This window comes from Seriola dumerili, unplaced genomic scaffold (assembly GCF_002260705.1).
Source record: "Seriola dumerili isolate Sdu_G_001 unplaced genomic scaffold, Sdu_1.0 BDQW01000242.1, whole genome shotgun sequence".
NCBI classification, from domain to species: domain Eukaryota; kingdom Metazoa; phylum Chordata; class Actinopteri; order Carangiformes; family Carangidae; genus Seriola; species Seriola dumerili.
Window position 1 is genome coordinate 7,806,810 of NW_019174497.1, and position 121,896 is coordinate 7,928,705.

Here is a 121,896-nt window from a genome sequence, read left to right on the forward strand (position 1 = left end):
TTATAGTTTACATGTCTGGAGCACATCTCTAACCACACGGATAGCTTGGCTGCAGCTTCTTACAAGGTTCACAAGTTCAAGTACCTTTGGTTCGGCATTGTGTCTGCTGAGATGTAAAGAAACATTAAACAATTTATGGCACCACACTGCTCCCACACACACACGCACGCAACACAGGCGACGACACACACACGCGCGCGCAACGGCACACACACACACACACACACACACACACACACACACACACACACACACACACACACACACACACACACACACACACACACACACACACACACACCACACACACACACGACACACATACACACACGCACCTCCCATCCTCCACATTATGAGCCAATGTCACCTCTCCTATTCAGAGCAGGCAATCCAAACTGATGCTGTAATGAGCTGCTGTTTGTTTGGCTACAGGCTGTCTCAGATGAGACATGATGCTGTCACTCGGATTTCATGGCAGCAGCCCCGGTGGCACTGAATCACCATCTGAGTCTCTCACCATACCACGTTTGATCAAAGGCAAGTTCTCCACCAATTTCAGTGTTTTCTTTGGTGTAAAATTTCATTATCCTGGGTTTATTTCTTCTTTTTATTACTGTTGTTAAACCTTTATTTATCCAGACAAGTCCAGAACACATTCTTATCTACACCAATGACTTGGGAAGTTAATTGTGGGGAAGGATGTGTTACACATTATTCATTCGCCAATACTCTCATCTGCAATGATTTTATGCTGTTGGTCACTTTTCTGGGAGCAAAGCGGCATGCTCAAAGGCACATAAATCATAGTTTCTAACACTCAACCAGACTGACTGGAGCTGTACAGTGGCCTGAGAGTTTTTAACTAGAAGAAATACTTTTCTGAAAAACAGCAACCTGACCACCTACTTTTTTATGTGTAAACACATTTTTATGAATCTTTTTATGTGTCATTAATTTAACATTTCTACATAAATAGTTTTCAAATTGATCTAATGTTTTAGATTTTCATTCACGTGCAACTCTGTGTCTTTCCCTGTTCACAAGTAGAGAGAATCTAAGTTCAGAGGTCAATTTACAAGTTTTCTGAATTTTCAACCGTCTTCATGAGAACAGAGGTCAAGGTCAGAAATATCAACTGGGAACTTTAAATGTCTGATACTGAATGGACGCAGCATTGGGGGTAAAAGTTAAAGGACCTCTATTAAAATAATACAAATACTATGTACATATTTTCTGAAGGGTTTCAAATGTTTATTTAAAAAATTATTAAATATTTGCTCTTACCCCTGTAGATAAATATTTTTGCAAAGAAATATTAAGAACTTTACTCATTTTTTGCACAGGATCGAACTGAATAACAAGAGACATTTCTATCCCATCCTCCAAGAGTTGCTGAAGTGTCCTCAAGTAAAAGCTGAAGTCATCCAGACAGCTGAGCACGGCCACAGCTGGTCCTCCAGGTGAAAGCCTAAATCTTAAATATTCCTCATTACACTGTATGCATGCGACCTAGACAATAAACAGCACACTCCAGATGTTCTAATAGGCAGGCAGTTGATATACTGTCATCCTCCTGAACACGACTAGAGCGGTGGTATTTCAGTGGAAGGACATGTCACTCCTGCTCTGCTGTAGCGGCTCAGTGTCCTTGAAAACACAACTGTGCAATGAAGCAACAAAGTGCTTTATTAAATGTTCCCCGATAGATCTGGTCTGACATGAATTCATGTCTCCAGTAAGAGGGATAATGTTTGGCTGCAACTCAAGAGGGAGGGTCCACTGGGTATTTATCACAGGAGCTGACTGGGTGTCAAATAGAAAAGCAGTGCTGGGTAATTTTACAGGATGAAAGTCAATACAGTCAATACAGGCAATCATCTACAGCACACCTCTCGCCTTTCCTTGAGCTACTCACTGGTACAGTATTTACAACAGTCCTGGGACCAAATGGTTTTAACCTGCTCAGAGGGGTTTGGGCACATGTACAATAGGACTGTAATCCTATTAATATACAGTAATATGAGTGTCTAAATCTACTGCAGGAAAACAGCAAATATCTTTGCCAACATATTTGCTTTAAAATTATATTAATAAAATGAATATAAAACTATTTTAAAACCGAAATTTGAAATAAAAAAACTGGCAGAATATTATTTTGCTAGATAGTAAATCTGAATCTATAAGGCTCATCAATCATTGACCTAACCCAGGCTGAAACAGCTTACTCTTTTTGCCTGGGCACAATAACGGAAAATGAGACACATGCTTGTAAAACAACAAATTTTCATTTTTACACCTTGGTTTTTGTACAGATTGAACAAGAAAGATATAACTTGTTAACGAGTGAGCTTTAGAGGTGCTGGTAGGCGGATTTTGTTACCTCTGCACAGAACCAGGCCAGTTCCTTCTCTCTGTTTACAGTCTTTATGCTAAGCTTAACTAACTGGCTTCTGGCTGTCACTACATAATTAGTGTGCAGACATGAGAGTGGGATCAGTCTTCACATCTAACTCACAGGAAGAATGTGAATCAGCTCTTTTCACAAAATGTCAAACACTTCTTTTTACATAACTACTCAGATTCTCATCAAAATAGGGCAGCAACTAATAGTTATTTTCATTGATCGTTTGGTCTATAAATTGTCCAAAAATAGTAAAGAAATACATCACAATTTCTCAAAATCACAACTTCCTAAAGACCTTCATGACATACTGTATGTACATCACGTGGCATCATAGTCCAAATTCCAAAGATATTCAGTGCACAGTCACATATGAGGCTGTTATTTTCCCCATCAGTGAGTCTGCTGATTATTTCCAATTATTTGGTCTATAAAATATCAGAAGAAAATGAAAAATATGAAAAATTCCCTTTTCAGTTTCCCAGAGCCTTTTGTATTTTAATGTCTTCTTTTGTCCAACCAACATTTCCCAAGTCAAAGCTCACTCTAGACAAGCTGCAGTCAGTAATGCGCTTCCTTAATGAACTACTTGAAAATTACTGAATCAATAAATCAATTATCAAAATTGTTGCAATTTACTTTTCTGCTGATCACATAATTAACTGATTTTTTCATTATATACGATAAATAAATTCTTCATAAATGAGAAGCTGGAAAAAGGGCATGTGTTTCACTTTAAAAATGATTTAAATGGTCAATTGATTATCAAAATAGTTGCTGATTAATTATCTGTTGATCAGCTAAGCTATTAATTGCTGCAGCTACAGATCCAAGCAATTTAAAGTCACACTATGAAATATTTTCTACTATTATAAGACCTCAAACAAGGTGAAAGGTACTATTTATGCCTTTGAATTATGTAACTGCAAAGTGATTACACTGAATGTTTTTCACATTTCACTGAGGTGCTGTCTGAGAAGTCAGAGTTCTACTCTTATCACAGGAAAACAACCAGTGCTGGTTTGCGTTTCGCCCTAACAGATGACAGGGATAGGAAGCCTCAACGTATTTTCATGTTTCCAATTTTGAGTGGGCAAAACAGGAAGGAAAGAGGGTGCAAACCAGCCTTTGATTTATATTCAAATGAGAAGTATACAGGGGAAATTGGATTTCCTCTTTCATTTCAGAGAATGAATTTCCTGGTGGCAGATCGTATTGTATCATCTTGCGGCGTTAATATCCAGCTCTGAGCGTCAGGAGGTATTCTTCATTACAAAGACTCTGAGGAACTTTTACACCTCCTCGCCGCAGAATGCAATGACAATTTCCATTTCTGTTCCAATGTTCAAACAATAACCCCCAAGGCCATTTAAGACATTTCTCAACCGTTTTAATTTACACATGAAAGGCGATAACATATCAAAGGAGTTCTGCTTTAAATTCAAAAGAAAACTTGTCTCTGCCTTATGTCCCTTATGTCAATGAACCAGGCTAATTCTGTACCTCAAAGCAGGCCAGCCGTAGGAGGATCCTTTTGTTGGTGTAATTGAGTTCAGCATGTTTACACTGATGAAAAATTTAACAACGCACACAACCAGTTTAATCACACTACACTGGCTCATCGGTGCTGCTGTATCCAGAGAGGAGCCACTCACCATTGGCTGAAAGCTATTTCTAGGCAAAAAACTTCAATGCCTAATTCTGATTTGGTCTTTGAGGTCAGTAAATACATGTTGTGACCCCGAAGGCTTCCATGACGTTGCTAACCCAAGTAAAAACACAAGAAATAGGGATTCATAAGAGGGAATTCTTGTATGATCCAGAAGTGGCCATAGCAACAGACGTTGCTTTGAGGACTGGCTAAGGGTGCCACAAGTTTTGCCAATTTCACGAAGTAAAAAAATAAAAAATAAATAAATAATTCAAGGTACATTTACATAAACTATATTTCATGTTGAGTTTTCAAGCATATCAAAACAGAAAAAATAAGTGATAAATATCAAAATGACCCTATTAAAAACCTTGTTAATTAATTTATGCATTCGTGTCACAGCTAACAACATGACAGCTCATGGCTGCTGGTTGTCATAGTAATGCAATACATTTTCCTGCTTGTGAGTGAAATGGTGAATGTCATAGCAAGTGATGAAAGGCTCGACCAAACAATTATTTTCATGATCAATTAATCTGCTGATAAATAAATTTGTGGAAAAGCACCCATCACAACCTCACTTTCTTTTTTTGCAATTAAAAAGATTAACTGAATATCAAAATAGTTGCTGATTAACTTTCTTTTGATCAACTATTCAATTAATCGACTAAATGTTGCAGCTCTAGAGCAAAGATTTGTCACTGTAAGAACTCAAAGAAATGCTGATACATCTCAGCTCTCAACACGGTCTGGGATGATGGGACGCTGGTAAAACTAAAAGAAAACAAAATTAGATCAGATTGTGCACTGAAAGTAACTAGACTTTCTGCTTTATGAACAGGTTTTGGCTAGTTGTTGGACAGACATATCCATCACTGTCCAATTTTGCACCCAGTGTAATATTGCCTGTTTCAGCTGGTTAGGGTTGGGGGCTACCAAGGAAAAGAAATCTTTGAAATTTACTAACTACTTTGATAACGCAATCTCTTTAGTGGTATAGGGCGGCGGATGTGAATACAATTACATGTTCTGATGAGACAGGGCTTTCTGAAGCACTAGTAGAACTAATGGAAATGAAAACATGTGATCAGGCAGTTAAACATATTCAAGGTAACAGGTTTGATTCCTCGGACAGTCAGTGGTTGAGCAGAACCACACCAGACACTCAAGTTCCAATTATTTCTTTGACACAGCTCTGTTTTTTTTTTTTTTACATTTAACCTTTAAAAATGATCCAAGAAGCCACAGACTGTGTTAGGTTAACTCTGGCACCACCCAGTGGACTTACACAAGCCCGCACTGAAACAATTACACCAGTTTTAGTGTTTTGTTTTTTTATTGCCACAATGAAAACTGACCAGTGATTAAGTAGTTAAAGGGTTGGCTCACCATAATGAGAAAAAAAAACAAACATTCTTTAATTTATCTTTAGCAGCTTTGATTTTATTTTCTAAAACATCTGCCTTTGAGATTTCTGCTTCCACCAAATACAAAGTTAGTAAATTCAATTTTGTTTGTGGTGCCCTTGGCATCAAAAAGTTGTACTTAACAATTCAGTCGTGTGCCTTTGAAACAGTGTCCCGGTTACATTTCTACATAGTCTACATATATTAACAGTGTGTTTTGTGGATTATCCCAAGTAACAGGGACATTTCTTTCTAGAAAGATGCTGCTGTTGTTTTTTTATGCTGTGAGCACCAGAAATCAAATTCCACTTATATCCATTGTAATGTGGTGGCAGCAGAAGATATTTCTACACCGTGGCCAATACAACCAAGCCTATCTGCATGAATAGAGACCAGTCAGGGTGAGAGAGAAATAAGTTGGTATTTTTAAGCTTAAAGAGCATGACTTGATGATACATAAACAAATACTCAACAGATGAAATAGTGAAGTTAACTTGATCGCTGTCCTCAAAAAGAACCAAAATATCACTGTTTCTAAAGTGCCACTTATAATTTGACAGCTTTGAGGACTTGTGAATCTTTGGTATGTGTGATGTTTGGCTATTACTGTGAAAAGCTAACAAATATACAAAGTTAATGCTGAAATTTGGTACAATGATCAAAAAGCGTGGTTGAACGGAGATGTGTGATAAGTGGGGTATTGTCATAAAATGTTATGTTTATACCTTCATCAATTTTCTGTACTGAACTGAAGCATCGCAGTGTCTGTTTAGTCCCTTTTTTTAACCTTTCTTCACGGTTTTGCATGCAAAAAGGCTTTACACAACTGCTCAAGCAAAGTATCCAAATAAATTAAAGTCAAGTTCCTCCCAGACAAAGTTGAATTGAGTTCATATGTTCATGAAAACATTAAGAATATTGTCCAAGAAGAGGTTTCTCATTTTACTTCCAATGTAGAGAACATCCATGCTCTGTGTGTAATCCAACGGCAATAATCCTTCTTCATACTCTCCGTGAGTCTCTTCGTCACAACATCCCAAAATGATAAACCAATATAGTTCAGAAAATTAAAAGCAGTCAATCTGCATACAAGCAGTTCTTGGAAGGGATCTTCAAACAGTAAACAAGGGATATGGCGTGGGAGTCAGATGAATATTAGGATCACAAACAAGAAATATTTGTTATGTGAAGTGCACGATCCAAAACCAATCCACTGCAAGTTCTCAAGTGGCTCTGATGTTTTGACAGGAGTACATAAATCTCGAGAGCAGCACGAAACACTTTGAGATATTCTTATGTTGCTCACGCACATTTGAGTCTCTGAAACCTGCAACACATCTGCAGGACAAGTTTTCAGGGCATATGGAGTTCATTCTGTCACTTTCATATGTGTTCCACCCCTGCCTTTAGATTAGCAGAAAAAAAAAAGCCTGTGGCTGGAAACTTGCTAATTTTATTCCCTGCAGGGAAGGGAGAAATAATAATCTCCAGCGCCTCCACTTCTATAGTTGATGAACACTTGAACACAGCACTTTGTAAGTTCACACCTGCTCCAGTAGAGGTGCTCAGCGGCCAGAAGCAGAGGGGTGTGGCTTTACTGAGGTGGTAATGTGTGTTTGTGGTTTAGAAGTGTTATAGTAAGTAGGATGTTGCTTATTAAGAGCAGGTGTGTTCAGCAACATACCCTGCATTATATGACATAATAAAAAGAACCGATCATGGCCTAGAGAGCTGACTAGAGCAGTCTCACACATTTATACCTGAGCTCCTCCTCTATTATGAAAAAAAAACATTTTGATGCATTCAGACTTTGTCTACTCTTGTAAAGACTTAGTATTCCTACAGCTGGACAGACCTGCACTTCTTTCAGGACAGACGACTGGACGGAGACTAGGGTGGGAGGCAGCTGTGTTGGTTTTCAGGAGGCTACTTTGTGGCAGAATCCCCATCAGGCCTCATGCTGAAGGGCTCCAGGCGCTCGCTTTCAGGCAGCATGTTGTTAAGGCGCTCCATCAGTGGCACCGTCTGGTCGATTCCCATCTGGATGCGTCTCAGGATCATGGACATCTCGTTGACCTTCTGGATCTGCTCCGCATACTTTGCGTAGCGCTTCTGGCGCTCCTGCATTATGCTGAACAAGGTTTCCACTGACAAGTCCATCTGGAAAGAAACAGACGGGAGAGAGACAGAGACTTTTGATGACACTTTGAAGTTACAAAATGGCAAGTACAAGTTTGTAAATGTAAGTAATTGAAAAAAAAAGTGTCTTATAAATATGTAAAGTTTTAGCAAAGCCTTTTCCAAATGCAGCTGTCTTTATCAAATAATAAATTATTCAAGCATGTAATCAAAGTTAAGCTCCACATTTGTCAGCTTTTTTGTTATGTGTGGAATATGACTTTAATGATTACTTACATTACTGACATTCAAATAATTATTTTTCACTAGTTTTTAACTTACCAATTATTGGGTCTATAAAGTGTCAAAAAGGTGAAAAATGTCCAATAGTTTTCCTGAATCTCTATGATGTCTTCAAGTTACATTTCTTGTCTAGTAACACTCCATAACCTTGATAGAAATGTAATTTACAATTCTATAAAACAAAGAGAAGCAGCAAATCTCACATCTAAGAAACTGGAATATGTGAATATTTGGCACTTTCGCTTAATGAATTACTTTAATTTTGAATCAATTATGCAACTTGTCGTCAATTTCCCGTAGACTGTAGATGACTGTGGAAATAAAAACATGCTGATACTAGTAGTTTACATATTTCCTTACCATGTTGGCATTAATCCTGTCCATTCCATAAGGAACAAAAATATAGTTACATTGTTGTTTTTGGACCGAACAGTTATACAGCCTGTAGACTAAATATCCATTGCTGTTCTACGGTATTCTTACCTCTTTGATCCTCTTGACCAGGGCGTTCTGGTCAAAGGCTACGGCCTCAGCACACTGGTGTAGGTGGTCCTGGTACCGGATGCAGAGCTGCAGAACCTGAGCAGCATCCAGCCTTTCCAGACACACACTGCTGGGTGACGTCTGGCCACTCAGCACTCCTGTGCAGAGAGAAGTGCAAAGGACTTGCATGGACTTGTCGGAACAGAGTAACACTTGACAAGAGCATAACACTAGGCAATTATTGTAATTCGCACAGGATCTGACAGAACTACCCTTCCTGCTATTTCAGGAGTGTGCCAACACAGGAAACTTGGCTCATTATCCACCTTCTAACACAGTGCTAATGAGTTGCAGTGACAATTAGCTTCACTACACAGAATTTGAAAAAGGACCTGTGGGGACTGGTTGCAAATAAGATGAAACTGTCAGCGCCTTCATGTGAAAACTGAAATGGTAGAAGTCAGACAAAAGATCTGCACACTGTACTCAGCACACCTATGCTCTTCATAAATCTAATTCATCAGAGTAATATTTCAATCAAGTCAATAAACATTTCTTGGGCTTCATAAATGTACATATTTTATCTTAAAGCATACAATACCTGCCAGAGAATATGGGATTTCTGCTGTGGGTGAGGGTGAGCACTTATGGACTGAAGTGTGTTGTTGTAAGATTCATGCTTGGTTATCCGTTTATCAGGTACATGTAGCTACAACTAGGGCAGTCTACACCCCTGCAATTTATCCTATCTTCATAGAGGTTAAATTGAACAGGTTTTGTTGAGACTATTCTCTCCAAAACAACCACAAAAACTTGATATTAAAATTGTATTGTAACTGTAAATTGTATTCGATTTTATTAGTTTTGGATAGGTGTACCTAACAAACTGTCTCAAAGATGACACTAAAATTGTTGTCAACAACTGGGGAAATTAAATGGTACCTTTCAAAAGTGGCTGGAAGGTGGGTATTTCTTGAAGCTTTATGACATCTGGGTCATTGTGGATATTCCGCATAGACTGGGTCCCCTGGGCCACAACCACAATATCATCCATCTTTGCCTTCTGCTTAGCTGGAGATGGCACCACTGCAACGACAATATTTCTGGTAATATAAACAGGCAAAAATTACTTATAACGAGTACTATGGTTTACACTGATCCATCCATACAGGTAAAAGAAGAAATGGCACAATGTAAAAATACTCTTATTACAAGTAAAAACACAATATCCAAAAGCTAATGAAAGTAAAAGTATAGAAGTAGAGCTGCAATGATTAGTCAATTAATCAATTAGTTGATTGACAGAAAAATAATTGGCAACTATTAGTTAATAGTTTCTGTGTCATTTTCTTTTTCTTTTAAAGAAAAGGTGACAAAATTTTCCCGTTTCACCTTTTTAATCTGGTTTCCTGAGTCTTCTATAAAAGTTAACTCAATATATTGAGTTTCATACTGTTTATAAGGAAAAACATGACATTTGAAGAAACCATACTGGGCTTTGGGAAATTATGATGGACATTTTCTTGACCAAATTACTGACTGATTAATCAAGAAAATAATCTACAGGTTAATTTATATTTAAAATTAATGTTAGTTACAGCCCCACACAGAAATATACACAGACGGTGTCAAAAACATTAATTTTGCAGATGGTGCAGTTGGGGAAACCTGTTACATTTAATGAAGTATTAACATGTTAGAAGATTATAATAATTTCATTATGCAGAAAGTAACTGGAATCTGTGTCTGCCAACTAAATGTAGCGCAGATGTAGTAAGAAATACATCTCACTTTAAGGTGTAGTGAAGTAGGAGTGAAACTTGAGGATAAAATGTGAATACTCAAGTACGGAAATACTCACAGTACTGCAGTAACTTTATTTTTACCTTACTTTCCATAAATACCAGTGACAATGTTGGACTGTCACTTTACAGCAATACCGCAATAAACCTTGGTTTACCTATGCAGAAACCAAGTAAACCGCTGAATGTTAAGTTTTTTCTTTTAAGTTGTAGAGGATAGTCTTACCTGATGAGCTGTAATCGGAGTGTTTGTGCTCCGCTTCTCCGCTCTGCTCAGCTCCCATGGTGCTAACGTCGGGCTAGCAAGCTAGCACTTCCGTCAATGTTTCCAGAAAATGCAGCGAATTGACCACGAATATGTTGATGATAGACCGCCTACACAGACTTCACAGGACCTCCAAACACGTTCGCGCTGACAACGAGGCTACCATATCGATAGGAGAGGAAATGAAAGCCAGGGTTGGCTGCTGTACGATTTCAATGCTAGCTATGTCAGCTAACGGTTAGGTACCAACTGTTACCGCTACAGTTTACTAGCTAACCGGCTACTAAACGTTTATTTAAGACAACTGAGTCATAACCCCGGCGATTATTGACACCCACGTAGTTTAAATAATTAACCAATCTTTGTATTAACGTTATATGACACAACAGGAATGACTGGCTTTAGTTCACGACGAGGCAACACTTCCGTAAATATTGATCACGGGGTCTGACCTTTGCTTGTATCCAGGATCCAGACCAAAACATTACCGCCCCCTGCTGCTGTTGCTGAGGCCTCACAAACAACAGGGTTTCTGCAGCGTTAAATTAAATTTACGACTTTTACGACCTTTTAATACCGCACTGAATGCAGTTTAAGTACATTAATTTGTTGACCTTCCTATCATGTTTTTGCCAGTACTTCCCAGCTGTATACAAAAATAATGATGGCCTGGACCCACGTATGGACTACTGGACAGGTCCACAGGTCTCCTGGACCAGAGCCTCTGTATGAAGTTACTGTTCATATTAATTGTTTGAAAGTCACAAAACTCAGTTAAAAGACTGCACAGACAAAAAAATTCCAAGATACAAAACGACCACAAAACCACAGACATAAAATACTCACGAGACATAAAATGACACAAATGACCACAACAAATCTTTAAAAACTACAGACACAAAACCAGAGACACAAAATGGCAACAGAGACACAAGCACAGAGATTAAAAAAATGACCAGTCAATAAATGACCACATAGACCCTTGAAGACCTCAAAGAGACACAAGACTATCACAACTCACACCCAACCACAAAGAAACACAAAACAACCAGACACACAGAATGACCACGCTGAGACCCTTAAAGACCACAAGGGGACACAGAACGCCAAATAACGCAATCTCTTTCTGTTTAGGGGTCCTACATATGAGGGGTGGGAGGTCCTCTTACTCATCTATGCTCATTAGCCCTTTGTCTCATAATCCATCCACACTTGGTGTGTGACTTTGTGACTGGCTTACACCTCGAGAAAATAATATACATCAAAAAAAGACCACACAGCGTCTTCACCTCTGTAGATTTAATGAATAGGACACAAGTCAAGCTGAAAAGCATAACTCAAATACAAAACAATTTAAGAAACATTACTGAAACAAGATAGTAATATATACTAACATTTATCACATTGGAATGACATGGAACATCCTAGAGGATAAACAACAACCATTAACATTTAAGCACCACTGTATTTAAGTTCCATCATTGCTCGTTTATTCTTCCCTTGTCACCTCTCAGTCTTGTTATTGACCAAATTTGCGTGTACATGTGGGTTAATGTTAACATACAACCTGCTGATAAGGCAGCTCAGAAATCCAATCAAATGCTCAATACCTTGAAATTTATCACATTGGAATGACATGGAACATCCTAGAGGATAAACAACAAATGCTCAATTTAAACTGATTTAAACTGTTACCCCAGTAAACTGATTCAATGAAATACTACTTTAGCTACTTTGCCTTTATATCTAGTCAAAAGCTACAAACACTTAGAACTGATGCGGCCAATGAAAATAAAGGCAAGAGAAACACAACAGTTGCTTCACACAAGTGACCACTAGCTACAAGAATCCTGTCTTTTGTCCACTCTATTCTCCGTGTGAGTCTGTTTCCCATCTTCCCCGTCTTCTTCAGCCAGAGGGTAGAGTCGCAGGTCCAGGGTTAGGATGCCGCTGAACATGTGCTCATCAAACTGTGAGGAAGACGCAAACAATATAGTAACTGCATTGTCATGTAATACAGAAATTAAGAGTTCCTCTACAACTTCCAACTTATCATAAACATTTGTTACATCTGAGTAGACTCCCAGCAAAGCGTCTGCCTTGGAGAAAAACTCCTCTTTCAGGGAGATGACAATGATCTGCATGTTCTCTCTGGACTCCTCCCTGATGAAACTGGTCACCTGGATGCAAACAAAACACCCACACAAGATATGTACAAATGCAATCCATGAACATAAGATAATAGGATAGTAGCGCAAAGCTGAACACACAAAACCTAATATAACACTTTAACAACTACATGTATGACATTATACTGTTTGGACATGTTTTTATGTTCCTTGAGCTGTGACTTTTATGTCCAACACAGTTTCCCTTGCAAGTGAAATTGATTTCATCTCACAAACTATGTTGCCAGAAAGCCAAAGAGCACTAACTGCTCTGACACACAAATAAATCTATATCTATTAATAGCATATATGGATGTTATTTTTAGTGTATAAAATATCAGAAAAAGTGAAAATCCTCATCACAACCTCCCTTAACTCAAGGTGATACTGGTTTTATCCTATCAACCGTCCAAAACCCAAAGATGATATAAAACAGAGAAAAGTAGTAAATCCACACGTTGGACAGCATGGAATCAAAGTGTATTGGCATTTTGAATGATAAATTAGTTAAACCTGTACTAACAGATGGTTTTGGCCACTTTGGGGCAGCAGGACCAAATTGTGAACACAACATTAACATATCATCACTTTTTAGGTTGATATATCATGAGGTTGTTGTAGCCAACAGTTCTTTACAAATCTTTGCTTTGCAAATCCAGCTGTTACAGACCAATTTTAGCTGCACTATGTTCACCAGCTAGTCACTAACTGTGTCTGGCTGCTGTTTGGCGCTAAGCAGGTAGTAGACCAGCTGGATGCAGCTGGAAACTTACCTTGCTGATGTTGGTGTTGTCCAAGGCTGCGTCCACTTCATCCAGGACGAAGAAAGGAGCAGGTCGGAAGCTGAGAGAAATGACACAAACACCAGCGTGCCAAGCAGAACAGATACACTCAACCAGTCACATTGATAATGTCAGAGCCACAGCTTATCGATGATAGATAACTAATGCAGGGGTGATAGTAAAAAAAAATCCTGAGCCTGAACTTTTTTCCCTGGGAGGTAAGTGGGGCCCGAAGCTAAGATATATGCCCCGATCAACGCAATTGTCAAGCGGGATCCAGGGGTGTGCTCCCCTGGCACATTTATTCACAAATATTCTGATGACTTTTGTGGATACAAATGTACATTATTCAGACATGAGATGAACAAACCCAATACAAGCCTATATTACAGTAGCATCTTTGTGTAGAGCACCAGAGCTCTTGGGACCCTGCATGGGCCTGGTAGGCCTGTTCAGTAATCCATCCCTGCTTTTAACTAGTCACTTACGTGCGTACTTATTGCTTGTATAGCATACTGAGACTACGGATACTACAGCCATACCAAGAAAGGTCAGTGTGTGACAATTATAATACTCAAAAGTAAACTAGGAATTGAATGAATGAATGAATGAACATTGGATTTATATAGCGCTTTTCAAGATACCCAAAGCGCTTTTACAATGGAGGGGGGACCTCACTAACCACACTTTTCACACTGCCTGCATCCTCGTCATAAAATCGGACAAGTACATTTAGAATTTTATCCATGCTTTTGTCCGTGGCCTCATCAATGTTGAGTGAAAACATGTTATTCTCAAGCTTGTCACAGATTTCTTTTAAATTCTGGTGAGATGCCGTGTGTAATAAGATAGCTTGCATGCTGCCTCGAGACAGACAGATGCGTAAGGGCGAGTTTATCCTCCGCTAATTTCTGACACAAAGTGACGAGTGGATGAGCGATTGTAAATGATAGATCATACTCGGCAATGAAGGAGCACAAGCGAATTTTTAAATCAGCCACGCGATCGGTCATTGAGGGTCGGATATCTGCTGTGGCTGTTGCCCCCGGCAAACGTGAGGTATGTTGAATTGCTCGTAAAGCTGCTTGATGACTAGCGTCGAACTCGTGCTGTGGCAGCACTTTTTCCTGCTAGTTCCATATAATATTTTCCTTGCACACAAAGTGCAGAAACATGCTCCTGGTTGCCGGAGTTTTTGACACCAGCTTCCAAAGGGCTTTCCGTCTCTACCCACCTCCTCTATCTTTATACCTTTATTGACAAGTTTGGTGTCTTCCCCTGGCTTCATAAAGTTGCACTGACTTCGGCTATGTTTCGCGCTGCCAGTGTGGGAAACACATTCGTAGTGTATGGGAAACACAAACGTGAACCTGATTTTTTTTTTTTTTCGCAAACACCTCGGTACGCCGGGAATCTGGTGTGGCGCCGGAGCGCTATCAGCCCTGCTAATGCAATGAGTATTACAAAATGTGGGTCGAGTGCTTCAGTAGGAAATTATCAGTCAAAAGAGGTTAAAAAAAAAATCTTTAACGAAGAACAATTATTTCAGTACAAAAGAAAATAAGAAAATAGCAGCAGCAGAATGGGACTCGGGAGATGTCAAGTGTCTCTTTAGAGGAGAGTTTTTTGCATAAAGTTGACGATGTGAAAGAGGACAGGATCAAAAGGCTCTCCACATTACAAAGCCTTTATTAGTCCATTCATCAGTTTAAAGTCTCATGTTCATTACAAGCTAAGTACCCCCAGCCAACTGTTATTTTTTCCCCCAAGAAGAAATTAAAGTTTCTGAAAGATATTTCATGGTGTGTCAACAGCTGTGCAGCAATTCCTTTTGTTTTGTTTTGTTTTGTTCTGAACTTCTGTTGGGGGTAATTATCCAGCTGTCCAGCTCACAGTTTAGGCTGAGGAAACACTGATTTTGTTAAATTATTTTGGGAAACAGGATGGTAACATGTTAATCTGTCATTAAAGACAAGTTTTTATGATTATTCTACTCATTATGTGGCGCTATTACAGCAATTTCTATGTGATTTCTTTATCTCATTTTCTGTAATTTTCCATCTTCACCTTTTATAATGTGCTGTATTGTGATTTAATGTAATGTAAAATGTTGTATGGAGCTTCCAGTATTACCTGTGGATGGCAAATACCAGGGCCAGAGCAGCAATGGCCTTTTCTCCACCAGACAGATTGTCCATTGACATGTAGCGTTTCCCCGGCGCCACACAGTTATAGTTAATTCCTCCGAGGTATGGCTCATCTGTATTGTCTGCACTCAGAATGGCCTGGAACACATACACAGTCTCTTTTAATTTCTTTTATCGGAACTTCATCTTGTCTGTTTCATGTAACTGTTTCATGGCTAAATTATGAAAATGTAAATGAAAACCAGTGGGGATGATGAGATCTGGACTGAGTAAGTAATGCTACTGCCAACAAGCTAGAAAAATATTTAAGAATATTTAATAAGTTCAATTGAATACCATATACTGCCTCAGGCCTTTTTGAGGAAACTGAAATCAATACTTTTTAAGTCTTATCAATACCTGCAGATACTCTTTAACACCATGTGCAATGTCCAGTATTACTGAGAATTATGTATTGTTCACACAGTTTATGCTTAGCTGAACTCAACACTGCCTGTTCAATGTTCAGTATGAAGTGCACACATAACCTACTGGTTGGTTATTAGGCCAAACAAGTTAGTCAAGTAAAGTTGAGTAAGGCTTATGTTAACAGAACTTTTTACATACATGACAGTGGGGAAGGGAAAAAAATGCAGATAAGTACAATAAAAGCAGAAAAACTTGTATGTGTGTTTCTGAGATTGAGGGTTTTGTGCTTCACCTGAGCGCTGCTATTTCTGCAAATTCTTTTATAGATCTGGTCAATGACGACAGACACATGCTCAAAGCACTGGCTGAAGAGGTGAAAGCGCCGGGCTTTGACTTGCTCAAACTCCTGACTGCACTTCCTGGCTAATTTGGTGCTGGCATCAAAGGCTGAGTGAGAGGGAGGAAATTCAGTTACTTCAGTTATCATACTCGGTATTATCATTACAACAAGTAGAAATCCCATGTGGGAATAAAACCTTAAATATATCAAATAAGTGGTTTTGATTGGCAAACATTTTTTGCAGAGATTATAGTAGTTGTATTCCACCTATCAAGCATTTAATTTTGAAATTAAACCTTGATAGATGAAAAATGAAATACCTTCTGTCACTCCCTGTAACTTGTCCTTCACCTCCCTCATCTTTTCCAGAGCTTTCAGATTGGGGACAGTGGTGCGATGCAGCACTTCCTCAGTGGATGACACAGACTCCTTCAGCTTCTCTAGGTAAGCCTCCACCTCCTCCTCTCCCTGCAGACTCTGTGTAAAGAAATATACAGTGAATGAAAGTGCTTTGCAAATGTTTTGGTACCTGCTGGTCATATGAATAAACAGCACTGAGAGAGGATTAGGATAATGATGAAGCTTAATGTCTCACCCTGAACTCTGCCTCCAGTTCAGAGTAATCAATGACTAGCTGTGCCTCTCTCTCGTAGATGTCCATGGTGGCTGAAGTGCTTTCCGATTCTGTGTCCAGCTGCACAAACCACAAACATCAGTCATTAGGTAACAATGACACTTAAAGTCCTTTCATTACTCTTTTGGTTTCCTAAAACTCAGTAAGGTGTCTTAGTCTTCATTGCGTCATAATATGAGGATTGCTACTGCGTCTTTTATTAAATTCAAAATATGATCATTTCAGCTAAAATTAACATTCAGGACATTTCCAAAACTGCACAGCGCTGTGGTTGGAATGACATCAGAAGAGACAAAGAACCATCAGTTGTCAAAACAGACTTCTTCCCCCTACCTGCACTTCACTGATTTCATTCAGGCTCCCTGACAGCAGAGTGATGGGCAGACTCTGGATCTTACAGGCCAGCAGTAAGTTGTGTTTGGCCAGGCGTTTCTGCTCCAAAGCTGTCTCTGCAGTCATCACCTCCCGCTGAAGCTTCACCAACTCTCTGAGAGAAAGAGAGACAGAAAAAAGTTTGGTACTTTGTTCTGATCTTATTTATAATTATCAAATTATTTATAAAATATTTTGTGTCAGCAAAAAAAATCATTAATACCCTCCCACTTTTTATCAGTACCAGCCTGTGTTACACCCCGCGCTAATATCATGTTTCAACCAGAAACTCATCACATTGCAGATGCAAAATTGTATAAAAAAAAAAAAAAATGTCATAACTCGTCATAATTGAAAACGTGGTTGCTTTAAAGTTATGTTTTTACAAATACTAATGCAGGGGTGATAGTAAAAAAAAATCCTGAGCCTGAACTTTTTTCCCTGGGAGGTAAGCGGGCCCCGAGGCTAAGATATATGCCCTCATCAACGCAATTGTCAAGCAGGATCCAGGGGTGTGCTCCCCTGGGACATTTTGATAAATAGTCCATTGAATTAAATATTCTGATGACTTTTGTGGATACAAATGTACATTATTCAGACATGAGATGAACAAACCCAATACAAGCCTATATTACAGTAGCATCTTTGTGTAGAGCACCAGAGCTCTTGGGACCCTGCATGGGCCTGGTAGGCCTGTTCAGTAATCCATCCCTGCTTTTAACTAGTCACTTACGTGCGTACTTATTGCTTGTATAGCATACTGAGACTACGGATACTACAGCCATACCAAGAAAGGTCAGTGGGTGACAATTATAATACTCAAAAGTAAACTAGGAATTGAATGAATGAATGAATGAACATTGGATTTATATAGCGCTTTTCAAGATACCCAAAGTGCTTTTACAATGGAGGGGGGACCTCACTAACCACACTTTTCACACTGCCTGCATCCTCGTCATAAAATCGGACAAGTATATTTAGAATTTTATCCATGCTTTTGTCCGTGGCCTCATCAATGTTGAGTGAAAACATGTTATTCTCAAGCTTGTCACAGATTTCTTTTAAATACTGGTGAGATGCTGTGTGTAATAAGATAGCTTGCATGCTGCCTCCAGACAGACAGATGCGTAAGGGCGAGTTTATCCTCCGCTAATTTCTGACACAAAGTGACGAGTGGATGAGCGATTGTAAATGATAGATCATACTCGGCAATGAAGGAGCACAAGCGAATTTTTAAATCAGCCACGCGATCGGTCATTGAGGGTCGGATATCTGCTGTGGCTGTTGCCCCCGGCAAACGTGAGGTATGTTGAATTGCTCGTAAAGCTGCTTGATGACTAGCGTCGAACTCATGCCGTGGCAGCACTTTTTCCTGCTAGTTCCATATAATATTTTCCTTGCACACAAAGTGCAGAAACATGCTCCTGGTTGCCGGAGTTTTTGACACCAGCTTCCAAAGGGCTTTCCGTCTCTACCCACCTCCTCTATCCAAGACCAACGCCATTTATTCTTCTTTTACCTATTGGTGATGGTTATAGATTGTTTACTTCTGGGCATAACTATGTTCAGTTACATTTAACAATCAACAGTATACACTGCTGTTCATAGTGTCTCTCTCTCTCCTCCCCCACCCCCCCTTTCTCCTCTGAACCCAACCGGTTGAGGCAAAGCCTGGAGTTGCCGTCCATCTGCAGTAGAGAGACCTGCCTGCCTGCCTGCCTGCATGCAGGGAAACACAAGGCAGGACGAGCCTGGGGAGAAGCCAAATAACAACGGTGTCCAAACGAATATTCCACATGAACTAAGCAAAAAGTGTGACTGGTTGTGACACAATTTGTAAACAGAAGACAGCATTGAGGGGGAAGTTTAGTGGCGAGCAGACAAACATCAAAAAGAATCTTCAAAGCGGCAGAAAGATACGGAGCACAACTTCTGGTCAGCACTTTCAGAATAAAGTCAGAGCAGAAACAGGATGCAGAGATTTGTGAGATGGGCCTTTGAGTTGAAGTGACAGCCTTTTTGTCTAGGCAACTATATGCACAACCAGTCATAGTGATTGTAAGGTCAACTAAATCTGTGGTAAGACTCATGATGCAGATCGTGGATCGTGATGCTACCTAAACAGATTGTTATAGGGTCTTTTGGCCAGGTCGCCCTCCCGTACAGTATACTGCATGCACCCGTCAGAAGGAAAACCTTTGCAAAAGCAGCAGTTGCAGTATTAATAGTAATGGCAGTAGTAGCAGCAGCACAATAACAGTAGCCACAGCACTAGTGATGTTAGTTTGCAGTATTACTTGTTGATCTCTTGAAGGCTGTGAATTTTCTGGTCCAGCTCAGCTTTGGCATCGGTCACTTGGCTCTTCTTAGAGAGCAGCTGGTTCTTCAGCTCCATCAGTTTGTTCTGAACTTCCTCCACTGCCACCAGCAGCTTCTCCTCATCCTGCAGGGGAATAGAAACATGCAATGGCCAAAAGTTTGATCTCAGCCAGAGTGTGCCATGCAACATCCAAGAAGTGTCTACTAAACCCTTAATTACAGATCTGGAAAGGGATTAATATTCCAGGGGGAGGTGGCTAATCATTTTTGCTATGCTGTTTTGAAACTAAACCTGTCATTCTGCAAAGCATTTGACCCACTGCCACGCTACAAGAGGTCGTCTAACAAGTAAACTGCTGTATATAAACATTAACACTGAATGGAAAGCCTGAGATCATTACCCTCGTCTGTTCTGCCATGGTTCTCTCCTCCTTGTTGATGGTCTCCTCCATTTTGTGGATCTTCTTCTTCTGCTGCTTCAGTTGCTCTTGCTCATACTCAAGCTGAGCATTCAGACGAGCAGACTGACTCTCAAACTCCAGCCTGAAGAGAGAGATGTATGATGCATCAAGGTCTTAATGCTGCAAAATACATGAGAGCCTGCAGACATGCCGGACAAATACTGTAACTGTACAACGTTAGTAAGTATGAAAAACATGGACAAAACTGAAATGCATGTTTGTTGTAATTGTATTTTAGAAAATCACATAGAATTACATTAAAACACAATAAAATGAAGATTCCTATAGAAAAAAGAAAACTGACAAGGAACTTGAACTGAATTTTACTGTATTACACACAGTTGGTGACTAGAGACTTGTAATTGTATTAAAAGGACCAACTAAAACATTTTCTATCATCATTTTCATGCCAATTATTTGTAAACATCCTAAATTTTAAAATATAATATTGGAAAGCTTTGTACCTAATTTTTTAAAAGCTAATCCACCATTAAGGCATTTGTCATAAAATATTCATCAGAGGTTTGGCAGGTTGAGTTTAGCACACGTGACAGAGAAAATACTGGTGTGTGGTTGTCATACTGTTTCTCGTCAAGCTCTGTCTGCAGTTTCAGGTGCTCCTGCTCATACTCGCGGATGCTGTCCACACCGATCTCAGCACAGAAGTCAGAAAACACCACGTCCTCTATCTGGATACACAGATAATCTACACCATTAAGCATATACACTGTAACCAACCACAAGACTGGGGCTGGTGAAGGATTTGGCTGTTAAAGTTGTCCTCTGGCCAAAAGAGCAGGGGGCCAGTGAAATACTCTTATTCAACAGCTGAAAAATCATTTTGAATTTGGAGTCAAAGAGACATAGGGGCAACAATGCCTTTTTTAACACCTACTGTAATGACCTATGGAAATGATGCCAACTCATAACAATGTGTTGAGGCATTATATAATTATCAGGTTTATTCAATGAAATTGTTTAATTATTAGGCTTTTTTATCATCACATTAATACAAGAAAAGACTGAGACTAAGAAATTATTGCAATAATAAACTGCAGTCAGAATCAACATGCGTGAACAGGATGTTAAGCTCTGTAGACAGACATACCTGGTCAATCTGGTCTCTGATCTTCTTCATCTCTGCGTCCTTAACACTTTCCTGCTGCATCTGGATCTGAGAGTCCAGGTTTGCTAGTTCACTCTCCATACGAGAAATCTCCTGAAAACCACAGCCAGACACGGACAAGGAACAATAAATACTGTAAATCTGAAACTGCTCCAGTGTTGTCATGACATATCCTTGTACTAATAATTTGCTTTGTTATTCAATGTTAGTGACATTAATAGTAAAAGTGATAGTGATACATCTGTGGCATTGGTTTACACATACACACACAGTAAGGAAAAGTAAATGAGCCTTTTTTTAAAGAACTATACCGCTTGGCATTTGAGGATGGTTGTTTTCCGAAGGTTTTCCAGCTCAGTTTTTGAGTATTTGAGGCGGGTCTGTGCACCCTGAGCCTGAGCAACGATCTGTTTCAGGTCTGACTCCTTCCGCTTCAGCCTCATCAGATCCTGTCATAAAAAACACAGCAGGACTGTTTACTGGGAATTAACTCTTCTATCTGTATAGAGTAATGGAAATCAACCAAAATGATTAAAGTCTTTTGGTTACTGCTGCTTAGATCATGTGACTCACGCGCAGCTCAGCTGTCAGTTGTTCCTTGCGTTCCCTCAGCCGTGTCATGTCCTTCTCATCCCAGCAGCGGGCTTTGTTCCACAGGTCACTGGAGCCTCCAGAGATCACACCTGACCTTGCAAACAGTGTCCCGTCCAGCGATACGGTCTACAGGAAACACTTAAGATTAAAATATCTGCTGCCAGAAAAGGCCAACATGTTAGCAAGTAAGTTATTAATTAAAGGCTCTATTTTGTAATACTAGAAAGGCCTGTTTAGCCTGTAGTGTTCCCTCTTACTTATAGTTTGTATTTTTACCAGTCAGTCAGTGGGAGTTTCACTTAGGTAGCTGTATGCGACTTTCCTTCTCTTTTTTGTTTGTGTAGTAATCAATTTAGTAAGATGTTGTTCAATGTATATTTCAATATATTGTCAGGTATAATTAATGGAGATGGACAGACACTCAAAACGTGACTGAACCAAATAAAATGTGTTGTACTTTTGTTGTTACGTGCATGACTGAACTTACCTTAAGGCGCTCCTGCCTGTCAAAGGCCACACTCCGAGCTTCTTTGATTGTCTCACACACCAAGGTGTTGCCACAGACAAACTGAACCACTCTTCTCAGCTGGGTGGCACCTGTGGCAGTATTACCCTGGACAACATCCACCACCATCTTGGCACCCGGCACCTGCCGCAGTCGCTCATTCAGAGGACTTACCTGGGCACACAAGAGTGATGGTTATCATTGACACTAGGTACTGTATGCATGTGTACTACTCTGCAAAGGGAAACAAATTCTGCATGGATTCAAAAGCTTGTCTTGAAGTTTTCCATTTTCAACCACACAAAAATAGTCAGGACTCACTTTGGAAACAGTTTCAACTTACATCCAAGAAGTCAACAGGTAGGAAGGTTTCAGGTTCGACTCGCTCCTGCTTCATGAAACAAATACAGTCGCGGGCCACTTTTTCTGTGGCCACCACAATAGCATTCATGTAGCGGCCAAACACCTTGGTGACAGCCAGCTGGTACTTCTTATGGATGGGACTGCACAAGTCAGAGAGACGACCATACTGGAAAGGAAATGTAAAAAAACTACTTCAGAATTTCCACAGATTAAATGAAGAAACTGATGTATGATATTGCCAAACAATTGGCTGACATTTCTTTCAAATTATGCAGCCAGACTTTATGACTTTTATGAAAGGATCAGAAAATGCAGAGTTTCTTTTTATTTATAGGGATTGCCAGCTTTCAAAAAACTAAATTTAGGCTTGAATGTTATAATTTCTCCTCCTAATGCCTGTCTGTCTCTTACCACAGTGTCAGGGTAGAATCTGCGGAGCCTCTCTAGCAGCTCTTTGCGCTGCAGCTGGCGTCTGCTCTCCTGGCTGTCCACGCGGGCGCTACCCAGCTCCTCCAGCACTTGACTCAGCTCCTGGTTCACCTCCTCGCTGCGCTGGCGGCCCCGTTGCAGCTCTGCATTCAGACTCTGCTCCTGCTGTCGGTACTCCTCGAGGGATGACCTGAGAGACATACCGCTTATATAACATACACTCAGTTTCCTTCTGTGATTACATCCTAATGTCAAAGTATTTCATTTGTCACTGATAAGTCAGTCAGGGAGAGTCTGACAGGTTTTCACTAGCTGGCATGAAGTAATAGGAGTTTACACAACATACGTGCATGTCTTGGTGTACTCCTCCAGCTTCTCTGCTCTACGTGTCAAATCTTCCAGCTGACTCTGGGTGTTCCTGATGCCGACCTACAGCAGACAATGTTACAAGTGTGGTATAATTAAGGATATATTCATCAGATTCAGTAGTGTGAAACGTGTAATTTTTTTCACCAGCTGTTCAGTCTGTGAGTATTTATGAACAGAAATGTGTCTCCTACAGTACCTCCACTTCCTTCTTTCTGCGCTGGTCGAAAGCTAACTTTTCGTAGTCTGCTCTCACTTCCCAGTGCAATTTCTCTGCCTGCTGACTGAGGACCGCCCCCTGCTTTCGGGCCAGCTCCTTCAGCTCTTTGTATTGCTCTAACTGTAGCAGAAATACATGCAAAAACATGATAAGGACATTACAACAATGTCACTTTTTTGCTTATTTGTCCGCAGTGCTTTCAAGCTAGCTGCTCGACTAAGCTATCTGTTATTTAATACCAATTAAGATAAAAAAAACCCCAAAAAACGTGACAAGAACATGAAAAAAATGAAAAGAAACTGACTTTTATTTAAACACGGAAGTTCATTTTCTATCTTGTGAAAATATATGTGGCAAAAAATAGCATTAACTGTGAAGAAATCAGTGATCAAATAAAATATACACACTCACCTGATCCTCTTCCAGTTCAATGTCCCTCCCACGGGAGGCTGCCTGTTGCTGTTGTTGCTTCTCATAGTTCCTCCAGGTCCTCTCCAGTTCAGCAATCTCCTGCCGACCCTCTGCCAGCTCCTGGTTTTTAATGGCAAACAGCTTCTGACTCTTCTTCAGGGCATTACGGACCTCCTCAGCCTTCTTCCTGTGGTGGGATGTGTTTACCTTGGCTTTGATGTACTGGGACCGAGTCTGGGATAGGATGTGCTCCTGGGAACTGGGTGGTAGAGTTAGAGGAGGCTTGGGTTAATTCTAGTCAATGGCAAACTTGATGGCATATGCCACCTCTCTATTTGTACATAATGTCAGTTTGAATCAAAGGCTTGCCTATTACATGTCCTTACAGTTACAGTACACTTACAAGTGAAATCTGAAAATAAAATAATTTTTCACAGAGAAATGCCCCTAAAAATAAGGTCAACAAATACAAAACCCTTCTTACAAAACTCTCCCACACACAAAAACACACCAGATCTCCTTCTCAATGTGCTGCTGCTCTCTAGTGAGGCGTCCATGTTCCTTCTTGTGGCTTTTGACCGTCTGCTCCCAGTTCACCAATTTACTGTTTTTTGCAGCTGCAGCCTGCTGTTTCTCCCTCAGGTTGTTGCTGAGAGCGTTGATGCCCTTCTCATTATGATAGAGCTCAGCCAGGCTCAGCTGGAGGCAGTTATGGTGAAGCTCATCCACCAGTGCCTGGTACCTCTGGGCCTGGAAAAGAGAGAGTTATGGCGGGGGGACAGTCAATAATGCTCAAGGGAAACTGATGCCACTATAGTTCTGTTGATGCTAAACAGTCCACAATGCTATTCCTGTGAGTACATATACATCAGTAATTTAGGATTACATGACCTTATTCCTGCTGCTCTCTCCTCTATCTGCATCAACAGAGAGCATGGGCCACATCCCAGTATGGAGGCCAGCATGGAGCCCGATTAGAGGAAGAAAATTCTAATCATCAGGTGGATTTCTGCTGCAGCAGCTGCAGTATTGGGTAAGCTATGATTCCCCTATAGCAAGAATTTTCTTTGCCCAAACTGATGAAGTAGTGAGTATATACTGTGTGCTACCAGTGAACATTTTAGCTGTATTTTACCAGCAACACTAGCCTGAGAAATTCAGGCATCAGATGAAATTTTTTAATTTTTTTTATCAGACATTCTGATAATATTTCTTATAATTATTTTCATTATCCGTTAATGTCTATATTCTAGCTGAATCGATTAATCACTTCAATTTTTAAAATGTCAAAAATGTGGAAAAAATTTCCAACACAATTTCTAAAAGCCTGAGATGAAGACTTCATATTGCAAATCATCACAAGTAAGATTGGGAACTACAGTGTTTGGCATTTTTTGCTTTAAAAAATGACTACAATTAATCTATAATCACAAACAACTGGGAATTAATTTTCTGTAATTGCAGGTTTTCCCACACACAGAAATACTTGGACGGCCCACCCAGGTATATTTGCAAACTCGTTTTGACATTTTATTTTTGTATGTTTTTTAATCCATCAGAATGACGCCATCTGCGATGGATTAACTATTCTCTATACTTGCTCCCCTGTACCACGCTCTGCTAACACGCAAAGACAAACAGAAAAAGAGAAGAGAAAGAGGGACAGAGGGAGACGCATGGTATTACTTTAGAAGACGCGGACACGGTGGATATTGAACGGACACTTCTCAATTCCAGTCGGTGGTCAATGAAGCTGAAGCAGAGGCAGCAGGTCCCAGTATGGTAAGAGCAATATGTCACTGCATCTTTGTCACTGAGTAATATTAAATGAATGCAAATGTTGTGGTAACATTCACACATATTTCTTGTTGGTCGTACCAAGTCACTACATGACCCCCCTCACCACAAGTATTTCAGATCTGTGGGAAACACTGAATTGATCAGTTTATTAAACTGTGTTCTACTGCAGAAACTACAATGATAATGAGATGATTCAGGATCTGGATCTGATCACAATGTCAGAAAAATTGAAGACCATCCAAATTTTAAAACATGGGAAAAGTAAAGAAAAACATTGTAATCGGTCACAAACAGTTGCTACTGTGTGAGAACACATACACATTTTAAAAAAAATCTGCAACGGGTTGAAGTTCGTGTCAACTCGCAGAACTTCTATCATCAATGACTGTGATCAGATGGGGTGGGGGTGTGGCTGGTGATTTAGCAGTGATCACCACCTCTGCAAAATCAATTTCCTGTGGGAAACCCAGACACTGTATCATACCAACCGTACCTCTGGTTCTGTCCAAACTTCTCCAGCATCTGATCACAACACAGGCCAAGGCCCATCAGGAGCTGTGGTGTTAGTGATAAAACTCTAGCAGCATTTTGTCTTCGAAGTTGGAAAATTAACACAAGCCAGCTACTTTCAGCCAGAAACTTGTCTAAGGGTGGTTATGAATGCGTCTGACAGGTAACATTGTTGCAATGAGGGTGTATGACCCTACTGGTTGACAGACTCATTATATTCCTCTTTTTGTATAAACTTACCTCTATTTTTTCCTGGGACACTTGCTTCCTCTCAACAGTGGCAGATTTCTTCTTGCTGAAGTGAAACTGTGTGTCCTCTTTGGCCTTAAGCAGGGCCTCTTTCTTTCTGTCGTACTCTGCAGCGCACTCTTTCGACTGACTGATGAGCTCAAACATCTTGGTCCTCTCCTTTGGGTCCTTCAAAGCTATGGACTCCACTGCCCCCTAGTGATGAGTATAATGATTAACAGACCTTTTTATGTAAGGCATTATTACAACCAGCCATTACCTGTTTCTACACATTTTATGTTATTTGTTAATATAATGTTATTTAACTGTTAGTTAATTTCGTCATGTCTATCATTATATGCTACATGGAAAGAATGTCATGTATATTTTTCAAACTGTTTTCTCCGCAGCATATATCTGTATGGCGCTTAATTACCCATTTCAAGTGTGGGGGGTTTATTTTTTCAGAATATGTACTGAGTCAGAGTGTTTTTCTTTTACATACATTCACCTACAGGGGTATGTATCCACACCATGAAAGTTTTCAGACAAAAAATAAACTGGTAACAATCTACTTAAAATCCCCTATTTAGCATTTGTAACCAGAAAATAAAAAATTAATGGATGATTTATAACACTATCAGCAGATATATGGACATTTTTAAGTGTTTATTAATGTACAGTATTTGTCAAAAATTCTAACTTCCAATATGAAGACATTTTTTCAATCATTAGAACTGTGTTTTACTACATTTTCCTTAGTTATCTGTTTAGACAGCAGCCTTCACTTATGTGTGCCCACAAGAAGAGTTATACTTGATGACAAATACTATGCATTTTAAATCATTAAATGATTGCTGCTTATAAAAGCTAAATAGGATCACTTAAAGTAAAGTATTAAATAATTTAAAAATAATAATAATAATAAAGTGCTCATCTTCATTATGTCCCACATCAGTAAATACTGTCCATGTAATTTCGGCATACTTTCATGTTTAACTCAACTAATGTCAAAACAAGTCCTAAATATCTAAACAGTGATACACATTTCAGTGCAACCCCTCAATATTTTACCTGGAACACTAGACAGTTTCGAGCTTTGGTCACAATGCCAATCTTCTCGAGCTCCTCCACATACTTGGCGAGAGTAACATGCACGCCATTGATGCAATACTCCGAGGAGTCACCTGAAAAATCCAATGAATGGCAGTTAAGACAGATTTCACCAAAAACTGACTGATGCATTTATTCTGAGGAGAGATGGGAATCAGACTTGAATGTCACAACCAATGCAGAATTTTGGTCAGACTTGTTGCCAGACAGTTTGTTAGCTGCTATTTCTTCACAGCAAGACCTGTGGAGTATGCAAAGAACTTGGACCACATTAGTAACTTGCTGAAAGGGGAAAGTACAGTCTGAGTTTAAGACTTTTTTGTTGAAGTTTTTAGGCATTGGTTAACTACAGCAACTATTAAGAGGTATACATGTGCTAGGTCAAATGATACAAAACTTGTTTATTTAAAATTATATGTAGTGGTCTACAGTAACTAAGTGCATATACTAGTATAAGACAGAAACGTGTGACTAACTTATGAAATGTGACGTTTTTCCAGTTATTGCGTGTAATTAGACCTTGTCAATTTTGTGTTAAGTAAATAAGATTGATTAAGCTTTAACTTCTCCCACAACAAAACTAACAGTGGGAGAGATGTCAATCAAGTTCAGTCTGTACACGGTCAAACAGTCCTGACAAAAGGACTGGATCAGGACAAATAAGTTAAAACACCTGGGGTGGACCATGGGTGTGCAGGGTCACATACTGTAATGAAGTCAAATTAGCTGCACCTAAAAACACCTACAATTAAAAAGTTGATAAATGACAAAAAAAAAAGCTGGAAATATTGTCATTTGTGAGGATGGAGTCTGAGAATATTTATCACTGTTTCTGTATTTTTGATTAAAAATAACTGAAAGGATTAATCGATTATGAAATAGGTGCCTATTATTTTTCAGTCAATCCATTTATTAATTCAGCTGTAATCTTTACATTGTGGTATTATTGCTTTTACATTAGTAAAGTAGTAAAGTATCTAAGTATGTGTACCTCTTCTACCACTGATTATATCCATTAAGGATTTTACATGTATTCCACTTGTCTTAGAAGGGGTTTAGGATTTATGTTGTGCTCTGACACATTGTAGTTTCAACTGACTTTTTCTATATAATATGAAGCCTGAAAACTTAAACTTGATTTCTGCATTTCCTCCTTAAAAACGCATTAATGTGGCGTCAACTGATGACTAACCTAACATACAGTCTAATCTGATCCAAACAGATTTAAACTCTTCAAAGACAACTCACCGGTGATAGTCCGACAGAAGACGGTCTCCTGGCCCCCATCATTGCAGTACCGCATGGCGACCCGGGCAGTGTCGGACACAGGCTTCCCTACATGGGCTCCATGAACAAGGTCTCTGAGGTGCTTCACTCTAAGAGAGGCAGCCCGCTCCCCCATGGCGAAGCTCAGGGCGTCCATCACGTTGGACTTGCCTGGTTTGATTTGACATGGTTAAAATTTCTTGCCATCACTCATCTGAATAAATCAATTAAAGGAACAATATGTAACACTGACGACACACGTTTAAAAATGGGTACTGCAGTCCAAATTCAAAACACAAGAGTTGTCTGAAATCCCTTTAAAAACATTCTTTTTAATTGCATTATATTGTGTTCACAGCATTATTCAGTCATTTACACATAATTAACTTAGCAAAAAGAGGTATAAACAAAATTATATCAAGCTAACAGAAGCTTGTCTGCTAATGGGCCCTGCCTGTGAGCATCGGCTAGCTAGCTTTAGTTCTGAGCTGGACAAGTTGACTACAAAAAAAAAAGTTCGCTTACCAGAGCCGTTCGTGCCAATTATACAATTAAATTGCATGAAAGGACCGATAACTTGCGTCCCTCGCCATGACTTGAAGTTTTCGATATCAATTTGTTTCAGGTAACCCATTTTAACGTCTCTTTGGCTGAAGGGATTCAAGCAGCTAACTCCTGCGTCACAGTCATCAATGGTCGGCAGGTCAAGACCAGAAAGAAGCGGGAAACTGAGGTTGTTCCTCCACAGGAAGCACAACACACATTTCAGTTCAAATTACCTCCATAAAACAGCCAAACAGTTTTATCCTCCTTCTCATTTTGTTCCCTTTTTCCGCACATAAAATAAAAAAGGAATTTGTAACATGGTTTTAAACACAATGCCAGTGAGTCAAATGAAACTGTGTCCTAAAAAAACACATGTAAAGGCCTAAAGGACATGGGCATTCAAAAAGCCTGGATATAAAAGTTTGTTATTGTCAGAAATATGAAGTAGTATTATTATTACTACAGTAAGCTGTTGATAACTGTTGGCTGTTAACTGAGAGACTATTTCTTGTATCTGAAACAATAGAGCCTTCCCATTTGTAATGAATTGTGTTTTTTAGTGCCTAATGTTTGATTATGGTACTTTTATGTTCAAGCAGACATACTGGAGACCAGTTGACCTTAATTCTGAAAATTAGCAGGTATTAATTCAGACAATAGAGCAATAAAGTCTTATTCAGTTGTCTTTTATTATGAAATAGACTACAGAATTTTTTTTCTCAGTGTAGGGGACAAGGTTAGATGTTTTTCCACTTTATCTTGAGGTCAGAGAATAATGAAGACAGGAAAATTAAATAAATAATATGGTATAAAGTTGTAAAAGCCTCACAATGAAAGTTTTGCACAGTAATTGCACTAAACTGAGAGAACAGGGTTGAAATGTGCTAAGATTTCAGATTGTGCAGACTAAATGTGTTGTAAACACTTAATGACAGATTCCTTCAGTAACTATTACAGATGCACGTGTTCACTTGTTGATTCAGTTATTTCTAGCCATGACAATAGATGCATTAAAAGCTGTGGCCCACTGAGGCTGTATATGCACAGGGCGCAGATTAAAGTGCATTGCCACTTATAATACATAACTGCAGCTTCAAATCCTAGTCTAGTCCTAAATGTAAAGGTAGAATATGAAGTCCAGGTCTAGGGGGGGAGTTTTTTCTGCCAACAGCAAAAACTCCTTCAATACATACACTTTAATATGTGTATATATATATATTGTCATGCACACTGCACAAACCATGCATACATAATCTCAGTTTTAACATATTGTAATGGTGTAATTAGTTAATAATGAAAGACTGTGAAGGCTGCCAGGTAATAGCAACAAAAGTAAATAAATTAAAAGTGAGAGTCAAGTGCCTGTGGTCCATGCAGGTCAGCCATAAGTGAAACACATGAACACAGAAAGATAAAAAAAAGTTCTGAAACAGGGAAAAACAGGGTATTTGTGACTTTATTGGTTAATATTGAAGTCAGACATCTGACAACTTAATCATTTATAGTTTAGCCTCCATCCAAGGTTGTAGCCATCAATAAGGATGGTCACGGACGTACTCCATAATGTGTTTCAGGGCCAGCCAGGTCTCGGAGGCAGTGGGGATGATCTGATTGGCTGGCAGGATGAAACCATAGCGACCGGTGTCTCTCAGCTCAAAGGCAAAGGAGTATTTGATGCCCACATTGTAGGACCAGTCAATGCTGCCGCCACTAGCTTGATCTAAGAGAAGCAGACAAGGAGACATGACAGTCATACTAGTAGTTTTAGTGGCAACAGTGTTAACGGTAATATTAAATCTAATATTAAAAGTATTTTAAATAGATAACAATTAATATTTTACTTTGTTTGATTAAGGATGATCTTTTAGTTCCAGGTTTTATTTACAATGGTGGACATATTCAAATCTTCTACATAAGTAAAAGTTGAAAAGTATTATCAGCAAAATATACTTAAAGCATCAAAAGTAAAAGTACTCATTAGGCAGGATTGCCCCTTTAAGAATGTTAAATCAATGCATATACTATTATATTATTGGTTTATTAATACTGAAGTGAAATGTGGAGCCGATGTTATCTTTTTATACTTTTGTGTAGTTTACAGTATATACTGTACAGAAATGCATCATATTTGTTAAATATTCATATTCATATAAAAGTAAAGTAAATAGTTTTTGCCCGCTGTAAATGAATGCAGTTGACCAAAAAGTACAATATTGTTCTTCAGTGCGGTGATGTAAACGTAGAAGAACCCAAAAGCTGTGTGCAATACCTGAGTAAATGTACTCAGTCACTTTCCACCACTGATCATTTATCATGAGTACATCCACACATTTCAGTAATCTGTAACTGTTTGAGTTCTTATGAAGTGATTATGAGCAGAGATGACAGAGTTACTTACAGATGATGTTGCAGATGCTTCCAACCTTGTACCTGGTGCCGTAGAGAGAGGTGAGTTTCTGCACTGCAGCTCTGCCGACAGAGTCCTACAGGAAGCAAAATAAAAAGGACATAATACTGAAGTTAGGAGAAGGATAATACTGGATAATACCAGATAATACTGGTGCAGATAGGAAAAGAAAGAGAAAGAAAAAATATCCAGTTCAAATGTTCAAAAAGAAAATATCTGGTGAGGCCTTTCCAAGGCTGTAAACACTTAAACTTAATTACATGTGAATAACTATAGGACGATGGGTCCATTAGGCAGTTATGTTAATAAACTGTGTAAACTTGAAGCAGAATATTGATGAAAAAACATTTACCTGGCTGAGATGAGAAATATAATTTGTCAAATGTTGTAGCGATGTGTTTATAATTCATCAACCCCAAAGAAAATTATTTGAATTTTCAGCTATAAAACTTTAATAAGGGAAGAAACTGTGATCCCCAGTAATAAAGCTGAGGGTAGGAGAATAAAAATTTTTTTAAAGACACTCTACACCATCGACTTTCAGCAGCCTCCTCACAGTTTCTCCTCTCTTACCAGCTCAGGCTGATGGGGCACGTTTCTGCAGGAATAGCCGTAGGGGTACATGAGCAGCTGGGAGTAAGCGTGGACAGAGATGAAGGACTTGAAGTTGCCGTGGCTCTTGATCAGGTTCACCACATTCTTCACTTCGATCTCAGAATGGGCCGAGGGGCCGTGGTAGGAATCAGAGCAGGGATTCTTGCTGGCACCGGGACCTGAAGGGAAATGGGGAAATTGAAACATATCGTGAGGAGATGAGACATGTAACAACACAGAACGCACTAACAGATGGCAGAAAGCAGCAGGATTTCATGTCCAATCCAAGACGGCTCAAAGTACATGACACACACAGTGTTACATGTACACATAATGTGTATACTACATATTAAGTCACTTCATGAAGTACATGTGTAACATCTAATGCAATCCAAGACAAATGACTGAATTATACTCAGAGGTGTTTTCTAATATTTTCATGTATGTAAATGAGAAGCACAAAAAATTTGAAACAGCTCTCAATGTAATGTAGTTCAGACAAAACCAGCTGTATTTATGAACATAATAATAAACATATAATTTAATTTACACATTTCTGACACCAAAAATTGAACTTTATTATCCTTTTAAAAAGGTAGAATTTATGACTGAGCTGTTGTATTGGATTGCAACATATTTTACGCGTGTACCTAATAAAGTGGCAATTGGGTAAGTGTTCATATGCTGTGTCCAAAACAAAAAGATTTCACACAAAAATTTGTCTCACAGGTTCTTTTAAATTGATCTTTTTTCATAGGAATCATCATATGTGTTTTTTAAATGTATTGTCTTATATAGAAACAATGATTTAAAACTTAGAAGCAGCTGAAGCTTGAATTTCTTTCTTTTTCTTATAATATATGTAAACAAACCAAGACCGAAGTCTGTGTAAAGCGGAGGCGTTTATGTGTTACCCTCAAACAAATGATGATGAATGTGGCAGGTTTTTTCTCTATCTATATCTGCGAAATACTACAAAGTGGGTTTCTCCGTCTACTTAATACAAAAACAAATTTATACAACACAAAGTTTATGAGTCTCTTCTATACTGACCGCCAAAGCCAGCGTCCCAGTTCCTGTTGGGATCGACTCCACGGCACACGGAGCCTGAGATCTTGGAGCGAGTCTTACGCCACATACGGTCCTGTACATCAGACAGCTTCAGTTAGTATGCATCATCATTTTCCTTCTATGATTTAAATTGTACAAGCATTTTTATGCAGCTGGTGAACTGCATGACCCTTACGTCCTTCAGATCCTGCCAATGTGAAAATAAACCTCATTCTGCTCCTGCATGGTTGAAATTACTGGTTTCAACAGTAGATTGCTCTGACTTGTATCATGGCTCCCTCTCAAAATATTACACACAACACAAAAATGACATTTTCATAGTAAAACAAAAAGTAAGTGTGAAGATGATGCAGCTGTCCCATTGAGTGGTGGTGACGTACGTTGGTGTGGGTGTAAGCATAACCGTCAGGGTTGGCCAGGAGCAGCATGTAAATGTCCATGGTGTTCAGGAGGGAGGTCAGGGAAGAATCTCTGCCGTAATCAGTGGCAATCTAAGCAAGAACACAGAGTGATGAGTCTCAAAAAGAGAAAGCAATCTGTCATTTCTTCTGCAGTTTAACTGTCTTTAACTGAGTCTAGAAACAAGAATAACAGATGCATTAATATACAGTGAGTGGCTTTTTGGGAGTAGGTGTAAGTAGCTGTTGATTTCTTGTCAACATACCATTATAAATTGTAATTATTATTAGGGTTGCCATATTTTCATTATCTGTTCATCTGCTGATTATTTTGTCTATAAAATGTGAGAAACTGGCCTCTTCAGATTCCTTGTTTTGTTCAGCAAATGAAACTAAAAAGATATTAAATTTACAGTGAAAATGAAAAAGAAAAAATGGAACCAGAGAAAGTTTGGCATTTTTGCTTTAGAAATGACTGAAATGATTAATCAGCCGTCAAAAAAAAAGTTAATTTTCTGTCAATCAGCTGATCATTTCAGCTGTATTTACCACGGCGCACCTCTCAGACCCTTTTTTCTGATGGTTTCTACCACATACAAATTCAACGTAAACCTTATCCTGCCGACACGTTGTACCTTGTTGGCCGTCCACACTCCAGTAGCCTGAGACACCCATTCCCTGGAGTGGATTCCTGTGTCGATCCAGATGGCAGGACGCTTGTTGCCGCCAGTGCTGAACTAAACACAAAGTAAATATTAATTAAAAATCCCAAATATTTTTAATACAGTGATAAAAAGTGATAAAAGTGTGAAAAATGTCATCTTGTCATCAATCTTGAAAACTAAATTCCCCTCAGCGGATGTGTGATACACTGATGAAGAGTTAAACTGGTTAAAGGAGTAGATACTAGTTAACGTGTACTTGCAGTGCTAGATGTATGTAAACTGCTGTGTAAAATCAAATCCACACCTTCATTGTGACTGATGTAGCTTTATAGCTACATCAGACCTGTGGTAACACATTTCTTACAGAGCATAGATGGACAGGTACAAACACATGTGATGCTGTCTTGTATGAGGTGTTGTTATCCTACCTTGAGCACATACATGGGCCTGTTCTCGTAGGATTTCCCAATTTCCTGCTTGGTGACCAGGTTAGGGTGCTGAGCCACCAGGGTGTCCATCCAGCTGTAGATCTGAGGGGGGAGAAAGTTTAACGTATATTTGTATTTAAGGCAGGGGTCAACAAAACCATGGGCTAGTTGTTGTTTTTTTCAGCTGTTCACTGTATCTAAGAGCCGCTTATGTTAATATCCACTGTAAAAAAAAAAAAAAAAAAAAAAAAAAAAAAAAGACATGACAGAAACGTGCAGCACTGAGGAGAGTCTCAGGCAACTGTCAATCATTTTGTTTGACCAAAGAAACTTTCTTGAGCTTGAACTGAAGAATTAGAATAGCTACTGAGCCCTGCAGCGTTACAACGCCACAGTAGCTCAACTTGATTTGATATCACAGTGAAATGTCGAATTTTTAAATTTTTTCTGCTGGACTGGAAGGAGCTGAGCGTCAGCCATGTTTTGAGTTTGAAGAGTGTCAACTTTTCTTTATCTATTACTTTGATCTAAGCCACAGCCAAAGTCTCTCTTTGTGAATCTGGTTCCCAGGAGTTAAGTCTTGTCGTGCTTGCTTCGCTTCAAGTGTCATTAATCAGTATTTTGGACACCGGACTCAGTTTGATATGAAGCTAAAATGAGTTTTGATGACGTGTTTGTGTTTGTGTGTGAATATCCTACTGTCTCCAGACGATGATAGGCTCCAAAGTTGAAGCTCCTGGTGCTGCGCTCCTTCATCTGGTTCTCTGACATCTCAGCTTTCTCTGCATCGAGAACCTCCTGAATGTGACATGAAAGATATCTAATATTCAGCATTGTAATCAGTTTATTCTCAGAATCAAATGAAAAAAACAAGACGCTATAATTAGGGACGCTGGGACATAAGACACTGATGAATCCTCTGAACCAGTTTGACAGACAAGTATCAGCGTGTGTGTTAATGAACTGCACTCAGGGAATCACAAACCTGGAGGTTGTCAATCATGACAGTGAAGGGGATGCTGTGGGCATCGAGGTACTCTTTCACAGAGCTCAAACTGGAGCGGGGCACACGGATGTCGACAGGAAGCTCAGTGGAGACTGGGTGCAGCCAGAAGTCCAGCTGGGATCAGACAGACAATGAGGAATCAGACTGGACTCACAACACCAAGAAGTACAGAGTGTACTGAGCAGAATGGTTATTTTAAAAAGATCTCTTCTCAAATAGATCCGTCCGCTTCATTAGCTTCAGTACGTGTGCAAATGGCAAATAAAGTTACATAACCTTGAACATCCTATTGCAATCTTTATCACAGATCTTTTCCACTGAGTCAAAGCTTCAAAATTCCCCACTACGAATCTAAAGTCAACTAAAACAAACATCATCTCAATTTAGAGTCTGTTGCTGTGAAATCTATTGTAGACGTGTATTTATGATACTAACTTCTAAAATCTGCTTTCATTTATGTTTTAGAAGACTGAGACATTTCATAAATAGCACAAAACAAGAGGAAAGGTTAATCCCTGGATTGTCTCTGCACTGAAGGGTGAACCGTGCAACATCAGCCAGGCCACTGAGAGCTCCCGACTCTCTGACATGAGGATGATTCCGTTAACCTTCAACCCACATGAACTCCCACGTGGATTATTTCACGCTGAACTTGGTTTCGCCTCCTGCACTTCTCTGAGGTTCATGAGAAAACTGTTTGGCACAAGCAGCTGAGAAAACTTGAGTGTAGGTGTTTGCACTGTATCTGTATCTGTGTGTTTGTGTGTGTGTGTGTGTGTGTGTGTGTGTGTGTGTGTGTACCTCCCACTCCTGTTGGTTTTCCAGAGCCTGCAGGAGTTGGATCTCTTCCTCAGACTGCACATTGACCCTGATGACCTGATCACTGGAAGAAAATCGTTTCAGTCTCTGAACATTATTATTTATATGATTTTATATTATTTATATCCTATGTTTTTGGTTGATGCTCTTACTCATGACAGTCTCATTAATAGAGGGTGATTTAATTCATTGCTCACCAATATAACAAGCAAGTAATCGCATGGAACAGATAGTGCTCAGACCCATGACTCCCACTCCACGCTCTGTATTAAGACTATAATCAAGATTTCATCTTTCTCTAAACATAAAGCTGAGTAATAATCTACCTACAGTATTAATACCAATGTACTTGTTCAACTTGGGTAGTTGTTTTACGTGTTGAACAGAAGGCGTTTAATGGAGGAAACCCCACCAAAAAATAACAGTATCTTCAAATCAAATGGCAGACTGAAATTAATGCCCCACATGAGGCTGATTCTGGTATGATAGTTATTTTATTTATGAGAAAATGTACTGTATAATTCCAGAAACACTCATACTGTGAGTCACGTTTTCTTGTTAAATTTCTATGGAGCATCTAAAGTTTTACACGTGGAACCATAGCAATTTCTGACTGTTGGAGATGTGGGGTTGTAGATATGTTGAATGGAGTTTCCTTTATCATATCAGTAACACATTAGAATTATAAAAGAAAGAAAAATGCCATCATTAAATCACAAAAACAGTTGGAATTTTAATGTTAAAGTTAAAAGAAAAAGAGTAAAGCCAGAGTAAAACCACTGTAGCGGTTTCTTCCTGCAGTGTGCACAGATAAACTCACCCAGTGAAAACCCTCGCGGCCTGAGCCGCAGCCACAAGCACAAACACCAACCAGAGGCCTTTCATCTCGCCTGTACGTCCGGACCGCTCAGGAGCCACGAGTGTGTCAGGCCTCAGTTCCTCTGGTCTCTTAATATCATGAGCAGACAGGTGGACTGTTCCCATGCAGGACAGTTACTCCACTCTGCTGATAATGACACAGCTCTCCTGTGTGGAAAAAAAGTTATTTTGAATGACAAACATGCTGAATAAACTCAGTTTAATCTGCCTGGTGCTCAGCTGCAGATAGTGGCACTTTACCCAGATGTTGTACTGACTAGTCTCAGTATGGGCAGGGCTGTGTGTGGTAAAGGTGACAGACATCTTTTAACTTTAACTTTTACGCAAGATATTCCGTGATTTAAACACTACTAAACCCCGACCAACTGGGTCAGAAATGTCCTAGGCTGGATTTGAACTCAGCAGTTATAGGGCATGGATTGTGGTGACAGGCTGCATGTTTCTATGGGATGTGAGGAGTTTGATTTTTTTTTAAAGTGATGATTCATACACTGACTGAATTCAACAGTTTTTGAAGTAAAACTCATGGATATTTCACAAGAAAGAAGCAAAGATTTGAACCATAAAAAATAAACATAATTTTCTAAATCAGTAATATATGTTCTCTTTTTTATGAACCTGTTAAGATTTAACTTGTGACCCCTCAAGGATTCAAACCCCTGAGTTGGGAACCAGTACTTCAGGAAAGAGCTTACACAAAATATCTTCCAGGACTTTTAAGGAATATTTACCTGGATGAAACATTTTGTCAGCATGTAATATTTTTTGGAAAGAGTAACTTAACATCTCATGAAAAGCTTGTTTTTGCTGCTCTCCAGTGGTTTAACTAACTCACCTTGCTGCTGTGATGTACAGGTGTGCCACAGGAACCTGTGACATCACTGTCAGGTGTGATTACAGGTGCAGCAGAGCACACTTCTGACCGCACACCTGAAACTTACCAGAGAGGGCATGAACAAGCAGCAGTAACTCCATCCTTCTCACACATTTGACATGTTTCCTCAATAGCAGACAATTCTAGATAAAAATAGCAATCAGGAATTAATACATTTAGCAAGATTCAAAGCTGTAAAACCAATTAGCTCAGATCTGATCAGTTTCTTTGTATTTGCAGTTACCCATACAATGCGCCTCAAAGTATGCTGACACCCAGTTCCACAGCGGAAGACCTTTTACATCCACAAAGCCAGATCCAGACAGAAAGTTTGGTGTGCAAGAACTATACTGGCCTGCACAGAGTCCTGACCTCAAACCCCATCCCTGTCGACCCTTTGGGATGAACCAGACCTTGTGGCTGCCTGGGAGAAAATCCCTGTAATCAGGTTCCAAAATCAGGTTGAAAGCCTGAAACCAGAAGAGTGGAGGCTGTTAGAGCAGCAGGTTAACGACTCAGAATGAGATGATCAACAGTCAGACTGTGACAAAATTAAAGGGAAAACTTAAAAAATAGGTGGAGAAACTCATCCACAATCCCCATCCACAGGAGAGGAGAGGTCACTGAATGATTTGATGAGTATGAAAATGATGAGAATCATATGCTCTGACCTTCACAGTCAGATGATCTCAACCCAACCGAACACCTATGGGAGACTTTGGATTGACGTGTTGAACACTGCTCTCCACCACCATCATTACAACACCAAATGAGGGGATATGTTTAGGAGGAATGGTGTTCAGACACTTGTCTGTACATGTGAGTGTGATGTTCAGGTGTCCACATATGAGATTCAACAAACGCTTGCTAGTGGACACAGTGACCAGAAGGTGGCAGTGCACTACCACTCTTCCATAACAGGATGCCACACAGCAGTAATAAACCCCATTATAACCACAGTGAGTGACATCAGATAATAGAGGCTGGAATTACCCTGAATCTTAAATTATTGATCACCCACTAATGCTTTTTTGTCTGGATCAGTGTCATTATTAGAGCTGCTGAGTACGAGTGTGTGGGGGCTATTTATAAAGCTACACTATATGACTAGAGCTGAAATGACTGGCCAATTTATCGATTGGTCAATCAACAGAAAATTAATCAGCAACTATTTTGATAGTTAATTACTTTTTGGAGTCACTTGTCAAGCAAAAACACCAAGGATTTCCAGGTAACAGCTCCTTAAACAAAACAAAACTGTTTTAGTGAATATTTTTGGGCTTTGGACAGGTTGGTTGGACAAAACAAGCTGTTTGAAGATGTCAACTTGGGCATTTTTCACTATTTTCTGACTTTTTACAGAAATGCCCCAAAACAACATGTTTAAATAATCTTAAGCTCGATATTATATGTTCCTTGTAGTGGATTTGAGAAGTAAAATTTAAGGTCAGTGATTTTCGAACAGCATAACTGAGCACCCACTCAACCACACACAGTATACTGTCTGTAGGTGTTAAATGTAGTTTCGTAGCCGCAGTAATATCCACTGGCAATCTCTGGGAGGTCATAGTTCTTATAATATGTATCTACCCTGCTGCAAACAAGTGAACATTACACCAGGTCCTGGCACTTGGTGATAATGTAATAAAAGAGGCAGTGATGAGGACTCAATCTGCAGTCTTCTCCCTGCCACGTCAGGGAAACACGATCATATTTTATTACTGTTAGCAGAGGATTTGAGGTTTGTGTTAAGTTATTCATCCCGATACCCTCTGCTTGATATTAGAGTGTGCATCTAACAGCCTCCCTGTTGCCATCAGCTGCTGTGACACCCCGCCAAACCCTCCCTGCCTCTCTCTCTCTCTCTCTCCTTAGAATTAATAAAAAGAGGTTTTAACATGTCACTTCCCTTCCTTTTCACTCCCAAACAATCCCATGAGACAAAGTGGGAGAAGGGGGTTTAATAGGCGTGGGAGGATGCAGGGGACGTGGGAGTTGAGCTGGGGCTTTCCGTCTTCCTCAATGTGGAAATTATTTATTGCTATTCCTGCTGTGTGTGTCTAAAAGTTTAATGTCCCCATGAAAAGTGGCTTTACATGCAAATGTGGGTGTAGTGTATGTGTGTTTTTCCTCCCTCTTTTCTCCCCTGTCATTTGCCTCTAAAAGCTATATGAACAAGGCACCACCGACCAGCTTGTTCCACATGACTTCCACTGCTACACTATAAATAGATCCATTTACATTGCATTTCATGGCTGAGCTCTCTCTCAATATTTCAGAGGCCCAACAGTAAATTGACCATTAATCATTTATTACTCACTTGTTCATCTCATTTTGCACATAGCATATGTGTAGATATTACACAGCGTTTGCAAAAGGAAGATCTGTTTTTTTTTATTTTTTTTTTTATCCGTATTTTTTGATATTTTCTGTCGACAGAAACTGAAAGCATGAAAGAGAAGAGATGATGTTTGCTGAGGGAGTCTGTAAGCTGCCTTGCTCGCCTGTCACCTGAGCACATCTCGCTCATGATTTGTGTCCAGTCTAGTGGTCAGATGACAGAGGCGAGGAGAAGTCGGTCACCTGTGACTTCCTTTTGTGAGGAAATGTCTTTCCTCTGATTCGATTACACTGTGAGATATCAGCCTGTGACATCCAACGTGCTCCTTTAATGAGTTAAGTGTTGTAATTTACTTCCATGTTGTACCAACTTTTCCTCTTCCTGCTTCGTCTACAACAGAATAATGTTCGACAGCAGGTGTGAACACAAGACATGATGGGAGTCGAGTGAGAGCGAGGAAGTGACAGTTTCTCTACTGGTGAAGAAGTCAGAGTCAATCCTCTGATTTAAAATGTACGGTGACACGTCTCTTGTACTGAATACAAAATATTGATTGAGTCTCTGATTGATTCTGTGAGACTGAAACGAACCATTACTATCACTGAATCATATGTTTAGCCACTTACTGTATATAGAATACACCACCAAACTACCATAACAATTAAGATACATGCCAGTGATAGTGTTTAAAGCAATTTTGGACTGAACGGACCGTCAGAAAGAATCCAAAACAGCCCCGACATGCCAAGATCTTATCAAGTCATTAGCAAAAGATTTCTTACCTACACATGTAGCAGATACACAGCAACATCTGTGTGTGTTCACCTGACGACTGAATGCAGATATTCGCTCTCTTTTTTAGCTCTCATTATGTCGACACACTCCTGAGAAACATATCTGCCTCTGTAGCAGCTGGGTGCTTGTTTGGTTCATTTCTCTGCCATTTGAAACTGGACAGGCAGCGTACAAGCTTGTCCGAGCTTCAGCTCTAAGAAACAGCTGTCTAAGGTTTTATATGTGGGATTGGTGAGACTCTATCCTGTAGTCTTTGTTGGGACAGGAGAAAACTTTAGCTTTGGCTATTTCTTTACATGTTTGACTTTCTTCCACCGCTTGTTGCCAATGTTGTCTGTCTGCTGCTAGGTGATTGGTTGTACATATACAGTTTGCTAATCAGACCTTGTTTGCTGAAGACGAAGAAGAAGAAGTCTGCTGCTGCTGGAAATGGGAAGAGTGATATCAGACCCTGTGGGTTGTACAGCCAGAACAATGAGGTAAACGAGGCTACAGACATGCATAATGGCCTGATAATTATTGATGAACTCTTCACATCGCAGTCATCTGATTCATTGTTCACGAAAAAATATTGATCAGTGGAGCTTTAAGTGTCTAAAAGTGGTGCTTTTGCTTTAACCTGTTACTAGACACCCACATCTTTGTTCACAAGCCCCAAAAGTAATGTACTGAAAATAAAAAGGTTACGGTTCTTCAACCATTTTGATCACAGTCATAACACTGGTAAAGGTAACTCTTTAAATGTTACAACCAAAAAGTCAGAATGAGTAGAAGAGATACTGAACCAAAGTTACAGAGGCACAAACATGGCAAACGTATGTTTTTTTGGCATAAAAAGGGAATATAAGGTCTGTAAGGAAATGACTTTGGAGTGGTAGCCACAAGTCTGATATGGGGATCCCAAAATGCTTTGCAGAAGAGACTTTTAAACAAAGTATAATTTGTCAAAGTGGGACAGTGTCTTTCAAAAGATTAAAAGTAGATAATTTAGGAAAATATTAAAATAGCAATTAAAGTAGTCAAAAACATTTATCGTACTTAAAAAAACACAAGCCCAATATTTGTACAGATCGACTCTATTAAGTGTATAAAACACAGAACCAGAACTCCAAATGACACCTGTCATTGTGCTGCTTTGTTGGCAGTATTTCCCATTCACATTGACTTTGTTAAAAATATGCATTCAGGCGTTTACACTGATCTGTATAAAGATTATATAAGCTCTGAAACAGCCACGTCCGGAGAAAATCCTCCATGGCGCTGTCACATTTACATTCTCCACTTTTGCCAATCGAGCCTTGATGGAGTCGTACATCTGCGCGACATCACAGATGCAGAGAGTGGACAGGCTCTGCTGGCTTGTTTCTCACTATACGAGGACGAGCAGTGAACGTGAACTGTCCCAAGGCGCGTATTTAAATGCTGAGAATCAGCGTTTTCCCTCTTTTATGTTGTTACTCCTGCATGCTTTAGATGACATGTCTCCCCAAAGACGAACTCATTACCTTTCCCTCCCTGTCAACCGTCCGAGCTAACAACAAGCTGACAAACTGTCCTCTGGGCTGTTTAACCGTGTCAGGATTCCTGCACACATTAGACTTGTTTTTGCTAAAACAGCCACATTGCTTCATAGAAATCCCTACAACACATCTTGCATCAAAACCTTTTAAATCTCTCTTATCCTCTTCATCATGACACAGATTTTTCAGTCTTGATTGGATGATGGAATACTTCATTCTCTGTCTGCATCATTGCATCTTAAGATTTGTCTATTACGTAATGGTCTAAAAAAAGACCACAACAGCCCAGGAAGGCCTCAGCTTGTGTAAAAATAGAATGGTAGGCACAAAACGATCTGGTTATATATAGCAACACCCCCCCCCATCCACTTCTAAGAATAGCAGGAGCGATGTTTCATATTCTTAGGACTATGCCTTGTACTTGCCAGGATGTTTCTATCCTTGTACTTTCTGAGTGGAGTGGACAGACGCTGCCTTCTGCAGGGTTGGTATAAGTTTGTGTGTCGGCTGCAAGGTTTTCAAGGTGTGTGTCATCAAAATTTTGCACACCATTCCATATCCCATAACTCATTGCCACCTATTTCACCATGCAGGCAACTTGCAATTGATGAGCTTATAAAGGGGACGGGGGAAATAAAACTGGCAGAAATGGCAGCTCGGAGACGCAGGTAGCTCCCCATATAGACGCAAGTGATATTAGATTCACGCTGAGCTTGTTCAAGTCTGCCTTATTGCTTTAGAGTCTCAGCGCTCAATGTAGATGGTCCCTGTTGTGAGAAAAGCCAGGACCTGCGATTCCCTCAGGTGCATATTAAGAAGTTAATTTTTGTCAGAGAAAATGAAACTGTAAAAAGAAAATGAATTGATCTGTTTTATGACGAACTACATTTCGTCCGGAGAGAGAGAGAGAGAGAGAGAGAGAGAGCGAGCGAGCTGCGTGGAGCTGTGGTTGAATTTGTGTCAATTGGTGCTATTCTTCCTTTTGTGTGGTTGTTGGCGTGTGTTCCCCAGTGCTCTGCTGCCGGTTTTTTCATTGTAGTTGTCTCGAATTGTGAATGAAACTCCTCCTTATCTATTGCTGGAACCTGGTTTCCTGTTTCGTTTTTGTTTTGCCCGTTTTTTAATTTTTCATTGTTACTTCCCTTTACCCCTAGACTATTTCTGGGGACGTAACAATTTGGGGGTGGGTCCGGGAGCTAGCCAGGACAAAGATATCAGATTTAGGGTTTTGTTTTCCGGTGACAACTGTGCTGAGTGTTGGTGAGTGTGTAAGTGTGTCTTGTTTACCTTGTTTGTTGGTGGCACTGCTGAGTTCAGCCTTTCAAGTCGCCTCGAGCCCGGCACGTTCCAGAAAACAGGTAGGTGAAGTTTTTGTTAGGCAATAACTGTGCAGGTTTGTGGCAGCAAGGCTGCAAGTGAAATCTGTGTGTGCACTCCAACATCGGCCTTATTAACTTGTCTCTGTAGAGTTGAGATAGGTGGTTACCGTGGTGTTGCGTTAGCATAGCTAGCCTGCCGCAGTGGCAGTCAGGCTACTAGAGTGGTGAGAATGAACCAAAACAACTAGTTTAAAGTCGCTGTAAAGCCTCATTAAGCTGAGGGGATTTGCAGAGTCGGGTGAGTACATCCACATTAAGCCAGCTAAGTTTGTTAGTGCATCTTTTTCTCCCAATTTCAGTAGCTACATCCAGGTTAAAACAGTGTTTCTCCACCCAAATGAGTAGAATGTAGAATGTTAAAATGGCAACTTGGTGTATCAGTACATACTGGGTAAACACCTTTCTTCATCAGCGTTTTTAGCATTAACCTGGATTTATGTTAATTTTGTCAGATGATGTCACAATCATCAAATAATGATATGGTCAGCTGGGCTGATGCAATTTAGTTGTTTACCAACTGAGAAGAGATTTTGCCATTTTCCTGTTGTTGGAGCAGTAGTTGGCTTTAGTAATTATGACTGGAGCAAAGCAGGAAGTGACTTGACAATGTCTTCCAGCGGTTGATGGATGTGTTGACAAAACACTGGACTTTGACATGGGAGACGGCTGTCTGTTTCCTGTTTCAAACAGACAGTAAACATAGTTTCTTTTATGATCATGATCGTTCCGCAGCCTGTTATTCCAACCAAGATAACATACATGGTATAACCTTAACAAGGTACTGATTTTAACCCAAACCATGATCTTTCCCTAAACTTAACCAGGTTGTTTTTGTGCCTGAACCTAACCAAACCATATCATTGTTACAAAATAAAAGGGTTAGTGGTTTATATTTCAACAGTGATTGTTAACAGTTTATCTGTGGCATGTCTCCTGCTGCTGGAATGCCACTACTTCAGGAAACACAAAAGCAGCATTTTAAAAGTTCAATGTTTAGACATGACTTAAATGATCAATCTAAATTGTTGGTGTTTCATTTCCTGCCACTGGATGTTTTTTAATATTAACGTCTTTTATTCAGCAGCTGTTGGTTTCACACTACTAGCTTTGTATCATTTTTATTATTGTTGTTTTTACTTGGGTTTTTAGCTGTTGTATTTCTATTCTTATAAAAGGTACTACACAAACAAAGGTTATAATTATTATTAGTCACAATATATTTCCAGCATCCCTTCCAGCAAAATACTACAGATGTCTACTTTCTGCAGCATATTGATTTCATTAATTGTGATTATGTTATATTACATTAACCTACCATACTTCTGTTGTGTGCATGTGGGGCTTACAGCGCCAATTAAAGGTTCTTATTATAGCTTTGAAGTGGGAGGTGACCATAATAACATAATAACTCAACATGAAGTTAAAAGTCATATGCAGATAAACATGCAGAGCAGATAGCAACGAGCGCTCATTAAAATCGTGGACAGGACTGGAACGAGGAAGAGATAAAAGTCTACTGGCTGTAATTAGCACACTGTCACTTGTTACAAAGCAGCCCACGCTCTTAGCATGTCAGATCACTTCCCGACACCATCGACCGATTGTTGTGCTGCTATTCCGAAGAGCAGGAGGCAAACAATTCATATCCGTCAAGGCCAGGGGTCTCTAACCATCGGACGTTTTCAGTGGATCTGTCACGGGACATTTGAGTGAAAGCGTGTAACAACTGTGCCAGATAATAAAGCAGAAAAGCCTCACATTTAATAGAGAAACACTGGACTGTGTATTTATAAAGACAGGCGGCTACTACACACACGCAACATTGCCTCTGCGTCTCTTACTGCATGGTCAGCTCAGCAAACCACTGAAAAAATAATGTACAGCACACAAAACAGAAGATTCATGTGATGCTTTTGTGCACAAACCCTGTTTTTTATATGGATTATGAATCTGGTCTGATTTGCTGCACCATGAAGCAGATGGTACCATGATGTTCTGTTATTTTTGTGCTGGAAAAGCCATCTACTTGCTTTTTTGTCTCTCCACACGGTACTAAATAATAAAGCAGAGATTCCATAAAATGTGATCGTACAAAGAATGTCAGTGTCATATAATGTAGAAAGTAAAAGGGCTTTGTGGAATCCTTCAACCGTGAACTCCAGATGGCTCAGTGTGAGGGAGAGAAACCCCTCAGTATTTGACAGTAATTTCTCCAACGTCTGACTGCTGCTGTTGTCACGTGAAAACTTCATAAACCCAATAAACCCCTTTCAAAACCCAGCAGGCAGACTTGAACCCCCCCCCCCCCCCCCCCCCCCCCCCCAAGTCTCAGTACAGGCGTGTTTATATTAGTTCCTAAAACACTGAGACAACAGTCAATAAATACTTAAAACTGAAGCATGTTTACTTCTCTTCAGTTGTTTTCAGCCGTCAGAGGGAATTAAATGATATTTCAACTACCAGAGTTCTTTTACCTGCCTCTTTCTCAAATCAGGCTAAATACACAAACTAGTGAAATACACAACTGGGATAATACTAAAGATTTAGTTGAATGAAAACACAAAGATTCAGGATTTTGCAGGATGCAGTTTGTGAAAGTATGTTCTTCAGAAAACCTGAAATCCACATTCAAATGATTGTGTTTTTGGGGCGTTGCAATGGTTTTGCACTGATGTATGTGGAAAGTTCAAATTTGCTGACTACAGTCTGCCCTGACCTTTCAGAGTGCAATGGCTGAATGGTACTGCTAACAAACCAATAAGTTGTGTTTCTGAATGAAACTGTAGAATAACAAAAAATCATCACATTGAGACTAAACTAGAGATATTTGTTGGGTGAAGTATCAAGCTTTAGATTCAGTTACAAGTCTGAGACAAACCACAGTCTGAGTCTGTGTCCTGGTCCAACTACTGACAACAACATTCACATGGTAACCTGATAAACAGAACATTTCTGGGGAGATTATAAAACTTACAAGTAGTTAGACTCTAACATTAATGTTTTGGAAATTGCTATTTACCCATAAGTTAGCTCCACGAGAATCCTGTGTAGAACAAAGCAGAACGTTCAGAGCAGGAGCCGTTTCTCTCTCCATTATGATGCAAATGTTCATGTTGCACGGAGGCAGTTCCTGTTTAGTTCATTCATATGTTTCAAAATTCATCAGCACAAAGTTCCTCCAAAACAACAAAGTGGTAAAAACCAGTGGTAAACTGGGCTAAAAGCAAAAAGCTAACATTTATCTGTCAATTGCGCAACATTTCAACCTGCAACATCTTCACCAGGCACACATCTACGGTGGCCGACAAGGGCAAATGAGCTGCAAAAAACGACGCAGATTCAAAAACACATATGAAAATACACAACAAAAAACAACAACAGGAACGTGCTGCAGGAAGCCAAAACAAAGACATTCACAGCAAACATGCTGCAAATACAGAAACGCTGCAACAACAAAAACACACAAACCCCCAAAACAGATGCAACAGAAAAAAGCGCTGCATGTTCAGACAACGCAACGGAAATGCTGCAGGCCTCTAGGGGGAGCGCTAAGTGGAAACCCTTGATCATAAGATCGAGCTTCAACCCGAGAGGCCAGACCAAACATACTCAGTGAAAGCAGAACCGACAGAGAGATCTGTGTTGTCAGGCCTCGAGAGTCAGTTGCTGAGACAGGGACAGGTCTTGAATAAAGTTAATTTTCTCCTGATCCGTCTGAAAAAGGCTTTAGAAAAATGGATTCAATGTTTATTTCGGTGACTGTGGGGGCGAAAGAATCTGTCATAATCTGTGAGCACGTTCACTTACACACAGATACGGGAAATAATTGAAAGTGAACCGTCTCTTTTCTCAGCTGTCTCTGGTCTGGCCTCTCAGGTTGAAGCTCGAGCTTATGATGAAGGTGTTGCACTTAGCGCTGCCCCTAGAGGCCTGCAGCCAATCCGCTGTGTTGTCTGAACATGCAGCGCTTTTTTCTGTTGCGTTTGTTTTGGGGGGTTTCTGTATTTGCAGCGTGTTTGCTGTTAATGTCTTTGTTTTTTCATTTGCAGCACGCTCCCGTTGTTGTTTTTTTGTTTTGTATTTTCGTATGTGTTTTTGAATCTGCATCATTTATGAATTTGCAGCTTGTTTCTCCTATTGGAAGTGTCGGCCACCGCACACATCACAAAACATGTTTACCTGATGAAGACGTTACAGGTCAAAAATGAAAACTTGGAAAGTTCAGTGTGCGGACTACCTCTACTTCTCCTTTGTTGCTGTTTTTTTCTGCACCGATGTTCTGGGCTTGCCTGTGCACACTTCTCCTGTTTTTACCTTCCCTTCAAGTGTTTTAATTCTCTTAAAATGACTCTGAACTGGTTTTTATGCCTCTGATTCTTTTAATTGTTCTATCTGTTCTCTTTGAAATGTATTGGTTTTATTGATTCTATTTCATTTCAGCCATTGTTAAGCACTTTGTAAGTAAGTTTTTTAAAAGTGCTCTATAAATAAAGATTATTATTATTATTATTATTGTTATTGTTATTCACCTTTTTTGCTTTAAACTGAGGTAAATGATGATGGTGCATGAGTTTAACTCTGGTAAGCAATGCACCACTACTATACTACTATATACTGCTATAATTCCCATTATGTTGAATCACTCAGTGATGAACCAACAGTGAAGTTTGTGGCTTGCTTCTATTATTTATCCTGCAGTGTATTTTCCATTGGTCTAGATCACTGTATTTGTATCAGTGACTGATGACCTCCTGGTCGCGTGACATTTCTTGAGTGTTGATGAAGACCAAGCTGATGTTAGGCTGGTGATACTCTCTATTATAATTATGGTTAACAAAAAAACATTGACGAAACAATCCTAGTATTCAAAGCCTGATGTATCTTATTCCTCTGTGCCGTGGAGCTTCACTGTTGACCAAAAACTGTTGCACTGGGTGACATGTTGCTTGATTACCATGAACACACACACTGTTATTTATTTTGACTCATTCCCCACATACACTGTCCTGCTGCCGGAGTTACTCACCACAGCACCAAATGTTTGTTAATCCACTGCTGAAAATAGTCCCCAGTAAATGGTTTTCTGCTGTTTGAGAAACATTTAATAAAAACTACAGCTGCTTAAAAAAAAAAGAAGAAAGAAACTTTACATTAGTTTATATTCGACCTGTTTTTTAGCCGGAGCAGTAGGAACAGATGGTCTGGTGGGTGAGTGTCACAGTCAGGGTAGGGGAAAGTAATGAGAGACATTTGTTTTCTTCATGGCATTTGTTTGCAGTAAGAAAAAGGCAGAATGATGTCGGCCTTATTTTCTAAACAATTGACTGCTTTGTGAGTGTAGATTCTGTCATCAAAATTCAGGCAAAAGGAGGCTGCGTTTCTCAGCCAGTCTTTGGAACGGTAGCGCCTGTCACCCTGTTATAACAACGCAGATCTTGAGATGCACGCTTTAAAGGTGTAATGGTGTGAAGCACATCTATTCCAGTGTCCTGGCTGATTTAAGACATTTTACTGGCATCGTCAACCAGGACAGGTGCCTGTCAACACGGACAGCTTCTCCAAGAGAAAAATGCTGTCTGTGTTGCAGTAGCCCACAGATCAACGCATTAATGACGTTTTAATCAACACTATGGATATTTTTATAGAAAGCTATAATAATACTTTTTCATGCACGGCACCCATTGAATGAAGGAACCCCAAATGAGTTTAACTCTTTTTTGAGCATAGAATAAAGAACAAGAACGGTTTGATATGAATATTTATTTAAAGACTTCAATTCTTACAGAAATAGTTGTTTGAAATCAATCTTTTGTGGCTTCCATTTTTCCAATTGGAACAGTAAAACCTGTGCTGTCTGGTAATATCACTAACCCCAAGAACTGATCTTTAGTAAATATGTATCAATGGACAACTTTCATTTTCAATTAGTCTTTTAGTGTAATTACAAGTATCATGCAAAAGCCATGAATCACTCTTTTAAGATTCAAAATGAGGGTTGATGAAAAAATAACAACTGGGTTAATGATATGGGTTTTGATAAAAAAATATGACTGTAAACATGGCTGTAAGAGGCTGGACGACGTTGTTCTCAGCTGAAAGATTCTGTCTCTTTGCTGAGAGCGAGACAGCCCAGTTTCTTTCTGTTCAGATCATCCTCCCTCTTATTCACATCACTTCAACCACTGGGTCTGAGAGAACAATGCTGAGATGAGTCTGACAGAGGAGTGGCTGTGCATGGATGCACCAAAAATAAAAAAATAACCCAAAGAAAAACAAAACAGAGAATCAGTCTTCAAAAGAAACATCTGAAGGCATTGCACAATTCCAAGATTGATCAGTGAGATTTTTAAGGCAAAAAAGTTTTCTAAAATACTCTGAAATAACTCGCAAAGATGTCATATTACAATTTTTTTTAAAAGCCACTGGTGCATCTCTGTTAGAAAAGACCTAGACATGCACACTCAATGCATGCTATTAAAAAACATTGGGATAAAACAGGAGATTCATCACGAGCATTCAATTAAACCACTTTGTTAATATTATAAGGTACAGTAAACAACTTCCATGTTATACGTGTGAAGATTACATGGGCGTTCATATGGCCTGGCATGCTGACATGGCGCCGCCTTGGCAGAGTGACATGGGTGCAACGATGAGTGGTGGGAGGCAGCGAGGTGTAAGCCGACGTCATTAAAGCTTGTTTGTCCACCAGTAGCGCAGGGTTTTTTTTTTTTGTTTTTTCTTTTCCCCTTGTAGTGTCCTATACAATAAATGCTTATGATTGTTACTCCTACACTGACTCAGCCTCAGAGGAACAGTGATTTCACACATCACAGCCACATGTGACAAACCCAATGGTATATGTGAATCCTTCCACCTCCACTGGGTTTCTATACAAACAGCTTCTTCTTCCTGAGGGCGATTCCATGCACGCCAAAGACGAGATGCTTTCAGACCTACTGTGTACTTCACAGTGTAATATGGTAGTCATGTAGTAAGATGTAGCTTTGCAGTCATCTGGAAAGACTTTCTCAACCCCTCATAGTGTTTCTTGATATTAAGACAGGGTTGTTGGCTGAAATATTTGTAACTGTTTAAAATAATTTAAAATAGCATCTGTCATCACATGTTGAAGCTGTGAGCCTGTGGCTATTGTAACGGCGATACTGGGCATTTAAAGATTTTGGACGGTGGTGTCTTTTTTTCCTGCCTTTCGATAGCAAAGAATATAAGCAAAAGTGTAGAAAAGTTGTAAATGGTGGGTTTATCGGCGCTGCGATCATTAGCAAGTCCAACTAACTAGTTTACAACTTACAGTTGTGAGGCTATTTGTAAGGTTTCTCTGCTGCCACATGAGGTTTCTTGCTGGGCGCAGGTGGTGGTGATGACAAGCGGTTCAGCCATTGATGCGTTTACAAGACAAGAGGTTATAATAAACCATCTGAGCAGCGCTATGTCTTCAGGGAGGGTTGGAGGCTACAGTGAGTCGCTATCGAAAGTGAGGAGACGGGCCGGCGCTAGCTGGTTAGCATGCTAACTTCAGTAGAAGGCAAGACGTGATAGAGACAAGAGTTAACTCTGGCGTTGCTTTCCACCTCTGCTGACAGCTGTTGGTGAGTGAATGGATGAAGTTTGATGCTGGACTCACAATGTTTCTTCTGGACTGGTAAGTAAACAACTGCTAATGCTAATGTTAGCTATGTAAGGATAGCAAAACTTACAAATAGCTCCTTCATAACTTCCATGACGAAGGAGTACATTATTAACAAACAATAGTTTATGGGGTTACAAGAAAAAAAAAAAGAAAACAGACCATGTCTGTAATCTGGCTCAGGTATATTATGATTGTCTATCACTATGTGTATTTTGATGAACATCTAGATCCAATTGCCAATAAAAATTTTCAAAAGATTCTCTATGATCAAACAAATTACAAATTTAGACACCTTGGCAGAGGGTTCTTTGCTTGTCCCTACATGTATGTAATCCAAGTTTCAAGTGCATCCAAACAGCTTGATATCTGGGACATAAAATGTGGTCACAGGACACAAAACGTTGAGAAACCCTGATTTTACTGATGTGAATATAAATACCAAATCACTTGATCTCTGAAACCACTGTTTCTCTGGGAAAACAAGCAAGAAAACCCTTAATCTTCACTCAACCCTCACCTTGTTATGTAAGTGTCATGCATGTTTCATATACAAATACATGTACTGGATGTACAGTATATACGAGAGTGTGGGTGTGAGATGAAGTTGACATCTTGTTGTGATAAATAAATGAAAGGCCCTGCCTTGTGTTTCAGGAGGAGAGTCACAGAGTCCTGGCAGTTTGCTGCAAGTCAGCTCTCCAAACAACAGATTACAGTTTATACAGAATATATATTTACACAGACATATAAAAAGACTGTTCCTGCCTGATCTGGTCTGATTTGGTTCAGTCTGGTGTTGCTCCAGTCTGACACCAGACTTGAGACCAGTGCTACATTGTGCAATTCGTCATCCCCGCTGCCTTACGGGGTCCCCGCCATGACACAACAATACAGAAGAGTACAAAATCTATCAGACCCACGTTGAGGGACCCTATTCAGTCAAATTGAATAACCAGCTTTTCTGGGATGAGTCTCAGCCAACAAAGACATGCTACACTTAACAATATGTCGAATTTGGCAGACAAATGTTGCTACTGAGTCTACTTGATCACCAGGTCTACCTTTAAACATCTTGCACACATGAAACATACATTGTTATCTGACCATTCACTCATAAAAAAATACAGGCCTGTCGTTCATGATTTAAATATGAATAACTTATGTATAAACATGAATAAGGCCTGTTAGTCATGATTTAAATATGATTACAGGCCTCAGTATAAAATGTAATACTAACATCAGCAGTAAAGAAGCAGCATTACACATACAGTATACTGACCATTACTCAAAAAAGGCAAAATTTTGTACAGCATATAAATATCTAAGAAAATGTTTCACAAGCAGTTTTTAAGTAGACATTTGAATTAAGCAAGTATCTGATAATTCTGAGGCGTGCGTTTAGAAAAATGTTGTAAACTGTCTTTAACATTGATTCCTTGACTGAATAGGGCCCGAAAAAAGTTCTGATGAGCGCTACGGTTTGTATTACACAGATACAGAGTAAAATGTACAAACACTGTTCTTCACACACTGACATGAGTTGAAATGGGGTAGTGGTAATGGCTGTAGCCTGATAGGAAATGAATTGTGCTTTGCTTTAAGTCACATTAAACTTTTCATGTACACATTGCTGGGCAAAACTGCAGGGTTGCATTTGAGTTTCACCCTGTAACGCGGCTAAAAGTGACAGTGCAGTTACCTGTTTTGGATTTGGGTGTTTCCCCATTTTTAAAGGAAAACTCCACTGAAAACTGAAAACTGAGGCTTTAGTGATCGAACCCTCAGAAGAAAAGCTCTGAAAACTGTGTAGCTTGCTCCTCTGCAGAGGGCAGCAGCTGTGGTCAGCTTGGATCAAGAACAGTTACAACAACTTTAATTCAAATCTAATAAGTTTTGTTATGGAGAAGCTTTGTGTTCACGTAGGACCTCATTGTAGTGACAAGTTGTTCGCGAATATTGGTTTTCAGTGCCATTAAATTTTCTCATGCCTCAAGCCAAATTAACAACAACCAGCTGTGTTGAATAAAACATGCACGTGTTCCATTTTATGATTTCTTTGGGACGTCCCTGTTTTTAATCCCACTATGAGACAAAGTTTCAATTCTTGCTCGCAAGCGTTCTGTCTTTTGCTACTTCAGTGATCTTGCTGATGTTTTGGCACTTTAACTCAGCAGAAACAGCTGAGACGCAGAGCCTCATGCTCTGTCTCCAAGCACTTGTTTTAATAAACCTTGTTCATAAATGAGGATACAAGGATATTTGTCCATTTTAATATTACATGATTGATAACTGCTTCATCACCCACTTACAAAACTCTGTTGAGCTGTCAATGAGCACAACACTTAGAGAATTTGAATTGAATTGCAACAAAAAGAGCCAATGTGGAAACAGGGAGATTTCCACTGGAGTCTATTGTAACTGTTGTGAATGAAGAACAGCTGCCGCCATCCTCGTTCTAAGCTACTGAACTACAAAGAATTCAGAGCCACCTTCCAAACCCTCAGGTGCTGTGTGTTTGATACTGACAACACAGGTTTTCTGTAGAGTTTTCCCTTAAGGAGATGATAAGCTACATGCTACTAAACCTTTCAGATTTTTACAGGCATCAACTTTTAGTTACAATGTTTGACAACATGGAACTAAAACCTGTCCTCACAGTCATTAATTTGATCCATATGGGTGGCTGTTAAAAGAAAAGCATGTGTCCATCTTGGCGTGTTGGTGAATTGATTTCTGTGCATTTATTAACAGTGTGTTGCCACCACGAAGGTGTGAGTCCCCTGATCTGATAGCAACCAAAGTGCTGTAATTCTCAGCCCACAGTTTGGCAAATATTTAGTGTAACTTTAGTGAGAAAGGTAAAAATGTGAACTCCACAGACTTATCAAAAATCACTGACACACCAACACTTTGTTATTTAATCAACATTTTCTTTTTTTGGCAATACTAAACAAAGTGAGAGGTAGAGAGACGTAAAACAAAAGAAAAATGCTTCTAAAGCACAATGTTATTCCATGAAAAGAGACTTTAAAATGTAACACACAGTCAGGTTCGGTAGTGAGACGTGTGTTTTTGACACCTGGGCTTGGAGATCCACATTTCCAGAACCCATGGACGACACTGTACCTGTTAATGTTATCTGACAAAAGAGTAAGGCTGGTTCAAGTCCCTGCTGCATTTGATTTAACCAGACTCCCAGGAAGCACAGCTTCCTTTTGAGTCAAGGCAGGTGGACGGAGCAGAAGGTAGGAGCGTGGGAAGATTTCAGGCGGATGATGGGCTTGTTCTTAATGAAACATGGCAGTGGTGGCGGCGGTGAAGTGGTGGGTGGGGGGGTTTGTGTAGGAGGGACAAAGCCCTGAGTGCAGGACAACAGTGCATGCTTCTCTTAAACTAGCACATGCTCCATTTATTTAAAAAAAACACACTCTGTAATGAAGAATGTGGCACCAAGGCCTAAATGTTTTTGTACAAATCCACAACCTCCAGTTTCTGCAGCTGAAAAATAGGAATCTGAAAGGTTTTCACATTAGTCGGTATAAATTCCCTCCTGAAAAAAATTCTCCACTCCAGTCCTCAAGTTTGTAAACATGTATATATCAGAGAAAGACATGATTTTGTGAACGACAGAGGAAGTGGAAATAGAAATCGCAAACAGAAACATGAACAGTGTTTCGAAAAAGGGCCTCCACAGTTTGGAACCCTTTCAGCTGCGACTGGTCAGTTTCTGTCCTGTTCACTCTTTCTGGTGCAGTTAGGTGATCTCAGACCCCCCATCACAACCCATCAAAAGCCCCACCTTTGTCCAGTAAGGGAAAAGTCCCTTCTTCTAAAAAGCGGAAGCTTCCCACTCGGGCTTATCCGCGTCACCGATCATGGCCAAACGTTCCCGAAAGTGCAACATGAGAGAGCAGGCGAGGTTTGCCATGAGCTCAAAGCCTCCAGTGAAGAGCAGGAAGAAGAAGAGGCAGAGAAGAAGAGAGTAAAGGCCAGTAGGGTTGGCTGGCCGGCGTTGGAGACAGGGCTCTGCCTTTAAATTCGGCTTACCCGTCTGGCGAGAAGGGGGTGGATGGCTGGTGGTGGGCAGGGGGTGTAAGGAGGTGGCAGGGGCCCGGGTTTGATGCCTCTGGTCCTCATGTAGGACAGGAACTGGTCGGGGATTTCAGCAAGCACTTCTTTAGCCAGACGAGCCATGCTGAGGATGTGGTTTCCTCGTCGGTCGATGTAGTCTCTGAAAGGAACAAACTGAGGAGAGGAAAGGAAACAAGGTTAGGAGGAGAGCAGACGAGAGGAAACAAGAAGAGGAGAGGAAAGAAGAAGAGGAGCGGAAACAAGGGGGAAAGGAGATGAAACAAGGAAAGGTGAGAAGAGGAAACAATGAGAAAAGAGGAAACGGATAGAAGAATGGATGAAACAAGGAGAAGTAAGAAAACAAGAGGAGAAGAGGTGAGAGAAAACAAAAAGACAAGGTAAGAAAAGGAAACAAGGAGAGGAGTAGAGTGGAAGAGAGGAAGAGAGGAAACAAGAAAGGAGGAAAAAAGGAGAGGAAAGGAGAAGAGGAAACAAGGTGAGAAGAGCAGAGGAGAGGAGAGGAAACATGGAGAGGAAAACAGGAGTAGAGAAGCAGAAGAGAGGAAACAAGGAGAGGAGAGGAAACAAGGAAAGGAAAGGAAACAGAGAAGAGGAAACAAGGAGAGAAAAGAGGAATAGAGAAGAAGATAAAGTTAAAAATAAAATATTTAGTTTATAATTAAAATATCAGGTCAGAAAAAGAGAAAGAAAAGAACAGAATGAAAAGGACAGAAAAAGGTGGATATAGCTCAGAGAGGCGATGCAGCAGGAAGGAGACAGAAAAATGGCAGAGTGAGAACAAGAGCACAGCAGAGGGTCAAGCACCATGACCTTTTCCCATTAATCATAAATCCTACATTTCTCCTGAGACATTCTGCTGAGTGAAAAGCCTCACAGCCACTCAGCCGTGTCTTTGGGAATATTCTGTACCTGAACAATGTCCCTCTCTGCGTATCGTCCTTGGGATGAGATCCTCTCCTCGTCTCCGTCCAGCTCGATCATTTCTGAGGAGGGAAGCACATCAGTCACGGCCCGTCAGGAGACTCGGACTGCTATGTCAAAACTACGGCGAGCAAACACGACACGCGGTTTGCGCGTTTTAATCTGCTGCAGCCATTAGCATGCCACTGGGTTACATTGCCTTGGAGTGTTGACAATGCCAAACGCGGCAGGAGTACACAGAATCTGTGTCTCTGAATGTGAAGCCATCGGGCTCTGAGTTGCACACAGGGGAAAACAGGGGAAACATGCTAGAATATGTGAGCAGAGCCAGTGATGTGCACCATAGGGACATCATGCAACCATGCACACTGACTTCACAGCCGTGATAATTGTTTAATCCTGTTGACTTTGCGGGCAAATTGCTCATCACGAGTGAGCTTGTTTTTACGGAGGACTGTTCTGTGAACGGTAAACATGAGCGTTAACGACACAGTAGAGAGGTGGGGATTGTGGCCCTCGTCCATTTAAAAAAAAAGAAAAGAAAAGAAATCCACTTAACCTCGGATGCAGAGGAGATGGGGAAGAAAAATTAAGGGGAGGGAGAATGGAGGACAGAAGAAAAGGAGGTCTGCACAAGGAAGGGCTGAACCAGGGCTGGGAGGCGAGATAGGAAGTAGAAAGAAGGCGAAGGATTACTGCATGCAAACACACACACACACACACACACACACACACACACACACACACACACACACACACGCATGCTCTTCACCCTGCTTACCATCAAATTCTGCTGGTCCAACCCCAACTATTATAATTGACATGGGAAGAGATGCGGCCTGTAAAGGGTGGAAAGAGACAGAGCGGCGCATCAAAGGTGGAGAAGAAGCAACGTTCATTCTTTTCAAAATTTGCTATCTTAAACGCTGCAGGCTGTCAGTGAAATACCACCGCAAATTACTAACTGTAAGTTAACACTCCATAGAGAGCAATCTCAATAGAAAAATTCTCTGCTATTGTTAAGACAGACGGGCTTGTCCACTTCCATCTGCCCTCTGCAGCCGGTCTCATAAAGCCTCTTGTCCAGCCCGTTCTGGAGGTTCTAATTTCATGCATCTACAACTTTGTCTAAATCTCCCAAAGCTTGACAGTTTAAAAATGACTCCCATTTACATCTTCGTCTGCCCTAAGCTGCAGCTGAACTGCTGCCCTGCATTGCAATATTCTTTATTAAATCTTAGCCGAGTGGGACAGCAAAGTACAGTTGGAGTGATGAATGATGAATGAAGGTTTTTCAGTGTTTCATAACTTTAGATGGATGCCCAAACTGCCTGGAAATATGAGGGGCAGGGATCCTCCGTGGGCTAGTAAATAATTACTCTCAAATCTTACTTTACAATAACATTACATCACATGGAGGCGCAGGAAGGGAAGGGAAGGGAAGGGGAGGGAAGGGGAGGGAAGGGAAGGGGAGGGTGGTGAGGCGATGCAGAGCAGCGAGTGCAGGCGACTGAGGCTCCAAATATGTGAGCTCACCCAAAATCCTTACACACATGAACTCTGATCACTCTAATTACAAAGCAGAGTTATTAGAGCTGAACATAGCAGGATTGGGGGACGCATGGGGAGGTGGAGTGGCCGACCAGGCCGTACCCTCTCTTCCCTTACTCTCCTCATTAGTGGAGATGAGAAAAAAAGAGAAAGACAGCAGATGGACTGCTTTTCATATTCTCTCTTTCATTATAGTTTGTTTGTGAGTTTATTAGGATCTCCATTAGAGGCTTAATCATTGCTGGGCCTCCAGGGTCCTCGCATGTTTTACAGCCTATTAACTGAATGAATACAAGCATATAATCCATGGACTGTTGCTGTCCATAATACTGTAAATTCCACTGTACATTTACTGGTTCAGATGTTTTTGAAAAGGCCTCGGCAACATAAAGTCTTCCTTCTTAAACATAAAGCTCAAACAATAAATAATGTGGTATGGTACTGTACATTGACTATAGACTCCTTGGTCTGCGCCATGTCTGTGATCACGCCGTCGGAGATGATGAGGAGGATGAAGTACTGTGATCCGTCTGTCACCGCTGACGCATACCTGGCACAGAAAGAGACAGGAGGTCAGAGGACAAATGAGCAGAAATAAAACACAGACACGGAGGTGGGAAGCCTGCACTTCTCCAACACAGACAGACATTTGATTTTAACATATTATCAGTATTAAAAGACATCGTTTAGTTTTTTTTCTGTTCAGCTGAAAACTTACTGTTTATAAGGAGACTCCACTGGCCAGTCTGTCATAGCGAGAACTTTGTGAGACTTTTCATGTTTTGAACAGTTAGCCCTGGTTAGAAAATGAATCTCTCGAAATATCTGCTGCAACAGTTTTGACCCTTCCCCCATCTGTCTCACTGAAGTCCACCAACTTTATGGAAGTACGACATTAACTCCCTGAAGTGGTGGGCTTTAATGTACCTCTGTCTCAAATCCCATTCATCGCTTCAGCAATTTCCCTATTACATAATATCACATGTTAGGCTATTTCCCCCCAGAGATCAATACAATTCTTATTTTACTGAAGACAAATGGTCCAGTTACAGTGTGTGCGTCATTCCTTGTCCAAAATAACGTACGTTATGTAAAATGTAAATGTAAAATTAGCATTTTTCTAGTTCTTGGCTGTGCAAATTATTCTGAAAGATCTTTGGTATTTAAAGCACAAAGTAAATAGTGATGTGACAGCATTTCACTGTCTTAAATCACAGTGTTGTTTTCATTGAAGATGTATTTCAAAACTGTCTACTCTCACCCAATATCTATTAAAAGATGTTTTTTAAACCTTTATTTTACCAGAGATACATTATGCTGCTTACAAGAGAGATCATTACCATGGAAACACAAACAATTTAATATCATACAGAGCATACAAAAGCACAATAAATCTCATGGAGGATATCTTGATACAGTGTGCAGGTATTACACGAGGAAGGAGGAAAAAATGTATTATTGGTAGTAGTATATTTTGTGCTTTAAAAAGACACCTTGGATTTCTTTTTTTAGCTTTAAACTCAGAGCAGTTTTATGTTAAATAAACCAGGGTCAAATGTTTGAAGTGATGTCGCAGGACAATGTCACTTGCACAGACAGTCAGACAATTAGAAACCTGACGTGACTTGGTGTCACTTTTTATCTTTTAGCAATGTCTTCCTGGGTTTTAGTCAGATGCTCCACAGACATTAGTGAGCGTTGTACAATGCAGCTATTCTCAGGCTGAGTGGGCGGACGGCACTAGCAGGGAGAGATGGGATTTGAAAGCCGATGATGAAAGGTGGGAAAAGTGCTTGTTACAGTCGGTCTTTAGGATCATGAGACAAGGTCTGGCAATAGAGGAAGTCAGAAAACGCTGCACTACAGAACAGCTCCTAAACTTTTATCAGTGGTTACCCATGTAAATTGGGTAAGTGCTGCTGACAGTTTCTGGAAGTAGCTACTGGAAGTGTATATTATTTGTTTTAAATATTTAATCAGTGGGAGAGCAGCTTCTTGCATTTATAATGTGTTGCTCTAATAAAAAATTAACTGCACTTGAGGGCCCATATGTCTCACGTTAATCAGGTTTAGCTCTTTTGAATACTAGAGTACAGATTTTTTACTTGTGTCCATAAGGGATTCATTGACTTTATTTGAGGAATGGTGGGAGGTGTGACATTAACTGGTATTCACAGCAATGTTTCTTCAACTGTGCATGGGGATTTTCTGTTTCTTTGATTTCCTTAGTGCTTTCTAACGCACCTCTATCCATCAGAACATCACACAGACTGGTCATCTTCCATAAGTAAATGTTGATTCCTGTTAGATGACATTTAGAGATATTAGCACATAAGTTTCCTCCCTTTGTCTCACAGATTAATGTACTGCAGTCCACACACACACACACACACACACACACACACACACACACACACACACACACACACACACACAGCTGGAATTTCCCCACACCCTCTTGCTCTTAGGAGGAGTATCTCCTGCAGAACTGTAAATCTTGTGGTGGCACTGCAGTCGAAGACAGTTGTGTGTGTGTCTGCCTACATGTTCCACATCTCCGGCTCTGATAATAGTGGACCTACCTGGCCACATGGTTAATAACGGGGGAGAAGTGGGTGGGTCCGTAGAGACGCACAGATTTGAGACTCTGGTAATAGGCCTCCATCACCCCCTCAATGCCGTTGCAGTAGGGGTTCTGTGGATTACCGTTCTGCATGAAAACAGAAAAACAAAGCTGTTGATAAGGAAAGAATAATATTTCACTGATAGTTCAGATTTTCTATAACTAAGATAATTCTTATGCACAAAGGTCCTTGGAAGTTTTTAGTATCGCATAATGTGATCTGAATTCATGATGGTCACGATTTTGCAACTGCATTTAAGTATATAAATATTTAATGGGGGGTGTGTAAGGTTTATTTTTTATAATTAATCTCCAGTACATTGTTGTCTGCTGTTGCCCACATCAGGAGAAACTCTGGTGAATCCGCGGACACTATTTGAATCAATTCTAGTGTTTTGTTGCCAAGAGATTTCACACAAAGAAGCCTTTAGTCTTTATTAACCTCACTTTGTAGCATTATTCTGACACAGGCAGTGAGCTCTTCTAAGGCATGTTCAAAGACAGCAGTATGTTATTGTTGTGTATGAATTTGATGAACTCTAAAAATAAAAGAAAAGCAACCTTCAATTACAAAGATGCTGCTGCTGCTGCTCTGCAGTGTTGTGTCTTCAGCCACTTTCTTGCTTCAAGCGGGTAATAGTTCATTTACATACAGTGTCACCTTCATTGATTTAATGTCAGCCAGCTAATATTTAGAAAAATGTGTTAAATATATTCAAGGACAATTAGAATAATTTGCTTACATTACATCTCTGTGGACCTACACACATTTTTCAGGATAATGTATCAAAGATAGAATTGAATTGGTTTGTTTTGATATTCAGGAAAAGTGCTGCTAAAAAGGAATAATAAAAACAGCATCACCCTGAAGGAGAAATTGTATTTGTAGATTTTATATCCTTTATGGGAAAAAGGATGGAATTGCATTTATATTTTGGCTGCAAATTGCAGGATAACAGGATTACGTGCATCCTTTGAGACATCAAAAATGGCCTCCTCAGGGCCAAAACATCAATAATACGCCAATATTATCAAAAAATATTACCTAGTGTGAGAGGACCTAGAGGGCTGCAAGCCCTTAAGGACGCACAATCCAATCTTATATTGAAAATGTTACACATATTTTAGGGAAATGTCGACAGTTTAATTCGTCTGTTGCAGCATTTCAGTAAAGAATATCCTGAGGCAAGCCATTAAAAATGTTAACTATGCATGAGGAATGGATAGCAGGAGAAGCTTTTAGGTAAAATCCATTGCAGTGAGATATAATTTGTTTGCACGAGAGATTACAAGAGGACAAAAACGTGAAGATAATTTGTCTCAGCTCAGCTCAGGTTTTAAAGTAAATTCTTGTTTCAAGAACCAAAGTTGTTGAGAAGCTGTTGTAGCTCTGCAGCCTCCACATCCTTCAAACAATATTGAAATTGATGTGTGGTTGACTGGGTTTACGATACCCAAAAGAAACACGCATTACATTATTTAAGCCAGCCATATGCTTTGGGCTTTCTAATTATCTCAGTAAGAAACCATCTTGACTGACTCTGCTTGGTTGTCCATGAGTACGAACAACACACATGAGACTCCTTTGCTTTGTAAATGGAGCTTGCATAATTATGTGGGATTCAGTGGTGGCCTTCTCCCACTGCAGCCACACAGCTGTAGCATTCCTATTTAGGAGCTGACTAAGTTAAATCTTTAATGGTTACATTAATGCATATGTGCCTCATCTAAAGGTTTTGCGCCTCCAGGGAGGCTGTTACCCAACACTGAGCAGCTGTAATGGCTGTAAATGCCTCTGGAGCAACATCTGGAAGTGACAGTAGAGCAGGGAGAGGATTATGGGTGGCTGAGGAATGGTCAGGATGTCTACAGCCCTGGAGTGCTTTGACATTGGCAGGGTGGTATGGATGGATGGATGGATGGATGGATTGGAGGAGGATGAGAAATGGTTGCATGCTGATAGTGAAGAATGAAGAAACCGATAATCCAGATTATTTATATTTAAAGTGATATCTTGGGTTATTTGATGTGTGATTGTATGAGGCACTTATCTACAGTCAGTGTATTACCTGCAGTGGGATCTGGGTCAGCATGCTCTCAGTTTGGAGAAGCAGGCAGGAGTACCGGCACAGAAGCTGAGAGATCTACTGCTGTGGATGGGGACAGCAGCAAAAATGCAAGTGCTTGCCTAAAACATCTTAACAGCCCTTTATGACTCAAGCAGCTGATCTGCAGTATAATACAGTGCGTGGTGTAAGTGTGCTTATGCGTAGAAATACGATAGTTCAACGGTTGAGAGAACGTAGTGCCAAAGAAGAGGGCTGGTTGATGACAAGATAAAGTAGTGACAATATTCAAAATAAAGCATCCACTTCAACTATTATTGACTTTTTAGGTGGGCATTCTTTAAATGGCTAAAATAAATTTTTTCTGCCATCCCCATCCACCGCAGCACATCACTCAGCTGCTCCGTCGTTACTCCTGCCTGCTTCTCCACACTGGGAACGCGCCAACTCAAGTCTACTGCAGGTAACACACTGACTATGGATAAATATCACATACAACCCCACATCAAATAACCCAAACTATCCCTTTAAGCACTGCATGATTCCATGATTTCCATTTGTCAGCGTTATCAAACCACTGACATACCATGTCATAATACAGATAAAGAAATGAAACAGTTGTTACAATCTGTCACACCAGCAAGACTTATAAATGTAGCGTACATACGTGGCCTGGCATCAGTCACAAGCCATTAAGGAAGACTCTTCCCACCATCAAACTATCAAATTGATAGGAAACAGAGACAAAGGACCCCTCTTCCACAAACAGACCATGCTGTTAGCATTACAGAGAGACACAGAACCAGACCAAAGGTCAAAGGGTCAGCTCCAGAGGATCAACCAATGGACACCAGGCAACTGGAGAATAAAGGCAAAATCTCCAGTTTGTAACAATAAGACTCTGTCTAATGATATTTGATTGTTTCTTGTATAGGACAAGTAACAACAAAAAGGACTGATTAACACTAAGGTGTGAATCCTGGCCTGTCTGTGCCATGCATGAACACACACACCAACCTCCCTTCCTCTGTCCCTCTCTAGATAAGAGTCATAAACTACAACCCACATTCCAACCCTGGGTAGTGACAAGCAGAACACTCTTCACAGACACAGATCTAAGGAAGAATGTAAAATTAAATATCTAGCTGTTCTGTAACTCATGAGATGTTCCTATGCAATAGTTTAATCCCAAACTTCTGTCCCATAGAATGTTTGAAATGTAACATGTAGATTTTAAGACAATGTCCTTCATGTGACCATACTGTCAGCATCCTTCACACGAGGTAACACACACTACATGACATCCAGCATGTCCATATTATTATTATTACAGTCAAAGAACTGCTGTGTAATCCACATTTATAGACTATTAGCTTTGGGAAATGTTTATATTGTTGTTTGATCAGTTAACCACTTGTATCATGATTAATTCCAGGTTTGAAGGATGTAATATGAAATCAACACTCCTATTACTCCTCTCTGCCATTATTAGTGCAAGTAGTTTTATATCTTATTTCACTTAATGTTTTGTGGTCATGGTGGAAGACGGATGTGTGAGTTTATAAGTAAACTCTAGATTTAAATTATTCCAAAGTTCAGTGGAAAATTACTCCTTTCTCCAAGTGGAAACACAGGAGACGATGAGTGACGCCCCTGAAACATGCGCCAGCCCCCCAGGGGATAAAACAGTCATGAACAATTCACACAGTCAGAACTGGCCAGAAGAGAACCAGAAGAGAAAGAAAAGTCAGAGGAACCCAGATGACAAGAAGATGCGAGAAGCGAGAAACGATGCAGAAACTAGAAGCTGAGATCTTTGCTCAAAGCTCAGAGTCCTGGCTCAAAGCCCGGCTCTGTAGCCATTTAAACTCTTAGCTCTAAGCTGCTAGCCACAAACTCATGGCTCTTAGTCATTTTTGCACTTTTCGCGTCTTTTATTTTTCTTTGCCACAAGCTCCAAGTAACATGATTTTTGTCTACATGCGCGATCTTTTATTTTTATAAGCCAAGTCAAGACCAACTGAACCAAAACAACAGAAGTGCCTCAGAGTAATTTTGTAACTTTTAATCATCATCAAGTTTTCCTTTTTGAAGATTTTGACAACTTTAGAGTCATCTGGTCAACGCCAGTCTCCTCTAAAGTTATCCAGCCAAAGTGAAGAGCATTAGAGTTTATTTCGCATCAACCCGCAAGAGACGCCGGCAGATAACACCTCTGCACGACCGCCTGCAGAGAAGCCGAGCACAAATCAAGAGTTCCCGAGACAGAAAGTCTCCTGGCAAACTCCACCAGGGCTGAACTGCTGAGACACCGGCAGAATCCGTCATCGTGATAACGGGACACGGCCTCCAGGAGAATCCACCTAGATCCCGAGTCTCCAGGGTTACCACGGCAACTACAGCCACCTGGGTTCCAGCCGAGGGTCTCCAGCTACAGCGCAACTCACAGTAGGCCGGTCTTAACACTCTGCTCATGACTGGGTTAATGTTGAAACATAGTAATATTTAATCATCAAACCTAATTCGTAGATGTAGCATCATTAGCTGTATAGCCATAGTGTATAGCCATAACATATTCTCTCCCACCATTGCCAACTCATCACACTGCTCATTTCCTTATTATTTTCATCTCTATGATTATTACACCTTGCATTTACTCTGTAGAGAGTAGTTTAGTTAATAAACTCCTTTATTTACACCCAGTTGTTGTCCTGTCGTATTCTTTTGACGTAGAGACTGGAGATCCATTGAATCGAGAAGTCATGGCTTCCGATATGAGATTGATAAATTTGGCAATGAAGTAATTCATTGTTGTCCTCCCAGAGGACTGGTGCCCCATTTCAACGAGAGTAAATTCTAAAATATGGCGTTAACGCTACATAAATAAATAGACAATAAATAAATAAATGAAATAACTGTGGTGTGTTTGCATGGCCAAAATGGCTAGTTTACAGCCAGATACTAAACAGCTCATTTGGCTTTCATCACCACAGTGTGCACAGACTAGCTGGCTGAATTTATTCATGTATTTGGACAGGAGTGTTCACCACCCACCAATAGACTGTTTCCTGTAATTGGTCCTATCCTTGTGAAAGTGCCTGGTCTCAGGCTGTTTGCGTTTTTCAGTTTACTTTTACAGAGTTTTTACATAGTTCTGGTAAAACTTTATGTTTACAGCTTGGTTTGAGAAACATGCATGATGTCTGTACTCTCACTGTGACAGACATGCTCCTCCAGCTGGCATGAAAGCCATTAAAAGATTTACTCTCAGCGCCGTACTCAACAGAAGTTTGAGAACAAGCCAAATTTGGATTTGTTTTACAATGGCAATGTCTTAATCTTAATGTTGTTCAAAATCAGCACACTTCAAGTGGAACCTAATGTTTCATGTCACAAAAGAATATTATTTCCAAAGATTTTGTCTCAAATTTTACGCAAGAGGATAAATATCTTTAACTACTGGATAGATTACCAAGAAATCTGGTACAGACATTCATGGTTCCCAGAGGATAAATCCGAAAAACTTGATGATCCCTAGACTTTTCCTTTAGTGCAAACGGAAGGTCAAAGTTTTGAATGATCCATAATCAAATAATTCCACATCTACTTGATGAATTGCCACAAAATTGGGTTCAGACATTCATGGTTCCCAGACCATGTCTCGTTATGACTTTGATGCTCTGCGTTTTGCCATCATCAGGTCTATGTTTTAATTTGTTCATAGCTTTGGTCTATGGACTAATGAAACTAATGCTATTCCCATTAACCTAACCTGTACCTGTATTGTTAGCTTGGTAACAGACAACTAAGATGGTGACCATGGTAGACATTAAACCTGCTAAACATTAGCAAGTTAGCACTGTCATTTTGTTCAATTTGTCACTTCCATTATTCATTGCTTTGAGAAAGTATTTAGCATCGTTAGCTAAAGAAGAACCTGTTTTGTGCCGTAAAGCAAGATGCTGTCGCTTAAATCATTCCTGCAAGTTCCTGCAAAAACTGACCTGGTGGCACATAGTGGGAAAAATAATGAAGAGGCCCAGAGAAGGGAGAGTCTTCTTCCCTTTGGCTTTGTTTGGTCATGGTAATGATGTGTAAATAATAAGTAGCCAGATGTTTGCATGTTTTGCATGAGGATAGGTAGAGAGATGGACGCACAGATGGATACGTGGATAAGTGTTTAAATGTATTGTTATGAGTGTTATGTACCTTTGAATAAAAAGGTTGAAGGATAAGTATATGAAAGACTAAAAGGTTGGGTGTTTGGATGATATTAAAGATGGAAATAAAGCTGTTTCCTCACCAGGGCAAACTCATGCGAGACCCGTCCGTCTGGGGGAAGCTTGGCACCAAAGCCAAGTGCAGGAAACATCTTGTCGCTGTCGTAGTCCTGGATGATTTCTCCGACAGCCCGCAGCGCCATGGCGTAGTCGTTCAGCTGGTACGGGCTCATGTAATGGAGCGAGGTGGGCTGGGACGGGTTGCCTGGGACCCGAATGGTTCAACACAATAAAACACACATCAGCATCAAACTGTAATTATGCCTGCTCCCCCTGGGCTCTGAGTCATATTAAAATAAAAAGGAGGGGAGTGGGTGGAAGGGGGTTAAAACACAGACTGGAGTTTTAGTTACACAAACATTTCCCCAAGGCACAGCTGCACTGGAGGCAGAAATAATCTCACTGGTTGTCTAAACCTCAGCGGGTAGTGTGAGGAACCACAGTTTTTAAGTATGACAGCACTGTTGCAATTTAACTACCACACTAATAGGATGGTGCCGCTACAGTGACCTGCTGACCCTCCAAGATCTTCTCTGCAATGCTGATGAATGAAATCAGTAAAGATGCGATTACTCAGTAATAGTCTGATTAAAACTTTTTCATTTGCAAAAAACGAATTTCTCCATAAGTGCAAGAAACTGCTCTTGACAAATTAAAATACAGCCAAGGAATGATAAACATAAGTCATCAGCTACATTTGTCTTGTCTCTGTTTTGGCACAAACAGAGAAATGAAAACAGATTAAAAAAAAAACATGAACTGAATCAAAAAACTGCAACCACAGTGGTGACATTAAAAGATAAGGCTGGTGTTATACATGTTTGTTATTGTCATCAAAACATCATGACAAGAACAAAACTAACAATGTTTTAGTTCATCTTTAAGTACATTCCAACTTCCATACCCTGTCTGTGGCACTCAGTCCCATTTTTTTAACATGACGTGAATATTTAAAAATGACTCACAAATACAGTCTCATTCTTTAAAAAGGCTCAGCAATTTTTCTTTAAACAGCTGGGCACTGTAGTTTGAGTGAAGAGTGAGTGACGAGTGCATTAGTTGGGGGACTATTTTCAGCTGCAGATTACTACACATTTGGTGTGCTAATGACTGTTTATGGAAGCGGGAAGTATAGACTGTATATAAAGATGGACGTAGCCTCTGTGACGTCACCCACAGGTTTCTAAAGATTTTGAAGTTTTGAAGATCGGTGTGACCTGTTCCACTGTCGCCATCTTGGTAGTGCCTGACTCCACCCCTAACTCCCAGCTATTTCAGAAATCGACAAAGAGGTGGGGCATATGCGGAGCTGAGACTTCGCTGAATGCTAGTTAGTGACAAGCATATGCTCACCCACCTGTCACTCAAAGTGACACGCCCTCAATTCTACTTAACTTTAAGAACTTCAGTGTTGGCTTCATTTTCAAGGCCTGGTGGTTGCTGCTTGATAGAAAGTCGTATGTGGGATTGAAAATAAACTACAGTGTGTATTTTGGTGATGAAGGAACATGTCACCTAGTGCAATGATGTAGCTCACTGACATGTTTTTTAAAATATTTTTTGGATAACAATTGTGCTCTAAGGCACAGAGGAATAACATGTATTACTTGAGCTGCTCATTGTTGGTTTTGGTCTTTAAATATTGATTATAAGGAAAACAAAGAATATCGCCAGCCTTATCCTTTAATATGACTGTCTGTGAACTGCTTTGTGAAATATTATAAATTGTCACAGTCATATTCTGACACAACTTCTGTTAATAGTTTGAATAAAGTATGAGAAACTGGAGCTCAAAGAAAAACAGGACTGTGAGAAACTGATTTGATGTCAGTGCAGAAAGCCATCTCTCCTGTGATGTCTCCAAAATTGTGTTACATATATTAATTTTCTACATCATATCTCACTAAAAGGAGAACATCACTCATCTGTCACAGTCTTCTGCCCACAATTGTGTTCGTCTGTTGTTAAATTGTGATTACTGACAAAGGAGTTTACCTGTGGGGCTTCATAAACTTTCCCTGCATGGTACAACGGTCTGAAGAGCAAATGAAATTTAAAAAAACGTGGGTGTAATGGCTTTCTGTAAACACTGAGGCACAAAGTGTACAAAGTGTGGTTAATAAACAACATCAAACAGAGCTCAGATGTTTAAAGCAACAGATAATGTTCAAATAATTGTCCAACTTTCTGCTGCTTTACCCCACAATTTGTCTCTAGCTCTGTAAAAGACGGTGAAGTGTCATTAGAATAATTAAATTAAAATTGACTGATAAGGAATCACTTAACAGTTCACATCAAATAAAGATCTGAGCATTAACCACCAACACTTGATGTGTTCGAAACCCTTGCAGGATTTCAGTGATAAGAGCAAAGCTTTAACACACTCACCATTTGATGCTGTGAAATCAATTGCCACTGTGAAATTAATCTGAGTCCTACAAGAGAAAATAAACCATGTAAGGAATAACGTCATCATCATCAATCATGCTAGATTATACCACAGCATGTTTCAAAGCATGCGGCAGCAAGCAATTAAGCAGCAGGTTATCGGCAGCAGTCTTAATATTGGAGCTGAGAGATAAACACGGTGCAGTAATCCTCTCAACTGAGTCTCTGCAGAGTTTACACTGCACCGTAACTGCAACCGGTTTTAATGATGATAGTAATACTTAATCTCTGCAGAATCATACGATGCCGTTCAGTGTGAACTTACCCGCCTCTAATGTAGTCCAGGAATGAGAGTTCAGTGTCCACCAGGCAGGACAGAAGAGTGACCTGTAAGCCAGAAAAGTGTAGGAATTAGGTAAGAACCACTTTAAAAGTTTGAGTCTGTTAATGTAGCACTTGATTCTCCGATTAAACCAATGATCGAATGTTTCTAATTTTATTCATTTGCGATGGTAAAATCAGCAGTCAGCCTGGTTAGGCAGACTCTGCTCTTCTGTGTCTCCTTCTTTGTTGTGCTTTTCATTATTTCTCATGTGTAACATTGTTTCAATTTTTGTAATTGTTCATTACTCAAATCTAAAAGGGCTTCTTCTCATCTATTAAGTTATTTGCTACAAGCTTGTAATAATGGGCAACATGACAAATTAACTTGATTTAATTAAATCAAGATCATTACAGCCAGTTCCTCTAACTACTGAGCCACAATTAAAAGGGTTGTAAATTACATTAGTACTCATCATAACCTCATCAAACATGTCTATAAGGCTTGTAAGTTTATGTTACACACATCTAACATTAGATATTTTACTTACTCCCAAACACATTTTTGAGTAATCAATTACCAAAAACAAACTCATATACATTGAACCTGGGGCTTTTGAGAACCCTGGAGTTGGGACAGTTGCCCTAATTCAGAACTGTGATTCTTCAGTTCCAACCCACATTGTATGATGTATGTTCAGAACTACATCTGATCCTGAGGTATAGGGAAGCTTAACATTACATTTTTATATTTATTAGTGTTGCCATAAAGATATAGATTCAAACTCCAGAGATATTTTAGCAAGAAAGACAATGAGACATAAAAGTGCAAATTAAAGCTAAATATACACACACTGTCTTTCACCTGTCGTTTTGATACCATTGGTATTAAAATAGATAAACAATTCACATGAGCTCTGAATATCAATTGGGCCTCAAGTGTAAGTGCAGAGTTAGTGTCACAATGGAAAAAAACATCATTGAGAAAGTGAAGGCTGCACAAACTGCTGACTCACCGTTCCTGAGTTTTGGTACTTTTTCTTCTTCTTTCCTTTTTTCTTTGGATTTAGCACCTGTGGAGAAAACACAAACATGAATCCACTTTGTGGTGTCTCAGCGAGCAGTGGGTGACACAACTGCAGCCACAAACCCTGACTCATTTTGGCTCCAAGACTGTTCAGAAAAATGTAACTAAATTATTTTTTAATAAGTTTGTACACAGAGAAATTCTATCACTACATTACATTCAGTTAATGAGGAAATTAGTTTTGTTTAATTTCTCCCTTCAGATTTTACACAACCTGTGTCTGAGTGGCTCGTTTCAGTTTTCATACTGTGTCCTGGGATTTTTCAGAGTCTGTGGAAAATCCAGCGCAGAGCTAATAAGAAAAAGGCAGAGACAACCCGGGCCTGACGAGTGTGGAGAGAGCACACCCTGCTCTTCCTGCCTCCTCACTATGTGATTCAGGTTGTGCTTCATGAGCACCTTTACTGACCTTCAGTGATTTATGGTTTGCTAAAACGCAGCTGGTGTAGAAGTTAATGGACCAGTGAGTGAACTGCACTGAGCATTCAAGGAAGGGATCGAAGTCTTCTGAGGAACGGGCGCTAACCATCTTAACAGCATACACCGTACATTATCATCTACACTACTTCAGCACAGCATCCTGTTAAATAATCAGAAGAGTCACAGTATAATCCCTGATGTATTCCCCCATGTCAGTGTGTGCAGTGGAAGTAATGATTTGAATTGCAGCATAAACCAGAAAAAACTACTAAATAAGTATGAGGTGGTGATGCGCCCCACTGGCTCACCTTGAAGAAGGCTCTGGAAAATAGTGATGTTTAAATAATATTTAAATTAAGGGGATGTGATTTAAATAAACATGGGAATTTCTACAAGAAGCTCTGACGTACGTATTCATCCAGTTTTAGTCTTATCAGGCTGTAAGTAACATGTCTGTCTCTAAAGCCACAAACACAGAAAAAACATGATGCGCTGGAGCCTGGAGGAGAGAGAGGGGTTATGTTGCCACCTCCATCATGTTTTTTGTTTTTTTGTGTGCAATAACAAATGAACATAGTAATATAATAATTTCTTTGTCACTTCCCACTCTGTCAAAGTTCATTTTACTCATCAATTCTAACGTCACCACATCTGACTAATCAGATTTCTACCTGTGTCTCTTGAGCCAGTTCAGTTAATTCTTGCCAAAGCTTTTCTCTGCTGCTAATCTAAATAAAAACTGTTACTCAATTCAACTTGATTTTTCTTTATGAATCTGCTGCAAGTAACATGGTCACTGTAGTCTGGGTGTATAGCTCAGCTCTCAGCTCTCCTCTGAACAAAACTCTCAGTATCAATAATTCTGGAAACATTGTGGAAAAATACATGCATAGTGCAATAGCTTTGTTCTATTGCAACAAAATTGTTTAGTTTGTTTGTCTGTCTTTAATTTGGACACCTGCTGACTTTTTGGTTATCTGGTGTGTGTCTCCTCTAAACTTGAACTATTTTTAAAGTTTTTTTTTCCATCTCAGGCTTGATATGGGAGCTTTTGTGAGGATGTTTTGTCTGGGCCTCCCCTCTTCAAAGGTTTGTGTGAGGGTTAGGATTTGAATTAGGGTCAGATTAGAGTTAGAAGATAATGAATCTTTACAAGTATGGAAGCACAAGTGTGTGTGTGTGTGTGTGTGTGTGTGTGTGTGTGTGTGTGTGAGAGAAGAAAATCACCTCATAGACGTGGAACTGTGACTGGCTTCTGGACATTTCTCTGTAGCTGGTGCTGAACTCGCCGATGAAGTCGTGGCTGCAACAGTGAACACACGGTCACATCTCTCCTCATCTGAAAAACCCTACGTGTTCTGTATCATAGTTCTGTTGTGAAGCAGCGTCAGAAAAAGAAAAGAACCTCTAATAACAGTAAAATGCTTGAGAATTACAGATTCTTTTCATTCCTTTGTCCTGTATTCACGTTGTCTGTAAAGTCTTCACTAACAAGCTCCTTGGTTTCCGGAGGCATGTAATCTGGTAGCAACCAATTTCATAATTTCATGGAGATAATCAGCGCAGTTGGAATCAGGGTCAGAAATTAATGGGAGCTCGGGGCAAAGTGCCCTTGAAATGTCAAAAACTGCCTGTGAAATTAACAATGAAGGGGGCAAACTGTGCCCCTCAATACTGTGAATTCACTTGCTTTGAAAGATAAACTCTTTACTCCCCTTTATGACTTTATGAAGGTATCTGTCAAGAGACCATTCAAGCAGTATTAATAGTTAATGTATATTTAAAGCAGTCGGGAGTGTTGTCACATGCAGGGCTCTGCAGTGATAGTTTATCTGCAGTATCTACTCTCACAGTGAGAAACAGGAGGCTGCTTAAGGACAAACATTTCGGAGTGTGATCTGTGGCTTTAATCCCTGATGCCCTTCCTCACTTTGCACATATGCTCTTACATTATCAGGGCAGTTTTTTAGTTTTTGAACAGCATCAAATATCAGTGTCATCAGGAGAAAATGGTTTCTTTACATTTTTCATGTAGGAAATAAACAGCTATCACACTGTATAGCTCATTGTTAATGAATGCATTTACTCTGCCCCAGGGCCTTGATGCAAATGTGTGTGGGATGTCTTGCACAGCAGGATGTCAATATGGATACAGATGGATGGAGCATTATATGATACAGTGCAGTAGTTTAACAGCACAAAAGAAAAAGCATTGTTCCCTCACCCTCCATCTCGGTCCCAGTCGTACACCTCCACCTTTATGCTCCTGTAGGAAAAGGGAAGAGCAAGGGAAAGAGAGGGAAATCCTATTAAAAAACCAATCAGCGCCACTGATTTACAGCCTTTCTGCTTAAAAAGCTGGGGACTGGTCCATGGACGTGGAAGTGGACGAGCCCACGCAACGCAGAACATTGTTATCACTAAACCAGGAGAATAAAAAAGAATTACGTCTTTCTTCTTGGTTGTATTTCGACAGTGTCTACAGGAGCAGATGAAAAGCTGACACTTTTAATTTGTACTTGTTAAAGGTGTCGGTACTTGTCTAAAAATAAGGTAGCTAGACTAAATATTGTATAAGCAGCCTCAAGTCTTATTATCAGTACTGTGTCAGTTGGTATTTGTATTTGCAAGAACAGCGACCACTAGATTAGCGGTCTGTAAAAATGTTGGATGTCCACATCCGACCCTTTAACAATATGTAAGCCAAGTAATGTGCTCTCAGAGCACTTTTTACTTTAATGATAAAGATCAAACATTCAGGATTGACCTGACAGCAGGGGAAACATTCAGGACGCTCCACAGTCTCCAAAGTGGCTCATCACAGTGATAGGCCTTAAAACGAGAAAAATTTAAATTTATTTTTTTCTAATTTATTTTTTTTATGTTTTTAAAGATCATTTCATTTGAAAACATTTAGGGACATTACTTATATATTTATTTTTTTAATATAATCAAATTTTTTTCACCAAAATGATACTGTTTTGCAAACGATTAGTTGGCCCACTTGCAATACCTTCGCGGCCCACCAGGGGGCCGCAGCCCACAGGTTGGTGTTACTAAACATCCAAATCACAGTGAAATAAAAAAAATGGATTCTAAAAGTTTTAATCCTGTGTGCTGTGTTCACTGTTGTGTACACAAGTCAAATATATGACAAGTACACAATAAGTTTACATAATAAAATCCATCTTTTCTCTTTCTGTAAAACCGAATCAAATCAAATGCTATGGTCTAACTCAGAGGTCACTGATAGGCGGACGGCTGGATGTATAACCTATAAATTATTGAGAATTGTTACATTTTGACGAAGCATTTCTATTTGACGCGGCGCAGCCTTTCTAGCCTTTACGCCACTGGTCATGTGACACTACTCAGCCAATCATTGCAACTCAAGTCAGTCAGTGAGATACACATACACAGTGAGAGACGGCTTCTGAGAAATAAGCCGGGAAAGTAAAGTGGGATAGAGCAACGTTCTGGACCTTTAGTTGAGGACATTGTGTCTAACTGGACCTCTTGGTATTTTAATTGAATACCCCTGGTTGTGCTCAAACTGATGTTTCACTGAGAACCTTCTGCAATTCTTGAACTCTGCTGTAAAAATAATGTTCACTCTATGAGATAATTTTATTAGTTCCACTATAAACATTATCAGTGAAATGTTTGTGTTAGTGGGATTCCCGCTGTCTCCAACTGTACCTGTCATAGTCTCCGTTACACAGCGCCCTGACAGGAATTTTAAAAGCCTGCCACACAGGGTCCAGAGTATTCTTCACCACTTCTGTTTTGTGGCAGATGGTGTACCTGTGAGACACACACCACTGTTAACAGATGACAAATCTACCTTAAAGGTAAAAGAAAAAACCTGTGTGCACCTCCTCTCTTTGTTATTAAGGGGAGTGTTATGTTAAAAGTATTTCATAACGCTTGATCCTCAGCTGAAACAACCGCTTCCTGTTCTTTTTCATATGGTAACTAGTCTGGCTCTTTGTAGCCGCGGCGTGCTGCTGTTATGCCCCGTGGCTGAACATTTAGGCTGCATCAGTAAATACCCAGCTGCACAAAAAGAGAATGTGTTACGTGTGATACGCTGAAGTCGACTTGAATAAAAGCATCTGCGGGGCAAAGAAACTGTGACCTCCACACACACTTTTCATTTAAGTCCATCTTATCCATTCTTTCTCCCTTTATTTTCCTCTTGTCAACTCCATCCTATTATCTCTGCTCATCCCTCCCTCTGCTGCGTTCTCCTGTTGACGATGGCATAAGTCACATATACAGCACTGAGCATTATGTAACACATCACATAGGCAGTTTAGACCTTATATCCTATGTATGGGAGCTTTTTGGAGCATGAAAAATTACATAAAGAGTCTATATGCATTTCAGGCATCTTTACATCCTGTGTAAATGCGTCTTGTGTGTGTGTGTGTGTGTGTGTGTGTAAAACTGAGACAGCTGCTTTTGTTAATTCAGAAAATTGATGCAAATACCACGGGGGGAAAGCTGCCTGTCAACTTACGATCCGTCTTCGTTACTGCGGTAAAAGACGAGGAAAGGATCAGATTTTCCAAAGAAGTCTTTCTTATCCAGCTTGTTGCCACAGAACTGCAGCATCACCGACTCCTGAGAAGAAGAGATGGAAGCAAAATATATAATGTACATTACACAGCCTCAGGTCCTAAACAGTGACACACAATATGACCCACTGCTATCAGGACAAGTAATAAAACTGAATAATATTGGCCAAAACGTAAATAAACCAATAAAAGGTTGCTGTTTATTTGCTGTAGATACATACATGTTCTTCACAAAGAAAAGACACATTTTCACAATCAGTTTGATCTTTCTGATTTCTGTATTATCACCTAAATGTAGCATTGGCACAATTTCTACATGACTTCAATATTAATGAAAAGGATAGAACACATTGCAGTTGCATGAATCTGGGTATTTTCACCACCATGTTCTGGGTTGATTAATTAATATTTGATCTTCACCTGCCCCAAAAACAGAGACGAGAGGATTAAATCAAGATTATCAGGCTTAATTCTGCCCTCAAACACACTTCTATTATTACCATGATATCATCATAAATCTATAATTAATGATGTGCAGTGTTGTAAATAATGTTTTTGGTACAGTGGATTTCCCTGTGTTCTACTTCTTAATCAAGCCTTTCCTTTTGTTTCCCTGCATGTCTTTAGAAAGCGCCCAGATTAATGAATGCGTTTCATTCGTTAACAGAAGTAAGAGAGTGGGTCAACTTCTCTAATGGCTTCAATACATTCTGGCATATTGACTGATGTTTCTGCCTCTTTCACACCAGTTCTCTCTCCTTATTCTTGTCATATTTAGGTGAAAATGAAAAGCTCAGAGCCGTTGTCCTTTGACTTTTGACGGTATTGTGACATTTACTGTTTGATGTTTTGACCTCTGACAAAGCATTGAGCTATCACACTCCACTGAAGCTTCAATAGAAGTATCTTGCGGTGAAGTGATGTACCAAAGGTGGTCAAAACACCACCAAACAACAAAAGGTACTTTGTTTTTTCAGAAATTGTTTTTTTTCTAAAAGTCAGCACAAAGTTCAACTGAAGACATGACAACAGTGTCAAACAGTCCGATGTGTGTTAATACTGCTTCATCTTCATTTACCCTTTGTACAAAATATTTATAGAGATTCAAGGGGAATCAGGGAAACTGGCAGTAAAAGCAATAAAAAGTACAAGTTCTAAAATCTCACAACTCCGGTACAGCCAAAGACACGTTACAAGAACCAAAGGGAGCTTTGTTCTACTCTACCTCAACTCTCTTCACGCCTCATTGTATTAAGTTGTACTGAGAGCTGTTTCTAATATTTAGTCAGTCCTCACTGATGTAAATGGGGTGAAGGTAGAATTTACTGTAGGGCAGTTTAATTAGTTGAGATTGCATTAGTTTTAGCGAGGTGCACTTAACAAACTGTAAACCAAGTGTATTTACTGTATTTGTGTGTGTATGTATGTGTGTGCGTATTAGTCACTTGTGTATGTTTTAAAATTTACATAAAATTGTTAGCGATGACAGCAATTTAAGAATATGTATGGCAAACTCTTACTATTAGTTTTTAGTTCAAACTGTGTGGATACCAGACTGTTCAGACTTGTCACTTCAAAAGAGTGGAGCTAATTAAAGGAAAGCATCTGAACGTCTGAAAGTTTGACTTTAAATTAATCAACAAGGGAGCCAAGCGAAGTCTTACCCTGCAGTTGCTCAGCTCTTCTGCTCTCACTATGATGGTGCCACATTTCTTCCCTGGGATCCCACTAAAAATAAAAAGAGAGAAGAACACAATATTTCCATTAAATTCAAGCAGCCACACACTTCAAGCTGCGGGTTTATGACAGGTAAGACAATAGTATCACAGTTACAGGGAGAATCTGTCTGAGTGGTTTAAGGGAGTTAAGCCCAAACTGAACTAAAAGAATCTATTGAAACTGTATTGTATTATAGATCATTTCAAACTTTTTTCCGTTAGTTTTTTTATGTTTGGTTCTTCCATTTTTTTCATCAACTTTTTTCATTGACCCTGTTTACTAACACATGGAGCTTCATACAAACTGTATTTGCACCGTCGTTTAAAAATCTGTCTCTCCATAGTGGTTTGTTGTTTATTCTGCAAACATCATAGTATCTTTTACTAAATTTCATATACAATATGTCTGTATGCACTTTACTACTGTTTGAGCTTCCTGCTTTGATGCTAAACTGCATTTTGTTGTACTGACTGTAATCTAATCTAATCTAATCTAATCTAATCTAATCTAATCCAATCATATCTCATCTAAGGTGATAAAGCACCTGCGTTTCCTGTTTCGTCGTGTAGCATTTATCCAGCACACTGTGGCTTCAGGAGAGATAAAGCATTGATGTCAGTAATAATAAAGCTCTTGGAGAATGTAAGATTAATTTGTGGTTAAAGCATCAGTATAAATGCTCAAACTGAGAAAATACAAAATGTAAAATACCTATCAACTGAGACCCCTGCAGACCTGGAATCAAATTTATCTTCATCTTAGTCTCTCACATTCATTACCTGATTGTCCAAATAAATATTAATGAATGCTGACTGAAAACCTCCAAAAAAGAACATCAAAATAATGTAACCACAACTAGTGACATTTCAGCTGCAATGTTTGTTTACATCCTGAGCTGGCAAAGCGTAATATTCAGCCAATAAAGCCAAGGGAGACTAACCACTAAAAATAGACCAAATGAATGCCACAGACCCCGGGCCTGATTCAGAACGAGGAAGGGCAGCGATAATTTCATTTGGCTAAGTACTGTCCAGTAATGGCAGAGAGAGCCCACAATAACACATGTGGAGAAACTGATGGCAAATTGAAGCAAGGCTTTGAAAGACCCCCCCCCCCCCCCCCCCAATCAGCCTGAGACACACTGTGTCCTTTGATGCACAGGAAGCATTCAGTGAAATGAATTCACTGTATGAGCAGAGATTGCTCAGTACGGGGGCAGATGGACAAATGGCAGAGGGAGAGAGGGGAACAGGACAGATATGGACAGTCACAGGGGCAAAGAGAGGAAGAACAGAGTCATTAGATGGATGGAGAAGTGGATGAGATACTGTTGAGTGAAAGCCTGAACACATCAGTACTTGATTACCACTGAAATGGATTTGTAGATGGGGATAATCAATATTTTATATATGTGTAATGAAGATGATATCTTATATTCTGATAAGGTAGCATGTTAAAAATATAAAGCACTCAGAGGATGCACAGCTCCTCTAGACTGCATCATACTCAAAATTGTATTTAACTTGTCTGGTTACCAGCTGTGACAGTGAGGCTGGTATTGTTTTCACCTTGTGAGTGTGTGTGTGTGTGTGCAAAATGTTGTCCTGGAGACACCTACTGTGACGATGGAGGTGGTGTTGAATATTTTGGCAGGTGTTTATATGTCTCTGTCTGTGGAAAGATTGGACAGATGTAGACAGATGTACACAGATGTTGACAGATCACTATCACTGATAGTGCCACAGCCGTGCAAGATACAGTCACAAAACTTTACAAGTGCGTAGTTGAGATCAAAATAAAGGCAGAGTTAAAAGATGGGTGTGGTCCGACACATGACTACTGAGTATTTGGAACATGTGTCGGAACATCAACATGTTGATAGGCAAGTGCGGCTGGTGTGATCCCACCACAAGATGGTGCCTAGATTGTTTGGTTTATGTTTGTTACGTTGGAAGTGTGCATACTGGAAGTGTCTCTTTAGGTATTTTACCACTATCCATCGTTTTTTCTAACAACCTGCAGTGACGGTTCAACATGTCAGGATATGCCACTGTCCTATTTCCCTGCACAGAATAACACCAATGTTCAATGATCATCTCTCTCCTGCAATAACCAGCGTTAAACTATAGCATAATGCACAAATGTTGTAAAAATTGATTATTTAGAAAATTAATGTTCCAAAATGTAACCCACTGTTACTGTCAAACATAATTCAGGGTTCAGAAACATCAAATACAGTCTTAGGATACATGAGGTAGATTTATTTTTTGTTAAAATAAGTGCAATGATTCTTGAGACAAGAGCAAAAACATTTTGACGACTGTCCTGTTTCACAATGGTAAGAAAGCTATTTAAAAAGTCCAATTTTGCTAACATGGCTACAACAAAGCTAACATGGTGTGCTGATACCGTTGTTGAAAATGTTAAAAATGAAAGTCGCCCAGAAGCAGAAACAAAACACAAACACTGCGTTGTAAAATGTTCTGTTAGTCACTGAAGAAAATACATCATACAAAAAATGTGACATAATCTTACATTGCGATTGTGTTGCGTGTGTTTGGACCCTATTGTCATCTCAGTTGTCTGTTTTGCTCTTTATTTATGTGATCCACCTCCACTTGACTGAGCAGTGTGATGCATTTGACTTAAGATGTTTTTTTTTTTTGTTTTGTTTTGTTTTTTTTGTGCTTGGAGGCAGTGAGTACAAAAACACCACACACACACACACACACACACACACACACACACACACACACACACACACACACACACAGTCATACAAACACAAACAAGTATTACAAAAGAATACAGAATATCTAAAAATATCTTCACATATCTAAAAAAAGGATAGAAATGAAACATGCAGGTATGCATGGACACACACACACACTGAAACAGTGAATGACTACAGGCAGAGGTGATTACATAACTCGGCGACAGCAACACATTCTTACATCATATTTCTTGTGTGTCATTCTTCAGGAGACCCATTCAGCTCATTCAGTCTGCCCTCCCCACACACACACACACACACACACACACACACACACACACACACATTCACACACACACACACACACACTGACAGGGACATCATAGAAGTAGACGACAGTACGGTCACTTATTTCCATCTCAGACACACACACTGGACACCACCGCAGGACAGGGGATGAGGCGAGGGTCAGACTACTGATGGCTCGTTGCCTCAGGAGGAAAACAAAAGCAACAACAAATTGTTCTCTTCTGTAAGAGGAGATGAAGATGCTGCAGTTCAGCTCGGTGAGGTAGAGGACAGTTACAGCGCAGCTGAGATCATATGAGGAGCTTCAACCCAGTTTATCAACGTGGTGAAATAAAAAAGTGTTTGTTCCCTTTTTAAGAGCTTAGCCCATCCTGGCTTTATGAGGAGCCTTTGATGGGTTTAGGAGAAAGTGTGTGTGTGTGTTGGAATGGTAGGTATGCAGTTATTATTAGGTGTTTTACAGACTGTTGGTTTCATTTTATTAAACTCTTTTAAAGTTCCTATTTAAATTTTATCTAATATCTATATTTTTTCATTTTTTGGTGTTAATTATTCTTGAATTGTTTATTGTTTATCTCTGTGTTGTATTATTTATTGTATTAGTTTGTCAGTCACCTAACCTTTGTAAAATATAGTTTCATTATATTTGATTGATCAATATATGATATATGTGCTTTTTACTTGATAGTAACATGCAATAGATACATACAATATATAAACATTATTAATGATATGCATTTTGTTTTGTTTTCTTAACTGAATGTCGGTGCTTATACCAAATTTTTTAATCCCCAATTTTGCTGAAAATAAATACACTTTTGTTTGGACTACAACAGCGGGGCCAGCCCTATAAATGCAAATGTCGCTGACTGACTTACTGACTGATCATATTTCCACCATTGGTCACCCGAAAGCCCCGTGACTGAGTTGGAGCTTCCCCATTGGCTGTTGCTCTTTCAAAATGAATTGACGCAGAAAGTTTCTATTAGGGGGCGTTTACAGCCTGCAGTGATGGCAACTGAGGCCACCTGTCGAGGAAGTCTCCGTTCAATCTCAGTTCGGTTCACTGAAACCAACTCTTGACTTGGGCTTCAAGTCTGTGTTGCATCTAACCATTTGCATTTCTGTGGGTAACGCACTTCTTTGTCTCTGCAGCCATGTATATGATCATGTGAACCGCTCAGTTCTTCCTCCGTTCATGCTAAACAAACTGCTGTGTCACGAGGATTTGTCTGGAATTTTTGTCAGTTTTACACAACTGACATTAGAGATTGAGAATGACAGGGGAAAGACTTCTTGTGCACCAGAGGAGGTTTCCATGTTTAGACCAACCACACACTGAGCAGCAAACATGAAATCTTTCATGAGCTGGCTATAGGTTCAATCACTATGTTGTTACAGTAATCAGCAAAAGAGAAGAAAATCAGACATTTATTCACAGGGAAATGTGCCTGATTATTTCTCTAAGCTTCAGTTCAACTCAGGCCTCTTCAGAAAACGAGCTGGGGGCTCACCACTGACATCTTCCCTTTGGGTGAACTGTCCCTTTTCACTACACGCTGTTTACCATCTCAACATGTTTACAGTCTGTCATTAGGCCTGCTGCTGTTTAACTATTCATCTCATTTGGCTGATGGAGACAGTGTACGCTTTCATCAACGTCTCAATCATCATCTGAATGGAAGAGAATCTAAAATCCAAATATGAGCCCAAACAGCTTTTCTATAGCAGCTAATATAGTGACTCCCTGCAATACTTTCCCCTTTGCTTTCTGTTATGAGTGTCTAATTGAAATAGCAGAGCACATACTGTGTGAGTGCGTGTGTTTGTTGGTGCGTGAGCGCGCACAGCAACGCGGCCTACTTACATCAAAGGTTTTTCCAAGCGGCTTCCCAGAGAGCCGACTATTTCACCCAGTGTACAGAAAGCCTGGCCCAGGAAGTCCTGCATGTGAAAATACAGAGGTTAGGACTGTGCGTCGCAGAGAGAAACATTCATCTACATGTTGCGTCATTTATACATCACGACATACTGTATGTTGTACACCACAATCAATGCATTTCAGTTAAGTGTTTTTCTCTACTTTCACATCTGTAATCGTGTATCGACTAATTTAATTACACTGTACATGTAAAGGCACACTAGGGACAAGAGATGAAAATGATCAAAAGCAATAAACTCTCTGTGAAGGCTCTTTATTAGAGCTGACAATTAGTCAATTAACCACTTAAATGATCAAAAATAGATTTTTACATTTGATGAATCATTTCAGCAAGCTGCCAAACAGACTCTGGTTCCAGCTTTTCAAATGTGATGAGTTAATCCTTCTTTTTGTCATATGTGCTAATAAACTGAATATTCTTAGGCTTTGGTCTATTGGTCAGATAAAACAAAAGTTGTCATCTTTGGGCTCTGAGAAATTATGATGGGCATGTTTTACAATTTTCCAACATTTTCAAAACAAAATGATTCATTGATTAATGGAGAAAATAACCAGCAGATTAATCTATAGTTAAAATAACTCTTAGTTACAGTCCTCCTGAATATTTTTCATCACAATATCTTTGTGAATCAAAACAAACAAGGCAGAGCTAGTTATGTGATTGGCTGTTGCTTCAGTTTGAATAAGGGATCGGTCATCACAGGTCAACAGGGACACATATAAAAAAAGGGGAGAAGGCTGTTCAATTTTATTAAAAAATGCAAATTGTCTTTGCTTTGTGCATATAATATAAGCACTATAGAGGTGTACACAACACAAAAAAGAAAGTTCCGGTTGTTAGGTATATCAAGTTCTTCCTTGGGCTGCATTCAGTTGAAGTGTTGTAATATTAAATGTTGAATTTTTGGCACTGAACAGCTTCCCTTCTGTTTTGCATGTATATTTTGCACACTGACATGTAAGCACAGCATGCAGAGAGACCCGTGTCCTTGTTGATCACTGTAGGGTGACCACAAGAGAGAAGCCAGTTTGGGGAGGAGGAGCCTTTGGCCAGAAAGAGGAGCAAGGCGCAGAGAGGGGAAGGGGTAGGAGAAGTCTGTTTACAACAGGCCTGGACTGATTGTTCATGCACTGATACTGAGGTCTCCCCTACCAGATTGTGTATGGATGTGCATGAGTAAACGCGTGTCTACACGTGTGTGTGTGTGTGTGTGTGTGTGTGTGTGTGTAAAAGTGCTTGACAGATGAGCCGTGTTGAGTCCGGCGGGCAGAAAGCTGCTTCAAAGATCTTTGCCGGTGCTGACCAAATTTCTCCCCCAGCCGAGGTCTCAAAACAAAAAGAGATGACAAAAACGCTCTGGCCTTTCCATAAGAATTGTGCTGCTAGCTGCCCCCGCCCAGCGCCTGCTACGTCTCAGAAATCTACAGCTAGAGGCTCAGGCGCCTCGAATTAACAGGCTCAGTGGTGGCAGGAAGAAAAAGGTTAGAAGGGTATCTTCGAGTAAAAAAGATCACAGCTGAATTCCACAAGTACAACCCTCCCTCTTAAAGTTCCTCTGTTCATCAGGCCTCTAATATAGAACATCCACAGACCATGTCCATGTCTTTGTCCATAAAGTCCCACTGTCCAATCCTTTTGTCAGGTAAGAGAAAACAATACTGGATGATTCTGCTTTCTGGATTATGTTCAGTGACTTTCTACATTATCTGTACATTGCATCTATAATATGGTAAAGGTAAAGAAGAGGCCACTGTGTACAACACTTCATTAAGTTTAGGAAAAGACTGTTGTAACGGTTAATAAAAAGACAAATATTAATAGCAGGTCTGTGACAAGACACTGCATGAAAGTCTGATGTGCTACTGTACACGCCTGTTCACCATCTTGACCTGCACACCCTTCCTTTCTGCCTTGCTACATAAAGAGCACGCTACTTTATGTAGCTGGCACTGAACGTTGAAAATGGATGTAAATCGGGAGGTACAGAATCGTCCTGTATGAACCTAATTCCAATGATACTGGGCTACCCTCCTCTAGTGCTGCAGCAAACTAAAGGGGAATTCCAGCAGTTATCAAATTAGCTCTGACTTGATTAACTTTTGGTTGTGATACCATTTCACTCACCACACCCCCTCTGTTGAAGTGATTAGGGAAACAAGGACAAGAGAGTAAAGTCTGATCGCAGGTAGGACATCCTACAGCTTTCCAAAAATCATCTAAAATACTTGTTTGTCAGTCCAGCAGAAAGTATTACAGATACAGTGGTCGTGGTCCATGGGAATGTTCTTCCTGGAGTCTGCATTTCCCACATCCCTACGGACAGGGAGACGGGTGAAATGTTAACATGACTAATAGCATAATAGTCATGATAACATTTTACCACACAAAAAATATGAAAATAAAATCCGGGTTGACAAAAACCAGAAATGCTTCTTAAGGCAGTGGAAACAGGCACTGTATCACAGGGACATCACACCTAGCTCCACTTAAGAGTGTGTTTTCTCCTCCAAACTTTAGATTGCTTCTTTTGAAAAAGGACGTAAAACTGTTGAACACGTCAAAGGTACAGAAAGAAAATACAGATTCGAGAAAAGCCTGAAAAAGTGAGTCTCACAACCTCTAAGATTTACATTCAGATCCGTTTGAGGGGTCCTGAACCCCAGGTTGGGAAGCACTGTTTTAAGTCCACGCTCAGTAATGTTCTGAGTTCAAGTCTGGTGCAGTCAAGAGAGTCTTTCTTGCCCCACAACTTTGAACAGTCTAATAAAGATGAAACACAAGATATGTATATGCGCTTTTTCTACGTTTCTCTACGTTTAATAAGGGGATTAAAAGTTTGCAGTACAATCCTGACTGCTCTCAAATAGACGTGAGGGAACACAGAGCCAGTTAACTTAATTACTGCCTGCAAACAAAGAAGCTATTTCCCCGCCTGGATTCATTTGCTAATCATCAAGTTTAAAGTAATGAATAAAGACTTTGAAATGAGATTACTGTTTGTAAGAATTATATTGGTGTATTTTACCACACAAATAAGCACGGGTAAAATAAAGAATTGTGCACAAGGCTGTGACAAGCGTATGCAAGCATGAAAAAGCGACTTCATCTCACAGGAAATGGGACATTCAGCCCTTAATTAGGTTTTACTGTATACTGCACATCTTCCCCTGCAGCCATATCTGCACAAGGTATGCAAACCATATGGCACGGCAAAAACATCTGCTGTGATGGGAGGAAGGAGGCATCTTCAAACGCTGGCACTGAAGCTGCCAAGAGAGATACTGTACTTGTGAGTACTATTTCCATTTTCTGTTATTTATAGCCATGTGACTGGGGATGGACTGTGCCCGAACAATGGAGCCATCACTGTGTGCCAGATCTCCAATCCCACACATCCACAGCAACGACAGGACGCATCCAAGCGTCCTCAGCCTTCACGCTGAGAGTGAGTCGCTGTGCTCACATTGCTCAGTGCTCTTAGTAGAACCCCGGGGGCACACTGGGGTTGGAGCTGAGGAAAATAACTCCGCCTGCAGTTGGAAACGAGTACGAGGCCGGGTAATAGGAAAAGGGGCTGGGTGCGGACATGGAGCCCAGGTTACAGACAGCAGTGGAGCAGGGCACCGCTGAAACTTCTGTTTGAAAGGAAGGTGAAAGTTGGGGCTGTAGGGCTGTGAAATCTGACATTGAAATCAAGATGGCGGAAGATCTTAACCAGGAAAGTTCAGTCTAAATAGTGTTTGGGAATAATTTTAACCTGCAATCTATCATCAGCAATGGCAGGAGGGCATGGAGGGTGTTCAGAATTTGCAAAACTGTATTCCCATGACAAAAGAGCATATGCAGCACCAAACAGACATCTGATAAGACATGACAAAGCTGATATAACCTCTTTATTAAAGCCTGTCAGTTATCTGTGATATTTATGCCTTTTAGACTTGAAAAAAGCCTGTCAGATTGCAGAAGATCTTTCCTTTCCTCTATTTCTCTCTCAAAGTCACTGCTGAATGCCCAAAGCTAAAAATTGTTTTTATTCCAATGTCATCTCTTTGTTAAATCTAGAAAGCACCTGTTTTAACCAGATGATCAACATACTATCCTTAGACAAGTGCTGATAAGGATTCGTCCATGAGTCAGGTACAGGTTTGAAAAATAGTAAAAGTCTTGAAAAACAATTTTCCAAAGATAACAAACTGAAAAAGTGTCATTAGAACTTATGTTCATTTGTCTCTCATTGCTGTGAACGTTTTAGCGTGTAGTGTACTACATATAGACAATCTTGTCTTTTGTTTGGTCTAGAATTCTGACTCTGCTTGTATACTGGTTAGCTTAGCACAGTGTTTAGCTTATTATGCTTGTCAGGTAAACAGGAGTGGATACTTTGTGATTTGCTAAGATTTATTCAGAGAGAAGGCTGAGTAGTGGCTGTTGGTGAGACTAGTGGAGCCAGTTATACGGTGATGGTAGTTGGACAACTGAGCAGTTCTGGCTCTCAGATGACGCCACCTATCAAGCCGGCCAGACATAGGGCCAGGTCATGTCACCAAGTATCTGTTCTCTGCTTTAGTGAGGATAGGATTCAGGAATATTTTAAATGTGCAATAGCAGAGAGTGGTAAAAATTTCTGATATAACTACTAAGTTGTGGAGGTAAGGTTGTAGGCTGGACTTCTGAATGGGCCATGGCATTAAGACGGTTCTGCCTATCAAGCCAGTGGGCCCGGCCCGGCCATGGCAGCTGAGCCTAAGCAGATACAATGTAGATTTAAGGCTGGATCAAGCTGCAGAGTATCTGCTCTCTGCAATGGTGAGAGTAGGAGTTAAAAGCAGCTTAAATGGTGAGTGGAATGGTGTCGCCTGTCATGGGGTCTAGCTTATTCGTGAAAGCGTAGCGTGATATCCCCTGCAGGGATTTAGTGACAGGTCAAAATATTATCTCACATGAATCCTGGGTTTCCATAGGAATGCTCATCCAACTTTTGATATACTTAACTGTGTCCCGATATCATAGAAACTGTATGGGATTCTGAGACTTAAGCCTCTTGCTCTACCATTTCCAGCAAACTCAATAAGCGGGCAGGTCACAAGCATTTCCCAACTGTGGTGTAAAACTCTTCTGAATACCTGGCATGGGTCAGAAAAATCCTAAATCTTTTCTTTAAGAGAGTTTAAATGCCATCACGATTGCTTTGTTCCTGTTAGGCCACTCTTACCTCTGACATTCAGATTCAAATCAGGCTGCTATTGTACTGGAAGGGTAAACATTTGGCTGTATAATATTTCCATGAATGCATGGCTGATTGCTGAACAGCTGAGGTGAAGGAGACACTCACGTGTTTAGAGAGGTTGTCGCTCTTGCAGTCTAAATCGTACCTGCAGAGAAGAGAGAAGAGATGACACATCAGAACCGAGGCCATGTTGGGTTGCAAGGTTTGAGCAGGAAGCCTGTGACTGAAAGGCTGCCAAAACACAAATTAGTAGTCTATGACACAAGCTTCTCTCCTTCATCACCTTCCATTAATGCAAGGCACTTCTCCACTAATCACTGCAAAGAAGCTGTTCAGGTTTAAAGTAGGCTTGTGATTATGACAGCAAAAGCTTTACTGATCTGATTTCATGCATGAGGGTACAACAGTATCAGTGGCCTCGGTATCATTAATGGCTGTCACATGAAAATCTTAGTACTTACACAGAAAATGTTCCACTTTTTAAGTATTGATGTGTTAGTAGCAGTACACAATGGCAATTCTAGCTGGTTCATAATTTGAATTAATTATACAAAGACAGAATAATCAGGGAGATCTATCATCTAAAAATGTTTAAGATACTGCAGTAGTATATGGTATATTATATATTGTACAGCATATTATAATCAGAAAATCAAAGTAGAAACAAAAATCCAGTAAAAGAAAAAAATAGGTGAAGTAGAACCAGAAATCATCTTTTTTTCTCCTTTTTGGTCAAAACCTGGCACCTACATCAGCCTTACTGCAACTCAACCACTGACCGTTGGGTTGGGGATTCAGGTGTGTTATGCTAACAGCAGCTATTGTAGCCTTAAGCAGAGCTGAAGAGAAAGCTACATACTGCAGGTAAGCTCAACGCTTTCTAACCTCACACCCCCAGACTTTTTAATTCTCAGACTTCAGACCCAACCGACATCGACTCAAGTGACATCACTTGAGGCAATTTATCAAATTTCACACAGCTCCCTCTGGAGCCGCAGAATGATTGACACATAGCAGTAGTATGTCATGTGTAAACATTCTTCTCTTGTTCTCCACCAAGTAAACAGTTCTCCATTATAAGAACAAAAGATTTTTCTCTGAAAAGTAAAGGATTTTTGTAGATATATAATATGATTTCCACAGCGGCACAGCTCGGCCGAGTCCAACAAACTAGATTTCTACAGCTTGTCCATTCACATCCTCCTGAACCATAAGTAGCAGCTATATTGTGCAGACCATATGATCCACTCGCCTCTCTGGAGAGCAATTTATCCAGCTTTATTTACTTCCTGTAACCCGTCACCTTCCTAGGTGTCTCTGGTGTGTGTGTGGTGTGTGTGCAGCAGTGCGTAGTGGAGTGTGTAAATGGGAGATCCTGAGCGTTTCTTTCTACAGACAGCATGCCATGTACGATAAGGCGCCTGCTGACAAAACTGGGAGACACTGTGTGTCACTACAGGAGGGGGTGGGGGACTCCAATACGGAGCTGTTACTAATGTAATTCCATAAGAGCAAGGAAACGTGGTGCTGTTACGCAACGTGCCGCTGGCAAAATGCACAGGTGCGCTTCATGTTCTATTCGCCCCTTGCCTCTGTCACTCCCAAATGTTCATAAATGATTCATTTAATCTTATTTAATAATGAGAGACCCAAAGAGTGAGAGAAAGAGAGACAGAGAGAGACAGAGAGAGAGACAGAAAAACATACTACTGATGTATGTACGATGGATGATTTGGCCGCACATATTCATGCACACACACACACACACACACGAGTGTTTGCAGGAGTAGATGTCCCACGGCGCCTCGTGAGTGCACATTTGTTGTGTGTGACTGAATGAGTGTGAGTTTATGTGGATGACATCACTGCATCGGCACTGGGCCAGACAGGATTTCTCTTGGTCCTGTGCTGTCTGTCTTGCGGGGAGGGGGGAGGGGGCTGCTCAGAGCTCCGTTTGAACTGAGCAATGATGACTAATGATGGCACACAAACAAACAGGGCCGGAGAGGAAGGCAAACAACAGACGACAGTGAACTGACACTTGAGCTCCATTTCCTAATAGTTTCATGAAACCTTCACAAGGCCTTTATACCTTCATACGAGATGCTCGATGTTTCATTAGCATATTTGGCTCTGTCACAGATTTTCCTGAACATGGCATTTTACCAAAAATACTGCTATAAAAAAGAAGGGAATGATGTACTTCCAATTTTTAGGGCAAGTATCAGTTTCTTTGGAGTTTCCCTGTTTCGTTGTAATGTATTGTAATGAATATTTACATGTGGAATATGGACATTTTTTTAAATTAATGATACATAAGGAATCATTGTTGAATAGTAGAACATTTTAGTCATTTTCAGAGTTCACTTTCATGCTTAATAATGGTCAAATATTCAACAGTTCAAATGTAAATGATGCATTTGTTACTTGAGATACATTTTAAATCCATGTTGGCTGTCTGTGTCTGTCATTGGTTTAATTACAGGAAATTACAGGAAATCATGGCTGGGCATCGGAATTAGATCTCTAGTTTTTGATTGTGCTTATTACTGCAAAGAAGGTTATGTTTTCACCCGTGTCTGTTTGTTGGTTTCTTTGCTTGTTTGTCAGTAGGATTGTGCAAAAACTACTGAACCGATTGGCACCAAATATGGTGAAGGGTTGGAGCATGGGCCAGGGACTAACACTTTAAATGTTGGTCTCCATCTGAATAAAGGAGCAAATCCATAAATTTCTTATTACTTTCCTTAACACTGCAACATTTCCATCAGTTTCTCAGGAATTAATGTTTGATGTAATATGAGTGTTGAGATGTTTGACTTGGTGTTATTCAGTGTAGATCCACATAATAATCTGGGTCTGACAGACATGTGTAGGATTGTTTGGCCTTGGTGGAGGTATGCATTCTGTTCAGTGACATTCTTGTTGATTCTGGTTCTTATTGAATCCAAGCTCTATTCTTGGAATATTATTTTGCCAAGGAAAGAAAGCAAAATATGGCTAAACCAAAAACACACTTTTATTTTCAGCAGATTTTGATTGCATTGGAGTAGTTTGAAATAAATGATGAGGTACAGTAATTGTGATTCCTTCTGGTTTAAAGATGAAATGGTTTGAAAATGCATATTAGCTTTTTTTACATTTGCTTTTATGTGATTTTTCAGCATTGACTGATTCTGAGGTACCATGACTTTGACTCCAACAACACTGTAAATGTAGGAAATGCTTCTTTGCAAAACAGCTGTGTCTTCTAATGCATGAAATTACAGTCCACTGTATTGTGCACACTACAATGTACATGTGCATGACTGGTGAGATACATTTTGTTTCCAAAAATTGATATTTTGAAAACAAAAATCACACTTTAACCTGAGTTTCAACTCAGGACTTCTTGATTTCCAACTGTAGAGGAAATATCTTCAATCCAGTGAAATAAATGAAATAAATACAGCTAGATCCCTCTTTTACTCACACTCTCCACACTTGATTAGACAACCAACCACCCGATGTGTTTGAGTGTGTGGGGGGGTCCTACCGGCTTCAGTGAGCATCTCAAATTTCAATTCTACCCAAAAAAAGAAAAAAGAAAAAGCTAAGAGGAGCCCTGAACATGGCCAGCAGTGAGATGAGGGTTAACAGGATTTCCAGGCATGGATAGTAGCAGAGGAAGCGAAGTGTGTCGTGGCTTTGGGGTCTTCGGGTAAGGAGAGCGTGGGATGGTTCAGCAGCAGCTATACTGGTGGTTTGCGGGCAGCTCAGCATTGTCTATGGATGTTGTGAAGGGATGTGAAGCACTGAGTTGAAGTGAGGGAGGTTGAGGTAATGAAGGGTTGCAGGAGCTGCAGGAGCTATAGTGTAAAGACTTCCAGACCTCAGGACAAAGGCTGAGGAGAGCGCGAGTAACCACTGGTTACATGTGTTGTATGTACGTGTGTGTGTGTGTGTGTGTGTGTGTGTGTGTGTATGTGTCTGCATGCATGTTAAAGCTCGACATGATGTGTGTAGAATGTCTGAAAAGCAAAGTGTAAATGCGTGTTCTGAGGGCAGGCATGCATGTGTGTGTGTGTGTGTGAGTGTGTGTGTGTGTGTGTGTGTGGCAGCCATGTCCTCGCTGCGAGTGATTGTAAGCCCATCAGCCCATAAGACACTAACGGGGCCTGATGCACACCCACAAGCCATGTGGGGAGTTGGACTAGTTGAGTGCATACACACACACACGCACGCACGCACACACGCACGCACGCACGCACGCACGCACGCACGCACGCACGCACGCACGCACACACACACACACTCTGGCAAATATGCACTACATTCCACTAGCACATGGGAATGGGAATATACACACGTATGGTAAAACAAACAATAAAAAACCATGCGCGCACACACACACACACACACACACACACACACACACACACAAGTATCACATTAATATTATTATTCATACTTGCCTTGCCGAGCACAAAATCTCAACAGCCATGCTCACGTAGACAGAAATGAAAACACACACATCATTAAAAAACAAATGTCCAAACACACATACGCTCAGATTCACACACTAACATCATACGCACACATCACACTTTCATCCAAAAAACAACCTGAACACAACTAAATGTATATACACACACTTTATCTGACAGACTGAGCACACAACCTAAATACACACACACAATCAAACAGCTAGCATCTCTCCTTGACCTTCACTGCAACCTCCCACAGTTTGTAAGCAGCATGTGCCCCTGCTGACAGGCCAACAAGTAAACAAACAAAGAGCCGTTCCATATTTCATGAGCTATCATGGGAAAATACAGTGAATTTGCGTGAGGCTGGAACACAATAGAGGAAAATCCTGATTATCATAATCACTTGGACAGGTCGACTTTTAGTGCTACATGAGGAGATTTGACTTTTTTTTAAAAACTTTTAACAGCAACATGACTCACAACACAGGTGTATCTGATGTGTTTAAGATACGATGTAAATATTTTATTATTCTCTACAATAAATACTTTTTTATCAGACACCAGGAAATCTGTCTGTCTCAACACACCTGAATCTAATGAACCAATCACAACAACCTTCTAATTCTACATCAATCACATTACCTGCCAGTTCACTCACCTTCCTACTAATGAGCATTGCTGCTTCAGTGATTCGGGAGCTTAGCAACAACTTCATATTATTATTATTATGAAATTTACACAAGCTTTATACAGTATATACTGTGATGTCTTCAGCAGATAAGACATAATTAAGATTCTGATTTGAAAAATTTTATACAAATAAATTATAAATAACCCATAAAATGTTATGTTTGTTGTTTAGGTGTTGATCTATTTTCATACCTACTACCCTGTTTCAAATATATATTTATGCTTACATTTGTTTAGCATTGTTGTCTTTGTTTAGCTGCATGGTAAAACTGGTATCTTACTGTATATTTGCTCTCAGCACTGTGTACAAGATACTGTGGGGGCCAGATTTGGCTCAGGAGCCACTATTTACAACTCCTAATTTATTTACTTTGTTTGCACGATTCAACTTTTCAAAAATACATAAATGTATTTAGTTTGTAAAGTCATCAGCAGTTTATTGTTGAATTACTAAAATTTCTGTCATGTTTGATATGATACATAAAAATATGTTTATAAAACAATTAATTAATTAAAAATAATAAGTTTTCATTTTCAGTTGTATTCTATCATATTCCAACTTCAGCTGAGTAATGTCCAGTCATATTAATTCTTCAACTCATTGCCATTTGCTGCTGCAGCTCTCTCCACCACCACATCCTCCCTCTTACTGTATGTCCTAGTTATGAGATGAGATTTAGGACATTGCTGAGATTAAGATTTAATGTTCATGTCCTCGTTAAGGTGGAATTCACAAAATGCTCGTTGCTGCTCAGATTCTTTGAGAGTTTCTTCAGGAAGTCAAATAGCAAAAATCTAACGGTTAACCTAACTATTTGCTGTAAATGGTCAATTCCTTGACGTATTTGACTCTTTGTGTTGCCTCATACAACACAAACTCAGACAAGGAGGAATCTTCTTAATGTTACATACAAATATATACTCTTGAACCACTTTATTTGGAACACCATATTTATATTTGGTAGGGTCTCTCTTTGCTCTCAAACAGCCTCAGGTCTTCGTGTCATGGATTTCATAAGATGTTGGAAACTTTCCTCTGAGACTCTGCTCCATGTTGACATGACTGCATCACATCATTTCTGCAGATTTGTCAGCTGCACATTCATGCTGCCAATCTCCTGCTCTGAAGTTCACTGAACTCATTGTCATGTTCACGAAACCAGTTTGATACAACTTTTGCTTTGACACATGGAGCATTATTATGCTGGACGTAGCCATTACAAGATGACAAACTGTGGCCATAAAGGGATGAACATGGTCAGCAACAATACTTTGAGAGGCTGTAGCATTCAAATGATGATTGATTGTTATTAAGGGGTGCAAAGGGTGCCAAGAAAACATTCCCCACACCATAACACCACCAGCAGCAGCCTGGACTGCTGACACAAGGCAGGTTTGGGTCATACTGTTGACACCAAACTCTGACCCTATCATCTGCTGCCTCAGCAGAAATCAAGATTCATCAAACCAGACTGCATTTTTCCAGCCTTCATCTGTCCAGTGTTGGTGAGTCTGTGTCCACTGCAGCCTCGGGTTTTGCTCTTGATTGGCAAGAGTGGAAGAGTGTGTAGCTCATCCACCTTCAGGTTAGACGTGTTGTTCATTCTGAAGTTTTTTTGCTCACCACAGTTGTAAAGAGTGGTTATCTGAGTGATCGTAGTCTTTCTGTCAGCTCCAACCAGTCTGTCCATTCTTCTCTGACCTCCCTCATTAATAAGGTGTTTTGTGACTGTTGTGTGCGAAGATCCCAGGAGATCAGCAGTTTCAGAAATATTCAAATCAGTCCATCTGACATCAACACTCATGCCATGGTCAAAATCACTGAGATCACATTTTTTCCCCATCCTGATGTTTGATATGAACATTAACGGAGGCTCCTGACCTGCATGATTTTATCCTTGCTGCCTCATGATTGAATGACTGGATGAATAAGCAGGTGTACAAGTGTTCCTAATAAAATGCACTGTGATTGTAAAGTGCAAATTATATTTACAAATGATACTACGAAACAAAATTCATGAGTAGAGAATATGATGGGGACTTGAAATGAGCTGTGAGGGACACCAGAGGTGCTTGGTTTCCACTGTAGCAGCTGAAGAATCTCTGGTTTGAACAGAGCAGCTTCTTTTTGAGACGTAAGGACTGAGAAAACTCTGTGCTGACCCAGAGATACCCAGAGCTTAAGGCAGTTAATTAAAATTGTATGATCAACTGTGTCAAAAGCCGCACTTAGGTCTAAAAGGATTAAGACAAAGCAGTCTCCTGCATCTGCTGTTCAAAGGAGGTCATTTGTTTCATGAGTTTTTTTCTGCACTGCGTAACACCTGAATACATTATTCAAATTTATTCCAGAAATTGAAAAAAAAGTGTAATAAAAAAACACGATTAACAAAAATGTAGAAAAAAATGACAGAGGTAGGAGTTGATTGATTATTCCATTAACATAATACTGTCAGGACACACTTGTCTTTTCAGTGGTGAAATGTGATGATTATTATCCATTTTCAGAATTGCTCAAAATGCCAAGTGTATAATTCACTGGGGGCATTCTGGCTTTGGTTTGTCTCAAAGCATTGTATGAATGAGATGAATTCACATGGAAATGCTGGTGAAAAAGTGGCACGAAATCTTGTCTTTTATTTAAAGGGGAGAAGACTTACATCTCCCTCTGCACAGACCATGAATATTTCAGTCTTAACTCTGCTCCACACTGAGCAGCACTCTCACCCACGCCTACACAACACACAAAAATACACAACAACAAATACACACTCAACAACACGCATAAGTCAATTGTTAACTCACAGGTCAAAGCGTAGATTCTGCCTCTCCTCAAAGAAGTAGTCCAGGATGAATTTGCGAACAAAGTCAGGGTTGAGGGTGTTGTCTATGACTTCTGTCCTGCCAAACTAGGAAAGAAGTGAGACAGGGGATACTTGGTTAATGACTGCCATCAATACTCATTCAACTAACTAAAAACTGAGTGACCAGAAGTAGAGAAACCCCTGTAATACAATCCAAGCAACAACAGTTATTTAATAAAAATACTCAAATTCCTCACATTGTAAACATTCTAACATAGTCATTTTTTAGATCATGCTTAATATATAATAATTTTACATGGTAAATGTTAGCATGTAAGCATTCAGCGCAAAGCAGAGCTGATCCCAAGTTCACCTAAGGCCAACAGCTTAGAGCAGAGAAGGAGATCCGAGGTTGACAATGAAAAGCTGAGTCTGACGAGCTGAGTTTGAGATGTACTAAAATGGCCAGAGGAGAAACCATTATGATGCAGGTAACAATAGAGTGTTTCCTCAGGCAAAACTTTTCTCTCCATTTTTCATCCATCCAGCAATTTTGTTTCTAGAGCTACAGCTACTCAGGGGTAGTATGTTTTGTAATTGTCATGTAATCATTTCATGTGCTCTATAAATCACTCACTTAAAATAGAAAAGCTAAATATATTATCACATGATTGAAGCTTGTAGTAGTTCACATTAGAGGTCTTCATGGGTCCCAGACCTGGACCTTGGACCAGATCCAAAATGAACCCATAGTATACCCACCCAGCCCCAGTGTGTTTAAATAAATAAAGACTTGGTGCCTGATTGACAAAATTTACAACATGAGAGCTGCTATTTGAATTGTGAGATTATGTTTCTCTTGTTCATTGTGTTTCACTACTAAAAACATTGGGCCTTATTCACCAACCATTCTTAAGAAGAGATTTCTTACTTAAACCCACTTACACACTTTTTACAAAGATTCTGACATTCACCAATGTTTTTCTTATTTGGGATTTGTTCTTAGGTAAGAACAGAATCTACGCACACTCAAGCATACTCTTATGCACATTTGAGTGCTGACATGTTTGAGCAAAATAACTGGTTATTGTGTTTTCTTCTGTTCTACAGTTATATAATTATGTAATAATTATAAATAATATTATATTATTTAAATTACAATAATACTTTTCGATCGTTTACCTACGCTAATTAGGGCCAACTGGCACACACTTTCAATTTATGAGGAGATTGGCATTCATCAATCTAAGAACACAGGTGCGCACAATTCTGCAGTTTAAGAACACGTTCGTGAATCTTTTCTTAAAGACTTTCTTAAGAACAACTTAAGAAAGAATTTAAGAAAATACTTAAGATATTGGTGAATGAGGCCCAATGCTTGTAAATATACAATAAATATGATTCAGACAACTCAGGTCCTGGCTTGGGTCGCAATCAATAGGAAATTAATTTACTTTTGTCACACAAACATGTTAACATGAATCACCCAGGAGATGATACAGCAACAGCAATAGACATAACTACACCTCCTGGAAAGGAATGTTAAGTTACTGGGCACATAACAAGTAAACACAGCAACAAAAGTGAGCTGTGTTAGCTGTGATAAATTCAAACTAACACACTGATCCAGCAGGCCGAACCTGAAGCATTTCCAAGGACAAAAAAAAAAGAAAAAAGGCAGCCTCTCAAAATCTCACTGCAGTCCTTCAATATGACTTTTCTGAAATGTTGCACTGCTTGCCATTTAAGCTCCTTGGAAGCATTCACTGCCCCCACCCCACCCCACCACCACCACCACCACCCCACCCCACACTCACCTCTCTCCATTCCCTGTTGGCTATTCCTTGAGTGTAGAGCACACAAACTGTTGAATTAGAAACAAGGGAGGGGAGAGAAACAGGGGAGGGTCAAACTGATTGACTGATTAACAGTGAACAAATAATGCAGAGAAGTCAGCTGAGAGCGTGTTCTTTCCATGGACAACATGAGAGGAAAGCTCTCTAATTAAATGTCACTAGAACTTTGCTGGCAGCATAATGATATTTCAGAGAGGGAGAGAGGAGGGAGGGACAGGGAGGATGGGATGGGGTTAGTGGGTGTTTGTGTGGGTGGAGGAAAGTCCTCCTTATTGACATTCGAGCATATCCGTCTTGGAGTGTTTTTTGATGACGGATCACTAGCGACAAGAGAGGAAGGTAATCAGCTGGCACTAAAATGACATTTCATTTGCATTCTAGCAGCCGTTACTGTATTCACACACGCCTGTCACATGGCAGCGACTCACAACTCTGAATTGCCCGGGGACTGGACATTTGCAAATCTGCTGTAATTCGTTAAATGTTTGTATAATGAAACAGTGAGTAGTTTTAGGATATTTTTTGTCATTAGCTAATAAAATATGTCATTATGTTTTGGTGCGTCTTATCTCTGTTCTTACTTCTTCTGCTGACTCAGGTCTCTCTAGGGATCAAAAGAGATCTTGATCTCAATGAGTTTACCTAATTAAATAAGGGTTACACTATGTATGTCTGTTTAGTAGGGGTGTAGCAGTGCAGAAAAGTAACATTTCAGTACATACATGTTAATTAACTGTTCTTTATGTTTTCGGTACAGTGAAAGAAAAAGACATGAAAAACATTACATTAATATTAATTTCTATAAATTCTATTAATTTAAAATGAATTTAGCTCGTAAAAAAACTTGTAAATAAACGTGTAATTGTAAACTTGTAGCCCAGTGACAAACTGGCTATGGTTAAGGCTAGATTATATTAATTTAGATCACAACGCAACATCCTGTACCAAACAGCACGGCACAAATACATGTACTGTTCCCTCCCTACAGTTTAGTAAACTGGGTTTTGTAGTACTAATGACAGCCGGTTGCACCAGTAGTTTTGTATTCAAACTTCAGTCAAGTTATAACATAGTGCAAGTCTTTACTAAGTAGTGATTTTCTCATCAGTAAGTTGAAACAGGACACATGACCCTTGTGAATAAAGCATAGAAAATAAATAGGTAAAAATTAGTAGTAAGTAATTACAACAAGTGGCACCACAGAAATTAGTTTGTACAGATAACTTGTTCTTTACATACATTCACTGCCAGGTGTAAATATAGCGTAGCTAACTGAACCAACTCACAAAGCTAACGTTAGCTTGTTAATATATAACCCATTTAGATTGAAGGGGTAAAAGACATAGTGGAAAATATGGTTAATATACAGTATCTGCCATAACTCCTTATCAAAATGCTGTAAATTATGATGTAAACTGGGCAAATTTGAAATTATATTTTACAAAAAAATGAAACAATATTCCTCAATTTACAACTTGTAATTCTAATAAAGTCAGACAAGCTAACTGACTAGGTTAGCTAGCTTCTCCTTTAACTCTCATCAATTAAGCAAATAAGCAAATGATATTTTGTTCAACTTAAAGGAACTGAAGCAGTGAGGTTGGTGATGCACAAAGCTGGGTCCCACCACTCAGCTCCAGTAAAACACCACCACGGGAGATGAACTGGGCTCACTGGGGTTCGAGTAAAGCTTGCATCGTTTTTTTGGCATTGTATGTTGTGGCATGTAATTGGCTGGAATAAGGCTTTGTGTTAATTAATAGCCTAGATATATGAAACAAATCATATCTACAGTAATGTCTACATTAGCAGTGTAAGCATTGCAAATTCCTCCATAGTGACATTCAGTCATATTTTTCTGATGGGGCACTAGAGTGTATTTAATGTTGGGACAGTGGAATTACAAGTCCCTTGTTCAATATTCACATTGTATTGAATTCTGAGTCAGTTGTGACGAAAATACTAGACATTAAATGTTAGACACAATGCATGATTGTGCGGCACTGTTGTAGTGAGTGGTGAATGATTTCAAACACAATGTTTGATGTAAATGTAATTAGATGTCCATATGACTAGTGTCAAGCAAAAAACAGAGCGCTGAAGCTCTACCCTGTTGAGTGAAAGCTATTTTAATTATGTGCTGCCTTACAGGGTTTGAAAGCTTATAAATCTATTTCAAAAAGGTGAAACTATTTAAAGTAACATAAAAGCACTAAAATAAAGCAGACACACTCTCTTCAGAACTACATAAAAAACAGAACTTGAGTTGAGCTTGTGACATCTGATGATGAAGGCAACAACTTCCACTGCAGTGACATACATTATCATTAATTACAGCTCTAATTAATTGTAAATTTATGCCTGAGTTAATGTATGAGCTACCACCAACTGATGAAATGACTTTTATATTTTTAATTTAATCATAGACTCGTTAACGGTTGTAACTGTGAGTGAAAATCATCCTTGGTTTCAGAATCACCAGGCCTATCTGATGAATTCCTGACATTTCATCTTTTAGAATGAATCTCAGGTTGAGCCCAGATACATTATATGATTACTAATATTATGTAAAAACTGATGTTTTCTTCCGACTTCCAGCTATGTTGTAAATGTCACTGTTCTTGAGTGCAACACAAACAACAGACATTCTAATTCCCCTGCGTCTGGTCTGGTGGCAGAACAGCTCAAACTTGCCATGTTTTGGGAGACTGTCAGTCTGGATGGTGTATATGTTGCATTGTGGATGGTGTGCAGTGGGTTGGGGCTCAGCTGGTTGAATATACGGTCGTCCTTTAATCTTGCCACAAAGCGTCAGATAACACATGGTCTCTGCATTATTGTGCAGGGGAAAAAGCTATTTATCAATCACACACCCGTAAATAGCGATGCTCCTCGCATCCGTACAGGCGCCCTTTCAACTCCTCCTATTCATCAGGCTGATGATGAGGGCAGGAACTTGACAATAGCACCGCTAACACCATCTCTGCTCCGAATGTAGGAGATACTGACGGTGCATACTTTGATAATGTTCCTGTCTGCTTAATGCCCTTTTCCAATCTGCTGAAGCACACTGATCAAAGCACATCCACATTCACACACCACAGGAACCACGCACACATGTATAAACACACACAAACATGCACAAAACAGAAACACTGGATTGTTGTCCAGTTTTATAAGCTAATATGAATATGGTACGTGAGCCTGCCTGAGGCCCTGGATGTGTGCACTTTTTGCATGTGTGTGTGGCTCTGCTGAGGCGATCTAATGCTGTGTGACTGGGGCCAGTGCTGTCAGCAGAGCAGAGACATGGACGCAGCACAAGTGCCTCCTTGCATAAACGTTGGGGCGGGCAGGGATGCTCATCCTCCTCTCCCACCGTCTGACACTTAAAGGTCCAATCGGCGATTTGTGGAGCTCATCAATTATGGGTTCACACACACCAACCAATGCTAAAAACACCACTGTGTTCGCTGTACAGCACCCAGGTGGCAGAGTGCTGAATATTTAGGAAATGAAACAAGGTGATGTTGGAAAAACTGAATGTTAACCAAACCCTGGAAAAGTAGAGGGTAAAAATAAAATATAAATATGTTTCAACTTTATCATTTCAGCATAACTCAGAGTATTTTCCTCCCATCATGTTTATTTTTAGAGGGCTTTTAACCGACAGGACTGTCACAGTCTGTTACAGAAAACAAAGCAGGAACGACAGATGAAAACAGCAAGGAACTACTTCACAATCTTCCAGCTTGTCTGTGCACGTGTGCCTGAGTATGTGAGTATAAGAGGACCTGTTCTCAGCATCTAGTGAGGCTGGCTTTTATTTTCAGTTTTCAACAATATGGCTGATAGGCAAATCTCTTTCATTATACAAATCAAAAAAGCTGCAGTTCTCAAATTCTAAATGTCAAAACACAAGCAGCCAAACATGAACTTCAATCAGAAACTACTGATTACTACTGAGGATCAGACTAGATGATATATTTGTTTTTTTTTAGATAGTCACAGTATCAGATGTGACGATGATCACAGAGTCATAATTTCTCGCTGTGCCTTGGTAATGATATTGATCATAGCTTGCACTCTTTCACAACTTGTGTAATGTACAAAGGTGATTGTGAAGATATGACTGAGGGTGTCTGTAAGATTTAATTACAATTACAATTTAATTACAACTGATAACTGTTTTGTCTAATAAGATGTCACGCAGCCAACAGCCACTAGCTGGGGCTGCAGACAGCAGTCCACTCAGGTGTTGGAAACCAGCAAAGTGGACAGTATTTTCATTTAGAAAATGAAAATAAGGTTGTATGTAGGCTGTGTCAGAATAAGCTGGTATATAAGCACTCGATAGGCTTGGGCGATATCCAAGATTTAATATCCCGATAAATCCTGCCCACATATTGGGCTGGACAATAATTGTTATGTTATTGTATTTTATGTTTCAGGTATAAGTGGCAGCAATTCACAGTTTTATTTGTCACGTGCCAAGGTACAATGTACTGTAAGCAAAGCAGTGAAATGAAGGCTGGACTCAGCAGGAGGGCGGACTGTTCAAAACTGTAAAAATACATTGACATTATGGGGAATATTGCATATGGTGGGAAATATTTCGTGATATTCAATATTATCGAATTTCAGCTCCAGCCTACCACTCAACTAGAGCAATGTGTAACTACATTCAGCACAGGTATGTGGACGTTAACCTGCAAGGTAAGAAGGCTGCTGGCACTGGCGCTGCTAACATTAGCCACACTCGAAACCAATATGACATCGTTTACATGCTGTGATCCCACTCAGTTTGTCTATTGAGGAGCCGAATAGTCAAGATTTTAATTTCCATTTAACCGACAGGGGAATTAGTCATGAGGAACATCCATCGTCGATACATCGAGAGGTTTCACACGTCCTGCCTTGGTTGTCTTCCACCATGATACACGACAGCTGTTGTGCCTGACACTAATTCTGTCATTTATCTGGTTGATATTGTGAAGTCTGTTCCTGGCATTTCTAAACAAGATTATGAATCTGATTCAGACCGTGCCAGTTTTTGGTACTTGACAGTTTGAGAGCCCTAGTATAATGTTGCCTTCTCTTTACAAGGAAAAACGCCTTTAGTCCGACACTTTACATTTCTTTATCGGACAAATTACTGTTAGATTCCACATTGAGCCTTTAAAAACCAATGGACCAGTTGCCAAATTGAACTCCTGCTGTCAAGGGAGTGAGGAGTGTGTATATGTGAATGTGTGTGTTTGTGTGTCCTTTCATCTGTAGGAGGGAAGTGGCTGGTTTGTGTGTGAGGATGATCGGGCTTTCCTCACTCACGTTGGGAGCGGAGAACAGTGACGAATACGACCCCTGACATATGCAAATGTCTACTAATTCACATTAGCGAGGCAGAGCGTGTGTGTGTGTGTGTGTGTGTGTGTGTGTGTCTGTGTGTGTGTGTGTGTGTCTGTGTGTGTGTGTGTGTGTCTGTGTGTGTGTGTGTGTGTCTGTGTGTGTGTGTGTGTGTCTGTGTGTGTGTGTGTGTGTCTGTGTGTGTGTGTGTGTGTCTGTGTGTGTGTGTGTGTGTGCGCGTGTGTCCGTGTGTGTGTGTCCATGTATGTGTGTCCATGTGTGTGCCCAGTTTAAATCTGCCTGAATATGGTGGATGTTTGTCTGTGGATATTTGTGTTTGTCTCCAGAATTTAAGGTGCTGAGAGCTGGTGTGTGTGTGTGTGTGTGTGTGTGTGTGTGTGTGTGTGTGTGTGTGTGTGTGTGTGTGTGTGTGTGTGTGTGTGTGTGTGTGTGTGTGTGTGTGTGTGTGTGTGTGTGTGTGTGTGTGTATGTGTGTGTGTTTGTGTGTGTGTGTGTGTGTGTGTGTGTGTGTGTGTGTGTGTGTGTGTGTGTGTGTGTGAGAGTGTGTGTGTTGTGTGTGTGGTGTGTGTGTGTGTGTGTGTGTGTGTGTGTGTGTGTGTGTGTGGGTGTGTGTGGAGCAGGTGAGCTTACTTGGATCAGACTTGGAGAATGTGTCTCTGTCCAGGAGATTTCTGAAAAACAAGAAAACAAAGAGACACATTGACATAAAAATTAATTGCACAGCTGTCCCACTTCAACAAAGAAAGTGAGAACTAGAAAGTTATTACATCATTAAACCTTGCCTAATTAGCTCTCTCACTACACTGACAACTTGTTTACCCATAATCCTCCCCTGACTTGATTAACAAAAGCTATTTCATCCAGTCACTGCAGCAACATTAAACAGACTATAAAATTGAGCTTAAAGTGGGGCCCATTTATATTTCAAACATACAGAGAAAACAGCAGAAGAGACGACCTATTTTTCACTTTTTTGCACTCCCTGGGTGCCGGCAACAACAGTGGAAGCTGCCATCAAAATTACATGACATTCTGGTCTTCGCTCTTTGCATGGGGACGGATAAATGCACCGAAGAGTCCCACTGCAGAGCAGATGCTCGGCGCCACTGAGGTGCTCCACGGTTAAACAGCTCTGAAGGAATTAAATATGCACACAAAGACGACAAGCCACAGCTGCCTGAGACTCGAGAAGAAAGAAACTGAGGAGCAGCCCGGGCTCTGGAAAGGGGAGACCCGGCCTGTTACGTCAGCACTGGTGGGCCTTTGTGGTTTTAACTGTGTCATTTGCTTACAGTGTCCAGGTCTCAGGGGGAGGTAGCCAGAAGGACAGGGACAAGCCCGACAACACCCAAAGGGACAGAAGTGAACCTTCACTCACTCAGCTTGTACTCCTGCCAAATCCTACATTAAAACCACATAAAGCTTTCATAGAGCTAACCCAAAAAGACTAAATAATATGAGTGGCATGGCCATCAGCAGCAAGTCCAGCGGGATGATACATTATCTAAAATCTAGTCTTGTAGAACTACTGAAAGCATTTTACAGCACATCTGAAGGTAATACAGACATAAGAGCTAAAACTATACTCATATAAAAGTGATCTTGATTTAATCCATCAACAACACCACAACCAACAGCTTCACAAAAATACCATAGAGTTGAGTTATAATGTCTCTGAAACAGTGTCTATAATAAGTGACCAGAGCTGTTATATTGGATTGTGTTAAGTGTGCCCTCTGTGTCCTTCTCAGCATGTATGCATTTACTGTCCTTCATTCTCATTCGTCCTCTGAAACCTACTGTAGAGTCGCCTGTGAGTGAAAGAGTACTTCACCAATTCAAGGACTATTCCTAGAGTCAGGGGACTTGCAAAAGACAATTAAAAAGTATTTTCATGTGTAGTTGAACAAGAGGTCCCTTCCCTTTTAGTAACTGCATGCTTGTTTAAAATCCCTGGCTACTACCCATGATGCATAGCAGCTGTTCCCTGGGCCCTCTCCTCACACTCATGCTCACTTCTTTCAGAGGCTGTCCTGGCCAACAGAGATATCCTAAATAAAAACACACTATTGTGACAATAAATCATGTGCAAAGTCCTGATAATGAGAGATTGTTTCTTGGGGGAGACTTTCAGTTCATCCTGCGAATATGAATGTGATGAAAAAAAAAAAAAAAAAAAAAAACTCATCGTATAATTGTATCGAGAACATTTCACAACAGGTTCTTATTTCTTTCCAAAATCACCCATGTGAATATGTATATCTCACATCTGTACTGACAGGATAACTTAATTGCAACGCTATAACATATATAACGGTATAACAGTATCGTAGGTCGTACATAGGTTGCGCAACAAATACCAATAGTGTTGCTTTTGTGGTGAAGACAGTCTCACATTTTATTTAGACACACAATACTTTAATACAGTAAGGATCTTCCTCATGTCTTTTGGAGGAGCAGGAGGAAGGTGCTGTCATGTACACAAACTGATGCACACACCGACTCACAACCTTACCAACGTCATACCTGATGACGGAGACAGAAGTTGTGAATTTAGCCATATTTTGGTTTGCATCACACTGAGCATATTGATAGAACAGGAAGAAATGAGTCATTTGACGGATTAAAGCTGTACAAATGTGTCACATTTAGGATCCATTGTACCTGCCATGAATTTAAGTTTACCTCAGCCATTAAGCTCTGTGAAGTAAGAAACCACAAACTTTTCACAGCCACTTTTAAAGCCTGCAGGGTGTGACTGATTCCTACAAGAGAGACTTTGTGTTGAGTATTACTTTAAGCTGTAATAATCACAGCAGCATGACTTTGTCCATATTGTTGCACTGCTGCTGACAGAGAAAGCGAGAGAGAGGCGAAGGGGGAGAGTAGGGAAAGCGGCTCTTGCTATCATGCTAGCTGCGGGGTGAGCGCTCTGTCGCCCGTCCCGTCCTGCATGACAAGCAGCGAGTGTCTAGGAGCCGTTGATGGTTAGTGATGTATCTAGATCAGGCACTTGTGTTGTGCTGATCCCTGTGTGGCCCAGATGGTAAAACACCACGCTCTGCTGCTTCGCTGTCAGGGCACGCCCACCGGCCCCTTCCCCAGCTCTGAAACCTTAAATAAATGATAATAAGCGATGGAATTGGGGCTAGTCATATCAGGGCTGTGTTTTATGACTGGCGGAAAGTCTGAAAGATTGTGTAAGAGTGAGAAGTGGGCGACTTCACCTGCCAAATGGGATAAATGTCCAATAAAAAGCAATACTGTACCCTGTTGGCTTCCTGAGGAGTATGAGTGGAGGCAGTAAACAAGATGCAGCGGAGGAAAGACGAGGAATAAAGGAGTCTAAGGAGTGTATGAAAGACGGCACGCAACTGTACGTGTGTGTATTTGCAGGCAGACGTGCATAGACTTATATGGATACGGGAACCTCCCCCTGATTCATGTGCACCCGAGGGCTTCCACCTGGCCCTGATAGAGCCAGGCGACTCTTTAAAAAGCCCTTTCCACCGCCGGCAGCCCGGGGAATGTCTGGGCAGTCCGAGCAGAGTGCTTCGTCGTTCATCAAACATTTATGAGAGTGGTCCCTCCTCGACACCAGAATTACATTTGAAATCCCACCAGTTACATCACAGTCACCTAAACATGGCAGGAGAGCTTTAAATACCTGTATGTAAGGGAGGGAAGGGGGGGGGGGGCTTCTATGAGAGAAATTGAGATGTTTTCCAAGATGAGCTCTTTAGAAAAAAGGGAACACTGAACATGCCTGCTTTCTGAGGGGTTGCAACCAGATGTGAAAAGAGGATCAAACAAGAATTCAACGTAAGCACAGGCCAAGGGGAATCACTTCTTCTTTTATATGCAGTTACTCTATATCTTGCATGTTACATTATTCCCATCACGCATAACAAATTTCTTACATTCCTACATTTCTATACTGGACCCACCACCACCAATCTTTATGTATCATTTTTCAGCAGATTTCAGCAGTCAAACAGTTTATACAATCCAGAAAGCGATTTCCTTATTGTATCACAATTTTTTACAGAGCCCTAAGTATTTAGGAGGTGAGGTATTAATTGTTTAGTCATAAACTTCTCAAGAAATAATGAGAGGTGACACAGTCATGGTCATTTGAGTGCATTTTGATGCATTTTTCATTTTTCTCTTAATCAAAAGATTAATTAATTGACTCATTATTTCAGCCCTAACATGAAGTAGTTTTATTAAATGGACTAACATATAAAATGGCATGGTCCTCTCAAAGCACTGCACACCCACACAAGGGATTTGAGTGATTTCACCAAATTCTAAGAACAATGATAATGGTGTGAACCGTCCCACCATAACAGATGAAACACAGCTAACAAGAGGGTGAGGGAGCTAGCTGTCTGTTAAGCAGTCTGATGATGGAGGACACACACACACAGCAAGCAATGTAAAAAGCTCTGAACAGGGAATTCCCAAGAGAAACTTAAAATCTTCCATCAACGCTGCAACTGTCCTCCATTAACATTTTTACCACTAACTTTTATCGTCTGATAATATAGAATAAAAAATGATTTTACTGCATCAAACAGCCATCAACAGTTTCTTTACCAATTTCCCACCATTCAACTTCCTCCAAATAACTTCACACATGCTATGAGATGGATGTGAGTGCATGCATTTTTTGCCTGGGTGGTCCTGGCGGGATTGTTGGCTTTAACCCTGGCAGGGTTAGCGCCGGCTCACTGAACTCGACGGGAGCACAAGTAGCAAGAAAATGTTCTCAGCAAGAAAACCTCCTCACCGTCTTGTTTCTTAAAAGTCAGAAAGCTCTCTCACTCCCATCGTGTAACCTCACGCAAGTCCACATGGTTGACATTTAGCCCTCCAAGCCATTGTGCAGGTTTGCTTACTGTTGTGTGCAGTGGCAGTCTGTGGAGATACAAACCAGCTAATCAAAGAGGCCTCAACTGCGAACGAAGGCGCAGTAATGAACAGCAGCTCGGAGGATAACACCAGATCAATAAGGTCAATTGAGTCTGAAGACAACTCTGAGCTTTTCTGATCAATCCACCTTTGAAGCACCGTGGACACGCTCTCAACGCCCAACGATTTTCCCAGATTCTCTGTGTTTGAATGTGTCTTCAGGGGAAAATGGTGTGCATCCAGAAACGAGCCAAAGGAATCCACATTTACTGAGAGAAAGTCACCACATCAGCAGCCCATGTACATTTCACCACAGAAAAAAGGCTTCTGAAGTTACTTTGGAACAATGACTTTCCACAACATGACTGCAGGAGCAAAATCCTTATTGCGCAACAATGAATTGACTTTGCACAAGAGTCCTGCTTCATCCATTCATATCTCTTCCTAGATCTTGGAGATCAGCGCTCTACTTCACCAATCAAACCACTGGGTGTGTTCAGGGTTTCACGGTAAATCCTTTGTGGCTCCATTTTAAAATTATTGTTCAGCCCTGACAATAACATTTTCCTGACATTGATGTGAAACATCATCAAATATGCTTACGCTCATATAAACGCTGCATGATTTCCTGCAACAGGTGTACCCTAAACTTCATCTCTTCAACACTGCTAAAGTAATGACTACTGCATCCATGCTTACTTCAAGCAAGAGCAAAATAATCTGCATATTACATCTCCAACCAAAGCTGGATATACAGTTAACAGAAGGGGTTAATGGAAGACCCACCGTAGGCATATGATAAGCCTGTATCATGCTTTATATTACCCTCAGAAACTACTTCTACTTTTCTACTAAGCTGGAGTTCCAGGTCTTGTTACAGGAGTCTTGTTACTGAATGTGTTTACGTTCACTCATACAGAACAGTGATCATAGTGAGCAGAAGGTCTGCAGTGTAATCGCTATGTTAGATGTCTTTCACTGAAAAGGAGAAGACAACTGAGACTCTTTCTTTAACTTCCTTAATGTTGTCTGCGCTCTCAACAAACTCCAGTGTCATCAGGAACATAGTTGTCCCCGCTTTCTATCTCTACAGGGTTGGGTATTTTTTGATCCTCGATAGTATCAAACAAATTTGGCACGTCCATAAAAGTATCTAAGTTTGATACCAAGCCCTATCTGCAACACACAAGGCTTTGGCAGAGAAACGCAGGGTCATCTGGAAAAAAAAAAAAGTTAAATCTGGCTCAACTTTTGCTGCAATGCAACATGTCATCTGGCAAGATTCTGCATTTTCCAATGAAATACATGGAAGTGCACATTCCTGGTGGATTACTTTGTAGCATGAACACTGTATTTCTTCTGTTTACCTCATGATGCTCGCAATGAAAGATAAAATAATTGCCGCGATAACTTCCAAAATCCAACCTGTGAGTATTATAAAACCACTGTGCAGTGCTAAACGCGTTAATCTGCATTTTGCATGTGAACACATTCTAATTGCATTTTGATGTCAGTTTTGTCAAAAGCCCCTGAACAATGCAGACTTCAGCACCTGTCTTGGCTCAACCTTCATATAGTGCAGCTGTTCTCAGATCTGATGCTGTTGTAGTATTCCAGGTGTTCTTCTCTGTCAGGACGTTTTCATTCTAGCAGTCTCATTAAGGACTCAGCAGTACTGTGTAACTGTGTCTGCAGACATCTTAACTCAAATGGAACATCTGGATATACAGAGCCCTAACAACTGTTTTGGCTTTTGTATCTCGTTGTGAGGTCATATTATCATCACTTTATACTGGATATTTATGTTAGGCTGTAGCATAACCTCTAGATGTCATGTGCATACTTTTACAGACATGTGGATGTAACTTCTGTGAATTTGAACCAAAAGTAGATCATGTGATATTCTTACATAATGTCTCTGCCAAACCTTCTGTAGGGTTGTTGAGGCTGAAACTAATCATGCACTATAGAAGCTACGGTTTACTGTATATCTTACAGCATGGTCCAGACAAAGCATCTATTGTCTAATCATCATCATTTCTCAACATGTAAGAACAGAGACCAACTCCAGACACTATAAATGCACTCTTACAACCACACTCTCTCTTACATACAAGAAAACTACAAACCGTACATTAACTGAAGAGCATTAGAGATTTTGACTTTAAATACTGTACATCATAATGTATTTGCTGCTGGCTCTGAAAGTCTGAAAGTCTGAAAGTCATTCATTATTTTGATCTTAAAACACACAATCTGCATAAAACTCACATATTGTGCTCAGTAGAAAGGCATCAAACACTGGACACTACTCAACATGATGTCTTCAAATCACAGGGATGGAGGAGAGTGGCTGTGCAAAAGATGAAAGCAGAAGAACAGAGGGGGCAAGAGGTGAGGTGGTTAGTAATGTGATGGAGCCATGTCGCTTCTCTGAGGTAACCAGGTGAAGCTACAGTGGCTGGCTGGTGCCTTAATTAGGCTAAATGACTGCTTCAAAAACTCATTAATACAGCCACTCACCATGACCCCCACTGGGCCTCCTGCGGTTTGGACCTGCCACCTGAGACCAACTTGATCTGTTGGTTTTATGCTCTTTGCTCTGTTTCACCTAAATGGTGCCAAATTTGTACGACCAAGAACCTTTCAGGGAGAAAAGCAACACTGAGAGGATGAAGTGGAGGGCAAGCAGGAAAGTCAGTCTAGTCACGTTTCAATCCACCTAGTTTCACTAAAGTTGATGGAACTTGAAGTTGTACTTGGTTAGTTATTAGCAAACAAATCTACCTGATAATTAAAGTGGAATCAAGTGGAAATGTATGAGAAGCTACAGTTTGAAATTGAGATAATAGATAAAGCAAACAATAGGTATGAGAAAAGAAAGACAAAGAACAAATTACTCAAAGGAAAAAAAATTAAAATTGTATAAACAAACTACATGGAGGATTTTCTGCAGCCTCGCTGCTCTGAATTTATCCTCCCTCATTACAAGACAGTTGCTGAGTTTCATTTCACGTTCTTCCACATTCACACTTTCTGAGTACATAAGTGTGTTCACATTGACAAGTATGACAATATTCAGTGCACTATGAGTACCTGAAATGGTGCACTCAAAACAGTTAAAAAGTTGAGTGTGAAACACTTTGACACTTCTTCCACCGTCACAATCTTGGCTACATAGGGGAAGGGGAGGGACCACCAGTGCATTTTCAAACTTGTGAAGACAGCGACCAAGTGGGGAGGACACGTCTTTTTTAATTTGGACTGTTGGTCAAACAGTTCACCTTGGAAATGGGAAATTGTGCTTTTCACATTTTTTTGACCTTTTAGTGAATAAACGATTAATCAGCTAATTGAAATAATAATCAATAAACTAACTAACAATGAAAATCCTTAGTCACAACCCTACTTAAAATTTCTCACATTCAAACACTGGTACTGAAGATGATTCCACAATGACCTTGTCAGGCTTAGATGTATGTGTCTGATAAAGCTGCATGTTACTGGAGTAACGTCGGCTGCTGGTGGTCCAGAACTGAAACATAAGAAACATGCGCACAGGATTCCTTCTCTGCTCCAACAAGTCTTTCTGTCTCTTTCTTCACCTTCCTCGTGGAAAGTGCAACATCGGCTGTGACACATCGACCGGCCTCTCAGCAGGTCAGCGTCCGGCTTCAATACAGCCACATCACAACACGTCAATTCTTCGACGGGATACACTTCCTACCTTTTGTGCCCAAAGGTCACGGCTATCTCTCCGCTGTGGACCACTCAGATCAGAAGACAGCCACACCGACGTGAACACCGTCATCTTTGTGCACAAACATTCTTCAAGGACCGACCATCTGCAGGATTAATTTGATTCTGCAGCTTGAGGCCTGCTAGGCTCGCTGCTTACTATCCATGTGCAAAACTAAACTCCAGTAAGCCAAGTGTGTCTCATCAAGGCCTTGTGATCAGGAGTGATAGGCGTTCATCAGTCAAAGGGCTGCATACTGTCGCAGCAGACAGCAGACAGCAGGCAGGATTTTCTTCTCACTGATGCACAATATTGGACTTGAGTTAATCAATCTGTCACTTCTTCTGCTTGACTACACACGTGATGAGTCCGGCGATGGTTTGGATTTATTGAGTGAAGGGGGGCTTTCACTGAAAGAAGGGATCTATCTAGACTGAATGCTTCAATAGCTCTGCCGACACGCAGAGACACCGAAGTGGGAAAATCACACCACCCACCAGCTCAGGGCTGGTAAATTTTGTGTTGGTGGGGCTGCTGAAGGTGTCGACTCTGCCTTCACCTCAGGTGGCTAAAAAAAACACTTTTTTATGATTATTTTCTGTTTAAAAATATAATCAAACTAAATGATTCAGCAATAGATGTGTCTGTCAAATGGAGGAAACTATATCTGTCCTTTGATGTTAAGGATCAAAACAGGAGAGCACTGTTATCCAGGATAATTGTTTCAACTATAAGTGCATCAGTGAAACTTACTTTTAACACCACATGTGAATCTTTGTCAAAGCTTTGTCAATTACAGCTGCAACACATTGTCAATTAATCAATTAATTGACTGACAGAAAATTAATCTGCAACTATTATGTTCATTTTCATGCAAAAAAAAAGCAAACATTTTAAAGTTGCAGCTTTGCAATTGTAACAATTTGCTGTTTGTCTTGATTTCATTGAATATGATTAAGTTTTGCACTGTTGATTGGACACAAGACATTTGAGGATTTCACATTGGGCTTTAGTATATCATGGTGGGCATTTTCAGTGTTCTCATGTTTGTGTTATAGACAGAATGATTAAACCATTCATCAAGAGAATATTCATTCGTTGCAACTCTAATGCATATAGTTTAAACTGTGACTCATTACCAGGTTAAAAAGTAGTGCCCACGCTGGTTAAAAGTTTCAATACTGTTGCACTCCCAACCACACCCAACAGCGAAGTGCTGGTGTACTGTAGGGCTGTTACGTGTCCTTCAAAATTCAAACTGTTCTTCAAACATGTAAAATTATATGATATTATTCAAACTGAAAACCTTATTACATTACATAAGGTTTTCAATCTCAAATGATAAGCTAATCAATAAGAAGTATCAAGGCCATGCTGATTGGATAATCACAACACCAAAGCATCTGAAAATCATTGTGTGGAAGTGTTTCGAGTTCTACACTGTAGATGGTAAAGTCACCAAAGAAAAGGCCACAATATACATGTCCAAGTTGCATCACAATCTCCAAACACATAATGCAGTTGTATAACACCACATACAGATGGCCACACATGCATTAAGACTGACAGTTCACTGTCTCTCACACTCAAGTTTGAATCACTTCGAATGTGTTACGTGTTAGTTTGAATGTGGTCAAACTTGACTTTTTGAAAAGTGACAGCTCTAGTGTACTGACACTCCCTGGAGTACACCTCTACAACCCTGCTGGAGCACAGCAAAAACAAGGTTTTCAGCTTTCACAGTACTCCGGTGATTTAGTATTGTAACAGTAAGGGATGCGCAAAAGTCAGGTCAAAAAAAGTGAAGGGTCAGAGTAAAGCACAGACCAAGATATCCTGACTTTTAGTCCCTCGTTATGGTCCACAGAAGTTGCACTTTCTTGTTCTCTGTCATTTTGATGAACAGGGTCGTCAAAATTCTTTCATAATGTATTATTACCTTTCATTCAATTTTCATTTTGAATGGTAATGAGAGCCTATTTAATAGTATTTAATTTCCTAAAACAACTCAGATTATGCATTTAGAAGGGCATGGAGAGCAAAGATGAACAGAGACACGACCATGCGCTGACTTTTCATGTCAACACCACACGAAGCAGTTGAATATAATCTGTCAAAATGAAGGTCAGCCTTCAGATTTTATCGTCATTGTTAAAAAACATTCAGTCAATGAAGGAAATTATTTTGCCACCGTGACCCCTGATTGTCCATGGCTCCAAAATTTCTGAATACTAGATTTCCCATAATGCAAACAGTGTCTTATAGTGTCTTTCATTTAGACCTTCACTGCCTGGTAAACACTGATGCTTTTTAATAACCACACCTCCAGTAACCTAGTAAAAATAAGTAACCTCTCAAAGCTCATCCACAGCCACTGAAAGTTTTGAGCAGACAAACAAAATACACTTCCCCTATTGATTTGAACTAAATATCTCCAAATCCTGGGGCATAATATCAAAACTACCTGTGCGGATGTGTATACACTTAACAGTTTATTAGGTGCACATAGCTAAAGCTAGTTATCAGGTTGAAATAGCAAATACCGTAGCAGCAGTTCTACCCTCACCCCAAACCTTCCAACACAATACATGGTATTAGCTCAGAAACAGAGCATTACTTAATGGCCCTATGACTCAAAACTCCATTACAACCATTAAAGAAACGTAGCAATTTGTAACTTCACTGCCCATCCATCTGCTTTCTTTAACTACGTGTTCCTTCTCACAGTCACGTGGGCCAGGGTTATACATAAAGTCTGCATGTGTAAGACCAGCATTTTGTGAGAAAACAGGGATGAGTCATTACTCTTAACAGAAGAGCATCTCTTTAAAATAACTTTTTTTTTCTCCAGATGGTGGCTTCCTCATTTTGGAAGAAACATCTTCACGGGCTCTGATCTCAAAATCATTAAGGTCATTACCAGGCTGACTTCGTTGGTCGAGCCATTATCAGATCTTTATCTTAGAGCGTCATAAAACAGCCACAGCAGCTCGGTCTCCTGCAGCAGATCACTGATTTTAGGTCAGAGAAAACACATTTTTTCTTCTGTCCATTATGTGTCTCAGAACAGGTGTACAAGACTTAGTTTTCAATCAAAATATAATTAACAAAAAAGCAAAACTCACCTTAATAGAGCTAATTAATTGTAACCGAGACAAATATTACAATATTTCCGACGAGTCTTAAAAATACTTTTATAATATGAGATAAATATATGATATGATGATATGATTTTCTAACATTATAATATAGATGATATTTGGGGATGACTAAAAGTGCTTTTAGAGCTTAAATGACTAGTTGATTGTTTTGTGACAGAACATTAAGCAGCAACTATTTTGATAACTGATTAACTGTTTGACTAATGTCTCAAACAACATTGCAAAATCCTCTCTGATTCCAGCCAATCAAATGTGAGGGTTTGCTGCATTTCTTTGTCTGATGTAATAGTTCAATTAAATATCAGTGGCTGTTGGAAAAAATGAGAAATTTGACTTTGTAACTTTGGATTTTGAGAAGTTGTAATGTGACATTTTTCAATCATTTCTGATATTTTGTAGAGATACTATAATGATTAATTAATTAACAGGTAGTTACTGTACATTACAATATTAAAATATGCAAAATCCCAAATAGAGTATAGTCTCTTATACCATTATTGGTATTGTACTGATGGGTGATGGGTAAAGGAAAAACCTGAATAAATGAGTGGAGACACATATGAATGCTTCCATATGTGACAGAGAGCTCACTGGATGGTTTGATGTTTGGCTGCAACTAATAAATAATAAATTTTCTTAATTAATCTTCAGATTATTTCACTGCCTACCTGCCTGGTCTACAAAATAGTATAAAATAGTGAAAAGTGTCTATTACAATTTCACAAAGTGCAAGTTGTATTGTTGTATTGTATATTGTATTAGTGCAAGTATTCAAACTGATTATTTTGTCAATTGTCTTTGACAAGAAGACCTTTAAGTGCTCATAATAGCAACCCCATGACAACCAGGCAAACTCCATCTGCTGATGAAGCTCATGACATGCCGTTGAAAGCTTCAGAACAGCTATACTATAGACCCTGGCTGAGATGTTTTTGTAAACTGTTGCCAAGTGAAGAATGAACTTTCAACCTCCCTAAAGATTTACTATCATAGAAATGTAAAAAAGCCACACTCCCAAATGTTTGGCTTTTTTGCTTGAAAAATGACTTTTAACAACTACTCAGTGATCAAAACTGTTGCCATTTAATTTCCTGTCAATAATCAGTCAACTCTGTTTTAATGAACATGATGTGAAAAGTTATGTCCTTCACTCTCATTTCTCAGATCTCCTTTAAAACAAAAACTTCTGGAGAGATTTTGGAGTGACATGTTGGCAACACTCTCCACCATCATCATCAAAACAACAAATGAGGGATTGTCTGTCAGAAGATTCGTGTTCATCCCTCCAGAGAGCTGAAGGATCTATGCCGAAGAGCGCTGAAGTAGAGCTAAAACACTTAATCAAATAATCATCAAAATCAACAGAATATTAATCAGCAACAGTGTTGCAAATACATTCCCTAGTTTCTGCTCCTTAGTAAAGGATATTCTGCTTTTTTTGTCTTTTGTGATCATAGAATCAATATCTTCGCTTCTTTTGTCCTACCAGGAGTCCAAAACTCGAGTTAAAGACATCATCTTACACTTTAGGAAATTGTGATTTGGCATTGGTTACCTTGTGTTGTCAGTTATCTGTATAATACTCAGCTCTGTGCATGTACAGAAGAGGATAGATATCTAGAAGGTTGATGTAAGATAGATAGAAAATGGCAAACACAGTTATTTCCATTATCTGTTTATATGATGATTATTTTTTGTGTTAAATGGATCAACCACTCTATGAAATATAAGAAAACAGTGAGAAAATCTCCATCATAGTTTCCCAGATTCCAAGTTTGTCTGACAAACAGTCTAAAATCCAAAGAAAAGCAACAAATCCTCAGAATGGAGGAGCTGAACCAGAGAATGATCTGTCTTCAATTGAAAACTGACTGAAATGATCAAAATAGTTGCTGATAAATTTTCTGTGGATCAACTAATTGATTAATCAAACAACTCTGTCAGCTCTAAGTTAGATAGATAGATAGATAGATAGATAGATAGATAGATAGATAGATAGATAGATAGATAGATAGAAATTAAGATTAATAAGTAAATAAATGAAATGTATTCAATTCAATACATAAGCTGTGAATAGGAAAGTCTACTGCAGGTGAGTCTGATGAGCCAGTATTATCCAGAATTGAGTCCCTCCGTCCCACCCCCTTACTTTCTATCTCCATCTACAGTGTATCCCTCTCCTATCAGTTTTCAGTATGATGGGAGTAGAAATGCTGCTGCCGTTGTAAAACTGCCAGTCTGGACCGACTGTTCACGCATCCAGTCTCCATGCAAGAAATCCTCAGAAAAAACACTAATTTGTGAAATATTACATTAAGTGACGATTTACATACACTCCCAGAGCTCTGCATGTGGCAGCTGTGTCAGAGCTCGGAGATGTGAGAATACAGCAAAGATATGTCAACTCTGACCTCCCTGGCGATCATCCAAAGGCAAACTATTGCCCACAGACGCACAAATTTCAGCGGTTCCCTTCATCTCTTCATTTGAGTCCTTATTTTATCATTCTTTATCCACATCAGTGATACAAAGACAAACCTGACCTTTTAAAAGGACACAGTCACGGCTAAAATCAATGACAGTAAACTGTCACTTGCAATAAAAGTGCGTTTGTTCTCCACTACATCCAACCACCACAGTGACCCCACAGTTACTCCCTGCCAAGTGTCAAATGTCAGAACAATATGGATAATGTCACACTCATAAACATGTCCTCTGTATCTCTAACAGCAGCAGACAATGTGGCAAACCAGCGGCAGTTTGTACTCACCTACAAGAAACCGTTAGTTCAACTTTGGTGGCAGGTATCGCAGCGGTGAAAGGGTCTGCGTCCCCAATACACGCCATATTCATCGAGCTGCTGCTTGGTCGATCACAAACCGCCCCGTATCCAGCGCCTTAACGGCGACATGAGAGGAACTGAGAGAAGAGAGAAGGATGAATGAACACAAAGCTTGGCAAGGAGGAGACAAAGAGACGTTTGTTGTCTTGAAGCGAGGAGCACCGGAGAGAGAAAACACGGACGCGGAGCTGCAGCGCGTCGGAGTCGCGTCTCTGTGCGCCTCGGTGCTCCGGAGGAGAGGAGGGTTGCGAAGGGGCGGGAAGACACACACACACACACACACACACACACACACACACACACACACACACACACACACACACACACACACACACACACACACACACACAAATATCTAGGAGACAAAGATAACGAATACTTTCTTTTTAGAGTTAAGGTCAGTTTCAGTTCAGGTTCAAGGTTTGGACATTAGATTAGGCAATTTTGGTCAAGTGTAGATTTGTTTAAGGTTGGGGTGATTAATAATGAGAAAATCAGATGAAGGCAGAAACAGCAGTTGTACACATGATAGCCATGTTAGCCGCTCTGAGAGGCTGTTTCATATTAGCTTAAATTCCGGTCATTAAGTAACCGTTGGTTTCTCTGAAATATTAAGAACCAGGGTCATTTAAAAACACTTACCATTGTTCTAACGGTATGTTCAGCATTGTCAAACAGAAACACAAAAATATTCTATTCGCTAAACGATAAAAAAAAAGGAATAGAAGAAGAAGAAAAAGATTTAAAGTATGCCCAGACTCAAATCAGTTTCTTATCCATATAACTAGCCGGCGGCCTTTTTTGTTTGTTTTTGATCAAGACAGAAGTTCAACTTGGGAAATTGTTGGTGTTTTTTTTCTATATCATTGACTTTTTTTCATTCAGAGGTTAGAAGAGTCTTTGGGAATTTCGGAAATACCATTAGAAAAATGTGTTTTTACAACCCTCTGGATTTTCAAACTTTCAAACATTGCAGGTTCTCAGAATTTTTTTTAGAAAAACATGCCAAATATGTCTAAATATGAGAGGCTAAGTAGGGCTATAGGCACAGCAACACAATGACAAAGATAAGATCTTTAACAGGTATAGGCTAACTAGTAGGCTATTTAGGCTACCATCTTATTTTGGTGTGTTAGCATGGTAATATTTGCTAATTAGCTCTAAAAACAAAGTAAGCTACATCTGAGGCTTATGGGAATGTTATTCGTTTTTCAGTTGTTTGGTCTTAAACCAAATAAGTCAAATTACATGTCAATTTATCCAGTAGGCCTAATTGTCAAGACATTTCACTCACACCACAACATTCAACCTGCAGGTGGCGCTAGAAGAAAAGTCAGGGGCTTATCAAACATCACTTAGCTTCATACTCTGGGGACCATGAATGTCCATACAAAATTCCAGGGCAATCTGTCAATATATGTTGAGATATTTCCTGGTTGACCAACCAGTTGGTGGACCAACTAACAGACCCACTGACATTGCAATGACATGTGGTTGCATGTCGAAAGAAAAAAAAAAAGTCAGCATTACAATAACAAAAGGGCTAAATTACACTTAGGGTAAGGGCTGGGGGCTACTAAATGTAGTATGTCAATCAGTGAGCATCTAAGTATATGCAACATCTATTGTATTGGGGACAGTGTGGGGACAAAAATCCGGCCCCTACAGGGTTTAACATTTATTTTTGGGAAAGTGTCAAGTTTTTGGTTGAAGGTTATGGTTAGGGTTAGATTAAGGTATATGGATTGAGCTTGGGCATGTAGAGGCTATGGTTAAGGTTGTGGTAAACCTCCAGGGTCTTCAGTGTGTGTCCAGGTTTAATGCTAATGAGGAAAACCTGCTTTCAAGAGGACCCACAGAAGAGGACGGCCTTCAGACAGCTGACGAGAAACTGTATTTAAAGTTGAAGAATTAGATTCTAAGAAAACAGCCACAATAGATCTGCAGGTGGTTGGTAAGGTTGTTGATCAATAAACTCCTTATTGGCTGGGAGATTCGTGCATTTTAAAGCTCACACTTAGGACTTCTGCTTTCTTTACTTTACTTCTTTTCTCTCTCTTAATGAAAATGAGATTGTTATTTTTGTCTGATAATTCAGCAGGGTATGAAAAGTGAAGAGGCCCATTGTTACAAATAAATTATCTCTTTTCCCTGCAGTATTTTGACTATAACTCAAAAAAATTTGCTAGTTTGTTATTTAATAACTGTAAAATTATGAGTTTCTCTAATCATGTTGATGGAGTTGAATTATCAGCTAATTTCCACCACATGCATTCTTTGAAATATCAAGGTAACTGATATTAAAAAGTTGAAAATAAAAAAGAAAGTTGGTGTTCCCTCCATTAAAATATTAGGATCATTCAGGGAAGACCCAGCTGAGTCATTCTTGTGGGTGGGAGAAAACTCAATTATAAGTGTTTGGAGTATAACTGGAAAGCAATAAAACTAACAGTGCCACTTAAATATTCTAATCAGTTGAGGGACAATGTAAACTTTTAAATGATTTGAGACGTGCAGTGTCTCATGAGACTGAAAGTATCTATAGTTGACAGATAATCAACCAAACACAAAGCAGGTTTATTATTATTATTCTGAATGCATAACTGCACCTTGTACAGCGCAATTGATTTTCCACCCACTTGGAGTGAGCTGTTTCCTTCAACAACTGTCAGGTAAGAAAAAGGTGTCACATGAGCTGAGGTCAGTGTCAGAGCTGAAAGGGTTAGGGTTGATGACGCTGTGATTGGACAGCAGTGAAAAGTGTTACACTGAAGACAGATGACAAAACCACCTGAGCTAAACAATCTCAATTAATCAACCCAGCATGAACCAGAGAGCTAAAACTGGAAATATGTGTGTCAGCTCCAGTTAGTCTGAAGAAATGGACATAAAGTTCATTCTGCAGGTCAAACACCTGTTGGGAGAGCTCTGTGTTTTCTATGGGGTGATATGGGTCTCACTAACTCATATGTTCCAGTCTGTAAATAATTGTTGAGACATCTGATTCCAAAAGCATACATTTCGACCTCATCTTGGTGCAAAGTCAGAGTCCAAAGTCAGAGGGCTTGATGCTCTCAGGACCATGGATGACTGTACAACATTTCATGTTAATTTATCCAATGGTTGTTGAGATATTTCAATTTGTACCAAAGTGACCCCTCAAAAGTGAGCAGCTGCTGCTGCTTCTCCTCATCACATGCTGAGCAATTTTCCTCCTGACCTGTTTGAATGATTTTTATTAAACAGGGAAAACTAGCTGGTATTTTCCACTGAAGACAAGACTAAGAGCCTTCAACAAAGCCAAGGCAGATGGGAATGTCATTAGTTTGGCAGGTACAGTATTTAGTCGTAAACCATTGGGCTATGATGGTGCTGGGTAAAAATAAATTAAATCGTCAAAGTCATAAAAAGTCATCCTGAGGGGGACATTAATATCTGTACCAAATG

At 39.9% G+C, this 121,896-nt stretch overlaps 4 protein-coding genes across 6 annotated transcripts; all 4 read right to left on the reverse strand.

The window, feature by feature from the left end:
- Positions 1 to 3,452: 3,452 nt before the first annotated feature.
- Positions 3,453 to 10,860, reverse strand: borcs5 (BLOC-1 related complex subunit 5). Of its 2 annotated transcripts, none has more exons than XM_022756359.1 (4): positions 10,391 to 10,860; positions 9,305 to 9,448; positions 8,363 to 8,520; positions 3,453 to 7,618 (listed from the first exon to the last, which is right to left on the reverse strand). In XM_022756359.1, the coding sequence occupies exons 1-4, from the start codon at positions 10,446 to 10,448 to the stop codon at positions 7,385 to 7,387; spliced, it is 594 nt and encodes a 197-aa protein (XP_022612080.1). In that variant the 5' UTR covers positions 10,449 to 10,860; the 3' UTR covers positions 3,453 to 7,384. The 2 variants fall into 2 exon arrangements, with proteins under 2 accessions (XP_022612080.1, XP_022612082.1); XM_022756361.1 differs by having other exon boundaries at positions 9,305 to 9,465.
- Positions 10,861 to 11,723: 863 nt separating this feature from the next.
- LOC111229734 (structural maintenance of chromosomes protein 1B-like) lies at positions 11,724 to 29,625 on the reverse strand. The gene is made up of 25 exons (XM_022756201.1): positions 29,517 to 29,625; positions 28,974 to 29,162; positions 27,687 to 27,799; positions 26,625 to 26,828; positions 24,586 to 24,824; positions 24,075 to 24,333; positions 23,643 to 23,783; positions 23,424 to 23,506; positions 23,060 to 23,267; positions 22,629 to 22,814; positions 22,268 to 22,459; positions 21,760 to 21,906; positions 21,498 to 21,635; positions 21,169 to 21,279; positions 20,643 to 20,749; positions 20,001 to 20,142; positions 19,578 to 19,723; positions 17,242 to 17,395; positions 16,870 to 16,968; positions 16,595 to 16,751; positions 16,227 to 16,381; positions 15,513 to 15,664; positions 13,371 to 13,440; positions 12,499 to 12,609; positions 11,724 to 12,399 (listed from the first exon to the last, which is right to left on the reverse strand). The coding sequence occupies exons 1-25, from the start codon at positions 29,623 to 29,625 to the stop codon at positions 12,265 to 12,267; spliced, it is 3,747 nt and encodes a 1,248-aa protein (XP_022611922.1). The 3' UTR covers positions 11,724 to 12,264.
- A 1,350-nt stretch (positions 29,626 to 30,975) lies between these two features.
- On the reverse strand, positions 30,976 to 37,940 carry LOC111229836 (carboxypeptidase A2-like). 2 transcript variants are annotated; one of them, XM_022756314.1, is made up of 11 exons: positions 37,746 to 37,940; positions 36,908 to 36,989; positions 36,086 to 36,220; positions 35,800 to 35,898; positions 35,101 to 35,202; positions 34,679 to 34,744; positions 33,990 to 34,100; positions 33,592 to 33,682; positions 32,518 to 32,717; positions 31,936 to 32,020; positions 30,976 to 31,257 (listed from the first exon to the last, which is right to left on the reverse strand). In XM_022756314.1, exons 1-11 carry the CDS (start codon positions 37,907 to 37,909, stop codon positions 31,070 to 31,072), a joined length of 1,323 nt encoding a protein of 440 aa, XP_022612035.1. In that variant the 5' UTR covers positions 37,910 to 37,940; the 3' UTR covers positions 30,976 to 31,069. The 2 variants fall into 2 exon arrangements, with proteins under 2 accessions (XP_022612035.1, XP_022612034.1); XM_022756313.1 differs by having other exon boundaries at positions 34,643 to 34,744.
- An 18,459-nt stretch (positions 37,941 to 56,399) lies between these two features.
- Positions 56,400 to 118,985, reverse strand: LOC111229790 (copine-8-like). The gene is made up of 21 exons (XM_022756260.1): positions 118,973 to 118,985; positions 118,378 to 118,504; positions 104,424 to 104,464; positions 98,388 to 98,434; positions 96,572 to 96,675; positions 88,713 to 88,752; positions 83,305 to 83,381; positions 78,361 to 78,424; positions 76,639 to 76,742; positions 75,816 to 75,920; positions 74,341 to 74,382; positions 73,344 to 73,419; positions 71,626 to 71,682; positions 70,614 to 70,675; positions 70,289 to 70,335; positions 67,924 to 68,105; positions 61,514 to 61,641; positions 59,379 to 59,481; positions 58,162 to 58,219; positions 57,369 to 57,442; positions 56,400 to 56,612 (listed from the first exon to the last, which is right to left on the reverse strand). Exons 1-21 carry the CDS (start codon positions 118,983 to 118,985, stop codon positions 56,400 to 56,402), a joined length of 1,764 nt encoding a protein of 587 aa, XP_022611981.1.
- Between the last annotated feature and the right edge of the window lie 2,911 nt (positions 118,986 to 121,896).

What these genes read in the sequence shown, in the direction of transcription:
- borcs5 (XM_022756359.1), bottom strand. Translation starts at nt 10,448, where the DNA reads ATGGGAGCTGAGCAGAGCGGAGAAGCGGAGCACAAACACTCCGATTAC. An exon ending in CTTCCAGCCACTTTTGAAAG is followed by an intron (nt 8,521 to 9,304) that starts GTACCATTTAAT and finishes CTCTCTGCACAG; the next exon opens with GAGTGCTGAGTGGCCAGACG. An exon ending in TGGTCAAGAGGATCAAAGAG is followed by an intron (nt 7,619 to 8,362) that starts GTAAGAATACCG and finishes GTTTCTTTCCAG; the next exon opens with ATGGACTTGTCAGTGGAAAC.
- LOC111229734 (XM_022756201.1), bottom strand. Translation starts at nt 29,625, where the DNA reads ATGGGTTACCTGAAACAAATTGATATCGAAAACTTCAAGTCATGGCGA. An exon ending in GATTCTACCCTGACACTGTG is followed by an intron (nt 22,815 to 23,059) that starts GTAAGAGACAGA and finishes TTTCCTTTCCAG; the next exon opens with TATGGTCGTCTCTCTGACTT. An exon ending in GCAGAAATAGCAGCGCTCAG is followed by an intron (nt 15,665 to 16,226) that starts GTGAAGCACAAA and finishes TATGTGTTCCAG; the next exon opens with GCCATTCTGAGTGCAGACAA.
- LOC111229836 (XM_022756313.1), bottom strand. Translation starts at nt 37,909, where the DNA reads ATGGGAACAGTCCACCTGTCTGCTCATGATATTAAGAGACCAGAGGAA. An exon ending in TCATGATTGACAACCTCCAG is followed by an intron (nt 35,899 to 36,085) that starts GTTTGTGATTCC and finishes TGTCACATTCAG; the next exon opens with GAGGTTCTCGATGCAGAGAA. An exon ending in GGCCCATGTATGTGCTCAAG is followed by an intron (nt 34,745 to 35,100) that starts GTAGGATAACAA and finishes CTTTGTGTTTAG; the next exon opens with TTCAGCACTGGCGGCAACAA.
- LOC111229790 (XM_022756260.1), bottom strand. An exon ending in CGCAGTAACGAAGACGGATC is followed by an intron (nt 75,921 to 76,638) that starts GTAAGTTGACAG and finishes TGTGTCTCACAG; the next exon opens with GTACACCATCTGCCACAAAA. An exon ending in TGGACCAGCAGAATTTGATG is followed by an intron (nt 57,443 to 58,161) that starts GTAAGCAGGGTG and finishes TTCCCTCCTCAG; the next exon opens with AAATGATCGAGCTGGACGGA.